The sequence below is a fragment of the Leptosomus discolor genome, chromosome 9 (genome assembly GCF_034619465.1).
Source record: "Leptosomus discolor isolate bLepDis1 chromosome 9, bLepDis1.hap2, whole genome shotgun sequence".
NCBI lineage: Eukaryota > Metazoa > Chordata > Aves > Leptosomiformes > Leptosomidae > Leptosomus > Leptosomus discolor.
Genome location: NC_141399.1, coordinates 8060152 through 8190545, shown reverse-complemented (window position 1 = coordinate 8190545; position 130394 = coordinate 8060152). Strand labels below are relative to the sequence as shown.

The following is a 130394-nucleotide window of genomic DNA, read 5'->3' as shown; positions in this document are numbered from 1 at the left end:
CTTTTTCATGGGCTTTCTTCATGTCAGTGGGAAAATATTGAGGTCCCTCTCTGCTCTATTTTTCTGTGGTTGTTGTTTTTACCCTTCCGAATCTCCCCAGCTTCCCTCCATAGCTCCCTTCTGCTAAATTTCCTCATCATTTTCCTTCTCAGTTTCTCTCCCAGTTTTCAGCTCGTACTATGGCGCACAAATGTGTTAGAAACTCTCAAGGGAGGAGTCCATCTCTTCAAATACAAGCGCGTTTCATCATACGATGGGCAACTGGTTGCGGACTGCGGTTTAACCTTGTATTGGAACATCCCTACCTATAAGCTGTATCTGATGTCAGATACAATACTATCAGGGGTGCTGAGTTACTGTTACCTCTACTGAAGGTCAATGGGATTTCAGGGAATGAGCGTCGTGCAAGAGAGGGCCTGAAAATCTCCAGCACTTTGGGCATCTTGCATAAGATTCAGAATATTTAAAACTCCAATTAAAGCTGCTGAAATAAAAGCATTATTGGATACAGGACTTATAACAAGATTCAGCGTGCTGTGGGAAATGCTTTAAAGGTGACCTGCAAATCCTTTTTAATTGCCTTGCTGTTGCAAGAGACGCTTTGTGCCCTCAATAACAGGGCTGGTGAGGACATCTGCTATAAGTTTAAAACAGCAAAAGTAAGTCAAAGTTGGAGGGTAAATTCCTCGGAGGTGTGGCTGTGCTGAATCACAGCTCCACTCTTCTGATGAAGAGACAGGTCCTAAATGGCTTCTTATAACAAGGCAGGTTTGTCCCCTTCCTCCATCCTAAGCTGTCTATGAGGTCACCAAACTTGCCTGCTACCCTACACAGCTTGTATCCTCCAGCCTTATTTCAACAGATACTGCAGATGCTCGTGGGCGACTCCTCAATACACAGGCAAAAGGCAGGGAAGGCTCTGAGCATCAAGACTGGCACCAGTGTGTTTGAAAAGAGAGGGGAGATGAGGGCTCAGCCTCGGAGTGCAGAAGATGCAGATAAGAGGGTTGCTCGCTGCTGCTGCCCTGGTGTGCCTGGAGGGGGATCTGGGGAAATCATGCACACCCAGAGCCATAAAAACATTCAGGTACCAAAGACCCCAATGGAGTCAGGTCCTTAGTGACTCCTAGACATCTAAATATCTCATGGGGACAGCAGTGTCCCTCTGGCCCAAGACATCCAGGAAAAATGAAGGGCTAGTCAGGAGGACTTGATCCATATTTGCATCTACATAAGGAAACAGCCAGGACATCATCTCTGGGATGTATCTGGGAAAGGGAGGGGAGACATTATCTCACTGGCCTGAACGCTCCTCTTTTCTTTCCTCCCCCAGAAAAGCTGCCAAGAGTAAAGATCTCTCAGGAAATAAACTCCCACTCCCTTGTTCTCACCGTGTTCAAAGGGGATGATGCACACATCCTGGCATGGCTGGGCGGGCAGGGGACAGCAACATAGTTCCAGCCCTACCTGTGCTACCACAAGAGGTGCTTTCAAAAGGATTTTTCTTTTTGTATTTTTGTTTTTATAGACATGTAGATCTTCCTCTTGAGAGGAGACAGACTCAGCTTGGAGGTGGGGGGTGTCAGATACTGCTGTCAAATAGGCTCAGAAACAGAGACACACGGATAATATACGCCAGACAGTTTGTCTGACAAATTATTGTTTCTGCTGTCACTTAAATTGTTCTGTACGTCATCTTCCACTCCCATTTCTGTTTCAACCAAACCTGCCGAGAGATGACACTTCTTCCAGCCGTTCTTGTGACTACGCCAGTTTAAAACCCAGTTTGCTCCATTCGTGCACTGTGAGATGTTTTGAAGTCATGGATAGCTGAGAGGAGGGAAATGGCAGAGATGCTCTTCTTTTCCTACTCCCTGCTGTACCTGATCCTACAGAAATAATTAAAATCAGAGAGCCCAGGGAAAGGTAAAACACAGGTCCTGTGTTCGCTTTTAGTCACAGGGTGGGTGGTGCAGGTGCTGACGTGGGACCCGTGCAGGAAAGCAGCCCTGGATGCAGGGCAGGTGCTGCAGTGGCCATAGTGCACCCAGGCTGCGTTAGCCCTCGTGGCTCAGCAGGTCTGATCACAAGCCCTGCAGAGCATCTGAGTCCAACAGGCACGTTGTGTTATGCCTCCTGGTCAGATAAATGCACTCTTTGAGCAAATTCAGCCTCTGGCAGCAGAAGGTGGAGAGGAGAAGCCCATATTGCTGCAGAGCTGTTCTGCTTGCCTGGTCCCAGGGTGTGTGCCCAACCTCGCAGCTCTGCCAAGTCTCACCTTGTAGCGTGCCCCACCACTGCACATGGAGGAAAGGAGATGCCATTAGGGCTCTGGCCTCCCAGTGACTGCCATCCCCTTTGGAGCACCAGCTTGAGCAACAGCAGCAGTGAAGTCACTTGTGTCCAAGCCCAGTGGGCAGTTCTTACCACCCAAGAAGAGGAGCTGCATGTCCACAGCAGGAGCTGAAACCAGGGAAATATGGGGACAACTTGTGCCACCAAAGACCATGGAGTCTCTGCCTCCAGCTCTGTCCCAGCACTTCTGGATGGAAGTTAGCTATCAGATACAACACTTCTGTGCACAGAGCCAGGAAAGTTTGCTAGTCTTTCCAGGAAAGTGCCCCCAGTTCTCCTCCTACCTTGTAAACCTTGCCTCGTATTAGGAAATTACCTCCAAAATACCTGCCAGAAAACTCCTAACATCCTCCATCAGCACTGACACCCCTGTGCCTCCTATGGCCCAGCACTGACCGTCAGCACCAAGGCAGCAGTACCACCAACAGAAAACACTGGAGTAAGGCAGAAAGCAGCTCTCACTTTGTCTGCTGGACTCACACATTTCTCCCGTCTGCAATGTCAAGGTGAATTTGGCTGTTACAGATCGAGTCAGTCCCCTCGTGGTTCCTCCTGCCAGTAGCCTGTGCAGGTGAATTACAGCTCAACATGAATCTGTTGCCATCTAGTACCCTGAAGGCAATAAATGTCTGACTGTTATTAGGCAGTTATTGTCTGAAGCATTTCAACAACAAAAGGAGGGCTTAAAAAATGCCTCTAAGTGCCACAGCTGCTGAAGGAGCGTGCTAGGAACCAGGCATCTATTTTACTGCACAGTTCTTCCACCAAGCCTCCTCCTTCCTGGGTAAACGTGCCCCCATGAGGGTTTTTTAGGAGGGAAACAATTCAGTGTTTCCGCTCATTCTGGCTTCAAGATTTGCAATCTCTGCAGGCAGAAAAGGCTGTGCATAAACCTCAGTTTGAGGTGGGGATATGGAATTTCAGTCTGTGCTGTGCATAACAGGAACCCAGGCCGGGATGAATCATGCTATGTTACTTCGGTTTTAAATTTTTTTTGCACTGCGTAGGTTTTTCTGGGGCATATTCCATCAGGCACATACCGGTCAAATTCACTTTGAACATTTATTACACTGTTAGTCTGCGGTACACACACTTCAGATGTCAGAAACAGTAAGAAAATGGGCTTAGCAACTTAACAAAACCCTTCCATCATTTCTGCAGATCGCAGTACATTTTCCGAGTGCTCTTTATCACAGCCATTTGACTACTATTTTTTTGTTAGATTTGTCAGTTCTGAGGTATTTTGATTAAAAACGCACTGAGTAATTTCACCTTTTTCCCTTCATCAATACAGTCATTTGTAAATATCCCAGGAATTTTTTTTTTGTCCTCCCACCCAGGAATGCAAATGGCCATTACGTGCTCCCCAAGATATCTCCAAATAACCCTTCTCCTTTTAACCTTAGGATTTTATTGTGTTAGTTGCTAGGTAACTGAGTAAGATTTATAGCCATCTATTGTTAATTTTGAAGGCAGTCTTCAATTTCCCCGTAAATAGCATTTGGGAGTTGGAGTCCACACCAATAAAAACTTGCAGCCCAGGCCCACTCTGTGGAGAGAAGCACCTGCTATGAAACACGGAGCCAAGTGGATACATACAGCTTGACCCCCCCAAAAGGGCCCTGCCCCTCTCAAGCCGGGCAGGCTGCGCACCCCTGGGGTGCTGGAGGGACCCCGGGTGACCCCAGCCTCCGGTGCCGGCGCAGCAAAGTGTCGGTGCTGAGGCATGGGCTGTGTTGGGTGCTGAGCACATCCCGGCTGCCACCCCGCTCCCCTCCCTCCTGCTCCTCTTCCAGCCCCCTCCTCGTCCTTGCAGGCTGTTACTCACTCCCCGAAATGACAGTGCTGCAGCTTTTTCCCAGAACTGGATTTCTTTGCTGTCAAGCTCAAGAGTCCCCAGGCACAGCTCTACCTCGCCTCTCTTTGAGGAGGGGTGGGTGGTAGATGGCCCTGGTTCATGCGGTTCCTTAATGCTTCTCAATTTGAGGCTAAACAAAGCAATCAAGTGGGGCTCTGCCAATTTGCACGAAACCTCCTTGCGCTATATCAACAAGTAATTTTCTGCTATCCCCCCTCACTCCCTCGAGCTCTCTTGCAATCCTGCAGAATTATTTGCTTTACGCTGTAAATTCACACCCCTTCTGTGCTACTTTTACTTTTCAGGACCATTCCTGCAGATGAGAAAAGCCAAACCTATTTGGGGTAACTCACAGAGAGGCAAGTGTTGGCAGCCAAGGCAGGAGGTGAGCTGCCGGGAGTGAAGCCATCCTGCCCTTCACTTGCAACAGCACTGGAAGCATCACAGATGTTGTTCAGCCCCTCACATCAATTATGCGTTTGCCATTCCACCGGTGAAAACATCCTTTTATTAATTTTTTTAAGCTGCTTTATTGTCTCTTCTCATTGGGTGAAAAGAGAATCACCTTTTTCTTCCCTTTTCACAGGACTGAAACCTGCTGATAAATAGGGGAGTGAAATACCTGACGAAATCAGACTGTCAGTGGTTGTAGTGGGTAGCTCGAATCAGGCAGGAATTAGGTAGATGCTTTAAAGGAAAATTAAGAAAACTGTCTGTGGTCCCTGAGACGCTAGAAATGATTTATCTTCTGGCCACCAATGCTGTCAGGTTTTACATTTGTGCTGTTTTCACCTGCTGGAGGTACTGATTTTTGACCGAGGCAAACAGCCCAGGACCTACCTGCTGTCTAAAGCTTCCAATACTCCCAAGTTAAATGCTTCCCTATATTTGGGATCTTGAAAGGCCCAGGCCATTAGGAATGATCAAATGGGAAAATGCCATTAGTGAAATCTGAACAAAATTCACATCTGGAAAGCTTCATGTACCACTTGCACAACATGGAGGAAAGCTGATGAAGAGGAGGATGTATTCAGATTATCTCAGGCATCTAAGGAAGGCAGCCTCTCCCAGGGCAGGCGTGCAGCTGCCAGGGGTTTTTCCAGGTGAGCTACGCACCAGCACAAGGCACACCCGCTGCCTTTCCCAGAGAGAGCGGGATGAAGGTGTTGGATGTTGACAAATGCTGTTGGAAGGACTTTAGGGCACCCCACTTTACGTAACTCAGTCAGTAGAATTTAGGAATGTCTCTAAAAAACGTACCTGAAGGGCATCATCTCTCCGTTTGCCCCACCTGGACGGGAACAGCAGCTTAAGAGAGAGTCGGCAGAGCAGTCTGCTGTAATGCCCTTTGCTGAGGATTCCTTAGATCATCTGTGCCACCCATCGGAGTGGACCGTGCCCCAAGATACCTGGATTTGAAGAGACCTGGTACTCTCAGGGATTCCCCAGGAAGAGAGCAGTGAAGGAGAGGGGAAGACAGCAAGGTCTTTCAGCAGCTGAGCCCCAGCGCAGATGGGAAGAAAGGCCGCTGGCTTCTGCTCTCGCAAGGCGAGGCTCAGGCTCACCATGTTAGTCCCTGCCGCTGCCAGGAAGCAAACCTCCGTGGCAACTGCTGAACTACGCCTTCTTTCAGCAGCTTGGCCCGCGCCATATGCGGTTTATTATTTCAGAGCTCAGTTATTTGCCGGTTCAGCTAATGCGGGTACGTTTTATCCATAGCTGCTTTTTCTCAAGCAGGGCTAGATTGCCACCAGTGGGTACATGTTTGTTCTAGCTGAGCTCCGGCAAGGTTCCAGCCTCAGGGGCAAGTGCGCAGTTGCATGCTCCCAGCACCACAAATCTGCCCCTGCTCCAAAGGGCTGGTCAAACTTGAGACCCACAGTTGAAACAACTTCATCCAGGGAGCATCAAGCCATGTATGAGGCCAGAGCTCCAGCCCCTGGCAGCATCTGGTACCTGCTCGCATCCTTTGCTGCAGGCGGCTTCACTCATGCCTGCCAGGGGGATTACAGAGGCATGGGAGCAACTAAGCCCCCACTTGTATTTGCCAGTCACAGCAGCTAACCTGGACACGTTTGTTCTTGCCAGTCAGTTTGCAGGGAGCCATCCCCGCTTCCCTGCTACCGTGAGTGTGAGCAATTAAAGCATTTCACAGCAAATAGTCCTTTCTGCGTGGGGATGGGGGAAGACAGGGAGTACACAGTGAATAGCTTCAAAGAGAAAGGTCAGCAAACCAGCAAGGATGGATTAGTAAAGGACAATGCAACAAAGACCTGATTAATTTAATTGCTCATCTGAAATGTAGTCACAGATTAAAGAAGGATGAAGAAATTATAAGCATATGAATGGAGCCAAGTAATGATTTTAAGGGAGAAAATACACAGCCCTGCCTCCCCCTGCACCCTCTGCCCTGCATACAAAAGGGTTTGTATTCAGGGATTACTCTGGACTTCTGGTTCTTCTCCTCATGCTGTCTTCTCAGAGATGGAGACACTGACTATCAACAAATGTTTAAGTAGCTGCAGCTTGATATCGTTGCTGGCAGCCCAGATTGAGCAGGAGCATTAAAGCTAGACACGTGCCCAAGCCTGCGAGGGGATGTAACGTGGAAACCTTTTGGGATCTCCTGTTCCCAGCAAAACTGAGTTTTTCCTGGTGTAAATGCATTGATGTGCATGGCCTCGGCCTCTGCACTTCATATCCAGGCCCTGCCTTGAAGGACCCGGATCAGCTTCACAAAGGAGAAACGTATTTCTACCTTCCCTTGGCTTAAAATGGTACCTACATCAGATCTCCCTGTACTTATAGTCAACAGATCATGTCTCCAAATACTTCAAGAGTAATATTTATAACTAGAGAGAGGCAAAAGTAGTTTAATTGCAAATTTCACAGGTTTGTTGCCTTTTTTTTTTTTTTTTTTTTTTTAGTTGGAACAAAAAAACCAACCCCACCCTGGAAATACAGTGTGAAAAGCATACGGGTTAGGTCAAAACACTATTCTCTTCTTGGTTTGATTTTTCAAAAACTATGCCTTATGTTTGGTAATATAGAATAGCTGAAAAATTAAGCCAACTTTGAAGTGGAAACTCAGACTCTTCTGTGAAGGCCAAAAATAACTTCTTCGCATTCTTCATCTCGCTATCGCAAAGAGAGGTCAGAAACTTGTCAACTAAATCTGCTTCTGGAAGGCTACAATTGCAATTGCCTGGATTACTGAAGCACTGGCAAAAATGCTTTGAAAATACTGGAGTGAGACCAACAGGCACTACTTTTGGCCATCGGCTCCTTCCTCTTGCATGGTGCAAGCTGGAGAGCTGCCTCTAGGAATTTGTGCTGCAAACAGGCTCATCCCCTCCCACTAAATGACCAACAGCTACTAAGGTTAGTGACTTCTGGATGAACTGGAATGTATTTCTTAAAAAGACTTGAAGAGTTCTTGTTTTGAAGAGTTCAAGAAATGGGAGAACTTGCCACGTGGCCTGAGCTGCTTCAATGCTTGATAATTCCTGGGTTGGGTTGAATTTCTGTGCCTTTGCCTGGTAGATGGGAGATCTGTCACATCTCAGTGCTGTTTCCCCAGCAGAAATGCTTTCTCTAAGTCAGCCCTCACTTGTCTGTTTTGGAAGAGAAGTTGTGTTGGAAAGACCCACTAGACCAGGTCTGGAAGTGCCTCAGTGGAAAACTGTTGTTCAAGCCCAAACTGCCCTCCTTGGTCTTTTCTGCCTCTCCCCATTTTTCAATATGATTTTCAAAGCATGGCTACGCAGGAGAAGCAGGTTTTCTAGCAAATGTCCTGGTTTAAGACTAGCTCCTTGAGATGTGCGTTTCCAACAGCCTTCAAGAAAATGCATTTCATTTTTCTATAGAGGAAAAAATGCCCTGTATTGGGGCAGAAGAGAAGGATGAAAAGATGAAACAATCACCTCGGTCTCTGGAGCAATTAGTCCTGATGATAGGCTGTTCAACAAGGCTGAAGAAAAGTGCTGTAATTTTCATAAATAACTGGACCTAAGCATCAAAAGTGTGCACCCTTCCATTATACAAGGCTGGAAGGTTAAACACGATTCAGGGGCTATCCACAGTTCCCCTGTTGGCTTAATTCCACAGCAGCCCACATTTAAAGTCTTTGTAATAATTTATTAAGGATAAATGACAGAAAAGAAAGACATCTTTAAGATATTGGTCATTTAAACTAAGAATGAAGCTTTTGAAATACCGCATATTCTGTTTTCTGTATCTGACTCTTTTAGACAACCTGAGAAAGGTATCCTCTCTCCTTTGGGATTGGAAACATAGAAGCTAAAGAAGGCTGGAGCTGCCAGTACTAAGAGATCTGCTGCATTTTCTGAGACAAAGCATGAGGAACACACAAAGGAAGGCAGAAAAATGCAGTTTCTTCGCTTTTACCTGCAGCCTCCAGGGCAGAGGCGATGTAAGAGTTTGGCTACAGTTTGTTACTCAGTTGCCCTCGTGGGAGTCAGTCCCCACGTTTGCTTCCTTTTAATCCAAATGTCTTCTATCTAAATTTTCTTGTATGTTTGATGCTACTTTTTCAAACTTAGAAAAGTTGATTTTTTTTTTTCAGATTTCTTTCAATAGCACTGCTGGCAGCATGGACCAGGTTCAGTATCTCAGCTCATCCTTCAAAAACATTTGCAAAATGAACTGTTTGGCTCCCTTACTGTCCCACGGCAAGGGATGTCCCTGGTGTGTGGATGGGCAGCACCAGCCAGTCACCAGGCACAGCTGAGTAGCACACGGGGCACCTCTGAGATGTGCTCGCCTATGTCCTGTACCTCAGGGCACTCCTCTCCTGGACAGAAGTTGGGGAGCATCAGTCTATCTGACCGGCAGGATACGAGGGGATGGCCGTGGCCATTCTCCAAGATGGTCCCCGGTCCACAGACTCCAACGTGGGCTTGGGGCAGGGCTCCGTATAAACAACATTATCACCCTCCCTTGTTCCTTTTGCATGGGACAATCAAACAAGGAATCCAAAGCTTGGAAATAAACACCAGGACAGAAAGGAATGTTTACCATTCAATGTATTATTCCCTTGTGTACAAAGTATTTTTCCTCTATAATAGCACACAGGTATTGAAATACGATGGCAAATGCAGAAAGACCATACAGACATGTCTTATGGGTCTTTTAATTTCCTTTTGAGTATAAGCAGAAAGAAAAGAAACACTGTACAGGAAAGTGCTTGCAAATAAAACCTCAGTTTGTAGAAAAATAATGGCATTGATATACAAACCCCGGAATTGTTTCCTGAATAAGAAATATCTAATGTCTCTAGTCCTCAAAGTCTGTTCCTATTTAATGAAGCCCATTAATGAACCACAGGATCAGTGCTCTATCATTTTTTTCCCTTATAGTTTATTTAATATTTTTTTTAGGTTTCTCTTGCTCTGTTAATAGCTGCTATGAAACTATATGGTAGAAATGAATGTGTACAGGTCAAAATAATATTTCTTTTTATAAATAGCCATTCACTTCATTAGAGAAAATATAATAAGCCTGTACTTTCTAAGCACCACTGTTTCTTTCTAAAGTTCATAGTGCAATTTTCCCTTTTCCCCTACAGAAGTTATACATAATCAATTATCATTTAAAAATCACTATTCCACTACTACTCCTTTCCCCTTTCCCTTTTTCCTCTTTCTCTTTCCCTTTTCCCCTTTCCCTTTCCCTTTTTCCCTTTTCTTATCTTTCACCTTTGAAATGGTATTTTTGGCATTTTTCTCAGAAAGGTAGAAATTATTATTGTTATGCATAGTCATATAATGTAGGTGAAAAATCAGTCTTTCCAAGACATGATCATATCTACTTATGCACTATTAAGCCAAAACCCCCAAATTACGGGTAAGCATCTCATTTTTTCCTCAAAGTCTGAATATTAACAAGAGCAGCAGAGGCACACACAGAATAAGTGTAGAGCACCAGTTCTTTAGCTGCTGGAGTGTAACACAGCCCTGCTCGCCTGCGAGACGTCTCCCGGCTGATGTGAATGCGTCGATCCCCGACCGTCAGGCCGACGGGTTGCACTCTGAAGGCTGAACCCAGCCCGGAGCATGCATGGGTTATGAATCCGGGGATCGGATCGTTTAGCGCTATTGATCCGACTGTTTTGTAACAGACTGATCACACATCCCTGGGGGAGCTCAGCAAAAGACTCGCACGAGATCCTGAGGTTGCGTTTGTTAAGCAGTTGCAGCCAAAACTGAAAGACTTATCTGAAGTAGCAGACAAGCCTCTTTGGTTTTCCAAACTGCTGGCAATTTTGTGCTGAAAAGCTTCCTTTCCTTGTACTTTTGTGCTCCTGGCTGCCCCAACATATAAGGTGAAGGGGCAGCATCTTCCTATCGCTAAGTAAAATTGTAGAGAAAGAGATAAGGGACATAGTCATAGACTACAAAAATAATCTGGTCACATCACCCCCGTTCAACGTGCTACGAAGCTCTGCAAAAACGTGGCGTGGCACAAGCGGTGGGCTATGTACAGGTGGGAGCCATCGCACAGCCGCGTTCGGCGCCTATGGGAGATGTCTCCTCGATTTATATAAAAAAAAAGCCAACGCTAAAGGTCTGGTTGTACATGGGACGGCGGATCGGCAAGGAGCGCAGATGCCTTACCAGGAAGATCCAAAGCAACACAGAAGTAGGCGTAAAAGCAGCTTGTTTTCGAAGGGGGGGAGCAGAGCGATCTGTAAGTACAGAGTGATCTTGTTGAAACCAGGCAGAGCCGGCGCTGAAGCCTCCCTTTGCAGATGGTCTGTGAGTGAGTAGGAAGCCGGGGAAATGCTGCAGGTGCCTGCAATGGAGTCCCCCGGCCAAGAAGAACGGACGGCTTGGCTGGGCGTGCTGTCCCCCCATCCCCTGCCGCAGACCCTGAGGTCCTCACCGGCCCCCCCGGGGGAGGTAGCTCGGCAGGGATGCTTTCGGCTTCACGTTGGGATTTTGTAACAACGTCCATAAGAAACCGCAGCGCTTCTCAGCGCGCAGCCCAGGGAAACATATGGCCTGATCAGCCTGTCTGGGATGAGTTAATACCCCGCTTCCAGCTGGAGCCAGGAAGCACAGTGGCACATGCATTCAGGAGACAAGGATATGTTTTTTTAAACAGCAAGTTCACTTCAGAGCCCCACGGAAAGGTGCTCGAGCTGAAGACCTATCGGCAGGAATTTTTCCTGAACCTGCGCTAGACCTTCATTTGAATCGCCTGACAATTTTTCTGCTTTCTTCCCTTTTTCACTGATAAAGGCACTGGATTAACTAAAACTACAGAGCATTAATAAATATCATGTTAGCACCAAACCAGTGCTTTTAGCACTGGCCACAGAGGTCATGTGAAATTTAAAACATACCTAAAAGATAAAGATTGCTAATGCAACTAGCACTGTATTCATTGTCATGTTTTCCTTGAGTGCTGTCGGCCTAATCCCTAAAAATAAAATTTAAGCACATCTTGTCTATTTTCCTTACATAAAGACAGATTGAAATGCCAAAAATACCCCTATGCAGATTGTGTAGCACCGTAGAGGGCCAAAGCAGCCTGTAACTGAAGGAAAATTACTGATTGAAAGTAAACAACTGAATACAGTGACAATAAAGTATCACTTGTCATAATGCTACATATAATGTAGAGTACGCAAAATGCAGTGGTTTGACTGCAGGATTTAACAATAAAAAATAAAAATAGTAAAAGCAGCCTTAATATAATGATTTTACGTACAAAAATATTAAATCAAAATAAATAATTCCAAACATAAATATTATACTGTACATTAAGAATATGCGATCTATATACACACATAAACAGATAAAAAAGTGGAAGGCAGAGGTATTGCATCACTATCCTTCATCCGTCTCATCTCCGCTGGCTGCTCTCAGAGAACCTGGAAAATACAGACAAGGTGCACATTAGAGGCAACTCATCATCTTCGCCTCTGAAACCTGTAACTAGAGAGATCGGCACAGGAGCAGAGCCAAGGTGAGCGCCAGCGAGGTGGGAAGTGCATTTCCAGTTGACAGTGTTATACTCGTAAGGGTTACTGGGGGAAGCGAGGACTGGGAGCACAGGATCCCATCGCTCCCTGGATGCTGCATGGGGTGGGGGGCTGTCACCGATGCACGAGTGCTTTTGCAAGTGTGGCCTGATCTGCTCCTTCAGGATGTTTTTGGGAAGATTTCCCTTCGTGCAGAAGCAGCTGGGAACTCACCATCGCTATAACACCTGAACATCGAGGCCTGTTCCAGATGATGGAGTACACTTCCCACAGTAACCGCCACATTTTCCTACTACTTTGGTACCATCCTGCAGGCAAAATCAGAAATAACACCTCATGTAAGGGCTCAGGAATTCCATGCTGCAGAATGGCCAGATCTGGGTTATTCTAGCCAGGGTTTTTAATTGAAAATGTCTTGGAAGGAAAACAAATTATGCCTAAATCAATCTAAGAAATCGCTGTTAGATTTAAACATATGCAAATGTAATTCTCTTTAGTGCTACCAGGTCAGATGGTGAACGCAAATAAGAAAGGGTAGTTTTGATTTACTACAATGAAAGATGCCCAAGGAGAAGGCGATTTGGAGGGATATCTCAAGGGTATCCTGCTTTCTTCATCTTGCCCCACAGTGAATAACTGTAATGAGTGGAAAACTTGGCTCACACAAGAGCAAAACCACATCGAGACAACAACAGCTCCTCAGCTGTGCCTGAGCACGTGAAGGGCACAGGAAGGATACTTGCAGGTAATACCAAGACACATCCATTTGGAAGGGAAAGGCCTGGAGCGGCTCCAGCTCCAAGACGAGAGGGAAAGTGATGGGGTGAGGCTATGGCACTTGCTAAGGTGCTGCCCCTCCTCAGCTCTGCATTTTCACAGCCAGAAGAGACAACGGAAGACGTGGAGCAGTGCTGGGGTTGGCCTGATCTCCAGGAGAGCCCACCAAGCGTGGTGTAACTCTGATCTTGAGTCAGGAGATTAATACCTCCATCTGGCCTTCCTTATCCCACCTCTGTGGTCTTTCTTCTCTTGGTCATTACAACATTCAGACAGTCCTTCAGGGGAATTCAATGCTCAATTACCAGAACATTGGACTTAAGCACAGGACAAGCTTGCACAAAGCATTTATTTTTAAATGAGCTCCATCCTTCCCTTGACACTATCGATCTGTGATTGCCGCAGGCTGCTATCATCTCTTCTCACCATGCCTTCCTTTCTTCTGCTCCTCTGGGCAATTATGCCCTTGGAACAGCGCTTGACAGATGCCACTAGTAGTGGAGGCAAGAGTTGTCTCTTAGACACCCTGTCCCTTAAAATTGGTTTTAAATTCTGCCAGCCGTGATGGTGTTTGCTCTCCGCAACCCCAAAGTCAGCTGCCTGAGCTTCTCCTTTCTGAAGGGGAGAAGATACGCAAAGCACCTGCCAGCACTAACACATGGGGTCTTTGCTGGTCCGTTTCTACCTGCACTGGAGGATGCTTTACTGCAGCATGGTCAGACCAGTAGCATCCAATTTAAGAGCACCAGCACTGACAAGGCTCATGGGCTCAAAGGGCTCCCCAGAGCCAGGGAGACCGAAAGCAGTACAGGAGAGGATATTTTGCAAATTGCTTTTTGTTAAATGATTACAGTGACCTCCTTCGGAGAGTTTTAACAGGGGCAATCAGGATGACTCACATGAAGTAACAGCCAAAAAAGCAATCCTGGGTTTCTCTGATTTCAGAACGCGACACAGAAGCCACGGTGTGAAGGCACACAGTGATGGAGGTGCTAAAGGGCTGGCAAATTGAGCTGTACAAGTTCGAATTTGGCTGTGGAGTGATTTTGAAGGCCCGCCTGGCCTACCTGGAGGCCTCAGGTCAGCAGAGCCACAGGTGGCTGCAGGGGACGGTGCCCCGGGGTGCAGCGGGGCAGCCCCAGCCCACTGGAGCTCGGGTGACTCGGGTCCCACCCAAGGAGATAAACCCAGACCAGCCTGGCGGGGAGGTCCACGTCCTCCACACTTTGTTTTGGGAACAATTCCTGCTCAGGGCACTCGCCTGGCACCTGGACCCTCTCCGGCAGGTCAAGGACCATTCTGCAGCCCCGACGCTGCACACGCCACCCCTGCCTGCGACGTGATGCATGCTCTGTGTCGGACATCTCACACAACTAATTAAGGGTATGTCTGCCCCACAGGACTCAGCATTTTCAGCTTCATGGTTAAGCAGGCTCGTTAATTAATTGCAATGACTCAGATCAAATTAAATCCACTAGCCCCTCCCCCTACAATTATGGGCAACACTTTAATGTCAGATATTAGTTTTTTGTTAGCCTCTACTTGTAAGATGCTGCCATGAAAGACAATGCGACACTTAAAAACTTCTCATGAGCAGATACAACCATAACTAAAATTATAACTTACTGGGGATTTTTGAATTTCCGACACTGCGTAATTCCCTTGCGAGAGCCACTTTGCGGTTCCCATTAAGGACAGGCCTGTCCCATAAAGGTCTATGCTGAAGCGACCCTGAAAAACAAGCAGACGAGCCTGGTTATCCCGAAACACCGTGCTTTGGCCTCCCATGGCTTGCCATGGTGCCGCTTTTCTAACAGGATCTTGCCAGCAATGTTTTCAATTTTTTTCCATCGCTCTGATAGTGATTAGCACATATTGTACAAATCGCAGCATGTCTGGGGTTAGGAATTTCCTTCTCGTTGGTGGCTGTAGGGAAAGAAGGGCTTTATCTTCGTCTTTTCCACTGCTTTTTCTCGGTTTTAAACTGCTTTTTCGGCGTTTGCCGGCTGAGGGCGTTCTTGGCTTTTCCACGGCAAACTGCGGAGCCTGACGTGCTCCGGCAGCTGATGGGAAAAGGTACCCTAGGGATGTGCTGCAGCCGCTCTCACTGCTCCCTCCTCAACTGGAGAGGGCACGCTTGTCCTTATTTTCCTCATTTTCCACCGGGCTTCCCCCCGCCCCCAGTAAAATCAAAACTCTTTCATTCGTTTATTTCCTAAAAACGCCCTTCACTTCATTCCACCCTGTCTCAAAATGCACGGAAAATTAAGGGCTATGCTTGCATCCAATGCACAACCCCCCCAGCCTTTCCCTTACCCCCATGGCAGACCCCACCCCTGCCCACTTCTGGACCCGAGGAGGGATCCTCCGGACACATCCCCAGGCTGACCCGCAGCCCAGCACGGCCGTGTGGTACCAGATGGCTGTTAGCTTTGCTCCTTGAACTTGCTGCCTTGCGAATGCTGATTTTCTGTGTGGAGCAAACTGTCTGGGTTGGGTGGATGGATATTAAGATTCATGAGCCTTCCTGAGGTAAGAAGTCAATCCCTAAGCCTCTGAGCTGTGCAGAAAAGTGTCAGCTCTGAAAGCAAGGAGGGAAGGAGATGGAGAGGTTTGCCCTCTGCCGTCTGTTGCTGCAACTCCCTGCTTAATGCCTTTTGCAAATATGGTCCACCCAATACCTTGGACTATCCAAACATATTACTCAGCATCCCCCAGCTCCACAAAAGCTAGGTGTGCTGGGGACACGGAGCAAGCCACCTGTAGCACAGCGTTAATTCGTCTCCTAAAGACTTTCAAGAAAGTGTATTTTTTTCCAACCAGCTGGCACAGACGTCCTATATCACCTCCCAGAGCTACTGAGGAGGCAACTTAGCCTGTGCCCAGCTCCATGCTTTCATGGCTGAGCACCTCATGGTGCTGGGACAGCCTGGGTTTGCCTCAATGTGCAGGCATCACCTTCATTTTGTCAGTGTTTTCCCATCCCCAAAGTGGAGCGAGTGATGGTCCCAGCAGGGTGTGGGGATGGTGGACCAGCAGCTGGCAGGTACCACCATGGTCTCTGACAGACAGGCTCTGTCTGTCCAGCAGCAGAAACCCAACCTGTTCCTGCCCCACAAATGCCCTCTCCTTCTCGGGCATCTCCCCCCTGAGCTGGCATGGCAGAAGTCCCACTGTCTGTCTGCTGCCTCCTCCAACCAGAGGGGTTATCTCACCCATCTTCTTGCACCCCTGCAAACAGTGGTTTCAGCAATATGAGATTGAGAAGCACAGAGGCAGGGTCCCAGGGCATCCCAATGGCCTGATTCACTACTGCTCTCCCTGCCCAGCACTTCCACCAAGGCTTGCCACGGGCTGATCGCCCTACCTTCGACTATGCATGCAAAGCTCAGCCCTTCTCCCACAGCTTGTTTCTTCTTCCTTTTCTCCTTTACTGTTGCCCGAGGCCCTGCAGAGTGTCCCTTAGCCAGTCCCAGCACTGGCCTGATAATAACCTGACATTTTCCCGTACAGAAAATGGAAAGGGCTTTCTGCACAGACAGAGGGAAAGTTTCCAATTGCTGAGATGAGAATGTGACACTCACTGAAGTTGGGCTGATGTGATCAGCGGTAATTAATAGAGGGCCTGAACATAACAAATGGCACCAATTCCTATGAAATGCTATTGTCAAATACCTGCGGGCATTTAGCTGCACTGTAGCAGTCCCCAGCAGTGGCATAAGGAACGGGTCGTCCATCATGTGTCCGCGCAAACTGTAAATCAGTCGCTGTGGAGAAGAGTTGGTGAACAACACAGAAAGAAAGATGCAGGGAGAGAGACAAAATAAATGTAAACATGTTCTTTGCTAATGTTTAAGCTCATTAAAGCTGGTTTCATACATCAATCTTGAGAGTCAAGACCTCATCTGCCAGATTTTTAATATTAAATCCCCAATTCATCCCACAGGTGACTCCCTGGCACTGAGTGTAACAGGATGCTCATACACTCAACGTCCACAGCTCGGTTTAAGTACGCTGGTGATTTAGGACCCAGGCATAAATAACAACAAAATTCGAACCCATGACTTGGGTTTTATTTCTCTATCAGAAAACTCCCTGCTTTCAAGAAGGCCATGGGAACACCTAAATCTCCCTTTTAAAGAAAGGCAAACAACCATCTCTGTGCTCTCCTGGCTGCCCCAGCCCAGGGGTCGGGGTTTCAAAGGGAATTGGGGTATTTTGCTCTGGAGTCATCTAAAGTAACAGAGACTCATTTAGATGGGGATGTGAGATAGCTCCTGCCTGACAGAGGTAGGTGCCGAGCTCCTTTTGAAATTCAAAGGGAGCTGGTATCAAATTCCCCGAGGGTGGTTCCTTTGAGATCTTTACCTCGGAGCTTTTACAGACTATTAGTAGCCTTTTACAGATTGATAGACTGGGAGGTCTCATGGCTTGAAAATTAAGTGATAAAAAACCGCTATCAGATAAGGAGCCATTTTACAAGGAAGGATTTTGATTTGCTAAAAAATCTCTGCTATTTACTGAATGAAGCCCCGACAATGTGTTATATTTTTAAAACATTTGCTGGAAACTGATAGCATCCCTGGAGTCAAGAGGGCTGAAACCATAACCCTATGGGATGCTGCAGGCTCTCCAGTGGTGGGATGGCTCCCAGCTCCCCCACATGCTGGTGGGAGTAACAGTGTACCACTTACATTGCACAGCTACAGTCCCCTCCTCTTCCCCTGCAAATCCGTGGCTCCATCGCTCTCAACACAAGTTATTTCCCCATGGTCTGACTCTGCTGAGAGCCTCTTCTGCCTCCCCACTGCACCAATACTGGCTCGGAGGGAGCAGCATCCCTACCCCAGGCCAGTCCCCTGCACTGGGATCTCCTGGCACGTCTGTGAGCAAAAGGGGGGGGGGGGGGGGGGGGCAGCTCCTCCCTGGTTAAGCTTTCTGCCTGAGACCAGTCTGAAAACAGGAGACCAAATGAAACAAAATCCTTCAAAAAATAACACTGGCCTGCTGGGAGCATGCAAATATTCATTCTGTATAGCAGACGCACCAGCGCCTGTCTTAGTATTTTCCTGTATTACAGAGAAACAGTACGTGCATCTCTGATGTACTCAAGTTGCAGTCTCTAAGTGTAAAGCAGCAAACAGGTGATCAGGTTTAAAAGCAGCTTTTAAGAGGAGAGCTCAGGAATATTGCTCACTAGTGTATTACTGCTTGTTTGTAGTTATAGCTATGTTTGTGTAAAATAAACATTTTTTTTTAATGGCAAGGCCCTGTTTTTACTCACTTATTATTTGCATAGTGTTCAGGTCCAGCCTTACTTTGCTGAAGGTGGAAAACCCAGCTGCTGTGTAATCTTTCCTACACTGGCAGTCTTCTCGTCTGCTCCCGTTATATGGACATTCAGTCGGGTTATGCAATCTAAATCAAAAGAAAACCCTTTCTACTCATGACTGGAAAATATTGCCATGGAAAACAAAAATATCGTGAAGCTCAGGATTAAAGGATTTCTTACCTGTATCCATACACTTCCGAAAAATTCTCTGCATCCCCATTTACAAGGGTCACATACTCCTTTGGGCTGTCGGTCTGCATCCCGGAGCAATACACCTGAGAGAGAGAAGACAGAATTTTGTCAGGCATCATGTGCAAAGGGAATCGCTGAGAAAACCAAAGGCAGAAAATCCAAGAGTGGAAGTGAAAAGCACACGCAGGGTCCTCTTTCACCTTTGGGAAATGCATTAACTATCAATCTGTTGCTGAAATGCACCTTTAACATCTTTCCTTTGACTTGAAGGAAATATTCGCCATCTTCAGTGACACCTTTGAGACTTTTAACGTCTTTGCAACTCCTTGGTAATTCACCTGAAATAAAACAGAAATACTTACAGTCACTGGGCAACTGTACATCAAATTTTTGTTTTGAAACACTGTGAGGCACCCAAAGCATCAAAACTCCTTGTTTATTTTTAAGAGGTTTCCCTGAAGTGCCTTAGTGCTTTGTTGGATGGCTCCCAATGCTTGGAAATACTGCATACCTCTAGGAGTCTGATGGGAAAAGATGCTGAAGCCACAAGAAAGGCAAAGGAAGGTGCAAAACCGCAGACTTACAGTCATGGACGTTGTGGCATGTCCTTCTCTCTTCAGGTTTCAGATCCGCATGGCACAAGCTGCTGACCTGGTCATCGTTCGTCAAACACTGCACCGACCGGTGCATGACTCCAACTCCACAGGTGACCGAGCACTGCAAGACAGAAGACAGAGATTCATATTTTATCTCAAGGGTTTCTGGGCTCCAGAAAAACAGAGACAGTTAGTTTCCCTTGTATCAAAAGATAGCAGCAAAGGCCCCAATCCTGCACAGTGTTCAAACACAGGCTTAATTTTAATCAAATGAGTAATCCCTTTTATTATTAATCCCTTCATTATTATCACCATCACTAATTATTTCAAGAAGACTACTGAACTTTGCTTAGCACTTAAACACTTTACAGGATGAGGCAGTATTGGTTAAGGTGAACCACGCGCTCACGTTAAATTGTTTGGTTTTCATACTAGAAAAGTTGTACAAGCCAGAAATGTTCACTGGAAGGCCTGAATGGTAGAAATCTTCTCCTGGTGGCTGGGAGGGATTGCTTGGGACTGACAGGGGCCTTGAACAAACATGACATGTTTTGTTGTTTTCTACACAAATTGCATCAAAAAACCCTGCAGCCTCCAAACCCTCTATCTCCTTACCCTCTGGAAAAATGGCTAAACCTGTACAAACACTGGATCATCCTCAAACAGCTCAAATTAAGGGCAATCTCAAGGCTGAAATTGCACAAGTTACTGGAGCTACTGAGCAGCAGCTTGTCCGTGCTGGTTGCTGCTTAACATGGGCGATGGGAGCATCTTGCTGCCCCTCCATAACTTGTTCTCTCAGTACTTGAGAACTGAAAATCAACTTAGCAGGTACCAGGTTAGGTTGCCAAGAAAACAATGCTGCTCACCTATTTAGAAAATTACTAGTCTAAAGGAGCGCACCATGAAGATGGTCTTCAATGGCTCAGGGTATTCACAATTTGGCAGTTACACTTTATCAGGTCCAAATCCATAAAACTTAACTAAGGAGCTGAGCAGGACTCTCTTTGTCCATCAAAGGTTATGGTATTTTATATTAAATCCCTTTGAAAATCAAGAATGAGAAGGGCAGTGGCATTTGGTAGTCACTGGGACATTCAGCAGCCCAAAGTGAGGAGAGAGGTCTTGCTCTCTGAAATGAATACTCTTTGCAATGAAGTTGCATTAATGAGTTGGACATTTTGCACTGAAATTCTGGGGAAAAATACCAATTAATTGAGGCTGAGCTCTTTGCTGTAACTTCTCTGCCCTGACTTGCAGGGAGGATCTGAAGCTTCCTATGGGGCAGGAGGAACTTAGGTTTCAAAGAGCTCTGCCATTTACTGTCACAACTTCCACTACATTTTGCTTGACTTGACCCTCGTTGCCTTGTAAAGGTTTGACAAATTCCTCTGAATGCCCGAGCTCGGTTAATAAATCAAATTTATGGGAGAAACACCACATTTCAAAGAATGTCAGAAGCCCAAAGAAGTGAAATGTTATCACCTTAACTAAAATTTGATCTTGTAGTTCAGGCCCCAGAACAGGCTCAGCACAAATAACTTTAGCAGAAGGGCTCAGTTCTTTTCCCTGCCCTGTCCCAGCATAGTAAGAAGGGGAGGGGGGAGAGAAGGAAAGAAAAATCCTTTTAAGGCTCAAATTACCAATGTTTTGGCCTATTCGTAGTTCTCAAGTCTTGCTCATAAACGTGGCCAAGTGGGATCAACTCCAGCTGCCAGCTATCCATCAATCCCTCTAGCACAAGGCTTTCAAACCCTTGTTTTCTGGCAATGACCCTGCTTTCTGACTAAGCATGACCATCAACACTGCCACAACTTTTGGTTACATCTGAATTTTCATGGAGATCATGACTCTGTTTGTAGCTACTAGGACTCCCTCATATGATGGGCTTCAGTCTGGAGCGTGGAGCCCTACACACACCAGGGCTGCCACTGCAGAGGGTATTTGTTGCATTAATTTATGCAGCTCTTAAACGTTCCCCCACCAAATCTTCATATTGTGCCCCTAGTGTAAAGAAAACCAAATTTGTTCCAACTTTTTCAGTTGAAAAAAGAAGTTTGCCAAACTTACACTTCCCCAGTTGCCAACGCGCCAGGACGTCGAGACGGGGCACTCCCCGAGGTAGCAGGGCTGGATGTTGGGCGGCTGTGTGCCAGGACAGTTGACCGTGTTCTGGTACCCATACTCATAGTGGTCCTTCCCGGTGTAAATCTCGCTGCAGGACACCAGGCGCTGCCTGTATCCCTTCCCGCACGTGACGGAGCACTGCGGGCAGAGGAAGCGCCTGTTAGCACCACACGCTTTGGGAAGGCTGCCCAAACCAGGGAGGAAAAGCAGGCTTGCCAGCTTTTAACACAACAAGCTGCTCTGAGGAATCACTAGTAGCTATTTAAGCCAGCCAAAAGCATTGTGAGCAGCTACAAGCAGGCTGGTGCCTGACGCAGTCTTTGAGTACTCGATTCTTCCCTGTGCTGCCCTACAGCTGCTCCAGGACCTCCTACTCCAGGTTGGCTCCTGGGCACATGTTATCTCTCCGCAAGGGCAAAGAAAAGAGCAGAAAATCCTTTGGAACTCAGAAATGCCTCTATTATTTGGGTTTTCTTTTTTTTTCTTTTTCTTTCTTTCTCTTTTTATTTTTTTTGCTATGGGATGAACAGAGAAAGAAAATGGTCAAGACTGACTCTGAATTGAAGGTACTTGGCAGCAACTGGAAGAAAGGGAAGGTTTTCATTGTAATTAGAGGACAAACAGTGCTTCTACCCTCCTCACCAAAAGCTGAGCAGGAGAGCTCTCTCTGGGGAGAGCTGAGCTCCAGCTCCGTGAGCCCTTGCCCACCTCTTTGTCTTCACGTGCCTGAGTGCTCCCAGGGGGTCACAGGCGGTGGGAGTGGGTAGAAAGCGCTTGGGCAAGTGGCAGCCAGGGCTCCAGCTTCACAGGCACCCTAACATTTCTCTTAGGAAACTACCCAGGAGATCAGGCTGCTCCGAGAAATTCTCATCTCTCTGCGTTTTTCCCTCCTGCGCTATCTTGGGTGGCTTGTCTCTCCTCCCCCTCAGCCCCGGCATGTTTTCTTTTTTCCCTTTTCTTGTTCTTTCTTTTTAATCACTGCTGTGTCAGCAGCTGCCTTGTCATTTCCCTCTGCTGTTCCTCCAAGTGGAAAGTAATCCTTCACTCGCTGCAGAAGGAAACAGGCTGAGATTAGCCCAGATCCTCCCGCGTGCAGCGCCTGCCACAAAGAAAACTCATCTATTTTCCTTGCCGAGCCCTCTCCCAGCCGTGAGGGTGAACCTGCTGCCTTTGCTCACCCCAGGTCCTGGATCCTGCCAAAGACGTCACCGGGGAAGGACGTGTCCCCGTGGTCACATCCAAGCTCACCTTTCGCCCAGGGTGCTCACCTGGATCCTTGCACAGCTCACAGAACTCCAGAGCTCCCCGGGAGGGGAAGGGAATAATATCAAATAAATACATAAATGAAACAAAATGGCACAAAACCAAAGTGGATGCCTGCTGAACACGATGTGCTTTGGAAGAAAATTGCCTCTAGATATTAGCTAAGACTCTGAGCATGCTGGCGTTTAGTCTTTAACATCCTGGTCTTCTCCCACAGCCCCTGCTCCTTTCTCTCCAGCAGGGAAATTGCAAACAGAAAGAAACAAAAAAATAATAATTAAGCCACGCAGTGCTGCCCTGCCACTGTTGATTTGGGTTGCAATATCTCAGCGAGGCCAGCGGCGAGAGGAGGAAAGCGTGGCCCAGTGCTGAGCAGCACGGTCCCCGTGCAGGGATGGGGATGGGGGCTCACCTCCGACCACTCCCCGGTGATCCAGACGTACTCGCAGGGCGGCAGCCCGCAGCTCTCGATTTCGGGGGGGCGTTTGCTGGTGTCGCAGTAGCCGCTGTTCTGCACCCGCTTGTTCTCATCCACGCAGACCACTTTTCGGTACCGAGATGCCTCCCCGCATGTCTTCATGCACTGTTTTGAAGAAACAACAGCTCATGCAACCCACGAGGGACTTCAGCAAATTAATCTGCATCGGCAAAGTGAGTGAACCCTCCTCCCGGCAGCTCGAGTGAGCGGATAGCTCTGCGCCCCATGTTGGCATCTCTCATCAGTATCACCAGGCGGCAAATTTGAGACCAGGGCCCCTTTGTGCCAGGTGCTGCAGGAGCATCCAGTGAAAAACTGCTCCCGCCCTCTGGAGGTACTAACCCAAATCGCAGACGTAGGGAGAGAGGAGAAACCGAGGCAGCAGGTATTGGGATGGGGCAGATATGGGGGTCCAGCTGTGATGGGACCAAGAGATGCAGGGGTGGGCATGCCAGGCCAGGAGACGGGGCAAGTTGGAAAGAAAGGGGCCAACCTCCATTATTTCAGCCCCTAGTAAATACAGCCCCTTGGAGAATGACAACCCATCCATCCCCCTTCCAAAATACATGCCGTCACACCCTTGGCTGTGCCTGGTGTGGGGGGAGCCCCTTCCCTGGTCCCAGTATGGTGTGGGGGCACATCTCTGCAGCCGAGGCAGCTCTACGGGTTTATTTTCTTTTAAACACTGCCCTGCCCGATATTAAGAGCAACCCATGCTAACCGAGCACAACAGCTTCCTGGGGGCTTCTGGAGACTTTAAGGACTCGGTTCTTTGTCTGCTCATCTTGGAAAAACCAGCCCAGCTGTGAGGCTGCGCTTCTGGGACAGGGTCTGTGCTCAGAGCACATCTTGCAAAACACACACATAAAACAAAATAAATCAGCATGAGAGCAGCCGTCTGGATAAACCCCTATTTTCTTAAAGTTATTGCCTGTAATGGACTTCTAACACTTTCAAGTAACTGGATTTACAAGGAGAAAAATGCATGAAAATAATAATTTTATATAACGTGCAGGAAATGTCTTCCCCTAAGGAAAAGGATAAAACATTCAATCAGACCATCCCTATCTGTACAGAAACACCGTTTGAAGTCACCTAGGCTCGGAGGACCGTGACAGTTTAATCTAGTTAGAGTCTCACTCGCTGCACATCATTTCCAGCCTCCCCGAAGCAGCTCCTGCTCTCCTGGCTGCCCCACAATTAGCAAGCTCTTAGTGGGTTCAGCTAATTGTGAAACGCAGGCACTGTCAGGCCCCCCCCCTTTCTGTAATTAGCTGTCAGAACCAAGATGGCAAATTATGTGAGAACTTCGAGAAATCAGATCAATCCGTGGCAGGAGCAGCAAACCAGGAGAGCCGCGGTGAGTGCAACGTCGTGTTCGTCGTAAATATTTACTAACCGAGCAAAGTGGAGGGGGACGGGGAAGGAGAGGCATCCTCACAAAGCTGCATTTATCCTGAAGGAATAACTTAGGAGCTCTTAGGCAACAGTCAACATTGCAAAACCCACAGTCTGCCAAAAGACCCCAAGGGCTTCATGTGCTTTCAACCTTATTTACTCTCTTGCTTTAAGTCCTTGGAGTGGAAGCTCCTTCTAGGTCTGTGCCAAAACACAGCAATCCTACAGGGGCTGGAGGAATTTGCTGAAGTGTGATTTCCCCAGAGAGCAAACAAACTGTGCTATATTTGCCCTTCTCTGATATCTCCCTATTATATAAGTAAAATCTGCAAGGGGTTTATTGCATGTGAACAAAAGGCATCACTAGTGCTCCATTGTCACGAAGCTTCCCTGAGTGGCACCTTTCAGGGGCAGCATGAACCCCAACCTTCCTGCTCCCTCCTAATGAGGGACTCTCCAGTGTAGCGGGAGCGGGGCCATGGGATGCTCAAAGCTCCCCCCTCGCCTCTGGTTTGGCGTATGCCAGCCCAGCACATGGTCACCAGCACAGGGTAAATCATCCCAGCCCTCCGCTGCTCACGGCCAAAGGAGGCGTCTTGCAAGAAGCAGGAAGAAACAAGCCTGATTTCGTCTTCTCTTAATGTGTATTTAAGCCTAAATTTGCAAAGTACATTGGCTCACGCTTAATTTTAAGAGGGTGAACAACCTCTATGCCATCAATGCATCTCCTGACATGGGCCGTGAAGAGCTATCATATCAAAAGCCCATCCTCATTTAAAATCATTAGCGGCTGATGAGAGATTGACACTCTCAAGCACACACCAGCCTGCTTTGGGTTTCTCTGCAAGTAACGGTCATATGGCCAAATACTCCAGCTCTGTGCGTTTTGTCATCATCAGTAAATTAATGTTTGATTATTTGTATTTTTAGGTATAACTGGCAATTAAAATAATCCCACTGAGATTTTAAATATGGTTCAAAGACAGTGAGACCTTCATAAACCAAAGAGAAACACTGCAGAGTTTCCAATCAGCCACCCCAAGGTTATAAAACATTATTCATGTAGAAAGCGGACAGTTCAACTAGCATGAAAAGGCTATTTTTCCTTTTAATGCGGTGATAGATTCTGTATGAAATTTCATGTTCATGACTGATCTAAATCTTACATGAAACAGCATGGCCAGGGTATAACAGCTATTGATAGCAAGAGCTGAAAAACAGGTCAGGCATTTGACAATATTTGTCTCTCTTGCCTCATTTCCCAAATGCTGAACTATTTTCCTGGCAGTTCAAATTAAGGACCATTTCAAGCACTTCTGTGACTGTTTTAGAAGAGTAATAATAATTAAAAAGGCCCCAAAGGCATTGCTTTGCAAAAGCAGTCATTGTTTTCTTTTTTTTTTTTTAATCAAAATCTGACACAGAGATGAAACAAAGCCCCATGCCATGAACACTTCAAACATGCCTTGGGTAACTCTGCAACCCAAATCAGGCAAGGATGGCATGATTTTCCCCCAAATGGCAAATGTTAAAGAGTCAAGAATTGCATCGCAGCTTCCAGAGCCATGCATTGTCCTTCCACAGAGGTTCATATTGAAAAAACCTTTCTCTCTCCCAGTTTTCCCTTTTTCTTCATGACCCTGGTCTGAGTTTCACTTTGACATTAGCAAGGCCCTTTCTATTGACTTTCTTCTCCCTGGTGTGGGCACTGAGAACAGCTAATTAATGGTGGTAGACCAACAGAGCAATAAACAGTTTCCAGTAAGTTCCCTATTCCTTTTCATTGGCAAGACCAACTCTTTTCTAAACAACAACAACAACAAGGAACAATAAAAAAACCCCTCTCGACAGATTCCCTTTAAAGATAAGAAATCAAGAACAAGACAGCACTGGGATTTTATTTTACATCCCGCCTTTCATGTCAATTAGGGTTCATTGCTGTTCCTTGCTCAGAGAATACTAATGCAATCTCTGCCTCCTCACTATAAATAACTTGCAGCCAGTACTTATGGCTGGGGAGAAGGTGCTATTACTTTTTTTCACCAGGTACATCAGAGCAGAATAAGAAGTGCTCAGAAGAAAGACTGCTTGGAGTCAGCCCCGGGGCGAGCTCACACTGGGCATCTCCTGCAGGTTTTTATTAACAGTTATTTATGGGTGAGGAAACTTCCAGCCCATTCCCCTAGCAAAGCTCCCCTGGGAAAAAAAAAAAAAAAATCTCTGTGTAACACGCTAAAAACTTCCCCAGTGCATTGGGGAAGCCTGGAAAACTTAGGAAAACATCAGCATCTACCTCCTACCAAGGGCTGGGCAGGGTGGGGGCAGGCAGGGGCCTCGCGCTGCTGGTTTGAAAAGTTGCAAAAATAAGGACAAGAGGGTGAAAGCACAGGGTAGGAGGCGTGGCTTCTGAGGGTTAATTACAGCGTTGGGTAAGGACTGTAACTGCATGCTGTTCGGTGACCTACTTTGCCGCCTGTAAATTTGTTAGCTGAAGAAATTTAACGGGCTCTGTAAAAGCAAAAGTTCACTGCAAGGAATTTGCTGGACCCCCCTCAGTCATTCCTACTTTTCTTTTCCAGGCTGGGATGGCTCCTTTGGGTACCACTGCATGATCAGCTCGGCTTTGCCTCCCGCTGCTTCCCATCACACCTCGGCTCCCCAGCAGGTGGGAATGGGGCACGGTCCCCTCCGCCCTCTTGCACTCGTGGCCATCTTACACAGGATTATAAACCCAACTTTCCAGTGATGCTGAGACTGAGGAAATGAAGCTAAACTTGTTTGTACTGTCCCCATCAGGACGAGGTACTGTGGGCAGGGGGATATCAGATAATGTCACACACGTGGCTGCTTGCAGGTTGGGATGCTCTGCACAATAACGAGGCAAGAACGAGGGAAGGAAAGATGAGCGGAAAGCAGACACTGCCTTAACCTTGAATTTTTTCTTGCTGCAGCGGAAAAGTTCTGCCGTCTCTGCATGTGAGAGGTGCTTTTTCTCCCATCAGGAAATTCCCTTTTCCTACCCTCCTCCTTTTTTTCAGTGACACAATAAAGGCAAGCTCTAGAAGTATCTGCAAACACCAAGACCTTGAGCAGGAAGCCAGCGGTGCCTCCCCATCTTTTGCTACTGGAGCAGGAGGCCCTGTTTTGCGTTTACACCGTGGCCTCTTCACACTGTCTCGGCAGGAGAAGGGACATCAACCAATTTCATTGCCCTTCAAGACCCCCATGGGCCATTCAGGGGCAATATAAAGGCAGCCTCACTTCCAATGAAAGCCGGGTCTCTGTTTGATTAATATTTCTCCTGCCCCCCCGAGTTGCTCACTGCAGGTGTCAGGGTGATCAGGATCAGGCTCTGATCATGCACCTCCAAAGTCAGTGGGATCTTTGCTGTTCAGAGGGTGCAGGATTGAGCCCCTGCTGCCCTGCCACTGGGGCCAGCAATGGTTTTGCCGGGAGGCTAATGCACCTGGTGGAGGGGGTCTTCTGCCCCTCTCCATCCCCTGCATCCCTATGGAGGGCCCATGACAGGAAATCCCTTTCTCCCTATGTGATGAGGACATCCTCTCCATAGGAGTGGTGGCCTCTTCTGTGCGCTGTGTGACACAGGAGTCAGCTCCCCAGAGCTGTCATCTGCATCACCTTTCCCATTTCCAACACTGACAGTCCCTGCACCGCAGGGAAGATCCTGGGACAGTGGGACAGGGATGGAGGAGAACTGGAGCAGGACTCTTTCACCTGGGGATGGCTAAAAATGGAACAAAACCAAAATGAAAATATTAATTTTGGTGGCTGGTCTGAACTCTCTCTGCTAACAGCTGTTGTGCACTCGAAGCCTGCCATGGCACTCTGCAGGTAGCCCACGGGTGGGCTTCTCCTGGACCCCTTCCTCCTGCACAGAGTCCCCTTGTCCTCCTGCCACCCACCAGCCTCAGGCCCACCCATCGTCCACAGTGCAGGCGAGTCGGAGTCGCTCCCTGAACTACTGGAGCAGCAGCTTTATCCTCTGCTCCAGCCTAAGGGGTTGGTTCTGCTGGGGACTGATCCCGGTCACTCAGAAAAGCACCGTCTCGTGTGGGAGATCTCATCTCAGCGCTGCTCATGGCTTGACAAAAAGCATGGACCAGGGGCTCAGTGAAAGGAGAGAGCTGTCAGAAGGTAATGGGGCAGGAAACTGGGAATTACCAATGTTCCCCTCTTCCTTCAAACCCACAGGCACGGGGCTCACTGCCTGAGCAGCACAGCAGGGCTCAGCGTCTGGGAACAGACCCAAATCCGCCCTACCCTAAACCTGCTCAATATTTGCATAGGTCCCAGCCAAACACAGGGGAGCACGAAGCAATCAATTAACCCTATGGGAGTATTTCTCAGCTCCCCCTTCCAGCCAGCATGCGTGAGAGTTTCCTCTGCTTTTTTCTTTTTTGTTTGTTTGGCGAGCCCGGGTTGCAACCCCAAAACCCCAGCCCTCCGGCACCGATCCCCGGCCCCAGCGGCCCCCCGTCTCCAGCATCATCCCGGGCTGCATGCTTGAGAGCACAAGTGACGTGACCCCGGGGAAGGGCGAAGGGGGGGACCCCGCTTACCGCTTGCCATTCGCCGGCTGCCCAGTGGTGCGTGGGGCACTCGGGGAGGTGGCAGTCCCGCTGCGGAGGGGGCCGGACGGCTGGGTCACACTCTGCCTCCTCGGCTGCCTTCGGGGTGCTGCTCTGGCAGTGCACGGCACGGCGCTGGACACCCCGGCCGCAGGACACCGAGCACTGGAGGGAAGGACAAAAGGTGAGTGGTGGTCCTCATCACAGTAAGTTCCCGGGGCTCGTCCCCTGCTCTGGGCTCAATAGCAGCACCAGCGATGCTCTAACGCCGGTGTTCAAACTTCCAGGGGAGGCTTTTCGTTGCACAAGGGAAAGTTTTTGCAAGGGTAGAGCAGACAGGCTGAAATCCCTGCTCCGCTGAAGCCAGTGGGAATTTTTGCCTTTGGCTTCAGTGGGGTCAGGATTTCCCGGCCAGGATTTTTATTGCAAAAACCTCTGGAGATAGCGGCACTGCTAATCCATCACAACATGCCAGAGGCGCTGAGGCTCTGTGTAATACTGCTCAGGCACTCAGCTCAAAAAAGTAATAGTTCAAAATATATCAAATGCCACAAGTGTCACTGGAGTGAACTTTAATGAAAAGCAAACTTGAATTATATAGAAGGACTTCTGTAGCGGTAGAGAGGTAAAGGTATGATACAGCTGGGATTTCTGTCAGCGCGCATCTAAACACGCACATGCACACAAGCCAGGGCATATGGTTAGTTTATGAAAATAAATGTTGCGGGTTTTTTTTAAATTAACTGCATTTCACATTTCCTTCATTACACTGTGGGCACATTTCTCCCCACTTCTAGGCACAGCAAGAAAAGCCTGAATTTGTCTGTTTCTCAGACAGCTTCAAATTACTACCTACACTACGATGCTTTCAACGGCTTGTTTTTTTCTTTCCCACAACATTTCTTAGTATTGTGAGCGCACGCTGTAATATGTTCAGCAGTATGGTATGGATTCTTCCTGGCTAGATCTTAAGGTGTACTATATAGATTTGAAATGAAGAGAATTTGCATTTATAGAAGAAAGCATGTACCAATCAAAGGTATGCATTTAAAACACAGCTATCACGATTAGCCATTTGCTGAATTAACAATTAATGTAAGCAACCTTATTAATACATCAGGTACTAAGAAAACAAGTTTACAGCCTGTGATTGCAGTACCCATAAAAGCAAGCCTTCTCAAGGCAGGGAATTAAGTGACGCCTAATGAGAGAAGCAAGTCTCTCTTCTGCAGAGTATTCCTCTGCAATGCTCCGTTTGCTTTACTGTCCAAGTGCTCCATATAGCCAAGAGGACCAAAGGAAAGCTGTCTGTGAATATTCATCTGGCTTTGGATATTTGTAAGCGGGTGGGAATTTTTTTTTTGTGTAACTTTTGAAAGTAGCAGTGAGATTTCTGTCACTGGTGATGCAAATGCTTCCCATATGCTGCGCTGCCTCCCTGTGATTAACGGATTAACGGCCTTGTTTGTCCTACGCATTCCATAGGGGACAGTTAAACTGAATAGTGGCCACAAACTTGGAGAAACATAGACACCAGGACGCATACCATACTCTAAAATGCCTTTTGGTTTGCATTTATCACCCACCTAAAAAGCACGCACCTCGGTATGTTATGATAAGGGAGTGCAAGTCACCCCGTAGCTCTTTCACAGGGGTCTGTGCTGCGTGTGACACCCAGCCAGAGACGGTTTGGGGAGAGGGAGGTTGGTCCCTGGCCATGCTGGGCAAAGCAGGGTACGGGGCAAAGCCGCAGACTTGTTTCACTGTGTGCCCGGGTGAAACTTTGCCCCTGTGTAAGCCCAAGAGGATAAACACTGCACCCTGACCGAGTCGGTGGGAGGACTTGCAGTGGGGGAGCAAGAACCCCCAGGACACCAGGCCAGGGCTGCTGTGTCCCAGGCCATCTCTTGGAAGAGATTTGAAGCCCCCTCCTGTAAGTGAGCAAGCAAAGAGCTTTTCCTTGGGCTAATTACAGGAGCGTATGTGGGGGGAGGCTTTCCCCTCTGAGTGGGCTTCCTGGTGGCCAGTCACCCAGGGCAGCCACGCTGCCATCCAGCCACGGCACGGGTGACAGAAATACCAGTGCAGCCCTGACCCGAGAAGACGAAGGTGCAGGTGAGCCTAGCCCTGAGGCCGCAGGAGGGCTGCGGTGGGGCTGACCCCGCCACACCAGGGCATTGCCACCGCTGGAGCACGAAGCCCTGCTGAGGAGGGGGCAATGGCTGCGCCCGGCTTGGGCGAAAGCTGGGGAGTTGGGCCATGGGAGTTTTCCCTGCAGACCAAGGCATCTCCTTCTGCGGGGTGCTTCCTCCCGCTGCCTGTGCTGCAGCACCAGTATTGCCATGGCTCCGGCTGGGTTTATGGCTGGCTTCAAAATAACACCATTCCGCTCTGTTACAGAGGCAAGAAAAGGTGGGTTTTAACACCATTTTCATCCTGGCTATTTTAATCCAGGACACTGGTCAGCCAACCTGTGTGCACCTTGGGGAAATACAGCCAGCTGACACTGCCAGAAGACGTTCAGTTTGTGGGCAGCCAACTTGTGCTGTGCTTATGTATTCTCCTACGGGATGCCATGAGCCGGGCAGCCTGTTTGTCCTTTCTATGGAGTCTAAACATTTTCCCAGGAGCGCTCCTTTCTCCACTGAGAAAGTCAATCATCAAACTGCCGAGTGGCAGCTCGGCTATGCAGAAGCTCTACCTGATGCTCTATCTGTGTTTTTAGACAGGGCTGGATTTCAGCCTGTAGCTGAAATATGTAAATACCAGCGAGCAGAATAAATATTGGTATTTTTGTTAAGTGAAAGGTAAATGGCCACAATTGATACCACTTAGGAGACTAAATAGGACATTTCAGTGCAGACACAAGCATGTATAAAACTTGGAGAAAAAGCCTTTTTTCTTCCCTTCTGATTATTATGGATATATTAAAAATGCTTTGCTGCAGGAAAGTGGCTTCATAACAATCTAGAAAAGAATTACCCAGCCTCGGAATACAAAACATCCAGAGAGAAAAAAAACTGGGAGTGGAGCACCAGCTTAGCCAGCTGCTGACTGGGATTCGTTTTTAATCATTCCTGTATTTTTTAATCTGATTTTTCGAATCATTCCTTTTCCCAAAAGCAAAAGAAAAAATCAAACCCTAAGGACACACACAACATGTCCTGTGTGTATATGGCAACAAGGAGGATGCACTTTTATGGGAAAACCTTGCCTTATTTCTCACACGGACTTTTGCTGGTTTACCCAGGACAAAAGGCAGCCAGCTTCAGCAGCTCAGCTTTGGGATTACTTTTCAGGGGCAATTAGACCTTCAGAAAGCTTTTTTTGATAGTATCTAAGTGCAAAGTTATCATGGCTCCTATTTCCAACAGTGGCACCAGTGATGTGGAAGGCAACACAGAGTTTCCGTGCCCATTTAGATCCTGATCTACTGGGTATTCAGTAGGTTCAAACCCCTGCCTGTTTCACAGTCTTAATGAGAAGCTCAGCACCTAAATGCACCTCGGCTCTAAGGCATCAAATCTTTTGCAAAACCGTGCAGGCCCTGCACAGCTCCTGCAGGCACAGCCACGGCCAGTGCTCCAAACTTCTGATAGCCCCAACTCTTCATCTGTCACAGGCAAAGAAACACTGCCAGCACGAGCGACGATCAGGACGCAAGGAAACCATGTCAGAGCATTTCACGTGGCTTTAATGAGCCCAGTTTGATATTGCAGAATGAGTGTTTCTACCCCTTTATTTTCTCCCCAAGCAAGACTCCGGCTGGCTGAGCACATCCAGCATCAGGGACCTGGCTGAAGGACTACCCCTGGAAACGCACTGCCTATTCTTAGCCTTATCATTACCATACAAATATTCCTTCATTGCCTAGTCACAAGAGGCCATAAATCACCTCATCCTCCTATTAACTTGGGTTTCTTTCTCCACTTGCATAAAATTAAATCTGAACATGCAGTAGAATGGTAGGAGAATTTAAAAACACTTACTTTTATCAATTAACATTAGTGTATTTTAACACAATTGACAGACCATTACATTATTGTGTTTACAATTATTAGCTGTAAAAAATTGCTTTCAGGAGCAGTCACTGTAAATAGGGAGCAAATCAGATATGACAAGTCTATTTAATGGCCTCGCATTTCTTTTCAGCCTAGCTTCCTGTACAAAATCGAGATTTCAGTCCTGCAAGTAATAAAGGTAATAATATTGACTTAATTTCCAGCATGGGAGCATCACTGTGCATTTCACAAGGGCTACGCAGGGCTACCTGGGTGCTCCCAGCCATACCTTGGGTAAAGGACCCAGACCTCAGTAACTGAACCTGCATGGTGAATGCACACTTAGCCCTTGACAGACGCAATGGCAAATACTCCTATCCTATGAATTCAAAGGTAAGCATTAAAAAACCCCAAATAAGTCTGAAAACAATCATAGAACATCATCAAGAGGTTTATTGTCTTTTTTAATAGTCGATGTTAAACAACAGTATGCTGTACTAGTCCTAATATTTGCATGTGTGCCTGTAGAGATGTTAATGGTTTATCTTTCAGGGAACTTGCATACAGTTAGAATTGGTGTTTTGAACTTTAATTTGGAAGACAGACCGCAAGAGAACATGATGTTTTGCAAGTTAAGAGTTCATTTAGTCTGGGATTTTCAATAATTCTGCTGATTAGCACACTAATGAGGCAGAGGTAAAAGCGAGGTTCAGAGATAAAAATGTGATGCAGCAGATTCAAGGTGATGATAAAGACATTATTTTCAGGAAAACAAGGATTCAAGGTGTGCTTTCAGCAAACAAGATGCTTAATAACTCCAAGCGCTTTCACAGTTCCAGCAGCCTCTGCTCTATGCATCAGTGTATGACTTTTTAATGAAGCAAAATCAAGTGATGAGCTTGTTAAGAAACAAAAGGTAGTGAAAAGCATTTTTAATGAACAGCTCTGTTCTTCAGGCTTTCCCAGGAAAAAAATAAGCAAGATTTTCCTTGGGATGTGCCACAGTTAACTTCTAATATTAAAAACATGAATAAATAGTAGATTCTCTTTTTTGTTACTATACTAATGACTCTTCTAGCAGAAATTTAAAATATACAAGGAATTTGCTTTCAGATAGACACTAAAAGCAAGTTGCCATGTTTTCAGCTGGTACAAATCAGTGCTGCTCCACTGCTGTCCCTGAAGCTACACTGTTTTACACCACCTGAAGATCTGGCCCAAAACTTTTACCCTTGAAAAATTCAAGAGGACAGAAGTGATGGGAAAACCACCTTCTAACCAGTTTGATGGAGGAAGAATATCAAAGGGTGCAAAAGGGCATACAACGCGTCTCACCTGTCCCCAATCTCCTGCTTTCCACTTCGGACATCTGCCCCCTCTGCATTTCTTTTGCATGTTGGGCTTAGCAAGGTGCTTGCAATAATCTTCTTCTACATGCCTCCCTTCCTTTGACAAACAGTACACATTGCGGTGCTTTTGGCCCCTTCCACAGGAGACAGAACACTGTAAATGTAAAGTAACAACAGATCAGCTTTCACGCAGGGCCATCTACATGGTTATACACGGGCCACAGCTACCCAGGGCATTTTCTTTAACTGGACCAAAAAGCACAACCCCAGGTCCCCAGCAGCCTATGCAAAGCTCGAGGGGGATACAGAAGGGCAGAATTTAACCTCTGGAAATGCTCCTTTTTGCACTTAATATTGCATGATATTCTTGGTCAAAGCCCCCCAAAATGCCAACGTCAAAACAGAGAAAGCAGCTGACATTCAGCAGGGATAACAGGCTGGATTCCTGGCATTGCTCCAGTGGTTTCAAAGGAGCAGAGTCATCTTACAGGGATCAAGGCAGGAGCCCTCAGTGTCTACTTAGAAGAAGTTGAAAGGAACCATTTCCATTTACCTTGGTACAGGGGGAGGTCAAAAGTTGGTAAATTGGGAGAGTAAAGTGTGATATACACCTTCACAGAGGGAAATAACTGCACAATGGACAAGGCAGAAGAGAAAAACGCACTTTCCATGTCCTTGGTATTAAAGCTCATGTTTGTTTTACCAGTGTAGACTGATTTACTTTTTTTTTTTTTTTTTTTTTTTTTAACCAAACAGACTGAAACCAGGACATGCTCATCCTTAAGATTTATGCATTCTGAAAACAACTCAGAAGGTGGCAAGAAGGCAGAGCCTGAAGAATCAAAGCAAAAAGCAAATCAGCAGGTATGGTAGCTGTAAGCTTTGCAGTGAAGCAACTAATTTCAGCCTCCCTCTGCAGGTTCACTGAACTTTTTCAAATGTGACCACTTCTGGCATGCAAACCCCAAGCAACTTCACTTTGATTTCAGATTAGTCTCCTCCAAAAGATTTAGGAATCAAAGGGGTCTGGAATCACGACAAGAATGTAATATGACAGTTTCATGTAGAACAAGCCTCTTACTCAGCATGATGCACCCAGAGACTCAACTTCAATTTCTTCATTACATGTTATGCAAGTCACTACATGCTATGTCACAAGCATCCTGGTTTAATCCTTGAGCACAAACACACTGGTTCAACCATCGCCCAGGATAAAATGTTCTACTTGCTTTTCAGAATGCAGCAAACATGCAGAGATGAGGCTTCTTCCTCAGTTTTGGAGCCACTCCATCAGTATATTTCCTAAGAAATAAATTACAGCCCAAGCTCTTCCCAGTCAATGAATGTATTTGAAACCTAAAACCCTACAATTTATGTATGTAGCAGCTCTGCAAGATCCATAAGAACAGAATTGGCATACGCATTGACAGCTGTGATTATTTTAAATTACAGCACTACTTCCAACTCATTCAGCCCTTACTGTGTTGTTAGGAGGTACACAAAGAACCAGAGAGACAGCAGTAACTTGCTCTGAAAGGGAAAAGTTCAAACCCACCTGGAGAGAAATGGATGTAATTCATAAGATCAGACATTGCTGCATAAGCAACGTTCTGAAAAAGGCTGTTTTCCTGCTGCAAGACCATTACAGATTGAGAAAAAGTAGCTGATGTCCCTTGCGATCAACAGGGTTTAAGGGCCAATAATGATGCTCCTCCATGAGAGGCAGGGAAGCCGGACGAGCCTGCAGCAGGGATGGCTGCCTCTGTTTTCCTGAGCCCAGTTCCAATTTCAAGACAGGCCAAAAAACCCAACAAGCAATGTTCAACCCTGCACTGAGAAAGAGAGGAAATACTGTCCCTTGTTCTAAAATAAGACTTTCATGAGTTACTCAGATTTATAAACCTCACTGTTCTTCTTCAGTATCAACAGAGGAAAGATTGAGTTAGTGTTATCCTACTTTTATAAGCCTTCAAATTTCATCAGAAGTTCATTTTTTCATTCTCTCTACATCTCTCCCCAGGCAATGAACGTCAGCAACAAGAAGGAAATGCCAAATCCTACCAAGCCCAGTTGTAAACTTCTAATACTTTCATCCATTTACTATCTTTGGACTAAACACCAGCACTAATACTTCAGCAAAAATTCAAGTGCTCCTCAGTAAGTGCTCTCCACGCAGGTTGATGACACTTTACTGTGACAGCCAAAGCTAGAGAGTAAGTTCACAGACTTGATCAGAACTCTGGCCCCACATCCTGAGCTGGTACAGCCTAGTGCACCTTTTCTTTAATTCAAAAAAATACACTGGATCCACTACTTATTCTAAAGGAAGAATAACCACATTGTGCAACAACGTAAGCGTGTTTCTGGGGACATGAAGTTGATTGACGAATATTTGATCTCGCAAATAATGTGGTGTTAGTCATTTCCAAAATTATTACCCCCCCTTCTACAAATTGCTTTAACTTTGGCTTGGAGCCTGATTCTGACATTTATCTCGCCATCCCATGATCAAACAACAGGACTGCATGCATACCTTGGTGCACTCAGAGGCTGATGTGTAATTTGCCTAATTTTGTTAATACTTAAATGTAATTCCCAAGATGCTGGAATTAATCATTTCTATGTCTGTAACATAAATCAAAGTTAGCCAGCTGTGCATTTTTAGATCTAAACCACCCATTTCCTTTCATGCACATGTGAGTTATGATCTCATTTGCAGTGACAGAAAAGAGAGGTTGAATAATCTAATGTAACTAAGTATCAGAGACTGAAAATTCCTTTGCAAAGAGTCTACTTTATAAGTGCCTTCTAATCCATCTCGGGTACTTCCAAGTTTTATTTGGCCCATAGATTTTAAGCATATGTGAGCCACACGCAGAAAACAATTTAATAGTGGGCTTCATCTCAACACCATGTGACTTAGGGAAGCAATACACCTAGCTACTGCCACCTGCCTCATCGTTTATTTCAGACCCGGGAGAAACTTTGCATTTCATTAGCAGGACTCCTCATCGCTGCAAACGCTGCTGCCCGCTTACGGTATCTACCAATAATAGTGCCATAGTGAGGTAAGCTTTGACCTTGCCTTCTATAAAACATTTGAATAGCACAGACAAAACCACTCCTTTCATATTTCTCTTTCTTTTTCTTGATTGCTTTCCTGTCCCCCACCCCCTGTAGAAAATAATTCCAAGTACTGGGGATGGACAGGTGGCTCTCTGTGGAATAGCAGCCTCATCCAAAGCTCTTTGCAGCCATCAGAAAGACTTCTGCTGGTTTTAATCACCTTTGGATCCAGCCTCGAAGGCGTAGCCAAGGTACTGTATCGACTTTTTTCATTAACCAGCTTCCTAGAGTCGAGGATCACGTGCACTTGGGCGTGTTCATGGTCAACCCGCCTCTGCCTTCACTCAAGTGCGGGAAAACATTGCTCTGAGATGCTGTTTCCAGCCTGTGATTGAGGCACAGCAGCAAATAGCATCCCTGGGTGAACCCGGGAGGATAGCCAGGCATGGAGGATTGTGCGAAAAAAAGACATTGTGTTGTTTCTTAAAAGAAACCAAGATGATTGTGGCACATAAAGTAATAGAAAAACAGTATTTCAAAAAATCAGCTATAGCCATTACACTAAAGACTCTAGTAAACCTTCCTGTTGTTGTACCTTTATTATCTCCTAAAACCACCACAGTCACACCTGGTGCTTTACATGGAAAATAAGAACCAATGGACTTTCCTAAGAGCCTTAGGATCAAAGTATTTGAGCACAGTTTTAAGGGTTTTATGTTTATTGCACGACTAGGTTTGTTAACATGCCAAGTACCAGGGATTGGCATGCTGCTGATTTTTTCAAATAAATATACTGCCTAGCTTAAATAAATGCAAGAAAAAAGTTTAAATAAATATGACAAAAATATTTCCATATCAACTGTTTCCAGAAAGGTCAGAACACAATGCTAAATCTCTCCTGCAATGTATTACTCTGCTCCAGCACAGCGGCAAGCTTGTGTTTTTGTTTCCATAAAAATTTGTTCTCTGTTTCAGAGTTCAGGAATGACGAAGATCATTCTGTTCTACCAAGTACGTGCAAATTGCTTTAAACTAACCCTTGCTGCATTTCATACTCTGATATTTTGGAAGATGAGGATACATCTTGTTCATTAAGACCTCTCTAAAATAGAAAGGCTGCTACTTGATCCACTGGGCCGGTAGCAGGAAAAACCCAGAATATGTACCCCAAATGCTCTTAAAAATTTATATAAAATTTGTGATTGGTTGGGCCCAGGTTCTGACCCTCCTGAGGGAGACTGTGACCTGCTCTTCTGCACTGCAGGCTGAGGGCTGGCAGTGAGGTCGGTCTGACACCAAAAGGATTCTACAGCCCTGGGCACAAATAAGCAAATCTTGGTGAACGGAAAGAGGCAGCACAGAGCAGTCAAGAAGAAAGGGAGTAGCTCTGCTTCTCATTAACACTGTGCATTGAAGGGGCAGCTCAACACTGGGCAGAAAAGCAAACCACCAACAACCTGAGGACATTCTCCTCCAAAAGTGAAAAGTTTCAGAAAATGCTGTCAGACCACTTTTCCAGGCGCATCAGCCTGACGATTTGGGAGGTATTTGAGATAATGAATGCAAGCTGCGGTGATCACCAAATGAATTCCCAAAGATAGGTATGCTCCGATAGCTCACCAAGGGCAGGGCTGGGAAGAATTAGACTAAAAACGGGCTTTATCAGATTCTGCCAGGAGCAACTTTTTGGAGGAAATTAAAATCAATCCTTGTAGGTTTAGATTTGCACACATTAAGGATTGCACGGAAAGTAAGCGCTCGTAAGTAAGCCCTCGTTCATCCTTTCCAACAATCTGAGCTGAAACATGTGCGGGATGAAATAAAGCAGAAAAACCACAGAGCCCCACAATGCTTTACACCCCCTTTCTGTGAGAGGCTGTGCTCCTGGATGTCAGCAAATTTCTCCAACTATGAGCAGAGCCCAACCACGCACCCTCATAGTGACTTTTCAGCATCCTCTTAATCTACATCTATAACTTACACTGCTGCTACCAGATGCTGAAACAACAGTCCTGTGACTTCTGTACCTCTGAAGTCTCTCGAGCACAAAGGACATCAGAAGACAAACCACCAAGAAAAGCCTGGATTGCTCCTCGCCAGCTGAACCTTTGTGAGAAGTCTTAAAACGCCTGACCCTTTGTGTGTTATCCAGCAGCAGAGGTTCTGTGGCATCCAAACGAACTTAATTAGCTTCACAACAGCAAGGTATTTAGCAGATAACTCCCTTGGCTTCAGTGAGACAAGCAACAGGCTTAAAACAAGGGTGCAGCTCCATGCTATGGTTTCTCCAGTGGCTGCAACACTTTAGGAGATATTCAGGAAGTATTTGTTGCTGCTTTGAAACCACATTCCTTCCCTCAATCTGTTTTAGCGTGGTCTTACGCCTGGCTGCATCGTCATGGTAAGGAGTCCATGCCTGTGGGGTGGGAACATGGCATGCAGGGCAGGATTCACCCAGCTGGGCTTTCCTCTCCTGCACAACTCTAAGAGGGAGCCATACCTTAATGCATATGGCTGCCAAAAGCGTGTGTTCATGATCATTTTAGCAGATACAAGTATAGAAAATACATCTGATTTTTGTATGTTTTTAAGGGGGAGGAGTGGTCTCTACAGTCGAGGGAGGGCAACTGGACCAGAGACCTGAGCAAAACACACCAAAGCATTGTACTGCAGTTTGAAAGAGGCTTTAGAAATGGTTATTCTGTGCTGACTCCCCAAAGAAATGGGAGGATTGAAAAAAAGACATGAACATTAGGGATTTTGGAGTTCGTCCTCCAAGTATGTATATAAGCATTGTCCAGAACTCCTGTGGAAATGTCCCAAGGAGCCCTCCTGGAGCTGGAGGGCAGCCCTTGGTGTGCACAAGAGCAAGCTTTGCCCCAGTATCCTCAAGGAGCGCTCCTTGCCCTGGGTATGGGCGACAGGGGACATCCATGCTGGTTTGCCCTGGCTCTGCAGCGCTTGTGGGGTCTCTGTTCTCCAGCTACTCTGCTTTCAGCCCTGCAGCAGAGGCACAGAGTTTCTGAGGTGGCTATTTGCAAAAGGGAGAAATAAAACAATCCAATAAACCTTCACCTTCCCGCTGCCAAACCAAGCTGGCAAGTGACCTCACATGATGGCTCATAACATGTTAAAAAGAAGGAAAAAGAAAAAGGAAAATTTCTCAAAGAAAAGAGTCCAAGTTGATGCATTGCTGCAGCAGAGGGGAGAGGCTGGTGTGTTTGAAGCCCATTCCTCCAGCAGCACAGATTGGCCAGAGCAAAGGATGCTCTTGGGCTCTTTAACTCCTGCCAGATTTAAGGCCCTGAGCACTGAAGTTAATACAATAATTTCCTTGAGCTGGGAAACCTCACAAGATACATGGGAGAAAAGCAGGTAACTGCAGCAGGAGGAGAAGCCATACATCTCTTCTACAGCATCCACCTAGTAAGTAGCACCTTCTCCCCCTCTTTCACCTGCCCTGTTACACCCCATGCAAAGACTTCGCTGGGTACAGAAACCAGCAGGGCTGTGAACACACAAAGCTGCCTTAAAAGCTGCGTCCTGCCCCACTCCATGCTGTTTAACTTGAACAGCAAACAAGCAAAAGCCCACAAACAGCCACTGCAGGTCTCTCCAGGGAAGGAGGCGTTAGATGGCATTTCCTCAAATTAGGAGATGTGTGAGCTACCCGTGGACGCCAGTATAACGGGATGTGGAAGGCACTGATGAAGGCTATTTTCCATGCTGTGGCACTTTTAAGAGAGTAGCAATTGGAGCAGCAAGCAGCCGAGGATAACTGACACTTCATATTTTTAGTGAAGAGTTGTATTATAATGCCATTTAGAAGTCCTATTCAAGAACAGGATTTCTCCGTGTCAGATGGAGTGAAACACAAAGTAAAGAGCTCTCCAAGGAATGTCAGCCCTATTTCACAGGTGTGCATCACACCAGGGGTCTGTCGGAGTGCTGGGCTGCTACTTGCTCCTCGGTTTTATAAAGAAAAATCTTGATTTAATGCACTAGGGATCAAGTATTGTCAGTCTGCATATGGTCTTGGGCATTAGGCAGATTTTCATCTGGCTCACTCACCTCCCTTGTGAGCTAGTAAAAATTAAAACGTGAATAGAGCATTAAGTGCCTTTGGAACAAGACTAACTACATAATTTTTCCTTAACGACTGCACAAATCAGTCACCAGGAAAGTTAGAAACATGGTAAATGTCTTTGTGCTTAGTGCCCCTCATCATCACACATCCTTGTTTCTAAACGCTACAATCCCTAGGATCTAAGCAACAGCAATTATTGCAGTTTGGGTATAGAGCGTGAAACCAGAATGTGGGCAAAACCGCATGCAGACTTCCCAACGCCCAGCTCAGGGAGCTGCTTGAAGATGCTGAACTTCACAGCTCAGCCTTGAACGTGTGGTACTGCTCTAACGTGTTGCCTGCAGCCTAACGCGTTTTTCAGTCACTGCACTCAAAGCCAGTGCTTTGGGAGACAAATGTTCCCAGCAATTGCCCTTTTATTTATTGCTTTATTTCTCCTCTGTGTGCGAGTGTGTGCATACGTGTGTGTATAGGAGGTCTGCAGACTTTACGAAGTCAGCAGCCATGGATGGGCCACCCATGACACGAAGACCGAAGCCAGTCATCGCTGAACAGCAGCCCCAGCACTTCTTGTTCAGCTTCAGGCCAGCTGTGCACAGCCTAGAAAATGACCATCTCATGGAGAAAATGTGTGAGAGGGGAGGTATAAAAAGGCAACCACAGAGGCACGCCAAATGCAGCCAAACAGCCACAGTGCTGCTTTGGGAAGAGAAAGGCAAGCATTTTACAGTAAGTTAGGACAGAAGCATGGGTTGGACTATACATGGTAAGAAACATCAGTGAGTGCCAATGGAGTTACCTGCTCTGAGTGGGAAGGTGTGCTGAGGAACTTGGGAGAAGATGCACCATCTGGGGGCGGGGGGAAGAGAAGAGTTTCAAGATACAAGAAAATAACCTTCCTGAGTCTAACCCCTGGTACAGCTCATGTCTGTCCTGGCAGTGGCAATAGGAGAGGGTATCAAAGGAGAGCAGATGAGACTGGCTGTTCTCTGCAGCTCATTACTCTGGTACTTCCCCAGTGTTTGGTCACCGGATTAGGGAGGTTAGAGGGGACACTGCTGCCCAGTCATTTTACTTCTCCATCAGACAAAGACACTAGATTTAACCACCATGTCAGATCACAACGGGTGCAAAGACTAACGGGTGCCTGCAAGGGAGAAGTGTGGTTTGCAACAGCTGAGCATTAAGTTGCAGGAAATCAGCCCTGTGAGGCATCGATCCAGCAAAGCACTTAAGTGCAGGCTCAGCGTTAAGCACACAGTGCTGCAGGGTGGTCCCTCACCTGCAGTGTGGCAGATGGGCTTCGACGGCTGTCTTCCTGCTCATGGAGCATCAACACCAGCAAACAGGAGACAGCAGAACTGATACCGAAGGTATACCTATATAGTTCTCCTTATTTAAGGAGAAACAGAGATAGCAATGCAAGATGGCGATGACAGGCGAACAACAAAAATTAAATTTGGAGATTTTAGAGCAGCAAGAGAGGAACAAAGTGATGTTCCTCCAACAAGCAGTTTGGTACCACTGGCTTCACCCACCTGTAACTGTCTTGGAGCCACCAGCTATGGCTCCAAGCCTCAGCAGGGATGGTGGGCACTGAGCTGAGGAAAGAGCTGCAGGAACATCCATCACTGCTGCCCCAGAGGAGCAACAGGCTGAAACTCTTCAAACAAAAACCCCAATTGTGCTGTACAATCTGGTACATACAATCCTTCTCAGAGCTCTGGGATGAGGTCTGAGAAGGGCATGAGGCAGTGAATAGGTGGATGGTAAGAGCTGGCATGGCTCTGCCCACCCCAGCTGTCACACCCCAGTTGTGCAGTTTTGGAGGGTGGCTGAAGCTGGGCACTGGCGGTGGGATGCCCTGGATGGGTGACACACAGCAGGGAGTACAGGGGAGGGCTGAAACGGGTCTGGTTTGCTTTTTTAAACAAAAGCAGAGAGGTCTGCACTGTCAAAGGCCTTTCTCTGACCGGGGAACCAAAGCAGACAACTTATTGCCTTTCATCAGCACACCAAACCGGCGGTCCCTGGAGTCAGTCAGTCTGCCTGATCCTACAGGGGAGACAGCCAGGAAACCCAGAGGGACAGCAGCCTTGGTGGGCCAGCCTAAGCATACAGTAAACAGCTCCGAGATGGAGACAGCTTCAGACAGATGGCTGGAGATATCCATAGGCTACCAAGTTCTCATTTTGGTCTGGATCAGCTTTATTCGATCTTCACTAAGACATCTATTTCTACTCGTTTTCCTAAAGGCAGGAGAGCCACCCAGCGCGTCCCTCTGCCTGGGTTATGGGTGCTGGGACCATACGTGCAGCCTTCCTCTGCTGCAGCAACATTTGTCCTTCTCCCACATGCTCTTGGGGTAGGATTGATGTCATTATTTTTCTGATAATACCTGGCATTACAGAGAAATACAGACTTGCTGTCGCAGTCTCTGAGCCCAAACCACCATCATATGAATGAAGGCCAGGAAAAGCAACATGAATCACCGAGTGACCAGAGAGTTCACTGTGCCTATCACTTCATTTTCAAGGATGGCTTTGTTATTGCAAGACGTGTGTAAAGAATCACACAGCAGCTCAGTAATGCTGCTGTCACAGCAAATTCATTTTCTGCAGAAGAGAGGAAGGGAACAGCAGAGTTATATACACTTGCAACCAGATCTGCCCCTGGTTATCACTTCTGCCTTAGCAGGAGCTGACATCCTGCCTGCTAAGAATATTATCAGAACAACGACATGGAGAACATTGCTGTTGAACAGCCTATTTTCAGCCAGCTTCATGGGGAAGGCATTTTGTAAACGTGTTGGGGCTTTGACAGAATTAAATACAAATAACCTGAACTTTCCACTGACACCAATTTTAAGATTCAAATTCCTGAGCGCCAGCTCCCTGACGCAGATGTTGGCCAGGCAGTCCTCCTGCATCCCTCCAAGTCCAGAGCCCCTTTGCCACCACCTACGCCCCTGCATGCAGCTGAAGAGCCCTGCAAAGCCATCAATGCCACTTGCTTCCAGCTAAGGGGATACAGCAATGCTGTCCCAACCCAAACCTCAATTCACACTGACAATAACAGAGTTTGGAGCTCAGCCAGCTAATATTATAATTATTTCACGCTAAGCTTCCAACTCTTCATTGTTAGATCAAAAGGTCCTCAAAGACTAAGATACCAGCATTTCTGCCTTTTTGATCAAGAGCTGGGAAGCAAACACCACCATTTTGCAGACACTAAGAGCTACACAACCATTGCATTAGCAGCTAGAAGTTTTGATACCCAAGAGCAACAAGTACTTGACAAAGCAGACTACTTTTAAATTCATAATACTTTTCAGGAAAGAAAAAAAAAAAAGTCAAATGATTACTGTCCCAGTGCAGTGAAGCCCAAATGACGCACTCGACTGAACCAGGACAGGGTGCTGTGGGATATAATTGTTTTACCTGATCCGTGCCCATTTCCTAACTTGGAAAGAATGAGAAACCCATGACAAGTTAATGCAGCATTATTCAGAAACTGTATCACAATACAGTTGGATATTAGGGTAACCCCAAAATTTCACAGAGATTATTGCAAGGAGCAGATCTGCTCCAAGGGAATGAGTTCAGCCTCAGGTTTTAAGTGAAGTGATGGATAATACTCTCTGCGAACATCTCCCTCATTCTGGAGAACATGGTGAGATTTCCTCTTGGTATTTGAGAGTGTGCATGGAGATCTGCATTCATACCACAAGGCATTTAGAGGAGAAAAACTACCCTCTGTATCCTGGTGACAGTCTCTGCATGTTTTCTAAAGCATTATTTTAATAAAAAGGTCAGGTCTATCACAGGGTGTACAATTCTGCAGTGTTTAAATACACGTTCTTAAATAAGCAAGGAAATAAAAGTGTCACCTCCTCTTAGTCCTCTTTGAACATACCTTATAACGACAACGCATCTCACCAGTCTCCTATTATAAAATTACCATTTACACACAGAATCTGTTTATTCATTTAACTATCTCTTTAAAATCTGGATTTAACCAGACAGATAAAATCACTTGTTTACTGTATAAAATCCCATTGGAATTTGGCCTGAGGACTGCAGGCCGGACTCTTCAGACTCTCTCTGCTTTAATTTGTGTATATTTCATAGTACTAACTTCCCTGAAACTCGAATGAAGTTGAGCCAATCAGATGCTTGCAAGAAATTAGTTATCCAAACTTCATAATCCATACTTTTAACTGTGTTTGTTTAATTATTGAGAATGACAGTTTCTTCTGGAGAACAAAAGCAAGTAAAAGAAAAGCAAGTCGAAAGATGGAACATTGCAGTATCATTTCAGAAAATTTAGTAAAAGTTACCAAAACTATGTATATGATCTTAATTTAGCAAAAGACTCAAGAAATCATTATACAAATTCATTTATGATTACATTCTACTTGTCTTTAATTTTCACTGTTCAACATTAACATTAAACATCGTAAATGTATGCAATATTTATATAAAATTAAATAACAATATTGGAAAAATAAATACACTTTTACATAAATACATAAATCCACACTGCTGAAAAGTTTCAGCTAATACTATACTCTTGTTTCAAAAGTGACCAAAAAATATGGTAGTGACACTCCATCCCAACAGATGAAGTATGTACAGCTACAGAATGATGTTTGCAACCGATAACAGAGCTAAAGCAAATCCAGGTGATACCACACTAAAGAACAAAAAAATTGGACGTTACTACCTACAGTAGTAGCACGAGGTAGACATACATGTGGAGTATTTTGCAGGAGGGACATGAAGCCCTGTTGCCCCCATAGACACAATTCAGTCTTCAAACAGCCCTGGGGTCCCCCGCGTCAGAGCCAAAGGACCCCGGTAATACGACTGAAAAATCAAGTCACTTCGTGGCACTGACTGGGGCTCAGCTCTGCAGCCCCTTCACCTGCGGGAGGGCAGGGGGCTGCGAGCCCCGTGGGCAGCAGGGAGGAGATGTTTCAGGCAGAGTAGGATGGCCCTGCCCTCTGCCAGTTTGCCCGACATCCCACCCACCCCCAGGAGACCAAGCAAGGACAACCCAAGGTTAATATAACTTAGTAGAGTCAAGGGAAATTTTCCTGGGTGTAAAAAACCCAACCCAACACCAAAACACAGGACTGCGCCCTGCATTTCCAACACAGGGGAGCAGATGCAGCCCTGGAGCCTGCTCCTGCACAGCTGTGAAGAGGCTGAACGCCGAGTGACACCAAAACACAACACAACTCTGATGTACACAACTCTGTCCACACCTTTTGTTCTTGCAAATGGTCCAGTACAGGTAACAAAGGTTGGCAGCAACTCCCAGGCGGTAATTCTGCGGGGAAGCCACCGCACGCGTGGCTAGCTCTGCATAGCTCACCTCACTCATTTTTAGCACCAACTATATCAGCATACAAGTGATACATTAGCACCTCAAATGAAATATTTCATATCACTGTCCCTTGTACTGGTGAAGCACCATATAAACACCAGTTCAGCAGTTTTATGGCTATTGCATAACTCACTGAGGTATGATAAAAATATGAAGGAGCGTTACTGAAGGCATCCGCATTACTGAAAGCACCCACAGAGACGAGAGTGCTGTTAGGTTTTAGCAAGACAACTTTTCAAACCGTGACAATTAAGGAAGTCTAATACATTACAAACAGGCCTCTTGTTTTCTTTTCCTATAAAGTGCTTTTGAGTCAGATTATTTTTTTTTTAAAAAAACCTTCTTTAAATGCTTTTATAACAAAATACACACTAAAGGTCGACATTTGTTTGAAGGCCACACCAAAACTGGCAGGTTGGTGGTTTTCAGCACACCAGAAGCACCCCAGGCAGCACTCGCCTTGGTACACGGGGGCTCTGAGCCAAGCAGAAGGTGCTGCTCTGGGCAGAGAGAATTTCAAAGCCGTGGGACCCAAAACAGCATCCCAGCCCTGCAGTTCAGGGCTGCTCTGCCCTCACAGGAGCATCTCTGTAGTAGACTCCTCCAGCGGCAAAGGAACAGCGTAAGACAACTCTGCTCCAAACGCTATTTTGTTATTAGGGTTTTAAGCCTCCCATCACCTTGCTGATCCCTTCCCGACTTAATGGTATCTAGAGCAGCAGATGGAGATCAGGCCAGACAGCAACTCTCCAGAACCAGAGCGATGCATGAGAACAGCTTACAGGTGCCTTTGCACAGCACATCACGTTCTATTGTATATACACAGGAACAGAAACAGAGAACGGGTGTGAATGCACACGTTTCTATACAGCTGTGTGTGGGGGCGGGTAGGCACACGCACACACGTCTATACACACTTGTACGTGCTTGATGCAATTTAGTACACATTTTCCCCCATCATCTTGCTTTTGGCAGCGAATACGTGACTGGTAAACCAGTAGGTGCACAGTGCAGTATTACCATCAAATATCAGGACAATTTAAATTCAATGGAAATGTACTGCTTAAATGCTAGGTTTAAATCCATATGCAAAGAACTCAGTCAGAAAGACTCGTAATGCACAGCGCTCGCACGGTGTAATGAAATGGACAAAGGTGGCTACTTAGCAGAAAGTGCCTTTTAAATTAAAGGACTCCAGCTCCCCTAATGTAAGCCCTTCCTGAACAGGTGTTATTCTGAATATACTGTCAATAATCCTCTTTAAGTGCAGTTTTAAGACACGAAGCATTAGCACCTTGGTTTGAAGCAAATTAAATCTGTTGTTACGGGATATCCACAAAACGGTTCACAAAGAGAAAGAGTTTATGGTCGTACCGAGCTCCAAGGACCAGCGTTCCAGGCAGCATCTCTAGGACAGTCCTGCACATTGCACTGCTCTCTGTCCGGTGGCTTGTCAAGGATTTCACAGCTCAGATCCGTAAACCTTTCTCCATTAGGGCGCTGGCACACCACCAGCCGTGTTCTTGTCCCTGCCCCGCATGGCTTCGTGCACTGGAAGTCAGCAGAGGACAGAGCAATCACCGTCTGGGCAGCAAAAATACTGCCGAACGGTCGCTCGAAGCACTAGCACCTCTTGAGATGCGACGGTTGTTTCTGTTCCCAACCAACCCACTCTGGCCAACCCCCCCCCAAATGCTCCACGAGCCTCAGGTGGGGCATCAGCTGCTCCTGCTTCTCTCCTCCCAAAGCCGTTCATGCCGCTCCACAATGACACTGCCAGACCCAACGTGATACTGCAGGTTAATGTCTCTAATTGTTTGTCTCGGATGAATGTTCAGAAGGAAGCAGTGTTTTTATTAAAGAAAAAAGGCCTTCAGTTAAACTAGACTTCTCTTCAAAAGAAAAACAAATTTAAATCTTAATTTTTGTAGAATTTGCTTTTGCCTGGGTAGGAAATTTTCCCATGACAAATGGAAAAGAAAATGCCACCAAGCAGCTGCTAGGGTTCACTCATTTATCAGAGGCTGCCTTTCATGCTCCAATCTCTCCAATAAATGTCACTGCAATATCCCCCTCTTCTCCCATTTTTCAGCCACCCGCTAATGAAAGCCTTCCCCTGCGCAGGGAGCCCAGGATGAATGGCGCACTCACCTCTCCCCAGTTGCCATAAGCCCACTGAGGACAGGGGCCAGATTCGCACGATCTCTGCTCCATGGGTTTGCTTTTCTCATCGCAGTTATTTGCGGTGTATCCATTTTCATCCTGGCACACCACAACCCGCCGCTGGAACCCCCCCGCACACGTGCTAGAGCACTGGAAGACACAATTGCCCATGGCTGCGTTGAGTCCAGGAATAATTCTGCATTCCCAGCTCCTTCCCAGTGCCTTGCACCGTGGGAATGCACTGCTAGAAATTTAATACGGCTAACAGGCATTATTAACTTCAAAACCCAGCTATTACCAATAGCAGTGCAATGACTTAGGCGCTGACTAAGCAAAGAAAATAAACATGAGCCTAGTTTTAAGCAGGTGAGTAATCCCCACTGCCTTTAATGCAGTGTTTGACATCCGATTTGTGCTTAATTCCCTTTAGGGACTTCCGTGATAAAGCATTGCAAACTGGTTGGGGTGAGAGGAGCTGGCATTAAGGCTCTGCTGTGCTTTGGCAACAGCTCTGCACAGCTGTAAACGTCCCGGGAGACAGCCAAGAAGCAGAGGTTGGCCTTTGCCTCATGGAAAATGATGCTGTCAGCTTTCTGCCCAGAGAGCCTTGGAGATACAAGGTGTGAGAGGCTGAGAAGTGATGCCGGTGCCCTACTGCAACGCTTGCTCCTGTGAGCAAAAAGCAGGGAGAAGGGGAGAAGGGTCCCTCTTTTCCCTGACCAGTGACTGTAAGAAAAGCCTGGATTGGCCCAGGAAAAAAAAAAAAAAAAAAAAAAAGCAAAAACCCAAAACAAATTGAGCAATAAGAAAATCAGGGCACTTACAGCACCCCAGGGGCCAATCCTCCACTGATTGCCTCCCGGTATATGCGCACGGTTTCGATTCGGGCTGCCTCCGGGGTGCAGTTTCAGGCGATGATCCGGATAGAGGAAAGGGTGGATGGGCCTGCCGTAGTCATGGCTGTTTGGATGACAAGGAGACATGGAGCAGTCTTGCTCGGTGGCAGGGAGGTCATCTGGATCGCACTCACTCCTATCCACCAGCTGGTCACTGTAATTGACGCAGATCACTTGTCGCGTTGCCTTACCTTGACCACAAGTTACCGAGCACTGCGTTACAGTGGGAGAAGGAGACACAGTCACATTTCCAGCTTTGACAATCAGACAGACAGCTATTACTAGTAACGAACAGCAGAAAATCTGAATCTCCCCGCTTATAAAAGGGCAAGCGTGACAGATTAATGAAACACATTTCCAGCAACGGGGTCTATAAGGCTTTCCTGCAAGAGACAGCGTGATGCTTACGGAGCTCCACTCCAAGGCCTTCCATTGCCCACACGGTGTCACGGTGCACATCTCCGTGGCTGACGGCTTCGGGAGGTGGAAACAAGCTGACTCGTCGGCCACCGAGCCCTGGTCATCCCGACAGCTGACGTATCTCATCCGGGTACCCTTCCCACATGTTGCGGAGCACTAGGGAAGAGCAGCAAGCACTCCGCTAGAAAATTTCCTGATATATATTACAAGGGCTTTGGAACGAAAAGTTGGTCAAATGCACTCAAAAATATCACATTGTCTACTGTAAAATAATCCTGAAAGTATTACAACACGTGCTTACCGGTGTCCAGGATCCAAATCTCCACTGTGTCCTGTGAATGCCTGATATGGATCTCTTGGCTTCGGGACTATTTGGATGGGGAGGACACGCTGCTATTTCACAGTCCTGTACACGAAATACATGAGGGAAAAGAGGGAAACAAAGAATTTGCAGATGTTTCAGTTAAACCACCTCCTCTCCAATGCAATTATCAACAACACACAACGTCTTGAGAAGCTGTGACCTGCATGCTTGTGTCCTCTTGGTGAATCAGCAAAACTTGGCATCAGTACCACGAGGGTTTCATATGCAGAACCCTCAGTGGACTTTTGACTTATTAGGAACTCTACAATAGCAATCCTCATAACCATGTGCCATCTCCATGCATTAAAACCAGATGTTTTTGAGGCAAAAGATGAAAGTTCACTAAAAGAGTTCCAGTACGAACACACATCTGCAAAGCAGCAACCTTCTCTGCCCTCAAAGCTTCCTTCCTTCAATGTGAGACCTGCAGCCCGCTTAATAAAGGTTACGTTGCTCGGCTGATTGCAGCCCTTTGATCCCCTGCAGCCCACCAGCCCACCTATATCCCTGTGCTGATCTTCACCGCAACGTAAGCGTGGGAGGTTTCGGGGACAGGCATGCCATTCCGCTCGGCCTTGGTACGGTGCCTAACAGGAGGGCTCTGGTCCCGTCTGGACCTCCTGGGAAATCAGGTGACAGAAATGATGAATAGCCATAACTTTACTCCATGAGCCTGCGAGTAGTCATTGCCAAAAAGGAAATTAATACTGATCATCCCTGGGAGGGAGAGAGCAGCCCTTGACAAATGGCATAAATGACTTCCGCATTGCTATGATTTTGCTTACGCTGGAGATGTGCGTGCCAAATGATGGCTGATGACAAGTGGGTTTGTTACTCCTTGACTACAGTGCGACTGGTCTCCATACATGGGAAAAACATCCTTTTCCTAAATGTTGTGGCCTTAGTTAAACCCTGTGAAGTCATGCAGGACTGAAGCTGGGCAGGGCACCAGCACTACAACTCTTCCAGATGACAGATAGATGGTAATGTTCTGTTTTATTCAACTCCTTCAGACACCCTCGACACATCCTGTGCTTGAAATGGGAATTTACAGGTTTGCTTCCAAGTACCAGTGAACACAGCATGAAAAGCCTCTTTAGCAAATTTGCAAAGGGTGTGCAACATTTCTTCATTTATGTGGCCAGGAGAGGATGTGTCTGCAATTGCAGCTGGCACATACACTACATTGTCACGTGCAGCAGACAAGAAACGATGGCCCCTAGCTGTCATTGGTACCACACAGCAACAGTCCTGCAGCCAAGTGAGCCCAGACTGCAGCCAGGCATCCCAGACGCCGTGCAAGCCAAAGGAGGTGTTTGCTGTGTCGAGACCCCAGCCTCTGAGGCTAGTAAATACCCTTCTGGTCTCTGGTTGTCTTCCCATATTCATCTACTGCCTCTTCTTTAGCTCATGAGCTCTTAAGAGACCAGCTTTGGCTCTGAATCCGGACAGCCCCTCAACACATCCCATCCTATGACTAGGGCTCCATGGATACAAACTATAAGCAAAGGTAATCTTTACCCCACGAAGTCTTTGAAGCCCTCATAACAAGCTGTCCGCTGCCTTTTTGTCAATCTGGTGCTTCAGAATGTAAGGTTAACCACAGGAGAGGGTCTGGATGGGAACTCCCTGAATACAGCTTCTCTGTCCCACTTCTACCAAAACAGGGTCCTGTGCTGCACCTTTCCAAGAGCCATATAGCAGAGCAAGATACTGCTCTGCATGGGCTGGCGTTCAGGGCAAGCATTTGCTGCAGCAAGACATCCCTCGAAGCTGCAGCCTGGATGCCTCTATACGCACGCTGGCAAAAGATGGAGACAGGTCAGCAGGATTTACCTGGGTATCTGTTGGCCTGGTTGCAGCATTACACTCATTATCATCCACCACCGACACATAGGTGCCCACGACACACTTCACCGCTCTCATCTGGTAGCCTTGGCCACAGGTTGTCGTGCACTGGGAGAGGACAGAGGGGAGAGAAAGAAGCGCTGGCTCTGAGTAGCTGTTTCGGTTAGAAAGTATTAATCAGCCCAGTCCGTGTTTGGGCACATAGCATGAGCAGCAAAAATAAAACTCAGCTTCCCTTCTGGTTTCTCTCCACTTCACGCATTTCAGCTTTAAATTAGGTCAAAGTTTTAACTCACTGCGCCCACCAGAGCCTCGCACGCTTCACTTGCTTCCTTAGGAATGAAGGTGCGAGCATTTAAATGATTTACTTTGCTGCACACAGTAAATCATAGTCTGGTACAACCTGCACCATATCCTTCTTTAAAACTGGTTGTTCAGCCCCACAGTAGCACAAGTGGTTGGTGAATAATTTTGCTGATGGGAAATAAGTCTGATTGGGACAACTGGTCTGGGTTTGTTGCTGTTTTTTTTAAGTCAAGAGCTAACAGCTTTGTGGAAAAGGAGATGCCAGAACACTCTGGGAGAAACAAGCAGCTCTTAACAGAAAAAAATCTCTCACCAACCCAGAAACTGAAAAACATTAAAAACAACAAAAGCTATTCAATGGGAGGAGCTTTTCTGTGAAAATTAGGCCACGTATTTATGTGCCTAAATATGGATTTAGGAGCGTAACCTTGGAAACCCTTTTTTTGAAAATCACAGCCAATTTAGTATGACACAGATTAAATTTAGCACAAAGGGCAGGTACTGTTATTGCTGCCCATCCGCTGAACCCAAGCGAACAGAGGGCTGCTTTGGTGTGCAAATCAATTAACACAGTTATGCCGCTGAACTGGGATGAAAGGGCAGCGCTCAGCCTCGGCCACCAGCACCCAGGTCCCACCCGCCGGGAGCCCCGCGGCGGCTCTGTGGTACCTGGCCCCACGGCCCCACTTGCCACGAAGCACACTCTTGCTGCTGGCACGTCTGCACCGACTCCGGCTTCGTTTCGGGATCGCAAAACCTGTCGTTTAATCGATCTTCTCCAAACTGGCACCAGGTCTGGCGGTGTTTGTGCCCTTTTCCACAGGTGACCAAGCACTGCGAGGAGGAAAGCGCAAGCTCAGGCGGTGCCGATGCGCTGCCAGCTCAGCACCTGCCGCGGCGCTGAAAAATAAACCTGGAGACCCACTGCAACCACTGCTTAAAAACTGGTGCTGAGAGGCATCACTTTAGCTGATGACTACATGTGCTGGAAAACAGGCGAGTGTATTGCAACAAGACGGGATTGCTCTCAGGAGCTGGTCCAGAGCAGAGGCTGGAGCATGGAGAACACCGCCAGGCTGGGACCCTTCAGCGTGGGTCAAAGTGAGACCATGAAGGCTCTTGACTTCCAGCAGGTGTGAGACGTAGGGGGAAGCCACAGCACTGCCCAACTGGGCTTCAGCTGTGCACAGTGGGGTGCCAAAAGCTTGTAAAAAACTCAGCTCTGAGCGTGTGCAACAAGGGTCTCAGCTTCCACAGGCTGTGAGTGCCTCTTCCACTGACCTGGCATGGCTTGGGCTGCCAGCAGCTCAACCCAGAAGACAGGTCATCTGCAGAGAACAACTCCTGTTCCCACCTAATTGCTTTCACCACTTCCTAAAAGAACGTGATTCACAGAAACGAGAGCTATTTGCACTCCACAAAGGTGACAAGCAGCCTTTGAAGACTGTTCTCCAGCATCCCTGGTCCTGCTGCAGGGAATAGGCTATCAAGATATGGTCTTGTTGCATTGCAAAGGACATCAGCAGCAGTGGAAGAGGTAATGGCAACAAACGGCAGGGAGAGGGCCGAGCAATACATTAGTAGGGTGAAATCCTGCCCTCCAGTGACAGCCAGAGCTGCCAAGGCTTGTGAGGACAATCTCAAGGGAAAATAAGGGCGGAAGGCATTTTTCTTCCCAAAAGCGCAGAGAAACTGTGGAAAACCTATTGGAGAGGAATTAACGCCCTGCGGCTTTGCAGGGAGGGACACAGCCACTTGACCAGCGGTGACAAGGCCAGTGACTTCGCTGCCTGTCTCAGGCCTGCCTGTGCACAGGGTCGGGGAGACCTTCTGCAGGAGGGACGGTCCCACCACACTCCAGGACTCGAGGGCTAAGCAGGGACAGAGATATCTCTTTGCAGGCACCAGCCCCTCAGGGTGGAGGACCAGCAGGGTGAGTCCACCCTGGCGACCAGCACCTACTTCAGACCAGTCGCCAGTTTTCCACTGCGGGCACAAGAAGTCGCTGCATCGCTGCACCGTCAGCTTCTCCTGCTGACTGCACTTGCTGTCGTCCAGGACGTCGTTGTAGGTGTTCACGCACATGGCTCGCCGCCGCCGCGTGCCCCCGCCGCAGCTCTTGGAGCACTGGGAAGAAGAGACACCGGGTAACTACTTTCTACTGCTCTATTATGGCCGAGAGACCATTTATTGCCTTCTCCCTCTTTGCAGTCAGGACTGTGAAGAGACTGCAGAACACCTCTGGAAGAACAATTTGTACTTCAAGTAACAGGCTGTTACTTTATATATTCCTTTAAAAAGCCAATCTTGCTAAGCTTAATAAAAATCTCACTGCAGTAAGTTTCACAAATTTATCTCAGGTTATTACCCCATTATTACTTTTACAAGTGTTGCTTTTCAGGTCTCCCAAATGGCTGTTGCTCGTTCTCATTTTAGGAGAGATTAATTCCCTCTAACCAGCCAGCCCCTCTTGACCGCGCCCCTCCCTAGAAACCCCCAGGCTCGTCATTCTCTTGATGCCAGGCCTGCATTTGGGAGTTTTCTTGTTCATGAAAAGGCTAAAACGCATAAAGGAAACAAATTTCAGAAGTTCTTTGCTGATGTTAACGTGTCCTCCCTAACTCCCGGCGGTGGTGCTGGCTTTGATGGGAGAAGACAGCTAGCAGGGCTTAGCGTAATGAAGACAGACCTTGGGATGCTTAAAAGCACAAATTAATTGCAGTGGAAAATAAGGAGTACCAGGTTGATTTGGACTACAGTGTCCTCCAGAAAAAGCAATGGAAGCAGAATCACTGTGGCCAACTTTTATATACATGCTGTTTGCAAACTAAACAGCCTGACATATCCCTGTGCAAGGAGAAGACAGTGTTTGCCGTACCACCGAGCATCCCTTACCTCGGTCCAGGCTGAGTACCGCCACCCTCCCACGTTACAGTCTCCAGTGCACTTCTCCCTCGTGCTCGGCTTGGGCTGGCTGCTGCAGAAGCGGTCGTCGACCTTCTCTATCTTCCCCTCCAGCCTGTTGTACTTGGAGCAGTAGATCTCCAGGGTGCGGTACCCCAGCCCGCACTGGGCCGTGCACTCGCTCTTCCTCGCAATGTGCCACCTGAGCCGAGGAGAGCAAGCATCAGCTGTGGGGCTCTGGGACTCTGCAGGTAATGTGCTCAAGGGTGTTTGACATAAATAAAGAACATATGCTCTTGAACTGGAAGTTTTGGCTCTTTGTAATACTTCCTAATGCTTTGTGCCTTCCCAAAATCTGAGGCGATTAACCCTAGCATTGCTTCTTGCAGGGAAGGAACTGTCACCAGGTGCCTCTTACAGGCAGCAAAGCCACACTGCGTCCCTGCAGGACCACGCAAGGCGGCGGGGGAAGTCCATGGCCAAGCAAGAGGCAGTGCTTTGAAGGCTTTCCACCCCATGTTCCCCTGCAGAAGTGCCACTTTGGCCTACAAAATCTAAAAGCCAAAAAATACAGCATCAGAAAATGCTCTGCACAGGCTTGAAAGGCACTCCACCCGGCAGGATGCCTGCAAAACAGTTTCAGCTCTCCAAAGTGCGAGCAAACGACTTGCTTCAAGACACAAGCCCCAGAGGTGTCAGCAGGGATTAGAGTTGTCCCCTCTCAACAGATTCCCACCCTGCTGCCTCCTTCCTGGGATGGGCAGCAGGGGCTGGTGCTGGTGGACCTCAAGGACCCAACCTGGGGATACAGCCCTGCACCTCACCAGCCCCGGCCCCAGCTCTGGTGAGAGATGCTGGACATGAGGAGACATCAGAGACCCTGGAATCAACAGCAGCTGATTGCCCCCCTACATCTCGCAGGGGGGGAAGGAGGCAGCGATGTCCCCTGCGGGTCCTGGGGACCCCCGGGCTGTTGCTAGCGCCTGTGCGGGGAGCGCAGAGCCCCCCTCCTAAGCCGAAAGAGCAAACTTCGGCACAGCGAGGAGAAGAATGAGATCAAGGGGATTTGGAGTCAATAGCTCCTGAATGGAGGGAGCCCTCGCATCCCTGCCTGCTTTTCAAACTCCTGCATTTGCCCTTCTCAAGTTTCCAACCTGTTGCAATGGCAACAGCTGTTACCGCGACAACCCGACCCACAGCCCCTATAGAGCCCCTATACAGCCCGGGGTTTAACACAGCCAGAGAAACCCCTTGGGAAACACGGCCATCTGAATTGCTTCACCAGCAGCCGTTTAATGCCACCATGTATAAGCTCCAGAAAGGAAAACAGATTGCTTTTTAAAGGAAAATGGGTTGTGATGATTTAGGCCATGCTCCACCAATTCCAGCTCGCCAGGAGTTGTCTGGGGACAGCCCCAAACGCACTCTACACTTAAGCCTGTTCTTTGCTTTAAGTAAATGAGGACAAATCCAAGTCTTAGTTACTCTTTTGCTTTGAGCATATGTTTTTGCCTCTTTGCAGGCTGCTTGTAGGATGGTGCTGAGCATTTCTGACCCAGGCAGATGCAAATTTCAGGCACTGTATCGCACAGGGAGATTTTTCAACGTTAGGTGAATTTCTTTTATAGTTAGCACTGATTTAATCCAACGAGAGAAATGTGAAAATGTAGAAAAGTGCCTCTCAAAGCAGCTGGTGGATGGTAACCCCTCTTGGTTGACGGAGGCAAGTGTTAATCCTTTTCTTTTTTTGAAACTCATACAGGCTGGTGAGAAAAGGAATTATGGTGAGAGGTAGAAGGAAAGAGGAGTAAACAATAAATACAGGATATAACGTATATACATGGCTGAGTAAAGTGCACCTTAATTCACATTCTGTGCTACAGGGCTCAGTGATGGGGTCAGGCTGGGGAATCCGATCACATCGCTGGTCTGACACTGTGAGCTGATCCGACTCTCTCGTACACACGGGTTTCCTTTTTCGTTCTCCTACATAGAAAAAACCGGCACATTGTTTGAGTCATACAGGAAAGCGATCAAATCAGTTGCTTCTTTTACTCCTTTTATAGTAGCATTTAAGAGACTATTGATTATGCTTTTAAATCTCTTTCAGAAGCAGGGAGGGGGGTTAAGACTTTCTAAGGAGAGCAGAAAGGGTTTAACACAGACGAGATGGACACAGGCAGAGCCGCAGCATGCCTGCAAGGATGGGCTCTGCTTGTTTTGCAAGATCGGCACTGGCAGGGGGCAACGACTGGATGTCAGACCCAAAACCAGACACCGATGCCTTCTGCAGCCTTAGGAAATGCCATGGGATCCCTTCTGTGCTTCAGCTTCCTCACCTGCAGACCAGGTTGCAAGGCTTACCTGGCTCAGAGGGGATGTAAAGGTGTCCCGCTCTGAAACCAAGAAGCAGCAGACCAGTGCTACACCTTGTACGATGTTACCTACTACTGCAGCCCAGGCAACAATCACACCCATAACATGAGAATCTCAAAGAAATCAAACGGAGAGGCATTTAACAGCACCGCTCAGATCCCAGACAAACCCAGGACAAAACTAAGCCTTCCCAAGCACCCACCTTGGCAGAGCTTACTGCAGGGCTGCCATGGGCCATAGGCATTCCAGTAAAACTGCTGAGGTTTGTCCTCAATGGGGATATTAAACGTGTAACGAACGTCAGGATTGTACAAATTGCCCACTGATAAAACCTGAGAGGAAAAAAAGATGAAGCGGAGTAAACCAACAGACTTCACTGCCCACTGTTGCCAGTCCAATAATGCTGGGCAGACTTTTCCACACGCACAACGTATACTTCACCTGAAGTGTTATTTCTTGCTCGATCCGATCTGTAGAATTAATCCTTTCAATAGTATTATCCGATCCGCTGTATTCGATCACAGCATTCCCAACTTTGATTTCCCTTTTAAACATACTGACGACAAAGTCTCCATTTAATATAAAGTCTCCTTGACTGTTAGATAAGGCTGCATAGGTGCAAAAAACGAGAACTAAAGACGCAGAATTAACTCATATGTACATAACAACGTGGGTCATGTGCTCTCAGTGCTCCTTTTCATTGGGGTGGGAGGAAAAGCCCACTTGCACTCTCAAACAGAAAGCATGTAAAGAGAGCAGCAGAGCTCTTACAGACATTGTGCCTTCTCCTTTTTCCACTGGAGAGCCTCATTAAAGCGAAGGCTGAGTGCCTAAAGTCATTGCTAAACAGCTCACCCATAACCCAGGGCAGAGACACCCAAAAGGCATGCCAGGCCGGCTGCTGTACACAGCACACACCACCTGTATCCCCTCGTATACCGCAGAAATAATTCTGCCCAAATCTTTTTGTTAGCCTTGTGGACAGAGTGGCTTCCCTGTTGTTTCCAGGTGTGTTCTTAGGGTAAATGTATGTACCTTAATTGCCCAAATGTCATCTTCTAGTAGATAGTTACAGGGACTCTGATCAGTATCTCCCCCTCTCTCTCTCTCCCCCTCCTCCCCCCATATTTTTTATTATTCCAAATCTTAAGGTATGTGAAAGCACTGAAGGTTTAAAGCCTAAATGCTTTATAAAAGGAACAGTTTCCTGAAAACAGCAGTCTGCTGCACAACTTCACACTAATGCGATTATGTAGCTAATTTCCTAAGTTAGTTTCCCCACCATTTCACCCATCACAGCTACATTACTACAAAGCCTCTCTACTGAAAAATCTAAACTTAATACCAAAACACCAAAGGGAAGGTTTTTACACCGAATGAGGAGAGATAATGAAGCAAAATGCTGCTTAGTAGCAAACAGACATAGGTGGAGGAAAACTCACAAAGCAGACGCTACACTCAAGCAAATTCCACACTTTGGAGGCTTTAATGTCACTAGGCAATAGTAAAACTCGTTAAAGGATTCCTTCTTATTTACTGTATCTCCTACAGCAGTAGGTACACGTCTTGGACTTGATGACAACATCAAATTCTTCCTAAATTGTTAAGCAACTACAAGGTTCACAGTACTGAGGGCCCAAGATTTCACACTCAGTGAGCTGCAAAATAAGCGGACACATGCACACCTCTCATTTGCTCCTAGTCAGGCCTAATGTGAAGAGATGCTTTCCCAGCAATATTAAAGCCACATTAAAGAAGATTTGACTTCATTGCTTCCCAAGAAGATTAAAGGCCCTCCAAGAAGAGCTGAGAAGTTCTTTGGGGCTCCTTCTGGGGCGAACCCAGTTTGAATAGGCACAACACAGGGAGGACTGTTTTTCTAGAAAAGAGGAATAACGAAACGCACCTCCATCCCCCAGGACGGAAAACTATCACACCTCCGTAAGGTTTTCTTGGTACTGCTGTGCATTCACACTGCACCATCTCCTTTGATTGCTGCGAACGGGCAGAAAGGGTGCAACGCGGCTGTAAGCCAGCGGCCACGGGCGTGCAGGGACAGACAGCCTTGCGTGACCCCAGTCTGGGAACGAGGACAGGGGGGACCCGCTCAGCTTTTTGCCCAAATGAAGGGTCCAGCCACATGGATGGCATTTCAGAGCAACAGCCAAAGCTGTCAGCACTGTTTCCCATCGGTGCATGATAGCCTCCTCTACTTGTTTCTCGAGTGAGCTCCTTTCCCTTCGATGGGCTAGGAACCACCGGTTTTAACATACCCAGTTACAGTGGGCACTTGGGCTAAGCTCTGCTTTTTGCCAAACCGCTCAATAACGCAGGGATTTTGCGAGATGAAATGAGATGAAGTGCCCTGCTCAGAGATGTAAATACAGGACCCCATGCTACCTGAGCACAGCTGGCAGAGCCAGGCACAGGGCGTGCAAAAGAGGAGGAACAGAGCTGGGAGAGCAACCATACACCCTGCAAGGGGCCACAGCTGGAGTCCCTGCTCCCCCAGCGGCCTGAACAGACTCTGAGGGATCCAAACAGGACTAAATGGCAAAACCAGCCTTTGACTGGCAGGTGTAACATCAGTCGTAACGTGCGTTTGTGTTATCTCCGCTACTGAACCCAAACAGAACTCTATGGGGTGAATTACTGATCAGCATAGTGGAAAAGGGACACGTGGCCACGCTAAAAGCATATATGCGTGCAGCAGACTGGTCTAACACAGCATCATGAGCATTTCAATCCGCCTCTAGAGACATACTCACAGATTAGAGAAAACAGTGACTATGAATGTCCAACAGCCAAAGGCCAAGTCATTGTCAGGTTTAAATCAAACCAACGTCTTTGGTGCAGGGTGTTTCTTTACAGTTACATATCACTGTCAGGCAGGGACAAGAAAGGCTAAGTGAAATCAGAATTATTATTCTCAGAGGAATAGCAAATAATTTCTCTTTGGATTTGTTTGTACACACATCTTTCACGGTATGGCATATTTATTCTCCAGCCAAGGCACAACGACAGCAGAGATGTGTTAAGTTGCGATGAGTAGACTGCAGCAGAACTCAGAAGCCTGTTGGTTCCCAGCTTTGTGCCTCAGCTCCCACCCGATAGTCCTTCCCAGGCCCAGAGGCACTCTAAGGGGATATTTCTTATCATCTGTGAACCTACCAAACTTTGCATCGGGGATGGCGCGAACAAAAGGAAGCAACAAGATAAGACTGAATGTTTGGTAGACGTGTGAGATAAATTCTCGATAAGAAAACACCTCCCTTAAATGAATTCCTCATCCTTTCTAGCAGAGAGCAGGAAGTAGATATATCACCACAACGAGACAATAAAGCAGATTTCTGGTCTGAAACAAGGACTGCAACTCACCCAGGTAGTTGTCATCCTCTGGTTTCCCTGAGTAACTGTGCTGACGCACATCAATATTAGTTGCACCAGCTGGGATGCGGACCACAACGTTATAGCCTAGAAAAGATTTAACAGAAAGTCAAGGCTATTACACAGACATTTCATTTGCTTTTTACAGGGGGGAGGGAAATGAGCAAAATTACCTCATTACACATGCCAATACTTTTCATTTAGGGATAGCATAAATAGTTATAAAACGGAATACGCTATAGCTAGAAGGATTTTGCATTTTACATCAGTGTTTTTGTAGATTAAGTGTGGTAATGGCTTTTATAGACCCACATTTTTCACTATAAAGTTTTTAGCAACAGATTCTTACCATAATGCACCGTGTTAAATGTGCCTGCAACGGTTTTGCATGAAGAATTATCCCCACCACAAACACCACACTTATCTCTTCTTGCTTTTGAATTCAGCACATGGTCACATCCAGCTTGCTTTAAGAGAAAAATTGAAAAAACTAGATTGAGCAAATACAGACTAGAACAACATTTACAAACCTCCCAATTAAGGCACACAAAAGCTGTGCATGCAAAAGGCTGCCGTGAGACAAATTGTTCTGCTTCCCTGCATTTTTCCGCTGATTTACAGTGTGGCCATCCCACACCGTTTTCAAACGAAAAGCGAGCATCAGAACTGCTGTTTGCACCAGGCAATGCCTTCACTAGAGAAAACTCCTTGCGTCAATTGTTCCCATAGAGAAAAGCATGAACAATAATTGTGAATAGAAATACAAAGTGCTCCAGGGTCTGAACAGGAAGAACCAGGGCAGAGTACAGAAGGAAGCCTCATCTGGATACAGGCTCAGAACTCCGCAGCCCTCAGTAACTTAGGGCAGACGTACAAACATCCTCCACACACGGCTCTTCTGCAAATCTGGAGGCTGGCACAAGCTTCAGACCAGCTGGGGCTCGTGGAGCCTGCGGATGCCGCCAGCAGCCCCGGAGCGAAGAGGGCACGGCAACCATCCGGTGGGACAAGGGGCAGAAGTGCCACCTTGCCACGCAAAGCTGCAATCACCCTCGCTAACCAGAAGGGAAAATCCTTACCCGGCAAAGGCCCTGCACGCAGATGTCATTCGTGTCGGGGCCGCAGGGCGTCCCGTCAATGACACGATCCCGCAGCTGGTAATACGCTGTGTTTCCTGCCACTCGGCAGAACAACTTGCACCGATCCTTCATCAGGACTGGGGATGGGAGGGAGGAAAACCAGAAGCGTGTTATCCAAATGCCACCACCCCGACGCAGCGAGGCAGGATCTGCGCTCCCCTCCCCCGCCACTTACTGCCGCTGTATTTGGGAACCCAGCGCACGTTCGTGGGCAGCCCGTTGATGTTAAAGTGCTTCCCATCAAAGTCGGCGCACTGCTCGTCCCGGAAATCCTTCTTCAGCTTCGAGCACGGTTCGGTGTTGCAGGATTTAAACTTCATGCGACGACCCACGCAGTATTTCCCACCGTTTTTAGGCCTGCAGAAACAAGGAAGAGAAGCCGGCTGGGATCAGGCTAGAAACGAGATGCAATTGCAGTTCTGCAACCTGTTCAGCAGTTGGTATTTGCAACACCATTTTGATGGTTCTGCCTACATCTATGCCTGTCTTTAATTAATATCGCAGGCTGACGAGCAGGAAAGATTATGAAGGAGCCTAATGTAAAAGACCACATATGCAATGCTAAAAAGGGATGAAAAAGGGAATATTAGCTCTCTGATGAATGCAGCAGTAATGAGAGAAGCCAGAGAGGAAGAGCAACAGCTTCCTCCCCATCTGAGGGTTTAGTTTCACACTGAGGGATCCCATATGGGACCATCCCTCCACAACCCCATCAGTCCTATGGATCTCGTTCCTGAGACTCCACATCCTATCTAGTGGGTTGCAAATAACTGAACATCAGGGCAGAAGGGGCTTCCCTGCAGAGGCTGAAAGGCCAAGCAGCACTCAGTCCTTCAGGATTTCTAGCCCAAAATGGTAGAAATGGTAATGCTAGGCACCTTCAAACAACTTTATTCCCATGTATTCCAGAAAGCACCCATGATGACCAGTAAATACTTTACCCCATTTTATAGTAGGATGACTATGGTATAAACCGGGGAGAGTGATATCGACCAAGCTACATAAAAGCCAGCGGCTAAGCCCAGGAGAAATTGTCATTTTGAATTTCCTGACTCCCAGATTCAGGGCTGCAGTCATAAAACTATTTTTGTCCTCATATGTAGACAGAGCCTTTGCCAGACAGCAATTCACTTTGGGGACTGAAAAAAGCATTCCCCACTCCAGCCGCTGTCAGCAGCAGTGCGGGAGCGAGCTGCACATGGATGGCATCGGAGGAGCCCAGCAGAAGGCACTTTTCTGGTGAGGACTCATTTTCAGCTGTGATCACACTGTGAGGGAAATACCCTTGGGATACAAGCTATCCTATTTACTGGCTGTTCAAATGACAATCCTTCTAGGAACTCGGGTAAGATTTCATATGCCCATCTATGTGCTGCCTACTATGTATGTAATGAATTGTAATAATAAAATAAAAAAAAAGATGCACTGTGCCCTAAGTTTTTCAACCTGCCTCCCCCCCTGCCCCACCCCCCATCTCTGCTGCTCTCTCCCGAAACTTCAAATGAAATTGGAAGGGCATGGTGGAGGCTTCTACAAGCTACCACCACTAATATTCATAATAAAAACTGCAGTACCACCCAAGCAGCTTTGCTTTTCCCTGATGTTACGGAAGGAAAGATACTGCAATCTGGATGAAATGTTGCCAGGGTCAACTTGGACAAAGCTGTAATTATCCAAAAAGGAAAAATTATGCCAACTAAGACCAGCACTCAAGGGAGATGAAGTTGACCATACATCTCAGGCATCAGCACGGGAAAGCCTCCACCAGCTGAGGTTAGGCCCAGCCTTTCCCTTTAGCAGACCATTTCAGAGGAGTCAGGGGAGGGTAAAAGCATCCTCAGCAGCTAGAGGCACCATGACCTGACCGTGTTGTGCCAGAGCACGTGTACAAAGGCAGAGAGTGGCCCTCAAAGCTCAGGACAACATCTGTGCCCAGTTCCAGCCTCTGCTGCAAAACGACCACTAAACCTAATCTTCTGCCCAACACCTGAACGGAACAAGTGCCTGTGCTAGCAAGAAGTGCAGATCAGAAAAGCGACTCGCTGGGCGCTCAAGTCCTAGCACCCACACCTCCTGCCTTTCAGGGTTTTTTTAGGATCAGCTCTGCCTCGCCCCAGGACCAGATGCCCACCCATGCCCCAGGGATGCTGGCAGAGCACATCTTCCCTTTGTGTCTCCTTAGTAAGGAAGCTGGTTTGCACATCTGAGACCCTCCAAAACAGAAACGAATGAGTGATAAATAGGAACCACCCCTGCCCTTCGCACAGGGATGCCCACCATAAGCTCCTAACATAATAGAGACAGAAACCCCCTGCACGTGTACAAGGGTCTCTACAGACAGTGAGTCAACAAGTTCCTACAGCTGAACACATTTTTTTTGGCATCTCTGTACATCAACCATCTAGGAAGCCCAGCAGCGCCTTTTCTCCCACAAATAACGATTCTTCACTCTTACATTCGAAAATTATTTGTGACTCAAGCAGCAGAGTTCCTGCGAAACAGGGGAGATAGAGGCTCACAGAGGGGCTTGCGCTTGCCAAAACATTACCTGCAAAGCGGGGAAGGGCAGGCAGACTTCCCACCAACCCATCAGCACCACACTAGGGATGCTCACAGGTTTGGCAGAAGGAATTGCCTTCTCCAGCAGCCACGGGCGAGATGCAGAGCACCACCAGCTACACACATGGTATTCTTCCTGCCAGCATCCCTCTCCTCGCTGAGACACGCACTGCAGACCCCTCAAGCCCTATCCTAAATGCCCAGGGGTATGATTTGTCTTTAGGCACAGCCCAGAGCAACAGCTGGTAACATCAGCTCTACCAGCTCCGAGGGCAGCTCTCACATGCCATCTGGGAACTACACGTGTGTCACTTGCAAAGGTTTCTGGTGCTTGTAATTAAGCAAATACCAGTGATAAAAAGCCCAAGCCACCGCACAGTGTTCAGTGCAGGCTCCTGTTTACAGACTGATTTTACACCAGTTCCTAGCAGAGCAAGTCTAAACCTGGTTTCTACCGATTTATTCTATTCTCCACCTTGGTAGGACAAACAACTTGCATTAATTTAACTGATTACAGTTGGGACCACTCCAGTACTAACCCAGCACAGCAGCCCCCTGCGACACATCCCAGACTCCTCATGCCTTGCAGGCACAATGGTGATTCCCGGGGGATTCCCACCGCCGGGGCCCTTCCCACGGACTATTCCGATGCAGGCACATCATCTGCCTCCAGCCACAAAGGGACATCTCGACCATCTTGCTACACAGCACATGGGGAAACTTCTTGGCTGTGGCAGCAGCACAGCCCAGAACTCAGTGAGTCCGAGTCATTCATGGGGGAGTTAACAGGATTCATCATTTTCACTTTGAAAGCATTCATACCACAGCAGGACTGTTGCAGTTTGACAAAGGCTCTAAGTTATGCAAACCTCTAACAGGGCATTTCTTTAAAAAAACTGCAATTACAACATTTTTATGGTAATCACATTGCTTCCAATATAAATCAATTTAATTAAAATAAGACTTTTAAATATTAAGTCAGTTAAGAACATGCAGGAGGTTTGTTTTTTTTTTTAAAGGGTATGCCTAACAAAATCCAAAGATCCCAAGCTACTGTATAGTTTCTTTTTCTCTAGACATGACCCACGAGATTGAGATAACATTGAACACATGGGCACACCACAAACTGAAGAATGCTAGAACTTGCCATTGTGTTGCAAACTGTCAGCTTCATAACTGTGGCAGTAAATCTCCCCACAGCCAGTGTTTGGGGCTGAAGCACAATCATGCTTCTGACATTTCAAAACAGCCCCGAACCACCCTGAGAGTTTTAGGGTGTTTTTAAACCACCATTGCTTTTCACAGACTCTGAGTAAACAGAAACAGCTGACCCTGAAAAATAAGTCAGCTTCATATAACGTTGATTTTCAGCATCACGAAGAAATACAGGATACTTCCCACAACATAATATTTTATGGATAATCATCAACGGTGTACCACAGAGACAGAAGGGAAAGCGATGCATGCATAGAAACCTCCTTGTTCTGCCTCGATTTCCCTTCTCTCTGAATCATCTGTTTGATTGACTAACAGCCGCTGCGGGCCAACTTTCAATCTAGAGTCGTTCCCCTTACAAGCTCCTGCGCACACCTCGGCTTTGCTGCATTCCAACACACCAGAAACTCTCAGGACACAGCAGATAGGCCTGGGGAACAGAGAGGTCTTATCCCCACTCCCACCCCAACAGGTCTTAAATAGGCAATGCTTAATGCATCATCTGCAATTACTAACCTTGGACATCTTCACTTGCAGACCTCGAGGCACCATCCAACTATCAGCGGTCCAGGAGCACCAGGTACAGGCACCTCACCAAGAAGCTCTGTTTTGGGGGTGCTTTGCACACGCTCAGCCCCATGGGCAGCATCTCTGCCTCAGGGCATTCAGGCTGCCACAACAAAAAGCCCCTGGAGAATTAACTGCAGGGCACGTGCGTTCATCTGCACATCTGCCTGCGTGCCTGTGCTCATGCAGTGACTGCAGGGAAATCTGCAAAGCTCTAGCGTGCACAGATCAGTTTGAGATCTCCTTCGCAGCATCCTGGGAAGCCCTGGGACTGGGAATGGGTATGTGTGCTGTCAGTGGCCAGCACAGTTATCTATAGTTGTGTTTACATGTCAAGCTCAGACAGCTTTCAGCACAGGTGGATACTTTTGTGATGGACTAAAATGCAGATGTGATCCAACTCGCATCCAGAGATAACACTCCCCCACCACCCAGAAAGACATTCCTGAAAACAGGGGCTCCTGGTATTGACATTTTATGAAATATGCCTTTTCCCCATAATTCTGCAGCTATGCCTTGCTTTGAAAAGCAGGGCTTGCACCACAAACGCTCTACGTGACACGCTGCAGCCGTGGGCTTTGTCTGTACCAGCCAGCCTCGAATTCCCATGTGGGCAATCTTGGTGGGAAGGGTCTGGTCTGGTTAGCTAATGCATTCCTTCAGTGTATGTCAAAACACAGTCTGCTGCCACTTCAGAGGCTTACAGCTCTTCCCACAGCCCTGCAAGATACTTGTCCACGTAAGTGTCAGAGCACATTACAGAGGCAGGAGCTGCAGCCTTAATTTCTGTACCATGGCAGGCGGGAGACATTTTCAATGCCAGATTTAACACAGCATTCTACTGGCATGCAAGATCCCACCCCAGATCCTTGTGCACAGAAAAACCTTTAAAAAGCTAAACCATCTTTGAATATAAAAGACTTACTGAAAACTATTTCAGACCTTACTCAAGGTATCTGGGTCGGTTTTGCTGCCTTCTAAAACAGAGGAGAAACTCTGTATATTTCTGAAATACTTGGAAAAGCAGGAGAGTACCCAGAAGTGTCTCGTCCACTTGCATCCTCACAGCAGCCCCACGATAACGGGAACACAGATGGTGGGAGCCCATGCTACAATGTCAAATTACAGGGACGAAACAACAGAGTTGGTGTAAAGCTCTGTGGATGGTGCTAGGACAGACCACTCCTCGCAGAGACTTCGCGAGGGGTTGGAGACGAGGCCAGTGCCAGCTACACGGTCTCGAAAGGGGGCCTGGAAAGTAACCACTATTAAAGATAAGTGCAGGGGATTTCACAGGCAGCTTGGTGCCGAGCGTCTTTAGGTGCTTTTGCAAATCTCAGCCAAAGCAATACACCTCACAAAACACCAAGATACAAAACACAAGCTCTAAGAGAAATCGGAATTTAAAACCCCTTGGCGAGCCTTTAGGATAAAGGAGATTTTCTATCACAAAAAGCTATCAGTCCAAACAGAAGCCTCTCCAGAAGATGACAGCACATCTCACAGAGAGCATCCAAAGGTTCGGCAGCACAGCTATTTTCGCGTGTGGAAAGATATTTTATTTTTGCGTCTCCATGGCTACAAGAAGATCATACGGTTTGTGCTGACTCAGCACAGTGAGATGAGAACTCCTTTGCGCTTGTGTGTCTCTCAGCACCATTTTAATTAACGTGCTGGTGTCCTTCTCCCTTAGCCTCAGCCCTTCTCTTCTCTTTTGACACTTGCCCAGCCGTGCTGAGCCAGCCTCTCCTGTCACTTCACCACCGGTGCCGCAGGTACAAGCTCTCCCTTCTCCCATTAGCAGTGATGAAACTGTCACTGGTGCATCACTAATGGCAATTTCCTTGGCAATAAGCTGTCCAACACCGATGATGAGAATGAGCCTGCTCAACCCTTTCTAAGGCCCCTTGGCCTAACCAGCTCTGCAGACCCCTCTCTTTCCTGTGTCTCAGCCCCAAATGAGAACACGGAAAGCATCCTGCCCACTCCCCTTCTTCCTCTCGTGGGCTGAACAGAGGCAGTTAAACAGAAACCAGCACAGTTCACAATTTATGTAAACAGCCTGTTTTCATACCAGTTGCTCAAACTATTACTAATATTCTGCCAGTGACACATTTGTCTCCTTGAAGCCCACGGCAAAATTCCCTGCCATTTCAAAGGGTGCAGGACTTTGCATTCCAGGCTGACAGCAAACATTTTTGAGTGCTACTTTTTAATGGGGCACAGATTTCTGCTGAGGTTTGGCTAGTCTGCACCAGCTGACATATAACTGTATAAAGGATCAGCTGCAAAACCAGCCAAAAGCTGCGAAACCAGCCAAAGCAGGAATAAAATGGTTGAAATGGTATAAAGGGTCTGGCCTGTAGGAATAGCTGCAAAAGCAGCCAAAGCAGGGGTAAAATTGTGAAAAATGGATTAAAAATGGAGGTCCTTCCCCTCTCCCTCCTCTCTGATCCACAGCTTTGGAGGAAGAAAACCACCTTTGGAAGCGGGATCCCAGCTGTGCCTCCCTGAGAAAACAGGAGGCAATAAACCCACACAGATATTAGCTTTTTCCTTCTCTCTCCATTGAAGGGATCCCTTTGCAGTGCACTTTACCCACAAACCAAACCTGTGACCAGCTCCTCCTGGGTTCCCACACTGCCTCACCCATGCCAGGCGAAGCCACCCATCCCTAGGGCAAAGCCACCAGTCCTCAGGGCACACATGAGCTGGGGACAGCCAGAGGGGATTTCAGCCCATTTGAGCAACCCCGCTGCTTTTCCCCATTTCACCAGCGCTTCCCCTTGATGCACTTACTCGGGCCTGTTGCACTCCCGTATCGCCGTCTTTATGCCACCGCCGCAGGTTCTCGAGCAGGTCCCAAAAGGGCTCCACGTCCCCCACGCTCCGTCTATCACCGGCGCCTCTCGCTCTTTGGGCACACACATCCCAAACCGGCAGTGCTGCGCGCGAAGGAGAGAGACGGGAAAAGGTGGGTTTGCATCGCTGTTGCATTGTGAGCCGACCACCAGCGACCGGCCTCGACAACGAGACTCAGGTTTACTTATTTTGCAACCACGAGCAAAATGCAGCAAAGATTTTTCAATCAAATAAAATTGAACTTCTTCACTTTTTGTCTGTCACTCCCACATTTTTCTTTCCCTGCACCCTTAAATGGAGAAGTGAAGGCAAGGTGCTGAGTCCACAGGAGTGATTGATGGGAAGACAGAGGACAACAGCAACAACCGAATACTCTCTGTTTACCAGTGCTGAACAGCATGGACAACACTCGTGGCACTGGCTTTTCAAAAAGCTGCTTATCTGGTTTCCTGGAGAGCAGCGGGAACCACACCGTGTCAGGGGAGGAGACAGGCAATGGGGAAAACACCAGGGAAAACTCAAACCTCCCCACAGCTGTACAAAGAGGGAAAGGAAACTTCCAAATCCAAAGGGCAAACAAAACAGAAAAATGAATTCCTCAATCCGAAGTATTTTGTTTTCACTCAGCCATAACATGAGACTTGCCAAGGCCTGGCCTACACTTTCGTTTTCCAGCTATAACTCTTGTTTTCGTTTGGAAAACTGGTTAAAATTACCTTGGCAATTCCCCATCCCTCATTTTTATGGTATAAATTGTTTCCCTTTGGGGTATGTTTGCTGTTTTGACTACACAGACTTCTGGAGAGGTAAGATCTAGGGGAGAGTCACCTTCTGGCCCCACCAGAGTGGATGGAAGTGTCCCCAAGACCCGTAAGAGCAGGGCTTGCCTCTGAACAGTGCTTGCTAAAGTGGATTTAAACCCCGAGACATGCTCACCTGCTGGCGGATGCCTAAATCTTTGCAATTATAGGAAGCCCAAACATTGCTGATTGCTTACAGATTAGAAGAGGTTACAGACTTAAAGAAGAAAACATGTAGTGCATCATTAAAAAATTTCCTTGCAGTATTTTTCTGCACCAGATGCTATTCAGGCAGGGAAACACCTGATGATCCTTATGGGAATGGGGACGAATTTACTGATGTACTGCATTTTTCCAGCCCTTTCACTAACAGCAGAGCAAGGTTGTGTCAAGACACACCCTGAGTTCACCCTGTTTTTTAGACAACCTTACGAACCACCTTAGAGAAGACCACCTAGGAAAAGAGAGCAAACTCAAGCTATCATGGGAGTTGTGCATCCAGCTCATAGCACACTGGCTCTGCAGCACATTTAACACCTTTTGGCTGCGATGGCTGGCTTGCCACGTTGCTTTGCTGATGAAGCAAGCTGATCTCAGGTCCATTTGGGCACCTATGCATTTTGGGCACCTATGCATTTGGGTGCCTATGGGCATGGTCTGCAGGGTGGCCAAACAGCTTGTAGCTTGAGCTCTAAATGTGGTGTTTGCTCAGAGATGAGCACGGTCTCTAGGCTGCAATGTGCCCTGGATTTGCTTTCATCTGAAGATTTGATTCCTCAGATAGAAAATGGCTGAAAAATAACTGCTACAGTATCTGAACAGGCATAAAATAAGCTGAAATGCCTGTTGCTTTGCTGCAGGACAAACCCTTACGATGCACAACAACTCCTGGCATTTAGAGGGTTGAAAAACCACAGCACGGGGAGCCTTATGCCAGTCCTGTACAGGGACATCGAGGTCTGACAGCTATCATCAATGTACAGAAATACATGACACCAATCCAACAGTGCTGTCCCAGTGGAGAACTTCTCGCAGCAATGTGGATACTCACAGCTAAATATAAAACCACAGTCATGCTTGGCACCACTGACCCAGAGAAGATGACTGAATAGCTAACTAGTGAATGTACACAGCTAACAGACCATGACATGACCTATATGTCTCCCATCTGATGGTTGAGAATTAACCAGGAAATCACCTACATCCCTTGCTTTTATTAAAAATTGGGAGGTTGGAGTTGATGGCAAAGCAAAGGAGGGGAAAAAACAGAGCAACGGTTTTAAAAAACCAGCAAGATTATCTTACGGAAAGGCAATGGTGTTTCTTGGAACCACACTGTGAATAGTCTGGCTGTGCAACCTTCGTGCCTTTTGTATTTTAAAAATAATTTCTACATTGAGTTACAACAGAAAAATTAAAAAGCCTGCCAGGGTTCTCTTTCCTATGAGCTTACAGATCAGAGAATGAAGAGAATAAAAGAGTTTTTGTTCGGAGCAAATTCAAAATAACTTAGACACACAGTTGAGCAGGAGAGCAATGGCAGGAAAGGGAGACGCTACAACAGATTTTCCTTTCCTTTGTCTTGCCACTGGAGTCCCAGATAATTCACCAAATCCAGCTCCCATCCTTGGGCTGACTTTGGCTGAATAGATTAGCAGGGGGCAGACAAGTGCTGTGAAGCTTCATGCATGCATAACATATACGCTACCTGCTGCCATACGGCAGGAGACAGAAATGATTACTATTCGTCTACTCTTCTTTTACCATTCCTTAAACAATCCTGAGGCCTGAGTTTATGACCCTCTTTATTTTCTTTCACTGATTTATTTCCACCTGACAACGCACTGGTGCTGCGAAACACTGTAAACCATCACGACTGGTGCTCACCCAGCAAAGGCCAAACTCTGGGCTGGGCTTATTACTTGACTTAGCGATATCAAATTCAGTGCCCTCACATGCAAAATATGCATAAGCTAATTCTCCCATGTTGTTTTAGTGTCCTTGATTTAAGAATAAATTTAGAGCCTAGTTAAATATACATCCCAGTAGTTTTAGCTAGATTTTTTTTTTTTAGCTATTCAGGCTCCCTCATTTCCAAAGATATCTCCATAAAAAATAGCACGGTATTTTCTCCATCTGCCAACCCGTATATCACGGGGCTTTAAACATGCAGACTTGAGGCAAGGCATTAGTCAGCAAGCGGCAGTTTGATGGGGCTCTTGGCCACAGCAAAGTACCAAAATAGTGATTTATTCCAATGAAAAGCACTCCAGACTTGCATCTTAGTACTTTACAAGCCCAAGTAAACACCAAGAAGGAGAGAGCTTATAATGATGCAAACCTTAAGCTTGAATTAGACCAACACACAGATACAAGAATTACTTCATAAAGCCTTTTTGTGAGAATATATTCAAACGCCGGAACATGAGTGGACTGCATTAGCTTTTCTTAAGAGCCCATTCACTCTCAGCTGAGAAGTTCAGGTCACACTTGTCTAATTTGTCTAAACTTGTCAAATTGCCTAAATTCGAAGACTGAAAAGTTTTTGCTTACAGGGTCTTCATTAAGAGCCATGCAGCTGGACACTGCCTCTTGCATGACATGGGGTGACTCTGAGGGGGTGCTAATCTGCTCAATTGCAGTTGTTTGTGCATCGCTCTGGTCACATCCAAGGGTAATGCCAGGTTTGTCAGAACAAAACTGCAGCCTGGATTTTTGGAATTTCAAGAAAATAGCTTTTTCTGAGCTTCCAGTGGTGAGCAGATCCCAAGCTCAGGAAAAGAGAAGTTGAAGACACAAGGTCTCACAGGGACTCCACCGATGCCTAAACTCCATTCTGAGTCTCAAAACAAGGGGATTTTACATAGAAACATTAAATATTGGTGCACCACTGGCTCCAAGGAGTAGCACAGGAACAGAACTACCACTCACATCTCTAATGCACACTCTCAACAACAAAAAACAAACGTGTTGACTGCACTTTTCCCTGAGAAGGGAAGGCAAATTGAAACTTTATAGCCATTGTCTTGAAGGAAATCAGTCAAGTGTCACTGAACAATTGACTTTTCAGACACATGCAACAACGGATTAATTACCAGAGATCCACAGCTTGTATGGAAAATTATAAGCAAAATAGCATCCAGACATTTTTATTAAAATACATTTGAAAGACTATGAATTAAAATGACTCATTCTGAAGAAAACTTTAACTGTGGATCATTAATAGCCAGAAAAGCAAATTTTTAACCTATACCTTGTAGAATAACATCACACCTTTTTTACTAGACCCAGATGGAGAATATTTTCGTTCAGACACAAATGATGAAAACTAGTGAGCATTTTTCTTCAAAAGCTTTCTCAATAAAAGAAAAAGAAAAATCCTCTCAACTATTTTTCTCCAGATCTGGGCAACTAAAAACTAAATACTTGTTCTAGAAACCACTGTGTTAGCTGGAAACTAACATTGCACGTGGAAATTGAAAGTTTCTATGAATTACTGCCAGAAATGTCCCATACAGAAAACATCAACCAGTTCTGTATTTTACTCTGAAGTTGTCAAGATGAGAAGCCAGTTGGCAAGTTTATGTTACACAGAATTACTAATTGCTCACATCACGCAGGAAATTTCTAACAAAAGACTAGGGAAGCTTTGCAAAAGTTTTGCTCAAGAGTTGGCTTAAGGGCACGAATTTAGAAAGATACGCACTCCAGAAGGAATACCTGCTTTAAACAGTGTTATGCCAAGCAGCCAATTTTAATCACACTATCTGGGGTAGTGTTGATCCGTGCACACCAGGCTTAAAACACGCCAAGCTGCTTTGGGCTTCCACCCTTGCAGTCAGAAGCTGTGCCCCATACAACTGGCCATTCGGACAGGATGATTTTGACTGACATGCTTAGCCTGAGCCCTAGGAAACATAGCTACAAAGCACAAACCACCAGGTATTACAGACCTTTCCAGGCTCACATTCTGTCCCGTCAGCCCAAGGTGTGTGCTGGGTACGGCATCCCTTGTGTGCGCCATCGATGTTAATACACCAAAGTCGCCGACACTGCATCTGCTTAAGTTATTGAAAAGATCAAAATATTAAACAAATATGCGCCACATGCCTTAAAGGATAGCTGATCCTTTATGAAATTATCCCCCTAGGACTTATCATTAACTCACAAGCTTGACAGTAATTTGATGGCTTGTGAGCCTCCCATTCATCCGACCCCAGGAGGCTTTATTTTGCTCTGGCAACACCAGGAAAACCAAGGTGTGGAACTTCACTTACCATATATGGGCACACTTGAGATCCAGGTCCAAAAATTAACTCACATTGTTTGTTGACGTCATAAATCAGCCCCGGGAGCTGCTGAGGCAACGTGTAAGTTCTTGATGAAGGTTCATCAAGCAAACACTCCCCATAACCAGTGCTGCAATACAAATCAGAAAAATGGTGTTAAACAGGAGGTAATGAGACTAGAACCCATCGGTGCTTATCTGAATTGGCCTTCGGGCAGATGCACACCACATTTACCACACGCACCACAACAGCTACAGCAGACTCAAGCACATGAGGATGCGTTACCCATTCGCCACCACCCCCGTGCCGTGGTAACGACCATCCACCACACTGCAGTCAGCTACCCTGGCAAAAGCACTTCTGAGTGTGCGCAACCTGCATGTAGTTGCTGAGCAAGTGTGCTGGCGTATATTTAGAAATAAAATCATTGATTAGCAGAACAACTGCCCAAAGGATGATTTGCCAGAACACTGTCGTGCCTCTCATTCTGTTCCCCATCACAACACGTGGGAAGGCATCACAGCAAAATGGGCGATCACTGTGCGTCGAAGTGACCCACGGGCTGCTGGAACGGTGTTCCCACCATGGACTAGTGCCAGGGCTTTATCTTGACCTGTGGAGCCCAAAGGCAGATTCAATCTGCCTCCTAAAATATGGCTCTGTAATCTGGGCCAAAGGGCTTGGAAAACTCACTCTTCAGGTTCGAGGGGAACGCACATTCCTTAAAAGCAATATCCATGGGGGAAGACTTATTCTTCCCCATAGAGAGGCCGGTCCTTGCCAGCTTATCATGAGGCTGAACTGGCAGGGACTGGATACCAGGGGTGCATTCCTGCTTTATGTAAACAACGTGTGCACACACAAATCCCTCTGATATCCTCCAAATGCTGCACACTAGGATTTCAGATTAACTGATGAACCCCATGGGACACATGCATACGTAACAACAGCCTAACGCATGTATACGGAAGGCCTTACTCCAGAAATTCAGTGATGTATTTCCTACTGCATTTTGACCACATCCAGGGGTTGGTGTAGAAATTCAGCGTTGGTGCCATGACATGCTGTTGATTTTTACCTCCATCTTCTTTGCACTTATGATTGTCATCGTGTGGCATGTTAAATCTAAGAGAAAAACAGTAGCAAAAAGTACGGTCAGTTAAGTGGCAAATGCCAGGTATTCATCATAGCAACAGCAACAGTGTGAACTAAATGTAAGCAAAGCCAAGATTTTTTCCTAGATATGCTGACAGATGCTACAGAATAAAAGTATCAACATGCACATATTCAGGTCAACAAGCATTGCTCAAACGGGGTTCCTAGCACTAGTCTGCAAAAAGCTATGCAGCACCCCAGTAAGCTCTCCACGCCATGACTGCACATATTTAGCCAGACAAGTCCTTGAGGAACCGTGGATTAAGACAATTGCAGCTTCAGTTTCCTTTTCAGCTGATGGTTGAGATCCTGCAGGAGGGCTGGAGTTTGGCTCCACCTTCATAAAAATGGCAAGTTCTCTGGAATTGAGCCAAAGAGCCAAAAGTTGATCTGGGCGAACAGTTTATGAAGCAGATGAATGACTTGAGCCCACTGCCCATCGCGGCCTCAAGACCTTCATGTAATAGGCAGCACCCTACGTTGGCTGCAGAATGTTTTCTATTGCAGTTGAATACCTTGGGCCATGCTGATCCCTCGTGCTGTTGCCTAAATAGGGTTCCACCAGGGACAGACTTGGCTGCTATACTTGATGTGGTAGGTTTACAAAATGCCATCAAGCATCAATATCAGCAGAAACCCACGCGAAGTCTGCAGCACATGACATATTGAAGAATGTGGCAAATACACTAACGGAGACAGAACGGCTTAAAGCACTTTGCTGTTTGAAGTGGAGAAGGGGAAATGACCCGGTGTGATCCTGCGTTCGAAGGCTGGGGAGTTTATATCCCATTAAGATTACCTCCAATGAACCACCTTTTCACTCTGCTCCCTGTAAAAGAGCAAAGAGGCATTTCCTGCTCGGGAGCACCACTAACCCCTCCGGCAGCTCCGAGGCAGCATTAGCGAAGGAATTAGTCACAGGTTAGGTGTGGGGAACGCCAAACCTTTGGGGACCTTCTGTCAGGAAATCTCATTTAAACAACTACTACTGTGGTTAAAAATAGACCATCCCAGCCAGCTCTCCGTGAAGAAAAAGGAAGTTTAAAAGAATGAGAGATCTATTCCCAAGTACTCAATCCATCCCACACCTACATACCTCCGCTGCAAACCAGGCGTGAGGTGGTTTGAGACTGAACCAGTTGCCTAAGAGTTGTAGCTGGGAGGTAATGGACTATGTGATCTAAGATGATTTTTCTCACTATCACTCTCAAAAAAAGTCAAAATCCATTAAAAGCAATTTCCACTGGAGCAGGTGCATCTTGAATGACAGCATCTCTTCTGGGATGTCCAGCAGCATGAGATTTTCTCTCATGAAATAGCTCGGGAGGTGGGTCAGGCTCACTTACACATCCCGATCACCTGCCAGATGCCCTGAATAAATTCCGCCCTTCATGCACCGCTGTTGCGCTGCCTTCAACAGCACCATGCACGGTGGTGGGACGAGCTGTGGCTGCAGGCTGAGGACCTGCTCTCAAAGGAGACTTCAGTCCTGAAGGCCAGGTGAGATGTGCCCATGTCCCTCACCCTGGTCCTCCCCGAGGCACACAGCACATCTCAGCTCTGGCCAAAATCGTGGCTAGCCTCAATGGCTTGGCCAGGACATCATGGGTGCTGGGACAGATTCTGCTGACATCCGCACGTAGATGTAAGAAGATGCAGTAATAAGGGATATATTGTTAGATCTCCTCTCTTGCTTAGGTGCTGCTTGGGGTACCCTGTCACTCATCCTCCCCAAAATGTGGGTCTGCTGGTTTTGCTGCTCTCAGATAGGCTCCGGAGCACCCCACCACCTCCCAGAGTTACAGCACAGCTTAATGTTCCTTGGTAGTGCATCTTCTACCCAAGTATATTTATCTCCTCTCAAATAATTAGGCTCAGCAGGTACCAAGTCCTAGCCTGGCTTGCAAGCCCTAGCTAGCATAAATCTTAGGCTATTTAGATGTAAATGTATTTACATAAAACATACACATGGCCAAGTTCATGTGCTATTGTGAAAGCAGTGCTCAGTCCATTATCTTCACTAATTGAACAGCTCCTGTATGGGTCACAGACCGTGCCCAGCTCTGCCAGACCTAGGAGAGAACAAAGAGGTTTACGATAGAAAAAAGAAATGTTGTCCATGGATCAGCACAGGCAACTAACATTGTCACTACAAAAAAAAAAAAAAAGTTATTAAAAGACAAAGAAAAGGTTTTCCTTACCCAGAGTATCACATTTGTCGTGCGCTCTACAAATATCCTGTCTGAAAGCAGAACAGACCCGACACATTAATTTTCAATGCAGCAGTGAGTTAAGGTACAAGCACAATAATAACAACATTCAAAAGCAATTCTTGGTCCTCCAATGGACCTTCTCGTGCTGGTTTGCCACATCATCCAGCCAGAGTCTGAACCGCCTCCCAGAGTTTTTCATCTTATGTTGAACCCATGGGCAGACCTTGGACAGTCCTGAACCTCTCAAAGTCATCTACTGCTATGGTGGACACATTATTCCAATTCTGCTCACAGTTATACTGCTCCCACAATTGCAAATGTCATTAGACTCACATCAAAACCCGAACATTCCCCATAGCTGGATATATTATATGCTCACAGCCTCTGACACACGACTGGCTACAGTTTTCATGAGAATATTCACCACACCTGGTAACAAGCACAGCTGTATCGTGTTGAAGGTGACTTCCTTCCGGGTGGTTCTGGGATTGCTGCCATTGGCAAAAGTTTTTTAATGTTGTCTGGGCATTGTAAGATATTGCAGGACCATCCTAATAAGCAACACACAGAAAGCAGGTATTTTCATTATTTATCGCGATGCTTACTACAAATGCCGCTGTCAAACAAAAGGTGAAGAAAATCACTTCCATTACCTGTTCGTTATGTATCACGACCAACTTCACAATAACAATATTAATTAAATTTCCAATGCTTGGGTCTTTGTAGATAGAAGCCACCTGTTTCAAGAAGAAATATTCAGAATTATTGCTAACATTCCAGGAAACAAGCAATTAAGACAACACATGCATGTTTTCCATTTTGCAACTGTTCGTCTCCTGAGCTGCTCTTCTGCCCTACTCAGTGCTCTGATGCTGCTTGGAGAGATCTCCTGCCAGAAGCACAATTTTAGAATGAAACAAACCTGCTGGTATTGCAGAAACCCAACATTTCCTTTTGCTTTAGCACGCATTTCACCAAATTACAGGATCATTCTGCTCTGAGATACAATGACCACCAACCAAGGCTGTCAAAAGCAACCTACTCTCTCAAGTGCCTCATTTTGACATAGACAGTTTTAGACTACGTATTCATCGCACTTCTACCCTCGAATAGGATGAAAATCTCTCCAGTGACACAACTACGCTGGTTCCTCACTTCCAGTCACTCTGCTACTACAGAGCTGCCTGTCTGGGGACTGCAGTACTGCATCCTAGTACCAGCAGCTACTAAAATGTTCATCCTCAGCCTGGAAAGCCAACCCTAGCACTATGCTAAGGATCAAGGCGACCACAGGCTCCTTCTCCTTGCAATAGCAAGGGAAGTCAGGCAACTGCATAACCTACTAGCATCAGTCCCTTGGAAGGCACAGTCCCCAAATACCTTTTTAATTCAGCTGCTATTTCACATGGGCTTAAATAAAGAGTACGGCGTGTGGACTAAAGGGCCAGTGATATTTCTCATGCTGCCTGGGGTTCAGAAAGCTGGAAGGGAGAGGTGTGGAAAGTGTTAGGAAATATGATGGGTCTGGGAAGGAAGAAGACTCCAACCAACACTCTCCAGCCAGGTTTTACCAAGCTTTATTCTAATCCCAGCATTGTCTCCGTGCCTGGCCGAGGCAAACTGACAGTATCACGTAAGACTGCAGCAGAAAGTGTGCCCTGTGACCACTAGAAAATGATCCGTGGGTGAATCCACTCCTCCTAGCTGAATACTCACTATTGACATTAACGTCAGGACATAGTGCTGCAGATTAGCTCCATGGTAGGCGACCATCCTGCTGTCAGCCACCACCATCACTTCCACAAACCGAGGGTAGGAGAGAAATCGCTTTGTTCGTTTGTGGCTCTTCTTTTCACTGATGTTCCCAGTCTTGTTGCTATCCGCAGAAAACGAATTAATTTCCAGGCTGTGTTTCAACACCTCCATGTCAGATAATATGCTGCTTTCAGCCCACTGTCTTCTCCAGTGTTTCCGCTTGTTCTTTTTGTGACCGTGTTCATGATCTATGATTAAAAAGCAGACAAAAACATGAAGTACATTCTGGAGTGAACACAGGAAATACCACATGCATGTTATGATAAAATACCTATTTACTTCAACGAAGAGTTAGCAGGCTAGTTCCAAACAGCTAACCGAAACAGAAGCACTTGGTGGAAGCCCACCATGAATTCCAACATCTAAGGCTTTTCTTAATTTTTAAAGTAATCTTATGGATGCCAAAGGCACCTAAAGGCAGACATTCACGTAAAGGCTTTCCTGCAGCAGAGCCGTCTCCTTGCCCACGCAGGAGGGATGGAGCCTGGGCTGCCATTCGGTTTAACGCGACGTGAGCCCAGTGATGGTAATTAGCCACCGCAGCGGCAGCGTGAGGATTCTGGGCACGTCCAAGGTGGCCAGGAAACCACAGGAAACAAAGGTCCAAATCCTGTATTTCTAACTCAGGCATGAAGGACGGCAGGATTTGGCCTTCATAGCAGAGCAATTATATATGATTTATTTCTGTCTCTAACAATAACACGGCTGGGCTTCAATTCCCCCCCTCCCTTTATTATTCTGTGCTACGGGAATGGTAAAGGTCATCTAATAGCACAGCTGCCACTGGCTAAAGAATAGAATTCAGGAAGTTTCACATATACTGCTTTTGATATTCAATTAGGCCAAACATAAAAGCAGCCTGAAAATATACTCCATGCTGATACAAAGACGACAAAGTGAAGAAGGAGAACAGAGAAATAAAACATATGGAACGTGTACAATTAAGATTTACCATCTGATTAGTATGTAATTATAGCATTATTTAAATGTAAGAGCAAAATCAGTCTTATTTGATGCCACTTAATTTTTAATCAGTTCATCATAGGAAGTAGCTAATTGAATGTGATTCATCCATGAGAGACTGTTCGCTTCTGCATTTAATATAAAGCCAGATCTGAACTACTCATCTAAGACTCCAGGCTACAACCCTTACGCTCTTTGTAGCTTTAGTTTAATTTCATCATGGTGGTGAAAAATATCACATTTCCTTATCTGACCCACTGAGTAGGTTAGAGGAAGCATAATATTAGGGAACAAAGGAATATTCAATGCTCAAACGAGATTGAAATGATAGGAAACTTCTTAGCTCTTTTTCCTGTGTAGTTTCCTTTTAGGATATTTTGTAATAATTTCCAAAAAAAGAAATATAAAATACATTCTCTAATATCAAGGCAAGCAAAGGGGGTCAGCCAGCACCTACCTGTCTGAAAAATACTATCCTTTTGCTCTATGTGTAAATAGACTATTTAGAGTATTTAAGAATTGAATCCTGTTTACTTTGCACTACCTAAGTCCTACGAATTCCCCTTTCTTGATATAGTCCAGACCACCTTAATACAGCAGAGAGCCTGCAGTTATTTGAGTAAGAATTTGAGAAAGCCAATGGCATTTGTTGTTATAATTGGATTGCCCTAGTTCCTCTGCACTAATCAATGCCCTTGTGTTGGCAAGGTTGTGCTCTCATGCTGGCACAGCTTCATGGGCAACCGTGACATTATCCCGACTCGTTCAGTGCCAACCAGTGCGGGAAGCCAACTATGCATACAAATAACTTAAAGGTGAGAAGACCAGACTGAGGAGAAAGTGCTAACCTCAGCCCTTCAGCCAGGTCCTCTCCTCTCTGCATCCTCAGCCAGTCCCTTAAATTTCCCTTTTAAATAACTAACTTCCAAAAGAAGCAGGTGCTCAAGTAAAAATGCGTTAAAGATTGGGAGATGCTCAACAGGGCTTGGGCGAGGCTGAAGGCAATATTTCAGTGCAAAGGCAGAGCTCTGCGCCATCCCAAACGGGACCATGGGGCTCAGGTGTCTTCTCCTCTGGCCAGTCTGGCAGAGGGAAGTTAGATGGCAAAAGAAGAGGGAAATGCAAAGGATTCTTTGAAGAGACACCTATTATACAGCAGGTGTTTAAAAGAAATCAATTTATATTCACCAGACTCGCACTGAAATCCTGCAGCTGTTGTCACACAAAAAAAACCCCACCCAAAACCACGTGAAATGCCAGGTCTGGTTCCAAGAGCCCCAACCTGACTCACCATGCAGGAGAACCAGAGCCCAACACAGTCAGGTACACCCAGCACAGAGGAAAAACTACCCTTCTTTCTGTAGCAGAGATCTGTCATGGTGTCATAGAACCAGAATCATTTAGGTTGGAAAAGACTCTTAAGATCATCAAGCCCAATCATTAATCTAACACTGCCAAGTGTCAGTACAGCATCAGTGTACTTTCCCTCTCCAGCACACAAATCAAGTCACCCAGATCATCCCTTCAAAAACCAACGTATTTTTTTTCCAAGTATGAAGTCACTCCAATGCTTAGAGCACGCTATTTGGACAAGTATAGTATGTTTTCCAGCCTAGTTACTGTAAAACCAAGCGCAAGCGAGTGGGGATACATTACATGTAAAGCCACTCCTGGACTTTGATAGTAGTGAACTGTTATCTTCACTCATCTTTCTTGCACATAACTACACTCAGAGATGGTGCACATTCACCTGTAAAAAATTAAACCCTAATGGCAGTGCACTGCTCTCAACCCATCCATAAAACCCCCAATTTAACCAGTGTTAATGGGAGTCACACACAGGCACTGCCAGTACTCCGTGTGCCTGATGCTGTTGATATCTTGCTCCGTTATGATGGCCACAACAGAAATACTCTTATTGAACAGCACAGCATACTGCTGTTCAATCAAGAAGAAGGGAAAATCTGTCACGTTACACAAGAAAACTGCAATTTTACAGCGACCGCTTCCTACTGCCACACACAACACCAAAAAAGGGTGTGAGATTTTTCCTCCTGTTTTTGCCTTTTTTCCCCCCTTCTGTTAATATATTAACACAGTAATCAGGAAGGCAAATCGGTTGCTTGGCAAGCTCCCAATCTCTGCAAAGGACCTGAAAAACATCTACCTACACGTGGCAGTAATTGGATGGATTTAAGCTACAAAACACTTTAATTTGCAGAAAAACCAAACCCCAATGAGTAGACAAACACTTTAAAACCACGCAAACTACAGATCAATAGTTCAAGCATTAGGCGAGCCTATGAACTGATTCAACAGTTAATATTCATTTAAGAGGTGGCTAAAAGGCTGCTGGAATAATGTCCATTTTACTGCTTGCTTTACTAAAGACAGTCTGTGGTGCTTGCACTGTCTTTAGACAGACCTGGAGGTATACGTTCATTTTGCTTGGTTTCTCTTTTGTTACGTGGGACTTAAAAAGGAGACCCAACCCTGTGACACGGATATTCCTTCCTGATGGCAGCCTCCCACCCATGCCATTTATTTGGGTTGCGCCAGAAGCCTCAGCCCGGAGCCCATTGAGCTGATTTATGGAAGATTCCCGCTGATTAATGGAATTTGGATCTATCCCAAGGGAGAGGGCAGGGGAGACTCAGGCCCTTACGCGAGTACTTTGCCTGCATGAAAGGGTGACAGGGCAGAGCTAGGGACTGCTTTTGAAATAGTAGCTATTGTTATGCTAAAACCAAAAATTAAAAGAAAGAGCGATCGTTTATCCCAACAGTTCTAATCCTTTCCATTTCTACATTAACTTGTCCTTGGAATAGAAAGCAATTTGCACGATTAAATAAGACGTGTGACAATGCAAGCAATTCCAGTTCAGCTCTAAGTTCACGAGAGCTGCACATAGCAGGGAAAAAAAAAGAAAAAGACATAAAAGAGAGAGAGCAAGAGAGGGGAAAAGAATAATCTATTTCTCAAGCTAATAACATTAACAACCTCTCCCTGCTAGGAAAGAAGCATGGTCCTTTCAAACCAACTTACTATCATATCTTTTCTGAATGCGTGACCTAGGATTTTTAGCACAAAGTTTGCTGCTCAGCGGTTGGCCCATAACAGTCCCAGACCTGCTCTGATCCAGGTGCACAGATGATAAAATTATCGTTTGGAAGTTAATTATTTATTGCACACCTCCATAAAGCAGATCAAAATTCAGCTGAGCTCCCTCCAGGCAGCCGGTCAGTGCGTGACCTGCCTCCCTTGACTCTGGTAGGGGCCACAGCACCAAACCCTGCCCCTACGGTTCAGTACAAGCTCTGGCTACAGCTGGCCAGCCCGAATCTGCTGCCTGTTAGCTGGTACAACAGCAGGTACAACCACTCACTGCCATCACTCGGAAAAGAGAGGCAAGAGGCAAAATGGCTTTTCTTCAGGTGGAGGTCAGACTCGCTGAAATCAAACCACATTTTTAGGCTCTTCTTGCCAGGAAATGGGATGGAAATTGGTTCCTTTTCAGGACCCAAACAGGTCCTAAGCTGGACCTAAGGATTTTTCTAGTGCTGGGTCTGCTTTAATTCTATATTGATAGGGTTTACGTCTCTATCTGTCTCTCAATGTATCTACAGATATATCTCAGGTGAATTCACATGAGGCCAAATTCTCACCTCTGTTACTGTGGGTATGCTGTTGTGGCCAGCATAACCCAGAGCTGAACACCCCTTCACTGCCAGCAGCTTCTCACCCTGCTCAGACAACAGCCAGGGACAGTAACATAACGGGGGAGCAGCAACTGCCTTGCTCTGTACCACAGAGATGGCCAGTCCTATGAGCAGGACCAATCCTGCCTTCCCTCTGGGTAGCTCCTTGGCTGTGCAACCGGAGCTGCTGCTGTACCTGGAAAGGGAAAACAGGCTTTATTGATAGAGGCGAGATCAATGACCTACATCAGAAGGGAAATGAAGAATCTGGGCCGGCCAGGATCCAAAGAGAAAGATACTCTGCACTACAGGAGAAAATGAAAGTTTGCTTGATTTTTCTAATCTGCAAACCAGAAAGTGTTCAACTGCAGATTAATCTGATCCCACGTAACAGAGAGATCAAGTAGAGTTTCAACCTTCATCAGCAAGAGCTGGACAAAACTGCATAGATCAAACTTTCATAGTTGGAACTATTGAAAAGGCAGTAAAATACCAGACCTTTCACAAGCGCCACTATTCGAGCAATACAAAGGAGGGAAAATTCCATTTTCCCTGTGTCGTTCGTACTTCCCTTTGAATTAGGAAACAGTCTGGCCACAGAAGAGTTCCCTCCCAAACTGTTCCAGAAGAATCAAAATACTGGGCTTCTACAATGAATTCTTCTTTGCTACTAAGAGAAGCATTTGCACGAATGGATCAGAAGCCCTCCTGAGCCAGGTACACCCGCTTGTTAATTTTCTTGCCTTCCTCCCATTTGAATTTTGCACATACACTTTACTGAGTAGCTTCCCAGATGCCCGACTGGAGCAATGTTCAGATCCTCAGAAAGGTCCATGTCCAGGAGCACTTGCTGCTGAAGTCAGCTGAAGCGCAGAGCCTGGGAGTTGTGTTTGTAATACGTGAAAATAAATACTCTAATGTCAGCAAGCAACGCAATGAGCAGTTTAGAGCAACATGAAGCATCATTGATACCAAAATCAGCAGTCCTACCTCCATTCACCCACTGTGGCCTGTGCACCAGAGAGCAAGCAGGGTGGTGGCTTTGGCTATGGATACTCCATCCTCGGAGGTGCCAAAGCCGAAGGTGATGCAGAACCCACCCATATCTTTTGGGGTGATCCTGCCTTTCTCCTGCTGCTTGAATCAGAATGCTTGAGAACCATGGACCTGCAGTTCGCACCAATTAACTTCCCTTAGGAAGAAAATATTCTCTGGTTTTATACCCTGTAAACACCAAAGACCACACATACACTAGATGTTTCCTCCTTTCCCAACAATGTATGTGAGAACGCATTCCAGCTTTAAAGAATTTTTTTCTGCCTACGGTAAAAAGTTGTACATGAAAGCTATCAATTTTGCACAGTAGATAGAAACTAGATTAATGAACAAAACAATAAATTGCCTCTTTAAGAAAGGAGGTGTGAGCTGAGCATGTGGCGGAAAATGATTCAAGGTCATCTTACAGGCAAAATAACTAAACAACTGCAAGGCACAAAAGCACTGTTGAATCGGCACAAAATTAATTTAAGGTATGGCTGACAGGAAGTTACAGTGCTGAAAATCACTGATACCAGTTCCATGATCCACTGGTTCAGGATTTTCAGGAAGAAAAATAAACCAGCCCCATAGAATGACTAAATAAACCATGGCAAAATACCCTTGAAAACCACCCTGACTCTGCAAGGGGCTGCTCAGTTTGCTAAACTACATCCCAGTGTTTCACCAACGAGAAACACCTGAGCCCGGTTGTGGGTCAAACCGGTACAAATATACCACAGGCACACTGACATACACCAGTGGCACTTAAGCATGTCAGGAAAGCAGCCAGAGCTGCTGCCTTCTGCGCTGCCTGGGCTGATTGAACATATTTGCCTGCAGAGCTCTAGAGGTGGCCCTTGCTAAACCTGACTTCTGCCTTGCAAGCCACCTGAGCACCCAAACTTCTGTGCACGTTTGCTTGCTCTTAATGCAACCTTCAACGCATAACCGTCTCAGGTACGCCAACAGGTTATCCGCACTCGTGTCTAGTGATACCTTGAGGTACCTTGCCAACAAGAACACCAAGATCACCACATCTTTGTACTGATGCTCAGCTAAAAAATGAGAAAAAAAAATATCCCATCAGAGAGAAAGAAACTTTGCCTAGCAATTGGCCACAGGGATGCTGGTAATGACAATACAGACATGTGGGAAGAGAAGTCACAGAATAGTCAGCCTGTTTATTTTCAATAGGATATGCCATGGGGTACAGATGGAAAGCACCAAAGTGATACCTCCGTGCTTCTCCCACCTGCCCTTCTTCAGCAGACATCCACACAGATGATGTAAAAGTAGATGTAAAATTGCAAGTACATCCATTTTGATTCCAGGAGAATAATTTAACTCTGTTCACTTACCATGTCTAAGTTGCAAAACAATAACCAATCAATAACAATTTGTTTAGTCACAAACTTGGTCTTCCACCATGAGGGTACCAGACGGATGCTTGAAACATTTTTAATACTAACAAAATCAAAATGCATGCACCTTGCTTATAACTCGCACTGAGACACCTTCACACAAAACCACAATTATTGGATCTGTATCATTGGCTGCTATCAAATTTTTTAATCGAAGTCAGTCTAATAACTTATTTCACTTGCCAACACCACAACAAGGTAGCACAAACATTACAGCCTGATCCCTTTCCCAACTCAGTATAAGAAAAGCTTATGTTTGACATCCCAGGCCTATTTGACCAAATACTAGTTGGCTGCTACTGCGCTATTACCTCAATAGGAAGCCAGAAATAGAATTAATTACATTAGCATATGGGACTTGTGACGTAACTCTCTCATTTGCTGGTTTTGGGAGGGAAGGAAACCTGAAATAATTACTATCTGGCTATAAATTACAATTCGCTTCCTTAAGATGAGAAACTTTTCTGAGGGAAAGGCCGAAGTCAATGTTTTACCCTGAGGCCAAATACAAAGCTGACAGCTTAAACAGACTTTTGAAAAGGCTCAAGGATTGCTCAACCTGGAAGCAAAGAATTAGGAAAACCTCTCTACAGATCTTCTGCAACTCCACAGTTACGTGAGACTCGGCAGTACAGAAATTGCCTGAAGACCTGCTTGGAAACCAGACACCTAGAATGTGAAATTCTGCTGGATGAAGGAGTTGAAAACGAAAATAAGACCACAGTTAGAAGCAAGAAAAACAGTCAAAAGAAACAGCAAAAATATAAAAGGGCTCTAGACCAACAGCTTGACCGCAAAGGATCTGGGATTTCACCATGGACCACTCACAATAGTACAAACACTGAGTCCAGTGGAAAAGGCATTCAAAGCTTCTGCCTCAAAACTTGCTATAAAATAAGAATGCAACACATATAAATGGTCTGTAGAACGAGTATGAAGTTTTCCACATCTTGGCTCCGTTCCCCACCATTGCCATGTCTAACACTGTGTATACACCTCAAACCACAGCTCAAGTAGGAACAAGAGCTCATCACTCGCCTGTGCCAACAAGAGACCAGGTTACATGGAAAGGGACAAAGTCAGGCTTTAGCCATGGTGCCACACCCCCAACACGTCCTCCCCAAGGTCACCTCCCCGGCGATGACACGAATGACACATTAACAAACCCACACCCTAGCAACCTCAACCTGGCCATCCCTTCCCAAGCACGTGAGAACGCGGTGGCAGGACCATCCCCCAGTTGCGCCGTGGGTTCACCAATGACTTCCCGTGCAGCTGGGTGGCATCGGGAGAGAGATGACAACATCTGTAAAGGCTGAGCGGGCTGTTGCTAATTATCTCGTGGAAAAAAGATTGCAATCACTGAGCTGGCAGCACCAGGCATTTGCTTGCTCAAGACACAGGGCAGCACTCCTCTGCTCTGGTGGCTCTTCAGTGTCACATTCGGTGGGAAGGGTTGTTAAAGCTACTATGAAAGGGTAATCTATTACAAATTACTCATTAATGCAGCCGAAAAAATCAGTGACATATTACTGATTATGCCTGCGTCAAGCTAGCTCGGCAGCAAGACTTGGCTCATGCTGCTGATTTGTCCTGTGCTTTTTGTACCAGCCTTCTCAACCCAACTTACACATGCAGAGATTCTTTTCTCCTCCTCACCCAGATGAGTACATAGGCCTTGCCTTTTCGGAGCTGCTGTGCTTGGCTGCACATGTGCTGCCTCCCGAGTAGTCAAACTGCTGTAACGCCTTGCAACTAAATACCCAGTCGCAAATTTGAGACCCTTTTGCATTCATTTCTGGCAGGTACTGGGATGTGCTAAGCCTCCAGGCTGTGCCCAGCAGCCATCTGTGCCGGTAACGCTTGGCGGTTTTTGGAAAGCAACCTCAGCAGCTGAGTCACCGGGCTTTCCCACCACCGCCGGCAACGGGTGGGGCACAGCCAGCTCTGCGCAGGTAAGATCTGCTCTGTCCTGCGCTCATCTGAGCCCGCTTCCAAGATCTCACCACCTCAGCACAAATTGCTGGAAGGCCTCTTTGCTGGCTACAGCCCCTCGGCTCTCCTCCAGAAATAGAAAAAGCTCTAATCATCTTCCTACTAGTTTGGCACCGTCAGAGTGTTATTGCTGCTTCTGCATGAGGAGTTTTGCCCGTGGTGGATATTCCCCCACTTTAAGCGCTCTCATTAAGGAGCCAGGACTTTGTGCAAGATCCTCACACGCAGCTCCAGAGCCCATGTCTAACACCAGCCTCAGGATGGGCACGGCTGATCAGCAACAAGTCATGGGAACAGCCAGTGCTTACTACATATTCAGTCCTTGATTTATTCATCTCAGCCACAGCTGGGTCTCAAATATAAAAGAATTACAAAAAATGAGGGAAAACATGGAGGTATTTAACTTCTTTCTGGGAAGGAAACAGAAAGCACAGATCAGGTGAGCAGAGAGGTGAACACAGCGGGACCAAGGAAGGAGCTGCCCAAAAGAGTTCATTCGGGAGTCCTGCACCAGGGTCACAGTAAAAGCTGCAAGGAATTTGCAAAGTTTGGAGCAATAAATAGCTGAGCACACAGCAGAAGTGGGGAGACAAGAAAGCCCAACTCTTGCATTTATGGCCACAGGGCAATTGTGGCTCTGTGCCACCAGGTAGGAGGAGGCCACGTCTGTCTCAGAACAAGGAGTGGCCCACAGGCATCGGGTAAGATTCAGTAAAAGGCTAAAGCTATCACAAAACCCAACAAAAACCTGAAGAGAAGAGCTCCAGAGAAGCCAACAACCAAAATATACAGATAAACATATCAATGACAAAAAAATGCGGAAAACGTGAGAGAAAGGAGAGGCAGGAGAAAGGGACACAAGATGCAGAGCAAGACGTGACCTGAAGTGGTTTATTTAGGTGACGGCCAGAGACAGTGTCCTGTTGGTATCTGGAGCGGGACATCTCTCTGCAAGACCAAACCTTTGGGGTTTCACATGGAAACCGGTGAGTAGGGCTCGTTGGTCTGCTCCTGGCGGGAGGGTCAGACTGGACAGGGGGGTCAGAGAGCTGCTGATGGCCTCCCGGAGCCGGCTGACATGGCGGGCGCAGCCCCCCGCGGCACCGCAGGATGCAGCTACGCGCCTTTTATCATCGGAGTCAGATTGTTCCTCCGCGGGGCGCAGGAAAGCTCCACTCTCCAGCTTCGCAATGAGCCACTTCCTTTTCGTCTTTTTTTAGGATCAGAATTTCTTTTCTCTTCCTCCTCCACCTCAAAAAAGCGGATATTTAATAATTTGGATCGGAAGAGCTTGCTATCGTGAAGCGATGGGTGGTAGCAGCGCTGCACCTAGTGACATCACACTGTCAGCCTGGCCAAGTCTTCATCCCATCTGGGCTATTCAGTAAAACACAACTAATTATTCTGCCAGATCCTCGACCAGATGACAAATTGATTCACGGTACTAACTAAAAGAAGGGAAGGAGGAGAAATTGCACCATTTCCTACAACTGAAACTACATTAACCCGTTACCCCAAGGAAAACTTTGTCAAGAGTTTTTATTGCGGCGGCTGAGCTATACACCAGACGGCTGAAGCACATTGCCAGGAGACCCCAGTGTTGTGCTATGAAAGTTCATATGCAGAGCACAGTTTGCATTCGATATCCATCAGCGTTCAGAGGAGAAAGCTCTTTTTTCAGAACATCTGCAGAGTATCTCATATGTCAGAGGACCTAAAACTGTTATCAGAAAGGGCTAATTAAAACTTAACAAAATCAAATACCTGTTTTTCTAAGCTGACCTGAGGATGCTGAAAACTAAAAGTAACACCAGGGAGACCGCTGAAAATGAAAGCTTTTACTCAATCTGTCAGTCAACTCACAAGGGAAACTTTTCCTGGATACTGCAAGAAGTCTATAATTACATCACCATGGCAAGGGCACACCAGTATGTTGCTTATTAATCATTTCCAGGAAGAAGACTATCAGAAAGCCATTCTTAATAGCACCACTGCCTGCCAACGTGGGCTCCCTTGCTCACTGCAGGGTGGGTACTTATGATTTCCCTCGCATGAATTTCCTCTTTGAGGAAATTTCAATCCCTGCCAGAAAACTGCAACTCAAACGCGCTTTTTCACACGTTCTTCTGACAAAAGACTGGATTCACACAGCACCCTACAGCTACAACAAACTCCCAAACTCTCATGAAACCATTCTTCTCTGGTAGGAGTGACAGATGCACCCTGTCCAAAACAGTGAGTGCTGCTAGATTTTGCGTTTTCCCCTCTGCTCCAAAAACAAGCGAGATACTTTCTCTGCACCAGACATCACCCCAGGGGGAACGCCAAGGTTCAGCATTGCCCAAGCTGCCCTCCTCCTTAAATGAAGTGACCAAGACTTGTTCAACGAGTGCGTATGACCAAAGCATCATTCCCTTTCAAAAACCTGGACAACGGTAAAAGGGAGTGGTAGAGATGGAGGGGAAGAGGACAGGAGGACAAGTAAGACTGTCAGGCCTATCTGGAACCTTAAGCTTGTAATTGAGAGGCGACACCTTCACTACATGAAGCAACCGAGAAGAGCAAGGAAACAAAGACAAGCAAGAGGCAAAGCATGTTGGAAAAGAGGAGAAAGAGATATATGCCATGTAGGTAATATCACGGACGGAGTATTATTCTTGTGAATCATGATCCAGAAGAATAATACCCTAAATGGAAGCTATAATACAGTGGGGTGAAATACAGCAGACTGTTATAATGGCACAGAGTAAAGTCCACAAGCGAAAGTCAGAGCCCTCCCAGCTACCTTTGATTCAATGAGTCCTGTGATCTGCTGCTCCGTTCCTCCAAGGGCTACTGATGCAATGTGCCAGATTCCGTGTTTCTTTCCAACTGTTCTGAGTCTCCTGCATCAGATCTCAAAGAAGGGAGCAGAAACAGCTGGAAGAGAGAAACCAGAATGGCATAGTCCAGCAGCAACCCTTGGAAGAACAAACAATGACAGCTTTGTGAGAGGTACCATTGTCCCCCAGCACGCATGTTCACACGTGGACACGTATCCACATGTCTTCTAGAAGAAACACGTGTTGCTAGTGCATCAGCTCTGGCTGGTCACAGAGCACCAGAGCATCTTCTGACTTGGCGCGATCAGTGCAAGCTGAACAGACCGACAGCTCAACAGCACAGCCGCAATCCACAGTCATGGGTGCCAAACGAGTCACGCGTGCTAAATGCGGTCTAAGTTTGGCACCACACTTCTCCTCCAGTGGTACCTTTACTCCCTGAGCAACTCCGCCTACTTCGCAGCACATGAGCGCCTTGCAGCCCATGCAAGGGAAGCCAGTCAAGGTCTACTCTGTTTAGGCTTTAAAGCTCCTGTAGATCTAGCTGCAGGCCAAAGGAGGAGGGCAAAACAGCAGGTGAAACAGCAGACTGAAGGAATAAGCTTCTTCAGAGAGAACTTAGGTATTTGCTGCCAAAGGAGAGGATTAGTTGTGAAAATCAGGAAGTCAACGAAGCGGAGAGCAGCAGGAGGCCACTGCAGATAATAGGGACAGTAGGAGCAAGGCTATTGCTCACCAAGGCACGTGAAGGGGAGATAAAAAGGCTTGTGCTCTTTCATATGTGCAAAGACTAGAAAGAGAGAGTGAGGAGGTCAGGGAGATGGTGCTGGTGGAGGAAGGGCCACGAGGAAGAAAAAGCCTTTGAAAATGAACCATGGAAAAGTGATTAATAAGGGAAGAACTGCCAGGGTTGGCATTAGGACCTTCTCATTTCCACTAGAAAGAAGACAGACGTTGCAACTCACAGCCAGATCTGGGAAGGGAAGACCAGGAGCACAGCAAGACCAAGACAGAAGGATGTCACTTAAAGGACAGGAACAGAGTTTTAGACAGACAGCAAATCAGACGAGGATGGTTAGGAACTACACGTAGGAGAGGACAGAAAGTAAGTTTAAAGGTTCATGGGATATTTAAGGCAAGACAACACAAAGGATCTCTTGCCAGCCTTACAGCAGGGATGAAATGGAAACCATAACATTTTTCCTGACCGCAACTTCCTTATAACGGATTACTAGAAAGCACAGGCACACCACGTCTCTCCAGGACAGCAGTACCATCGTGAGCCCGGTCCTAGCGCACACAGTACCATTTCTAGAAGGGTCCCTCAACTCTACATCCTTTCTGCCCCCCGCAAACCTACTGACTTTTTACTGCAAATTAATTCCCTTTTGTAAGTGCCAAGTCATCAAGGGCAGTAACAAAGTGAGTACCTGGAGTATCGCAAGTCTGCCTGTCCCCTGAAGAGTTGGTTGGAGGTGTCCGATGTCGGTAGACTAGATGTGGCTTGTTGTGCTCTTCTTCATACTCCTGTTCTTCGAGCGATAGCAGCGGCTCTACGAAATAATCCCCATCGTCAGACTTGAATGTGCCTAGCTGAGAGGGACCAGAGAGGGACAGGCGGTCAGCTTCGGGAGATGGCAAACCACAGAGCAGGACTACCCAACAAAATGAGTAGTTAACGAGGGAGGTGTGCGAGTCCCCTGTTCTGCAGCGACCCCTGCAAAGGCACAGGCTGGAGCTCCAGCCCACATCGGGCTGCACTGCTCCCTGCAGCCATCCCACTGGAATTTACTGAAAGCAAGTTACTAATCCATAGGCAGGGAGCATGAGAGGGGCATATCTGCCAGACCCCGTCCCTATGCCAGTGACACCAAGCCACCCCTGCCCGAGGGGAAACGGTGCCGCAGCATGCTGGAGGCCTCAGTACAACCGCATCACGTTGTGCGGGTTTTCATACAGCAGCTCGCCCTGAGACACACTTTAAACACACGTGTAAGGACCAGAGGGAGGTGTCCAGCCAGTGAAATCCCTGCTCATGAGAAGACATCAACAGTCCTAGTTGCACGTGACTATGAATGGAGGGATTCAGCGGGTAAATTAAAGGATATCCAAGACAAAAAAAAACATCCTGCAGCCATCCCAGACTGGGATGCATGGCTAGTAACTGGGAGGAAGGCCTGCCTAGCCACACACACTTGCACTAGCCTGGGTGACCACACTCACCCAGGGCAGCTCCTGGACCAGAGGCCAGTGGAGATCTCCCAGGGAGCACCTGGAACAGGCACCCCGGGCTGATGGAAGGCACCAGGGCGGCTGGAAGGGTCAGCCCTGCTGGGAGCTTCTGCTCATCCCTTGGCCAACATCCCCCTGCACAGAAGGGCACCAAGGATAGCAGGAAGGCTGCCGAGAAGCCTGCCTTCATCTCTCCTCGGGCCATGCCCCCTGTCCCGGGGGTGCAGGCCGGCCCTGGGGTCAGCGCCGCTGGGGAGCCCTGAGCCATCCCTTTGCAGCCCTCGCCGGCACCCCGGTGGCATGAGGGTGCCCGTGGCGGGGGTCTGCGCCTACTGACCTTTCCCCCCTCGCTCCTGGGGTGCCGCTGGGTGGCAGTTTTCCCCCCAAAACCCGCGGAGCAGGAGGGGGTTCACCCCGGTACCGAAACCCGACGGAATAATAAAAGCGGGCCGGGAGAAACCCCCGACCGGGACGAGCCGGAGCCGCCAGTCCCATCCCGCAGCCCCAGCCGGGCTGGGAGGGGGGGGGAGGGCGGGGAGAAGGGGCCGTCCCCATCCCTCTGCCCACCCTCGCCCTGCTCCTCCTCCTCCTCCTCCTCCTCCTCCGCGCTTCCGCCCCGGCGCGCCGCCGCTGGGCGCCCGGCGGGACCGGGACCGGAGCCGGGAGAGGGATGCGGGTCTCACCATCCCGGAGCAGAGGCTGATGACGGCGGTGTGCCGCGGGCGGGCGTTGACGTGCCCCCGGTAAAAGCAGTGCTTCACGTCGGCGTCGGCCGCCTCGGCGTAGAGGCGCCGCTGGTCGGCGGCGGGCTCTCCCAGGAGGCTGACGGTGAAGAGCGGGGCGATGAAGGCCGAGCTGGCCGTCAGGTTGAAGAGGAACTGCTGCCCGAAGGCGGAGAGCCTGTAGTGCGCCTTGGGGGAGGAGGAGGAGGAGGAGGCGGCGGCGGCGGCCGTCGTCCAGGCGTCGGGGGCAGCGCTGGTGCTCCGCCGCCGCCGCCTGAAGTGGACATCGGTGGGGAAGGGCTCGCCAAATTCATTCACCCGGGTAGGAGTCACGATCTCGTACTCGCTGAGCTTCTCCAGCAGCTTGGCTGCAAGGAAAAAAAAAAAAAAGAAAAAAAAAAAAAAAAAAGAAGCACATGCCCCTGAGCGGGGAGGCCGGGCAGCCCAGCATCCCCCCTGGTTCCCCCCCCATCCTGCCCCGAGCACCCCCTTACCTTGCCTAGGGTGCAGCTTCTGCCTCCTCGCTCCTATCCTCAAGCCGTCGATGAAGAGCGTGGTGAGTGCCAGCGCCAGCGGCGCCAGCTGCATGGTGCTGCGCGCTGTCCTCAGAGGAGAGCAGCCTTCCCCCGCCTTCCTCCGGCTCCTCTTTTCTTCCTTCTTTTTCCTCCCTTTTCCCCTGTTGTGGTTTTTTTTTTTTTTTTTTTTTCCTCGCCCCCTTTCTCCCACCCCCTCCCCGCCCCCCCGGTGCGCTGCCGGGGGGAAGGCGCTGGAGCCGGGCGGCGTTAGGGGCGGGCGGGCCGGCGGGGCGCGGGGCGCCGGGGACCGCGCATGGTGCGCGGGGGCGGACGGGCCGGGACCGACGGGCCGGGACGGGGGAGAGCCAGCCGGCCGCCCGCCCGCCTGCCTGCCTGCTCTCCCTCGCTTTCCGCCTCTCCCCCCGTCGGGCTGGTGGACGGGGCGCTCCCGGGAGCCAATTTAAGGGGGCGGGCTCCATAGATCAAGCAGGAGAAAAGATCCCGCCCTGCAGGAGCAGAGACAGCCCTTCCTCCTCCTCTTCACCACCCCCCCGCGCCCTTCCAACATATCACTTTCTTTCATTCCCGGGGAACGCCGGAATCGCAGGTTTTCGCCAAGAAAAGCCCTCGCTGTGGGCTGGACGGGGCGGGCAGCGGGGGGGACACCGAGCCGCAGCCCCGTACCCCCGGCCCGGGCGGCCGCAGCCGCTCCCCGGCAGCTCTTTGGCAAAGCGGTTGGAGAAACGCGAAGTGGCCCGGGCAGAGCGGCACCGGCTGCTGCCTGATCTGCCAGGTCCCCGGGGGAAGAGCCACTTTGTCACTCACCGGGAGGAGAGCCGAGTTTTCTTATATAATTGATGGTTTTCCTTCTTTTTTTTTTGTTTTTTTTTTTTTTTTTAAAGACAGCTCGAAGAAGCGTACCAACAATCGAAGAATCCCCTGTGTGACACTTTCTAGAGCAGTTGTTTTCTTCTACATTTCTCAGATACGAGGCACTTAAAGCGACTTTTGTTTTGGGTTTTTTCGGTGTTGTGCAGTTTTCAGGCACCCTGAGGGAAAAGAAATATTATTTCCTTATCTGAGTTTGTTTTGTTTTGCAATGTGGAAGCATTCTATGAAAATTTGAGACATCCTTTAGAGCTAAATGTAATTAAGCATTGTCTTCTACCCTTCCTCAAACCAAAACCCAAAACCTTGTTTTTGGTTTTTTCAAAATGGGTAAAGATGCAATGAAATCTGAAGCCTGTAGGCAAGGCAAAAGAAAATAGATACTTCGGATCCCAAGTTCAGATTTGCACTTCCATAAAAAATTTCCAAGTTCTGCAATTTCTTCACTCGACTTTGGGACAAAGAACAGAAATGTCACTATTTGCTGCAGATAGGGAAAGCTTAAAAAAAAAAAAATCAATTCAGAATCCACTTCTGGGCAAAGTAGCACCTCCTAGCTCTTCTAAACTAACTGGTGAAGCCTTACTACCTCAACCATTAGCAGTAAATTATTAATTTTGTACAATGAATATAAAAGTCAAAGTAAGCAAAGCATCACCTGCAAAGCCACGCATCTACCTCTGCGGCCGGCTGGCCAGGGCTGCTTGGCCAGCCCTCAGCAGCCGCTTGGCACCCACAGCAGAGCGCGGTGCAGGAATCTCCACATTGGTGGAGACCCAAGTCAGCACACCTTTAGGGCAAGGCGTAATGGCACATAACCTCCCAGCGTGGCATTGTGCCCATGCTCATAAACCATGTTTAATTTAAGTCTCGGATGCTTGCAATAGGGAAACTCAGCCATACTGGCTTCGGGGGCTTGGCAAAGCTGGGATGCTTCCAGACTTGTGTTGCCTTGAGTGCAGTCAGCTTTCACAATGTTGGGTCTTCTCACTGTGTCCAGACTTGGGGCTGGTGTGAGCACAGCCACAGCTCCCTGATAGTCCCCCAGTTCTGGGGAGCAGAGGTGTCTACCTGCTTCCACTGTGGATGTGTAGGACTGATGATGTGCCCATTCAGGTAGGTGTCATCTACTGCCAGGAGCAGCTCTTCCCAGTAACCAAATATGGTTGTGTCTCCACCCATTCACCTGTTGATGAGTGAATCTGGACCAGATTTGCTTTTAGAGCTGCAAAGGGCTTGCACATCTTCATATCCTTGCAGCTAATTGCTTGCTCATGCATACACATTAAGAAAGGAATCCTCAGAAGAGGAGCAAGACCAAACTATTCTGAAATAACTTCAGTCTGCAAAGCCTGCTGGTGTTGCCATGCAAAACCCTGGCTTGCATGGCCTTTCCTGGCTCGGCATGAAAGAGTGTGGCATCCCCACCCGTTCCACACTGAATTGTGTCCTGATTGAGTCGGAAAAGCCACCGAGGTCCTTGGGCTGCTGGATGAACAAAAAGGGGAATCTCGTAACATCATCGCATAGCAGCCCAAGCTTTCCCTCGAGGCGTGTTTTCTTGCTCCAATTCTTTTCTTCAGGCTTTCGCTGTCTCATTGTCAAATAAATGACTGAACTCACAGCAAGAGTAATATCTGCTCCCTGAGCTGTGGTGCTGCTCCACCGGGCTAGCAGGAGCACCCTGTACGTTACTGAACCCTTGACAGTCTTCCAGCACCTTCCCACAACTTCCATGTGTGCCCCAAGACTTTCAGACTTCACAGGGAGAGAATATAGGGTGCTCAAGCTTGGGATATGGCCCCAGAAGTCATGGCAGGGGAGGGGGAGGCCGTATCCTGCACTCAGGTGCGTGCAGACACGTACCCCGGGAGTGCTGGGGCGAGCCAGAGCTGCCGGTTGGGTGCGTTGAGTGATACCAAGCTGTCGGTCAGCAAAGCGGAGGGGGGGGGGGGGGGTGTGTGAAGAAGAGTGAACAGACTTGCCTGAGGAAGGAGAGAGTGAAAAGCTGAACATAGCATTAGAGCTGAGTCAGAGGGGAGCAGAGAAGGCTTACGTGGAATGAGTCCTGCCGCCCTCCTGGAGGAGAGGGGTGCAGCCTTTGCTCATGTCCTCCTCCTCAGATCACGATGGTGTCGGGAAACAGGTCTGCTGCTGTTTTATCTGGGTTGCAGAGTGCCTCAGGGCAGCCGCTGTCCCTGTTTCACAGGCGCCCTGCATCCCACCGCTCCCAGCCTCAGCATCCCCTTGTGCTGGGTCTGAAGCTGGTGGGAGCTGCCTTGCTCCTGTTCAGCTCACTGACACAGGAAAACCTAAAAAAGCTTTGCTTTTTTGCTTAGCTAGTTCTCTACAAGGTAACCAGTTAATTTGGCTCTGGGGTGGGGTTCGAAGGAGCTCAGGAACCAGCACGGGGTGAGAAGTAGCGGCACATACCTGTGACTTGGGTGGGTTGGACGCTTTTCTTTCTGGCACTGAGCTGAATAGAGTGAGGCTGTCTTGTAGAGGAGCATCCTCATGGGCTTACTCACTGATCAGAAACCTTGGCACGTACAGACGAGAGAGTCAGCAAGAAACAAAACCCCTCCCCATCTTTCAGAAGAGGGGAGCTGACCCATGGAGGGACTAATTAGGTCTCAATTATGGGGCAGAGTTCAGAGTAGATCGAAGTGCTCCTGGGACCAAATCCTGGCTTCGCAATGGCACTAAATGTGTTCAAGGAGCATGGCGTTACCTACTTACAATGCCGTTTCCATTGATCTACAGAAAAGTTGTCTGTTGTGCAGCATTTTGAATCTTTACAGCTGGAGATTAGGAAACGCAGAAGGGAAGCTCTAGCGTAAGTAAATAGATTATCTGGAGTTTAGAGAAACTAAGCTACAATCTTAAATTCAAATAACTTTCCTATTAGGAGGGATCTATTAATACTTACAGTATGGTAATTGTGCAGACTCCAAGTCCTCACCCAGTCAAAAGTAACCCCTAAGAGCCCATACCTACCCATGGAAAAATCCCCTTAAAACACTGGGAATTTTGCCTACGTAAATACTGCAAAAGTTGAGCTGCAAATTCCTCTTCTATAAACTACAAAATGAGAACTTGATCACAACAGCAAAACTTCAGTGGGAAATTTAAGGCAGCGCACTCTGCTGCAAGAATACACTCAAGGAACTCAAGTTTCCTGTGGGTTTTGCACTGCTTTTCACCCTCGTTACCATTTCCTTTTCCCCATAGGTGAGGGCGATCCCCAGTCACTAATCTTTGTTCTTTGCCGCTCGGCTTCTCTGGGTAAGCATCATTTTCCTTTATCTGCTGCATCCACTTGCTTGCCCAATGATTATCCCAGAAGGCAGACTGTTTCCCTTTGATGGTTGCTCTTCAATGCCACAAGATAACCGAAGACAGCAAACATTTTCTCCTCGTGTCTAATCTGTGTGGTCAGAAAGTGAAAGATTTCATTCCCTTCAAACAGACAACTGCTTGCTGGCTGGATTTCAGCCTCTCTTGCTCATCTGCCTATGCTGGTAACAAGGAAAGGTCTGTGCTGCCTTTCTCTCAGTTTAAGAAGCTGTTCTGCTCACATAAAGGCTTCTCTTCAAAGGGTGTTTTCAGCAATTGCATCAAGGCTGGATTTTTCAGTTGGTTTAAGCCTTTCACGTTTGTTTGGAGGGGCTGAGACTTGCAAGTTCTTGATGTATTCTTAATTTTCAAACTTGTTATCTATGCCAAGCCAACTCTTTTTGATCCTGGTTAAAAGGATTTAAATACTCAGTTTAAGTCATCTACAGTAGCCATTTAAGCTCCTGCTTTCCCCGTGGGGCGCTCTGTTCTTACCCCGAGCTGTGCCTCACATAGTGTGCTCCTGCCATTGAGGTCGGAATCGCTTGGTTGTGTGGGGATTTGCTCCTCCGACCCGTAGAGGGCTGGGAAGTGGTACCTGCCATTCACAGCAGTACCAGTACAGCACTTCTATCACTGCTGTCACAGCTTGCCTTCTGCAGGCCCATACCCTGGTCCCCATTGTAGGGCCAGTGGCAGAGAAAGATGTGAAATGATGTGCCAGGATGCTGCAGAGCAGAATTAAACTCTTGGTCCTTTCCTGGTCCCCTGAATACTGAGGTTTACACATTGAGGTGACTAATCCAAGGTCGACCAGGCAAATAAGACCCAAATGTCCTTCAGCATGTCCTGGGTCAAACCATGCAACTCAAACGTCTTCCCACCCAGTGCATTGCAGCAGGAGCTGTGTCCTGTGGGAGCCATTCCTCTGCCCAGAGGCGCAAGCTGGGTGCAGTGGAAATGCAAGTATAACCCTGTCCTTGCAGACATCATCCCTGCTCCTCGCCTGGGTGGGGAACAGAAGGTGAAAGAGGAAAAGCAAACATGTCTCTCGTATTGCTCTGCTCACATGCAAGGCAACTGGCTCTCAGTTTGCCTTAGAAACAACTTTGACCCTGGAAAACAGATACATGAGTAGGAACTAGGGACTGGGTGGGAGGAACAGCAAAGCCCACGTAGACGCTGCAAATGCATGGGATTTTCGGCTTCAGGTCAACATGGATGGACATAATGATCCCTTGAGGCTTTCCACTTAAAACTGCTGGTTCCAGCTTGCCCCTCCCCTGCTCCCCCAGCGTTGTCCCAGATCCTTTGCACACTGCTCCTTTTGCTTAAACCTTTTATCTGCCTTGTGGAAAATGCACGCTCAGAGTAGCCCAACTTTGGGTCTCGCTGCAGCCTAGCAGTTCCTTTGGCCTGACAAGCGTTTATAGATCCCATCCCCTACCCTTTTTACCACACATAGCAACCTGGGGCAGGTCCTAAAGTAGCTGAGAAACACTTAATTCTGTCTCTTCAACATTTTCATGCAAATTAAGCCATCAAGCTAAATATTATATTGGTTTATCTTTTGTATTTGACATGCTATAAATCAAACAGGACCTGAATACACTCTTTTTGACTTGTGATATTATGTACATGTGCATCTATGCTGTGTTCCAAGTGCCTTTGCCAAAACGTTAGCGGTAATACTAGGAGGCCTAAACAGAGCAGATGTTCTGTAATCCCACACCAAACGGCAACCTGGGAATGTTGGAAGTTCTGCAGGTACAAAAAGCTTTACCCCTCAAGCCATGTACTTTTATTCGTATAAGCTAATTATTATAACAGCTCTGTGAGGTATCACCATCACCTTACGAAGAGGAGCTTGAGATGGTCAATTTGGCAAAGGACACAGAGACGTGGAGCTCTGACCCTGTGATCAGTTCTACCCCCTTCTCAAGCCTGCATGCACCGTAAGCATACAATGTAATATTTCAGTGCAGGGATCATTAAGCTGTAAAACTCTATTTTAGGAGGGTTGTTTTCATTCTTTCCCCAAATAGTAGATTGTCTCCAGAGATAATGAAATACAAATATTTAATAGTGTAGGAAAAAAGCTAAGCAGCTTTACAGATACCAAGTTCTTTTCGCCTAAACCGTTTGATTTCCCTAGAGGTGTCACAAGGTAGCCAGCTAAGAGCAAAGACATCTCCCTGGGGGAAGTCTTTGCAATGTTGTTGTGTTTGTATAGCAGTAAGAAGCCTGTACCAGTTGTAAAACCATCCAAAAATTGTCAATGGCTAAAAAATAGGAATGCTTTAAGGCCTAATCCAGCTCCTGTCAAAATCACAGAATGTCAGGGCTTGGAAGGGACCTCGAAAGATCATCTAGTCCACCCCTCCCCTGCCAGAGCAGGACCACCTAAAGCAGATCACACAGGAACGCGTCCAAGTGGGTTTTGAATGTCTCCAGAGAAGGACACTCCACACCCTCTCTGGGCAGCCTGTTCCAGTGCTCTGTCACCCTCACAGTGAAAAAGTTTTTCCTTACGTTAATGTGGAACCTCCTGTGCTCCAGCTCGCACCCATTGCCCCTTGTCCTGTCATTGGACATCACCGAGAAGAGCCCAGCTCCATCCTCCTGACACTTGCCCTTTATGTATTTATAAACATTAATGAGGTCAAAATTCATCAATAAAACTTCCACTGACTTGGAGAAGTGCCGAATCAGGGCCTCTGTCATTTCCAGGAGCTATTTTACAGCATCACATCATGCTTGTTAATATCCACCTGACAAGCCTGTATAACACCCGGTATTTCATTACCAAGGTGCAACAGCTTGAAGAAACATTTTTGTCTAATTTTGAAAAATGGCTCTGCTCTGTAAGGTGCAGCACTGCAAACCAGAGCGTTTTAAAATGCTGTCCAGGTAGCTGAGGGTTGCCTGCACAGACTGGCACAAGGAGGGAGAAGATCACCTAATGGTAGCTCCATCACTTAGTACAACTCCTGGTGTTACATCATTATTACAGCCAGAAGGTGCACTAGACGAGCAATGTGGGATTGTTCCCCTGGTGCTAAAGGAATAAAAGACACTGCTTGAATGTGATGCTGCAGATGCAGCTTCCAGCAAGTCTCCAACTTGCTGAATGCAGGATGTGCTGAGGAAGGAGCTCTCCTCCTACACGTTCTCCCACACTCTTGCACCCAGTTTCCTCATTTCCTCTGAAAGCAGCATTGATAAGGAACAGACTGGGGATGCTTAGGCGGTGGAGAGTCAGCATAGAAACGCGTGACAAAAATCTAAAAAGAGATTTGGTCTCTCCCCAACTATGCTGTGTTTGCCCTGGATGAGTGAGCGGTGAGCAAGTTCTATTTTCAGCCTTTCACTCTGCAACGACCTGCCTGTTTCTCACGATGGCTATCGCCCCACCTGAGCAGCTGGGCACAGCTAACACAGGATCCCTCACCCCGGTTCGTTCCTGGATCATTGATTTGCTGTCAGGTGGTTTGCAGCCTTGGCTTTGTTACTGAACTTCACTGTCAAGTTCTGCTTTTGCAACCAAAATAGCACTTACACTAAGAATTCAGTGTTTCTTAAATAATGGAATTTAGTGAGATGTTAAGGAGCAGGGTCGGCAGTTGTGAGATGCAACCAAGAGAGAGCAAACTCTGGATGATCTGCAAAGCTGAAATTGAGTTGTCCTCTTCTTCCCAGCTGTTTCCATCAGCCACCCCTGCTCCACGCTTCCCTGCCTTCTCGCTCACTAAATACCTTTTTTGATGGCAAAGGCTGCATAGGAGCAAACCTGGAATCCATACGTTCCCCTCGCAGGTGCTGGGAGAGCTACACAAATGATGTGAGCTGGCTGCAGCCTTCATAACCACATTCGTGTCATGCCACTCAGGCTGGGCCGCTGTAGAGAGAATTAATGGGGTGTAAATCCATGTTTGGAAGTACACAGCGTCTCCAGCTCCTCCCTGTAACTCCTTCACTCCCTTTGCAAACCACGTGAGGAAGGAATCTCCCCAAAGAACTACAGCTGGACTTTTTGGGTCATGACAGAAAGAAGTAGAGTATTCACACAGCCAGAGCTGGCTGGCTGATGGGTTCAGAGCTAGCTGTGATACTTTCAAGGGAATCTATAGTCCTGAGACTAAAGCCTGCTAGCAACGATCCTCTTTTAAAGTTATTGTATGGCTTGGCTACAAAGATAAGGCACCAGATGGCTTGGGAAGAATTTTTAGGAGACAGTTGTGCTGGTATGCCTGGAAAGATCTTGAGAGTTTACGTTTACAATAGACTATTTCTTTGGAGGCAAATGTTTGTCAGGATCATCCGTTTTAATTACTTAAAATGTAGGCTGTTTCTAAATGCAGACAGTGGTAAGAGGAGGGTTTTTTCTTTTTTTTTTTTTTTTTTTGTCAAGAGAGAACAGACAGCAGGAATCCCTTCCTTTATAGGCAGCAGATCGACTCGTGCAGTTTTCATCCCAAGTGCTATCCTGCAGCACTCTCTTTCACTGATTAATTATTAATTGCACGAGCAGGTATTTCTTTTATCTGTTTTCAGTCAATGAAGCAAGCAGCTAATTTTGTCCACTCTAAGCACAGAAAAACGTCGATCAGTCCTCAAAATTCCCAAGGCTTTTAAACCAAGCTTTACTTTGTCTTTTGGTTGCAAGGAGGGATGAGCTGGGACAATATCCATAAGGATGCCAGTAGGAATAAGCAATATGGCTGGAAGAGTGAGCTAGCAACCTGCCAGTAATCTAGATGTTGCTTTCATACACCAAACTTACTTCTAAAACAAAGTGTGACCAGTTTGCTGTAAGGATTATAGGACTATTACTTACAATATCGGGGCTGAATTCGGTGACCCCAGGAACAGAGCTCTCATATACCCAGTTTGAGAGCGTGACATTTCTTTCCCAGACAGAAGTGTTACCCAGACATTTTTAGAGGATTTGAACCATTTGGGCCTTCCTGATAACAATGACCCCACCGGAGTTCCTCATTACCTGCAGGTGCATGGCAGACCTGAGATGTGCACGTGGACAGCATGTCTCGTACGCCTGGAGATAGGGCAGCTCTGCAAAGGATGCAAAGGTCCTACGATGCATGTAGGTTGGGATATATATGACATATTTTTCAGGTGTCTCTACTTTCTCTATACACTAGATTATAAATAAGATTACTGGATGTTGGTGATGGGAATCGGGCTCATGTTTGTGAGCCAGCTGTTTCCACGTTTTCTCCCCATGTTTTATCAGCTTAATTCTTAAATATCCCTAACATTTCCATCCAGAATTTTTAAAGGGAGGAAGCATGACTTGGAAATGACTGTAACGTGAATGGATTTGTTGACTTAACTGACATTGTTTTGACATGACAGGGCCTACCGAGGGACCAAGACCCCTTTGTGCTAACTGCAGAACAAACATAGGACTGAAAATGGAGCTGATATCAGAGTTGCCCTGCCTTATCACACTCAGTTAATGCATTACTCCATGCTAGCCAGCCAGCTAAGAGTAGCATTTGTTACAGGGAGAGGGAAGACTCATACATAGCAGCAGCATTGTTTCTCTATACTGTTTTCACAGCAGGTTCCTGCCTACAGCTCTTTGTAACTCAAAGACCACGTTCAAAACAGAATTGTCCAGATCTGAGCCATTTCATCTACCAACAAGGTGGATGTTTGTGTTCATGCAACACCAGGATGGGGAGATGCTGGCCCATGGCTGAGAGCCCTAGACCCGTCCCCATCACAACTTGTGAGCTGTCCTGGCATCTCCCGGCACCCAAGGATCAACCAAACACCCCAAAAGCCAAAAGGGAACCCCTTAGAGCAGAGCAGATGTGTACTACTGGGCTCATTAAAACAAACTCATGCCTGTCCTGTTTGATTCTGTGAATTAGTTAACCCCTCTGAACAGCGAGAATATAACTTTGTAGTTCTGGTTATGTATAGATAAAAACATCTGGTTTAGAGCAGCAGTATTTAATTGAGTGCATGAAATTTTTTTGAACACCGCTATGAATAGAAAATATGCCTCTGGGCCAGGAGTCAGCAGTTTCAAGATCTGACGTGCTTGTACCGAGAGCATCAGGAGGGATCCAGTGTCATGACCACTCTGCTGCTTTGGCAGCATCCTAACAGCTCTGACCAAGAACTGTCTCCATGGCCCTTTTCTTTTGCGGCTATCCCTAAGCCACTCTCCTGCAACACATTGCACAGCACAAAGAACAAAAGAGGAGCTTCTACATTGCTTAAACACTTAAGAATTACTGCCCTGTTATTACATATATGTGTATGTACATATATATATATATATTATGTATATACTGCCCTGTATAATGGAGATGACCATGCCATGTCCAGGGCATGCCAATGGTGACAGGGTAAGAAGAAGGTAAGCTTACAGCAGTGCTGTACCTGAGCTCCAGTTTGTCTTTCGGGGATCTGCCTGTCGGTGACCCGCGCCAGAGGTGATGTCCTTGTGCCTCTCTGCTGAGCTGCTCCGGGAGGAGAGGGGCTGGGGTCCTGTCTGTGGAGACACATCATCATTATAACTCTTGCCCTTTTGCAAATACAGTGTTGGTATTGAAAAGCTCAACCTGGCACTGCCCTATGGTCTGACGCTGATACCAAGCATGACAGTTTAGCTTCCACTGAGCACCCAGAACACACATGGCTGTGGAAATCCCAGATTAACAAATTCTGATTAAAAAAAAAACCCACCAGAGTCTCAGTGGCACGAATGTGCAGCTGGACTAGGATTGCCAATGGCTGGGAGCTTTTAGCAAAAAAGGACAGTGAGATCTCTCAGTGCATGGAGCTATAATTACAGCTGTCACAGAATGAAGTCCCTTTCACTTTTCTGCCCCGTTCCCTAAGATTTTTCTTATGCCCCAGTCCTCTCTTTGTGTCCTTCCTTCAGGCCACATGTCATCTGTCCCAGTCACCAAGGAGTCAGGTTCCCGTGTCTAGAAACCAGCTTTTTTCTTATCAGCAGATCATTTTCTTTCTGAATCCACTGAAATTATAAAAATAAGACAATGCATGAGTAGCTTCTAACTGTAGTTATACTTGTGTTTACTTGGCAGAATCTTAGATATTTTGCAACCAGTTTATTTGACCCAGCAAAGAGCTTCCACGAGAAGACATGAGCGTGTGGTACAGTGACACGGATGCCTGCTGTCAGCTAGTCTGAAATGTGGCACAAGCGTGTGCTTCTCTATCCAAGCCCTTCGGCAGACGTGCATGTAGCTTGTTTCTTGATTTCAGGAAACGTGCAAATGCAACCAGCCTCACCCTGCAGTTGGACGTGTCTGCAGGTGTGACTACGGCAGTGTCTGGCCATCACGCCACAGCCGTGAGCCCCCGGGCGGCGTATGGATAGCTCGTCAGTTGGAAAAATTCACGCAGAAGATTTTGCAAGCACATTTGCTGGTTGAAACTTTGTCCTAGAGACTGGAGTCTCTTGCAACTGTGAGAAGAGAGGCTCCTTGTCGTTTATAGCTGAGGTCAGCGGAGGGCCAGAGAAAGGAAGTTTGTATTGCAGCAATTTGTACCTTATCTTGTTTATAGATGTAAACACAAGGTTTACGCTTCCGTTACTGAACTCTCCTACACCAAAAACGTTCAGCGTATCCAGGAGGAAAGAGATAGGCAGCGTGCGTGCACACTTATTTCTTGAGCACATTTCAAGAAGTACAGTTAAAGAGTCCAGTGCTTCTGAAGTATTTCAGAATTAGGACTCCCTTGCAGTGATTAAAAACCCAGTCTCTGGAGACAGCAGGGGTCATTCCAGGATCTCCATAGGCTCTGGATGTAACTCTCAAGTCTCATAGATTTGGGTCAACACCATGGAAGCCAACAGTCCTTTCATGAGCTTTAGGTCACTCCCAATTGCTTCTGAAGTCATTGCCTAGGCTTTTCTCATTGTAGTCACAGTACCACAGTTTTGTATCATTTGAAAAGCTCCAAGGCAAGGGACATATGGAGCCTACAAAAGCACAGTTATTGTGCTAGCTAGCTCCAGTCCCATGCCAAGCAAATTATTCATGCACACTCTGCGGATAGGAGGCACAAGCTTTCATGTGGTTATATGGATAAAGGGAAGAGAATTTGGGCCACTGACTCAGCCTGTCAGCAATGTTTCCCCCTAAGTACAGCCACGGAGCTGCAAAGCAGATTTCTCATAGCACTGACAGTGGGGCAGTACTCTCTTTGGAAAATGTGACCCCTTATTTACATGCCGCTTGGAAACCAGTATCACACAAGGGAGCCAAACTCTTCCAAAAGTCTGGTCTTTTGATTATAACCTTTCATGAAAGTAAGCAATTGAACAAAAGCGGCTTAGAGATAACATTTCAAATGAGAATCAGACGGCTTGCCTGGAACAGGAGCAATAGCAAACTGCCCAGCGTGTTAGAGACATGACCATGCTATACGATGCTGCGCTCCTGCATCCAAAAGGAAACCTGACATTCAACAGGTGTCCTGCTCTTCGGGTAGTCTCATGAAAGGAGAAAGAGTTTGAGGAGACACACTACAAAAAGGTCCTTTAAAGGCACCCACTTTTCGATTTCAGCTCCGTGACCAAAGTGCTTTTTTTTTTTTTTGGCTCTTAGCGGATTTTATTCAATTACCATTGCAGTGGCCACTGCAGAGTATGGGGTACATTCCTGCTTCAGTCGTCTTTGTGTCCACTTGGCAGCAATCCTGAATACCCAGAAAAGCAGACACAGTTGCTGTTTTCCTCCATTTTTACTTTCTCCTTAGAAATATTTTTTTTTTGGCCTTACCACACCGCAAAAAAAAATTCTTATGATCCTTTCATAAAGGAATTAAATTTACTCTATTATTTTGGTTAGTGGAAATAGAAAAGCCAATCAGCTGACTATAATTGTACAATAAAGCCAAGAGTAGTTCATTTCAATCTTTGTTCCATAATACTTATATAATTCAGACCTGGAGACCAAAGCACTAAGGTCATGGATTAACAGTGGCTTAAAGTTGAAAATAGCCTGAGGAAGTAAGGATGACAAAGTAATTACTAGTGAGCAAATCATATGGTAGTGGGTATGGGAATTATTTAGTGTATAACATTTAATCAATGTAAATGGAAGAAATATTAAAGCAAATCCAAATTTTAAGGTCTCCATGAATATATATATATATGATTAGTCTCTATAATTGAACTAGATCTAAAAAAATTTAAATTTGAAATGATGATAAAATAAAATATTTTATAATAATTAAAACAGTTGCTGAGATACAGAGATAGCTCTCATGAACAGTGCTTTATAAGTTTGCTTTTTTCAGTGATAAGTAGAATTAAAACCTGTGCCATTCAACTGCGGTGCCAAGCAACTGAAAAACACACTGCAGAAACTCACCCCTGAACACCTGCCATAAACTGCACTTTTCTAGATAAAACATCACAGTTCAGAGGTAAATAAATTTGGCAATTCGCTTTGCTATAGCATGTGAGGTAAATCACATCAAAGCCTTCATGTGCATACCCAAGCAATTAGCAAAAGTCTATGATAAAAACTCTGGTAGGGTCCATACTCACCAATGCTGGAATTTCACACGACACCTAGCAATGTTTCATTGGGATCACCTATTGCAAGAATTAAAGCTGGTACAATAATAATTGCTGTGCCAAAGATAATTGCAGAGATTGCGAGAGTGCAAAACACAGGAAAACTAGAAAAGGAATTCTGTGACAAGAATGCCATGCAATTTTCCCCACAACAAATAAGGGAAGAAAATTAGGTTTCTAAACAGAGGGTGAGCGCTTATTTGCCAGGGTAACAGCTACTGCCTGCACAGAAACCATCACTCAGATACTGTGAGATGTTCAGAACAAGGAGCAGCTGAACACATCCAAGGAAAACAGCAGCAATTAATTTTTTAGTGTTTCTGTACTGAAAGAAATTGCATCTGCACACATTATTGTTGAGTAAAAAATCCATACATCAGTAAAAAACACACATGAACTATCTCTGTTATTGATCAGACCACCTCTAGCCTTACTGCCCAGGACACCTCTTTGAAGGCAAGTGCCTTGTCTCAGTGATTGGGACTTACTGGGAGAAGTTCATCTTGGCCTTAATTCATAGCTCAGTCACAGCAGGGAGTTTACAGAGACTTTTAGGCTCTTTGTAACACTGTGTTAGTAATAGCAGAAACAAAACCACTGTCTTGGGATAATGCAATGTCTTTTATACAAACATTTCATCTCAAAGTCTTAAATAGGCAATAAGACAATATTTAGTCTTATAAGTCTTCTTTGTTTAGGTTCATAATGTACCAACCTACCACATACATTCCCCACATTCAGAACACCTAGAAACCTCTATTTATTAGCAAGCCATCCCAAAGTAAATGTACCATTTGAGTCAAAGATACTCTATTCTGAAGAAGGCTGCTAGCCAGGGCCTGCGGATACAGGAGGGTAAGGTGCTCTTGATTATTTAACAAAGAACAGAAAATGAAAAAGTGTTTTCCATTTCAGAAGTGAATTTTTGCACACTCTTATGCAAAGCCATGTTTTCTTAATTCAGATGTAGGTTGGGACCTCAAGAAAATATCCACCAAGACCTTTCTTACTCCCAGCCTTTGGATGCCAATAGCAAGAAGGTTGAGGAGGCATCGCCTCCTGTGCCCACATACGCAATGCAGTATCCCAGGCTGTTTCACAGTGATTTACCTGTCCTTCAGTTGCCCCATGCAGAAGCAAAGCGATTGTTACGTATCTGTAGTACAACTTAAAGACTGCTTAACAGGCTGGTTCTGATTCTTTGTGTCTTATGAGCCACATAGTCATATTTAGTATTTTAGCTGTTGCATACATGAATTGGTGATTCTGTGCTGTTCCTTGTTCAGTGACAGTAGATATTAATGCCTTTGGCATGCTGCACTCAGCTAAGGCAAGCATTGAAAGCATTAACTCAAAGGCAGGATAATGTCCTATTTGGCTGAAGTAAAAAGTAAATAAATACAGGGTTTACTGCAATTTAGGGCTTAAGATGAGATCAGATGCCTGTCATCTAAGAACACCTCTCAATCAGCAAAAAAATAATCCTTCACAAAATAGATTGCTGGGGTTTGGTGCAAGTTTTTCTGGAGAAAATGGAGACATATATTATTCCTCTGTAGAGCAGAGGGAGGTGAAGTGTAAACTCATCGGAAAACTCATCCAGGGCTTCTGGCAAGTGTGGGCCAGAAGTGTGTGATTTGTGCTGCTTACTAGATCTCTGCATTTCATGAATCCCAGATGATGTGCAGGGGGATCTCTTTAAAAGGGTGCGGGAAGTTAGAACTGTCATCAGCTAATGAAGAGGGCAGGGAAATGAAAATGGAGCAAAAGGGAGAATGGGCTCAGAGCTCTGTCCCCACCACACACGAGGGAGGACTCGCTCGTGTTCCTGGGAATTACTGCTTTGGAGCCACCTGCCTACAGGGTTAACTTTCTTCCCCTCTTTATTTCAAATGAGGGGAGTCAACCCGACCTTTACTTTCAGATCTGAGAGAAGCCTTGAAAATGAGAACAGTGAAGCCGTCCAAATGCAAACACTGGCTACAGTAGACCTATTTATAAATAGTTTAGAAGAACACCATGAACTGCAGAAGGAGGGGAATTTTCTCCCCCCTCCCAGAAGTTTGCTGCCTCAGTGAACACAGTGGCATGCTTAAATTTGCTTTCTTACATACCAGGAGGCCTGTAGCAGAAAATGAGGTTAAATCTACAAACATAGGATCTAGTTCAGTCAAGTGGCACCAGCTCTGGCTTGCTGTAGTGCATGAAGGGGGTGTTCTGCAGAGCAAGTGCTTGGTCCCAACGTGGTCCTTCAGGCTTTTGTTAGTGGTCCTGCCTCATGGGAAGAGGCCTTGGACAGGGCTGCCGAGAGGAAAAATTCCAAACCAGGTCAAGTGGCTCAGAGATCATCTACCTCCAAGGAGAGAGGGGCTGGGGACAGCCTCACAGGCTGCCTTCATCCTTCTCTTCCAGCTCTGTCCCACCTAAAAAAGTTTCCTTGTATAGGGTTCATAACAAATAAACAAACAAAATACTCTACTGCAATAGTAATATTGAAAATTCACAAAGTGAGAAACTAACCCAAAATAGCCAGCACCCAAGCTCTCACGGATTCTCATAACGATTCAGATTGATCATAGCCCCCAGCTTGCTACACAGCTCTCAGCCACATCTACTATTGGCACACTTCTGCTGGGCTGTTACTTTCAGTTTTGAACCTTAGCCCTGCAAGGAGTTGTCTGAGCAGATGGTTAACCTTTGTTTTAAAGGACGTCATGAGTAAAAACAAACTCTGGCCTTGAAAAGCTTCCCTGTTTATATTTTTCCCCTGATTACTTGGAAAAATAATCCAGTAGATTAAGTTTCGCTTTCTGAGAAGTGTTATCTAACAGCAAACCAGTGGTGATGTCACCGTGCAGGTGATACAGTCACTACAGTGAAGCTACTTGGTGAGCAGAGATGGCTTAGATATCTGGAAAAACATTGCAGAAAGAGCATTTCATCCCTTTTCTGTCTGCCCCGCACACGTAAACACCGAGGATCAAGGCACCCTGACAAATTTAGAGCAGATCACACAGACAGTTGGCTGGCCGTATTCTGCATTATTTCAGAATAATACCTAGCTACGTGTAATTATTGACATGTCTTGGTTTCTCCTATCTGCAGACAGCACAGGCTCTCTCTTACCCCCGCTTGAATCACGTCACAGATGCCACTGGAGCATATTAGGACTGGGAACAGACGTCAATTAAAGCTCGGACGCAGAGAGGAAAAGTGCACATCTTTGGCACATCTGTATAAAGAAAAGTTAACCCGCTTTCCCCTCTTCTGCGGGTCACTTCTGTTTCCCATCTCATTTGTCCTGAAGTGTCTCTAACAAACTTCACGGGTGATTTCTGGAGTCAGGGTGGTATCTTTGTATTTGTATTTCATAGCCCGTGGGAGAACTGTTTTCCACGAACTCATGTGGTTACTCCCGAGCTCAGGAAGCTCACAGAAAGCCAGCTGTAGGAAGGACTGAAAACGAGATTTTTTAAGTTGTGGGAGGTTTTTTTTGGTGGTTTTTTTTTTTTTTTTGCTATGGGTAATAGTCACAGACAGGCTCCTCTGTCCTACCAGCTGCCTGAAACATCCCACTCCATTTCACAGGAAATGATCTTGTATATAGGTTAGCTTGAGGGGTCATTGAGCAAGTTGCTGGCTATGTCAATGGCAGACTTGCTGTTCTAGGATAGCTGTGGCTTTAAGTTACTTTAATTTGTCACTGGTCCATTTTTGAATTCAAGGAGAATAAGAAAAAAGCAAAGATAAGAGGTGGGCCCATTGTATTGGCCAGGCATGGCAGCCCCTACCTTGGACAACCTGCTGGTGAAGAGGCGGAGTCCTCAGGAGTTCAAGCATGTCTCAGAGCCTCTGCAAATCAGCTCCAACAGGACCCAGTAACACCCAGGGTGATGAGGGAAGGAGCCTGAAAGTGCTTGTCTCTGCACCGAAGTCCCTGACATTACTGGCAAAGCATCCATTGAATTTATTGGCTTTAGGTTAAGCTGATTAGAGAAACAGCTGGAAAGGTGAGTGTCTTTAATTAAATGGACAATAATTTATGAATTACATGGGATGTCTCACAGTAAAAAATAAACTGTTTATTAGTAATGGTTTTAAGTTCAGTTCCTGTTTTAAGCAAAATAAATTTAAGTAAGCAATCCCAGCTGAGCTTCTGGTGGGAAGGAGTTTACTGGAAAAAATAAAGAAGTCAAAAAAGAAAAAAAAACTACTCAGAATTTACTGTCGTTCATTTGCCATCTTTAAGTTTAGGAGGAATTTAGTGCAACCTAGCACTGGCACTTCAAATGTTTTCATAAGCCGCTAGCAACAGGCGTAATTCTCCTCTGGAGGAGGACTGGGAATCTCAGAAGTGCTCTCATTTCTTATTTTCTTGATACTGTAAATATGTTTTGTATACACACATATGCGTACACACACTATGTGATTTTTTGGGGGTTTTATATGTATATATATACACACACACACTTAAACACACTTATTCCTGATGCAAAGCAGTTTGGGAGTTTCCCTCAACAAAGAATTTGACAGCTGAAATGCACACAGTTTAGGATGGAAAACTCGCTAGAACACACCACATAAGATGGAAAGGGCAGCAACTAAACATCATTTTTGTTGCTGAAGAAGGATCAGTTCCATGTGATACTTCAAATTCCTTCTCTAACCATGGGTAGATGATTTAGTGCCAGATATTCAGAGGGATTTAGGTTTGCAAAGATGAAGATAGAAAGCTTATAGGAATTTATTTAATGCCTGGTGCCAAGGGGAGCTGGACATCTGGTGAGAATTTTGAGAATTTCTCTGTGTAATTCGCTTTAACAGATGTAGTTTTCCTTGCCTCAGCTGCTCTTCTTTAGAAAATGACGAAACCAGTAATATCCTTCCCCATCAGGAAGGATCAGGAGAGTGAGATGCTCCAACAAACAAGTTAGCTGAAAAAAAGGAGATAGAGGAAGGAATATGAGAAGTTGAATGTCTTGCTTCTTACCTTTACCAGACATGAAGGACCTATGAAATATTTATCATCAGAACTGTTGTCCTCATGTTAGGCAATGCTACCTAAAGCCTATATAGCATCTTTGCTTCCTATACATCGCTTTCCATCTTTTCCACTTAGCAACAAATGTCTGTGCAGACTTGGAGGAGACCTTCACACCTGAAAGTAGGGTTCAGCTCCAACACCTTTTCTGAACAGTGATAGAATGTGCTGTTGGTCATGAGGGTCTACCGAAACCACAGAGCTGAAAAACAGCCCCCATCTGTTCCCCACCAGGCAACAGGCCTGATGTCTGGCAGAAACTCACTGGTTTACCAGCATTCATCAGGGGACCATTATGGTCCGAATGTCAATGACCCAGGCAGAGTTGTGGGGTCATGGAGACACCACACCACATCACATGAATCTGGCGTGTTTGCATTTTCACCATATGCAAGACTTTGTCCCACACCAGAGATGTCCTAAGGTTGTCATCTTATTTAATACAAGAAAGCTTGCTGTGCCCCCTGCCCTCATGTTCCTTTTTCCTTCTGTGCTCAAGAATTATTGGTAAAGAAAGTACTGGAATGTACCTCCCAAGACAGTTACACAATTTTTAATGGAAAAACCGTCTTTGTATATTTAAAATAAAAAATCAAAAGCTGACACGCATCTCTGACGATGAAGTTAGGAAAGCATTTAACAAGAAGCCAAGCTGTAAGCAACAGAAGCTGCAAAGCCTTGTTTCCTTTGGCTCCCTGGCTCAGGGTTGGGCCGGTCTCTGGGTAGCAACACAGAAAACGAAATCAGAACATCTCCTGTATCAGGAATAATTTTCCTATGAGTAGTTTGTGGGATCTGGAGATTTACTTGAGATTACAGGGCAACTTTTGTTCCTGACTGGGGGACATGAATTTAATCTCTCCTTTCCTCCGCTGCTTATCTTGCTATCGCTGACATATCTAGATGTCTGTCAAATTTGTGTGAAACTTAGCAATATATTCAGCTGTAGAGTCTGACTTACAGTGCGATGGTGGAAATCTTTTTAGGAAACCAGGCTTAAAAAACCCCAACAAAACTACATAATTGTAGTCTGACTTCTCTACTTCAGCTGTGTCAACTCTACTGATGATTTATGGGAAGTTACTGAAGCAAGTTCACGAACCATCACTGATGCACAGCATGGGAACCCTGCTGATTGTAATTACTAGGAGGATTGGTTGGAGCATTAAATGACAGCCATTTATTGGATTAATAAACACAGAGCTTAGCGTTCCTGTAGGAAACACCAGAAACTTCTGATACAAGACAAGCGAACATGGAAGATCTTTCCTTGTGGATGTAGTACATGTAGAGAAGCAGCTGTGTTTATTCCATCAGAGTTATAACATCTTTCTGAGTAACATTTCCAAATGAAGGACCATCAAGAAATTCAGTCCATTTTCTCCCCAGGATACATCCTGCTAGGTTTTCTTTCAGGCCGTTAAAATGTTATCTGGTGAGCCATAAGACAACAAGCAAAGCCAGAGAAATGCAGTCCAGTGAAATTTGACATAAGCAGAGGGATGCATTGGTTTGCTACTTAAATAAATAAATGTTTAAATATTTAAACAAAAATTTGGGTTTAAAAGGAAAAGCTCCATGCAAGGGAGAGGACAGATGAAAGCTGACGTTTTCTGGACCGACAACAGATATAACTACTGATCCAAAAAAACTTGAATATAGAAAGCGCTGCCAGGTCCCATTTGGATGGATAATGAATGGCTAAAGTAGCTAAGTGAAAAGAGATGTTATGTGATGCTAATACATGAAGCTCCAAAAGGATATAATTAATTGGACTGCTTTGATCAAGTGAAGAAAGAAGAAATTCCCACCTTGGCTCTCCACAGCAGAGATAGTTGTCTTGGCCAAGCTAAGGAGGAGAAATGGCTAGTCTTGCTCTGAATTAGTGTCAGCTGTCTCCTGATGGCTCTCCATCTGACCTTGCTGTACAGGAAAGCCATAAGACAGAGGAGAGCAGTAGCTTGAGTACCAGTAATTTGGTGAAGTTGTCCAGGCAGCGTTATTCCCCTGCACCCTTGGGAACAAGTTTCGGTGTTTTATATGACAATGGCAAGGGGAGCCCCTGTTCACCACACAGAGTGGGGAGTCTTTGACACACAAAGAGCCCCAGGTCTCCCCTTTGAAGATAAGAGTCAAAGAGGACCATTCTGCTTTTGGGACTTCAGTAGAAAACTAGACTTCTAGACTTCTGCAGGCAAAAACTTTACAACTAGGATATAATTCTGCTCTGAACATTACCAAACGAATGACCAAAATATGCATTATTTCACAATCTTCTCACAGAGAGGGTGATGCCCAGAGCTCCAGGAACTCAGTGTTTTTTCTTCCTTCTTATACTCACCAGCAGAACATCTCACCTACCTCAGTTGCACAGTGTTTTTACCAGCCACACCCCCTTTCACTCCAGCTGTTTACCAAAGTCCAGCCATTTTATTAGGCAGAACTGGAAGAATAAGTGATTGTGAGAATATCTTGAGGGAGTATAATCAGGGACTGCAAATACCAATAAAAGTAACAAAAGTTATTCAGCTATTGTTCATTCAGCTCCATGCTCAAGAGAAAATGAAGTTCTGACCTTCGGCTAACATTTTTTTTAGGTTACAAAATGAGACACACGTTCTCTTGCATACGTGTGGGAGACATCTGTTGAAGTCAAAGGAAAGATTCCCGCTAATTTAGAGTTTAGGGCTTCAGAGCAACCAAAGTTTTCAGAACTCCTTGCAGGTGTCCAGTACATTACCATTAAAAGGTGTGCTCCTGTTTCATGGAATTGCATGTACAGTGCTTGCCAAAAACCAGGCATCTTTGACTCGAGCAGAAGATACATGTGCTCAGTGAAGCAGGCCAGAGGGGGCTCAGGCACAGTGTGATATCAGCCTTTCGCCTCCCTTTGGAGAGGTCTGTACACACAAGTTCACTTTCTGGTATTGATTTTGCACCATTACCGGCAAGAACCCTGGCCCACATCCCTAGCTTTACGTTGAACACCTTGATGCCTGACTACAGACCTAAGTTTGCAGAAGCATTTGCAGTCATGCCATACCTTCACAAATCCAAACATCAAAACCTTCAAGTTTGTAGGATGTCTTCAAACCGAGCAGACTTTACAGCCTGCGGTTTCAAAATATATCTCTGCTGCTACATCCATAGGTTAGGCTGGAATATTAACTTAATAACTGCACTACACAAATTCTGAAAGCTGCTTAAACCTAGCTAACTTCTAAAACCAAGCACTTCTCACTTTGCAACAATACGTGCTTCCTTAAATAACATAATGCTCAAAATCCCAGTATATTTTAAAATTATATAAAATATTTCACATGTCAAATTAGAAGTCACACAGAAAACTTCATATGGACCATCTGTGTTTGACCACTAGGTTAATATTAATTTCTGGAGTTCTGGGTCACAAAATTCTATTCATTTCAAAAGCTGGTCAAAAGATCACTTGGATTTTATCCTGTTGGCTTGCATCTTGTATATCTTGTACAACTTCCTGGCTGTGTAGATGACATGTTGCAGCAGTAAGCACAGAACACTTAGAAGAATAAAACTGAGCAGTCTTTGGACACTGGGACAGTTTTCAAAGGCCATTGCAAATACACTCAATCCGTCATTTGTTCCACGTCACTGTAAACCACATATATTCCCTGGGAAATATAAGTAAATTTTGGTGGGGGAAGGGAATGGAAGAGAGCAAGGGAGGGAAAGCAAGCAAATGTAAATACTTGAAGTGGAAATTAATATTGAAGAAATAGTTATTTGTGCTAAACAACTATTCCCAGACTGAATATTAAACATTTTCTATTTAAATATAAACCAAGCTATCTGTCTAACATAAGCATAGCTGAGAAACAGAAGTTTATTTCAAGTAAGTATATATTTTTTCAGTTGAAAAAAATTCAGGCTAGTGAAATACCTCAACCAATTTTACAATGATTTATCAAGGCTCTGCACGACTGCTGGGATTTTTCATAGAAACCAAGCCTTTGGTACACATTGGAGCATCAGACGATAGAAACTGTCCTAGGGCCCAAGGCTGCTCGTTGAAACTCTTGAGCCAGTTTCAAAAGCCCTGCACATGCTTTCTCCTCAAGCATCCACTTCTTGCAAAGTAGAGACAAATATGAGAAACAGAGCTTTGCTGACTTAAGCCTGTCCTCATGCTGTGAACTCCATCGCATACTGAATGTGACTCTATCCCATTGATACTGGGCAAGGAAACAGGAACATTCAGTTCCCCTCTTTGCTCCTCTCTTGGCCTGGGACACCTCCCCCACTTCCTTTCCTTTTCCCCTTCCTCTGTTCACATTCCCTGTAGTTTATTTTGTATAGTTGTTTCTTCCTTTAGTCCTTCCCTATTGGGAAAGCTTTTAAGGTATTGTCTGGCCCTAAAATGAAACAGAGTAGAAAGAGTAGGCAATACCCATCTTAGCGAAGTAACCTACACAAGAGGACAAGCATGGCTGTTCCTCTTGTCCTCCACATTTCTAGAAATCTCAGTCCCAAGGTTGTGTCTGAGCCGTCATTTGAAAGCCATTCTTGAGCTGTTTCCTATGGATTTGTGTTGTTCCTTTTGACCCTATCCATGCGTTGGCTTCCTCAACTTGCAGTGGCAAGGAGCTCTACGACTGAATCACGTTTTTTCTGGACAGCAGTGCAATAAACCAAACAATGCCAGGGAAAGATGGCATTTTGGCTTTCCTCCCTGCTCCTCTCAGTACACCCACAGCTGCAGACATTCAGGCGAGAGCCACAGATCTGACCTGTGCAAACACAGGCACCCCGTGCTGAGCATGTGCACAGAAGACAAGTCAAGACCCTTAATCCAACCAGCCACCTTGTGTTAGTTCTGTCCGCAGCTCCCTCTTTTATTGCGGACATAAATCAGGGGACTGAAGGGGAAGGTCATTCAAGTTCATGCCTTTGCTCTGCGGTGGAGCATGCTATTGCTGAGACCTTCCCAGCAGATGTTTCACCTGCGCTAGGCACTGCCAGTGACAGAGACTCATGCCCTCCAAAGGCAAACCATTTCCATTCTCAAATGCCGTTGCAGTTACAATGCTTACCCCAGTGCCAACTCTTAAGTCTTCCTCACCACACTTTGAGCCCAACCCTTCCTGCAAGCATTTCCTGTAACTTCTGGTTCCCTTCCCCACTCCTGTAACAGAACAGGATAAAAGGAGAACATGCGACCTGAAAGATACTTGGGCATCTCCCTGGTGGGCTTTCAGAGCAGGCTGATTGTCTTTTGAACTATGGTTGTGTTCAAGCCTTACTATGCCTCTCCGTACCCACAAATTCCTCGCATCTCTGTTACCACTTCAAGGTGGATGGGAAGCAGAGATAAGCTCACTCAGTTCCTTTGAGGTGCCTGTCAAGGGCAGGAGGGTATTTCTCAAAGCTGTTGCTACTGCAAGTCCAAGGTTTCACTCCTTGGTTCTTCCCTAACATGTGACACACATAAGCTCACTAGTACTGCAAAACATCCTGTGGACCTAATGATGTATAGCATCAATTTTTTGCAAGACAAAACAGCAACACTGGGTGCAAATCAAGTGCTAACAAGAAAAGCCTTGCTAGAACAACATAATTTCCAGACTGGAGAGCTCAGGGAACGTTCTCTTCAGAGAAGTGGGTTTCTGAGTTGCTTTGATCAAATGAGTTTCAAAGGTGGTTACAGCCATGTAAGTGTTTCCCTAAGCAGCATCCTGTAGGATAGGGAAGGCCAGAATTCAGGCAGAAGTTTTCTCCTGTACAAAAGCCTTGCCACTGACATTGTCAAGGGATCTGTTGCACTCCATTGTGTCCATAATCTTCAAATTAAAGCTCCCTAAATCCACAATAGTCTAATAAACCACAAGCCTGTAACAGCCCCTTCAATTTTCCACGTTAATAATCCATGGATTAAGAGTCCCTCTGCTGCTACAATAGACAGAACTGATCTTCTCTACTGTGTCAATGACCCATGAATTATAGGGCTGTGTCTCAGATGGTTAGATAATACTTCACTCAAGTCCCCGCGATAGATTTTTCTAACAGGGCAAATTCAGAACTCTGTTTTGGAGTAAAAGCACATTATGGCATTCTCAGTTTTGGGACTGCTCTTCCTATTCCTTTTGGCAGTATCCCCACACAAAAGCACAAACCCCTTTTTATCGTATCAATCCGTTTGTTTTGCAATAAATGGCCTAGTCACCTTCCATTTACAGCTGTACGTTTAATATGTCATATGAAAGTTTAATAAGAGGCACAGTTTCATAACTGCCTAATCAACTGAGGCAAAATCCTTCCATTTTCTTGTAATAGGGTCTTATAATAACCTGGAATATTTTAAACTGATTTGTGTGTCTTAACACACTTGTATCACTCAATAACTCTTTATTATACCATTTACTATGAAGTACGCAGAGCATCTACCACAGTCAAATCAGAGGGTAAAAAGAAGCAGAGGGGAGTCACTTCAGAAGAACTGCCCAAACCTATCATGTATAAAATGCTCATCGACTTTTCTGATTGGGAGCAAGCAAGCTTCTCCAACAGCTGCACAATTTCATCTTTGCAAATACCACTGCAGCTGGCAGCCTGGATTTTGCATACGGCTGGAAGTGCCCTGCCAGCCACTGGCATGGAAAGAAATGTGATGGGTAGGAGCAGACAGATTGTCTCTATGGCATTTTCACTGGGGAGCACTGTCCCAATGGCACATTGTCTGCTGGAACAGAATGCCAAAGCAATTATTTCTTTTTCCTTTACTTTTTAAAGCAGGACCCTTCATATTGAACTCAAAGCCACACAAATCATTGCACATTGTAGCAGGGTTGTTAAAGCCAAGGAATGCCTGTTAGGTTAGCCAGCCATGTCTCCATCAAAGCCTAGCTGTTCCGTACTATATCTTTTACAGCTTTTGGTTCAGACTCCTATTATTTGGGACATTTAAAACTACACTGTCAGCTCAGCTAGACACGGGAAGAGGCTCTGCACTGCAAGTAATCAGCTACTTCCATCTCTGCTGCCACATCTTAAAGTGTATTGAACAAGAAGTTTGGTTTTATTTTGCCTTTTGCAGGTCAATAAATCATCTGGTTAGAAGTTAAAGCAGTAATGCTTTGAGGCAGGTAAAGCTGTGGCCATGACTTGGGGGCCAGAGCGATTCCCAATAAGGAAGAATCCATTACTTGCTGGAGAAATGTATTTGCTGATTGGTTTTCCAGACAGTCAGTGAAGGTCAGTTTTGTAAATCACCCCTAGTAGCTATGAGAGTCTATTAAATAAAATAGTCACAAATAAAGACTTGTTAACATTGATTCTGGAGCTTAACTCCACTGTTAAATCTTTCAGTGTCAGAAAGAAGATCAGTGCAGCATCTATAGGCAATTAAAATTATGGTCAAAATTAATAGCGGCAGCAACCGCTGCGGAGGCTGATAGAGGGTGAAGATAAATCTCTTCTGATGCAATGAAAAGAGGGTGATAAGAAGGTGGAACAGTAATAGACAATGTGTTTTTATTGTTTGTGTAGCAATTGTGAAAACAAGTGTCAAGCCAAAGTGAAGTAAGTTTTGTGCTGCTGGCTACCACGTGTGATGTGTTCCTGCAGCAAAAACCTGCAATGCCACAAATGATTGGATTCACCTTAGCTAGCTGCCTGGTTTACAACCATCAGAATCTCACCTCTTATTTTACCCTGGTGGAGATTTTCGTGACTTACTTTATCGTCCTTTAGAAGATGATAAAACAAGGCTCTGAATTGCCTATATATATCTCGGACTGCAGCTCAGATTTGTGAGACCAGATGTACTGCACTAAATGGCAAAAAAAAAGAAACCTGACCCATTTGCCTCATGGAGAGGCACTAAAATTCTGTCATCAGTTCATTTCCCTTTGCAAACAGGTGTAAGAACAATAACTGTATTGTCATTAACCAGCATATAGAATAAATAAAAGGAACAAGTCCATGCTAGCTGACCCACGTGTGATAGAAAGTGCTGCTTTATCTCCTGTGACTGCTGGGACCTGTGCAACGAGTCTCCCCTGATTTTGACACAAAGTCGGCATTGTCTTCTGAACCCATCTCAGCCTTTAAGTTGACCTTACAGTATTTTTCTTGGTTTTCATGCTGAGCGCAATGTTTATCTTGTTATACTATTTATACAGAGCAGACTATTTTTCCATAAGGGAAATTCCAAGTGTCAAGCGTCTGAAAATCTAAAGGGCTATATGCTTGGGCCAGGCTCTCTGCTCCAGAGATGGGGCAAGCCTGCTATACCCCAGTGGGAACACCGTGCCAGCACTGAGCTCCCAGTGCCCAGCACAACGTCCCTTGGACTGTCCTTGGTACAAACAGTAGTGGTATCTTATACATTCACGCATTCAGCCCACATGAGAAGAGTAATCGCTACCATGAGATCTACAGTAGCTTTTCAGGTAGGATAATGCATTTCTTCCAATTTTACAGTAAGACACAAAGCCCAGAGAAGTAAGGTCAAGGCGACACACGAAATTACCACATGAACAGTAGAGCCTGTCAAACCTCTCATGCAGAAACTGTCCAGATCCTGGGGTGAAAGGGGGCCAGGAGAATCACCACTAACATGCTCCCCCAGCCAGGCATATGTCCTTTGGAGATGAGGACAGGACGGACACCTAAAGGACAGCTCAGGATAACCCCGAGCCCATTGCACTGAAAGATGCTGCACACGCTTTGAGTTACAGGAGCTTGCATACCCCTCTGCCCCCCTGCCTCCAACATATTCCTACGTGTTCTCAATATACACACAGCTTGTTAGCAGCTCTGCAGGGTTCCCAGGAGCAGTGAATGAACAGAAACCAGGATTGTATGATCATAACAGCCAGCTCAGTTTCTTCTGCTTGCTAAGCTCCCCTCCTTAAGCACAAGAGGAGTGGCTCCTGAGGAAAGGCCATGAATTTTTTATTTCCCTGACCAGAGGGTGATTTTGCCCGTTCAAAGCTATATACATTGTTCCTCGTTACTAAGGCAACAGGTACCTTACAAATGCTGATAATACATAAACTAATACAACTCTGCAGTTTGCTCTTTCTTCCAGAGCAGCTTAATAACCCATGTGGATGCTGCTAGCCGCCTCTCTCCCGCTGGGCTAAATGAGCACTTCAGGAAGTATTATCTCCCTTCCAGCGCGGACTCCGTGGTGCCTGCACAAAGACAAGGCATTGAACTGGGGAGCTGGGCCACTATCAAAAGGCAGAGGGGTTTCAGAAAGCTCCAGGGAGGAGAGAGAACGGCTGTGGAAGCACCACACAAGTCTGCTGCAGCACTGCTGCCTTCCTAAAAAGCAGCAAAGGATCCTTAATGCTCACAGTCCAGAGGGAGCACGTCACCTTTACAGTCCTGTAAAGGAAATCCTGGAGCACACTTTAGTTCCAAGTGTGTCCCCGTCATCAACATCAAGAGCTAACTGGATTAAGGGCTGTTTTTTAAACTCCGTCTCGCTCCCCCTCTCATATACCAGCCTCTTTGATACACATGCCTGGTTGTTAAGCAAACGCGCCAGGCCCCTGCTACTCTTGTGGCGAGAGCAGGGTTAAAATGCTTCACTGGTCTCCTTAATCCCTCTCACATGATTTAGTCAACACCAGTGGGGGAGAAGGACCTGCAGGTTTTGCCTCCATGGCTCCCTCTCTTCAGAGGTCAGGAAGAAGAAATGAATGAAGTATTGCACTTGGGCTGGGTGCTGTGGGAGCTGTCAAAAAGTCACGGAAACTATGAACACCAAGTGCACCCAACAGGTACCATGGGCTGCACCTGCAGAGCTCATGGGCTTGAGAGCTGCTCCTGCCTTAGCCTTGAAGCTTGCTTTTTTCACTACTCAGCACCATTTAAATCTTGAAACAGAAAAAGCAAAGTGAAATTTAAAATACAGATTTCTCTTCCTGTCCAGAGCTGCTGTAGCATTAGTTCAGTGATGGGGAGATGATCACTGTGCAGTAGCAGAAGGAAAAGCCACCAGGAAAGAGGAACGTTTGCACACTACTGTGCTGGATGCACTCCTCCTCAGTGGACCTGATATACCAATGATCTATCTGCAGAGTTTCATTTTCAAGAGCAGCTGTTCTTTTAGAGAAACTGAGTAAATGACCTTATTTCTGGGGACCAGATATAGCCTGAGATGCAATAGGATAACAGGAGCTCAGAAGAGAAAAGACAGCCCAGAAACCACAGCAGCTCAAAACCTAACGACTGATCTTCACTTTTTTTTTTTTTTCTTTTCCTGTTTTTGGGGGTTTGGTTTGGTTTTTGGAAGAAGAATCATAGGGGCATATATTTCAACCATTTCATGCTTGCTACCACTCAGCCCCTTTGTCCCAATGATGTAACAGTAACACATATAACTTAAATAATATATGTTTAACTTCCTTCCAAAAGGAAAACACAGGATGGGTAGTGCGCTCTCTCTCAAAGAGCTTTACAAGCACAAAATGAAGACAGTTTTACAGACCCCATTCTTGTGCTGGATGACTTGCTGCTGCTGTGGCAAGACAAGGTCTTTTATTGAAATCCCAGCAGAAAAGTAAACATCTGAAACCTAAACAAGAGTTTGGTTGTTAAGGAAAAGACAGTCATCTGTCAGCATCTGGCAAACAAGCTCTTCTTAAGAGTGGCCTTCCGCAACACTAGACTGGGACTGCAGCACTTGGATTTAACCACAGTAGTCTGAATCCCTTCTACCTAATAAGAGGGCTCCCCGCTGTATAAAATTTGCGGCACTGTTGGCTGCTGGAAGCATTACTCATTTGCCAAATAGATCTTAGGAAAACAAACCTGGGTTCCAAGTCTCAGGAACGCTGAATTATGCTACTGGAGGAGATTTCCCCAAGAGAAAACACTGAACTCACCACCTCCCGTTGAAAGCCATTAGCAAGTGATGCTTGTCCTCTAGCTGTGAACTCACTGCTTTCCCACTTTATCTTCCCAGACCTTGCCTGCACTGTCCTCTAACTCAAACCAACCTTTCAGGAGACACATGAAGACGTGTGGAACAAACAGGCAGGCTGCCAGGCTCAGAGAGTAGCAGTCAGTGACTTGATGCTCAACTGGTGGCTGATCATCAGTGGACCTCCTCACATTTTGATACAGGGGCTCACTGTGTTTAGCCACATCGACTTAGCCAACGGGATGGAGTGCACCTTCAGTGTGTTCATGTAAGATACTAAATGCTGGAGGGCAGGGCTCTGTTCAGCTATGTCTTGGCTGGCAGCTGAAGTCAACTGACAGAAAACCTCCTGAAATTCAACAAAGTCCAATGCAAGCTCCTGCACATGAAGCAATAATCCCTATGCATGCTGCAGATTATCTAAATAGAAAGCAGCTTTGCAGAGAAGGAGGTGGGGACTAGGTGGACAGGAATCGAGTGTGAGCCAGCAGTGCACCAAAAAAGGTCAACCACCTACTGCACTGAACTTGCAAGAGCTTAGCCAGCAGGTCAGGGAAGCAATTATTAACCTGTGTTCCCTTAGGAAGGCTACCTCTGAAGTACCGCAGTCAAGAAAGACATGAATATGCTGTAGCCAAGGCAGACAAGGGCTGGAGCACAGGACAGACTGAGAACAGCATTTGTCCAGCCTGGAAAACAGAGAGCTGAGGATAGGTGCATCTAATTGCTTTCTCCAGCTACTTCATGGGTAGCTATGAAGACAAAGGCAGATGGTCCTGCTTTGCGCAGGTGTTGGTCTAGATGACTTGCAATTTCTCTTTCCAATGTCAATTGTTCCATGATTCTATAAAACCATTCCAGTGAGAATCATTTGCAGAACACAACATTTGAAGTAATTGGCTCCTGGAGAATATGTGAAGCTTGGTTTCACCATAAGCTCAAAGAAAAAAGAAAAAAGTCACAGGGCTGCTTCTCATCTACCAAGTCCTTCTCTTGCTTCTGGGTGACTTGCCAACCCAAACACCTGTTTCACATGGGTAGGATGCAATAGCTGACCCATATCTGTAATTAATGTTAAGGGCGTTCTGATTTTTCAGAGGATTAATGCACCCAATGTCCTTAATAAAAAACAAAAAGCTGAAACAATCCAACCCTCCTTGAAATCAAGAAAAACCTAAAGCAGATGGGTAGACAACAGTTGCAAAACAAGCAAGTATTCCATGATTCAGCTCAACTTCAAATAAGTTCAGCACTGAAAACCTGAGTAAGCAAAGATGGTGTGTTACCTTTGGCAACACACATGGCTTCAGCTTTGCAGTATTATCTCTGATCTGTGCAGTCTGCTAATCAAAAATGACTATTCAGATTCTAATCAAAATAAACCTCCAAATTACTTCAGATGTAAACCATGGCTGAGACTGAAATATCAAGTATTTGAAAAAGTTCTCTGTCAGTATACTCTAGTTCAGTTGACCTCGTGCCAACAGATTATGCTTCAGTCTTTGGTTACATGGAGCGTGTGAAAACTTATAGGAGAGAAGTGGCCTACCAGCCCCATTTCCCACTCTGCTTTATCAGAATGACACCATTTGACCTCAGCAAGAGCAAGGCGCAATCCAACATGCCCAGGAAATAGCAAGACCGGGAGGTTCTTGTAATCACATTTTTCTTTCACAAAGAACTTCTCATAAACAACAGGAAAGTCTTAGAGCAGCCGAAATTTGCAATATACAGTGCCTTACTGTCTCTTAGTGTCTCATAGCACTCCCTCCTCCTCAAGATATACTTTTGACTCACTTGTTCTAAATTTCTTCCCCTTCAGATTTTCAGGTGTTGCCTAGTTTCTCTGGCAGATGAACATGAGCGACAGCGTGTCTTATTGGTAGGACAGAAGTGCTCTGGGAAATCCATTGCTGGAATACATGGAAGAGGAGGGGGAGAAAGAGAGCATGAGCACTTTATACCCTGAATGAAACTGGGATCATTGTACAGATCCTTTACACTACCATTCCTGAAGGTGTTGACAGGCACAGACAATTTTGGGATGGAGGATGTGGGAAGGAAGGATTAGTTATGGCCCGTGTTACTGCATCTGACCTGCCTCTGATTGAAAAACCTCTTCTGTGGTTGCTATTGGGGTGGGTCCGGGGGAAATCCCTCTTGCCAGATATTAAATTTATCCTTTTTCCTCATGCTTTTCAGTATCTACCAGCAACATAACGTCTGGCCTGCACAGATGTACAAGAAGGCAAGATTCTCCTTGCTGTACCCCAGCCAATGTGAAGCCATCTGTAGCATTTCCCAAACATGTGTCTTGTTGCAACTTTTCTTGGTATTTCGGTACCAGCCTCTGGCAGACACAGCTTAAGTTTCAGCTTATTAATCAAACTCCTCCACACCCCATCAACACTGATCTTGGCACACAGCTACGTTTGTCTCGGGGACTCCTTGAACTCTGTGCCTCGAGTCTAGAAAAATTCCGCTTGTCCCCCAAACCTTGGGAGACAGACAGGGTTATAGTCCTGCTGAGGGATGCTGAGAGTAGGTCCCCTGAGGAGGAGAGAGCACAGAGAGCTCTTAATTGTTAGTATTACCACACTAGACAGTACGTTAGTATTAGGACAAAGCCTAAACCATACAACACGAATAACAGTGAAAAAATGTGAGGACAAGAGAAGTCTTAGCTAAGTAAGATTTTTTTTTCCTGGTTATTGGCCGTGTCTGCAATGGAAAATGAGAAGCAGGGGGACAAAGTAAATCTCTCCTTTCTCTCTAGAAGTCAGGATGGCTTTCCATGACAAAATTGTTCTGAGAGTTTCACTATCCCTTCTAGGTCTCTCCAGTTGACTGAAAACTCAGTTTTGAAGAGGAAATGGAGGTATCTTGGCTCCAACAACGTGCATTTTACTCCTAACACTAGGTCAGAGTGCCCAAGGCCAGAGAAGAGAGTGCTGAAGCCCCATCCATCCACACCATCCACCCCCATTTGTCTCCCTGGTTGTATTTGCTGCTGCAAGACACCGCTAGACCATTGCCTGTAATCAGATATGTTGTACGCATCCACGTGAATAACAGCGCCTTTGATCTTCAAAAGAGTTCTGCTTCTTTGATTACAAGTTTATCAGCAACACATAATCAGGCTGCAGACACACACACTTTAGTCTTAACCCATTTTGATTGCAGGTACGCAGCCAGCAAGTGTCCTTTATGCTGTATCCAAGTACTTATTGAGATAAACTGCCTTAGCTTTTCCAGGAGACAGTCTTTCTTGGCAGGTGTAACCGGGTGAGTTTCTGAAGATATCAAGAGCCATCACTGATAATAAACTACCTGCACTGTGACTTTTTCCTCAAGACGAACTTCCAAATACTCCGTATCCCATGTCAATCCCAATGGCAGTATTAAAAATACAGCATCTTTGCACATGGTTTGACTCTCTAGCCACGTCTAAGCAAAGTGATGTCAGGAAAAAACACACCAGTAAAATTTAGAATTAGGAGTAGGAAAAAGTGTTTTTCTCTTTTCACTCACACCAAGTTGAAATCACAAAGGCTGAGACATTAACCTGGAAACTGCTCCACAGGCAGGTACAACCCATAAATGAAAAGAAATGCAGTATCTGCAAAGAAGGAGTTGAGAAGTACTGCAGAAGTAATTGATTACTTCGCATTAGTATTTGGTAGCTAATCTGGTTTGTGACCCATACGGGTCTGCACTGAGAGGGCAGCCCAGAACACCTGCTGCCATTTAGGCAAAAAGCATCAAAACAAGGGCAAAAAAGTACAGTTGGCTGTTTTGTGTTTGCAAGCCTACAGCTAATGCTATGACATCTGATGGATTTTAATAGCAATTTGCTCATCTCTTCATTCATTAGGAGATGAAATTCTGCTTGAGGTGCACATGATGAAGTTGCATTATCCAAGCAAGCTCCTCCAGCCATGCCCTGCAGCCTGCTCCCCTCCCTGCTTCCTCCATTTCATCCCTGCTTTCTCCAGCTTTCTCCTGCTAGTCTAAACTCAGGAACTCTTTGTGTTTCTTTCCTGTAGGCAGCATCAAACCAAATACATGGATACTCTCAGAAAATGGACTTTCCAAAAATACTCAGAAACAGAAAAAACATGTCAGATTTTTTTTTTTTTTTTGAAAGAGTAACAGTCCCTTCCATAGCAGCCAAGACAGCACCAAATTTTTCAGAAGAGTTCAACGTGCTGTTTAATGTATCCAAAATGTCTCAAAAAAACCTGGCCCCCATTACAGCATTGAACACCTGGAACTGGCCACGCTTGGGTTTGGATGTCTGCTCTTAAAAGCAACAATAGCTTGTGCTGTTGTGGATAGTTCAGTTTTGGAAGCAGAAGCCTTGATTTATGTGAACTCCATGCTAACGGAGAATTACTTCCAGTTTATTACAGATTTCAGCACTGAAAATTAGGTGGTTTTCTTGCCAAATTTGGGCCCAATGTGATTCCAATCGAACGGGTTTTGAAGAGCTCCAGTCCTTTTTATAATACTGCAGCATGACTTACAAACCAGCTTTTACATGTTTGGGGTTACCCAGCACTACAAATTGTTGTTTTATCAGATGCAGCTGACTGAAAAATGAAAAAAACACTCCATCTTTCCTCCCACTCTAGAAACATTTAAAATGTGGCGTTTCCGGGAACCTGGCTGGGTGGAGGGAATTGGCAGAGAGGATTGTGCTGTATAAAATACAGAGGGACAGATGTTCAGCTGATCGCTTTAACAGATACAACGATGACACGAGGATGACAGCTCTATTAGATTTCAAGAGGTGATGTGTCACTTCTTCAGTGGGCTACTCCACATCTTCATAAAAAGCACTTTTTATGGGGTGAGACAAGAGAGATCCAGATAAAAGCGACGTAAGAATGCTAGTCAGCCATAATCATGAACTCGATTAAAGACTTGCTGGAAATCACATTAAGTAGGAGTTCAAATCTGCTATCAGCTCTGTGGCATTCCCGGTTGGCAGCAGAGCCTTTCTCCTTGCAGGCCACTGCTCCCTGATGCATACTCTTAACTTGGTGCTTATATCGAGGTGAGGATGGCA

General features: G+C 46.3%; 1 protein-coding gene across 3 annotated transcripts; it reads right to left on the bottom strand.

Annotated features, from left to right (window-relative positions):
* Positions 1 to 12439: 12439 nt before the first annotated feature.
* ADAMTS9 (ADAM metallopeptidase with thrombospondin type 1 motif 9) lies at positions 12440 to 95624 on the bottom strand. Of its 3 annotated transcripts, none has more exons than XM_086469682.1 (39): positions 95531 to 95624; positions 94998 to 95404; positions 93513 to 93675; positions 80047 to 80333; positions 78984 to 79067; positions 78760 to 78881; positions 78319 to 78359; positions 78084 to 78189; positions 75941 to 76087; positions 74951 to 75092; positions 74627 to 74734; positions 69811 to 69956; positions 62846 to 63027; positions 62611 to 62747; positions 61881 to 61998; positions 61523 to 61618; positions 58586 to 58752; positions 58347 to 58476; positions 57628 to 57754; positions 55760 to 55970; positions 54827 to 54991; positions 53534 to 53698; positions 52547 to 52666; positions 50648 to 50752; positions 50335 to 50502; positions 49855 to 50139; positions 49019 to 49180; positions 48242 to 48418; positions 34310 to 34477; positions 28965 to 29138; positions 22921 to 23091; positions 21189 to 21383; positions 19107 to 19239; positions 18766 to 18860; positions 18511 to 18605; positions 18283 to 18416; positions 16674 to 16765; positions 14625 to 14729; positions 12440 to 12529 (listed from the first exon to the last, which is right to left on the bottom strand). In XM_086469682.1, exons 1-39 carry the CDS (start codon positions 95622 to 95624, stop codon positions 12440 to 12442), a joined length of 5814 nt encoding a protein of 1937 aa, XP_086325808.1. The 3 variants fall into 3 exon arrangements, with proteins under 3 accessions (XP_086325808.1, XP_086325809.1, XP_086325810.1); XM_086469683.1 differs by having other exon boundaries at positions 74627 to 74731; positions 95531 to 95552; XM_086469684.1 differs by lacking the exon at positions 78984 to 79067 and having other exon boundaries at positions 74627 to 74731; positions 95531 to 95552.
* Between the last annotated feature and the right edge of the window lie 34770 nt (positions 95625 to 130394).

Excerpts from the sequence above, each read along its gene's own strand:
- ADAMTS9 (XM_086469682.1), bottom strand. The coding sequence starts at position 95,624 with ATGCAGCTGGCGCCGCTGGCGCTGGCACTCACCACGCTCTTCATCGAC. Across the intron at positions 79,068-80,046 it reads TCCTGACGTTAATGTCAATA|GTGGCTTCTATCTACAAAGA; the intron begins GTGAGTATTCAG and ends TTCTTGAAACAG. Across the intron at positions 78,360-78,759 it reads ACAGCTGTGCTTGTTACCAG|ACAGGATATTTGTAGAGCGC; the intron begins GTGTGGTGAATA and ends TTCTGCTTTCAG.